The sequence below is a fragment of the Gopherus flavomarginatus genome, chromosome 20 (assembly GCF_025201925.1).
Source record: "Gopherus flavomarginatus isolate rGopFla2 chromosome 20, rGopFla2.mat.asm, whole genome shotgun sequence".
Taxonomy (NCBI): Eukaryota; Metazoa; Chordata; order Testudines; family Testudinidae; genus Gopherus; species Gopherus flavomarginatus.
This window is the reverse complement of record NC_066636.1, coordinates 22,758,646-22,867,385: the sequence shown is the minus strand read 5'-3', so window position 1 is coordinate 22,867,385 and position 108,740 is coordinate 22,758,646. Positions and strand designations below refer to the sequence as shown.

General features: G+C 51.0%; 5 protein-coding genes across 5 annotated transcripts; 3 read left to right on the top strand and 2 right to left on the bottom strand.

Annotated features, from left to right (window-relative positions):
• Positions 1 to 4,678: 4,678 nt before the first annotated feature.
• CD48 (CD48 molecule) lies at positions 4,679 to 19,579 on the bottom strand. Its single transcript, XM_050930743.1, has 4 exons — positions 19,278 to 19,579; positions 7,776 to 8,096; positions 5,677 to 5,940; positions 4,679 to 4,921 (listed from the first exon to the last, which is right to left on the bottom strand). The coding sequence occupies exons 1-4, from the start codon at positions 19,342 to 19,344 to the stop codon at positions 4,827 to 4,829; spliced, it is 747 nt and encodes a 248-aa protein (XP_050786700.1). The 5' UTR covers positions 19,345 to 19,579; the 3' UTR covers positions 4,679 to 4,826.
• Positions 19,580 to 25,989: 6,410 nt separating this feature from the next.
• LOC127038221 (natural killer cell receptor 2B4-like) lies at positions 25,990 to 54,071 on the bottom strand. Its single transcript, XM_050930730.1, is given in 10 exon segments — positions 25,990 to 26,345; positions 30,147 to 30,206; positions 31,699 to 31,734; positions 34,381 to 34,446; positions 37,916 to 37,989; positions 39,763 to 39,873; positions 45,615 to 45,911; positions 46,002 to 46,319; positions 53,708 to 53,930; positions 53,932 to 54,071. Coding segments are annotated over 10 exon segments (1,311 nt in total). The 5' UTR covers positions 53,977 to 54,071; the 3' UTR covers positions 25,990 to 26,264.
• Positions 54,072 to 54,489: 418 nt separating this feature from the next.
• LOC127038410 (SLAM family member 5-like) lies at positions 54,490 to 84,845 on the top strand. The gene is made up of 6 exons (XM_050931003.1): positions 54,490 to 54,506; positions 56,572 to 56,618; positions 65,524 to 65,790; positions 81,070 to 81,390; positions 82,186 to 82,452; positions 83,532 to 84,845. Exons 1-6 carry the CDS (start codon positions 54,490 to 54,492, stop codon positions 83,654 to 83,656), a joined length of 1,044 nt encoding a protein of 347 aa, XP_050786960.1. The 3' UTR covers positions 83,657 to 84,845.
• Positions 84,846 to 85,463: 618 nt separating this feature from the next.
• On the top strand, positions 85,464 to 93,247 carry LOC127038227 (SLAM family member 5-like). Its single transcript, XM_050930742.1, has 4 exons — positions 85,464 to 85,658; positions 89,906 to 90,229; positions 90,882 to 91,148; positions 91,966 to 93,247. The coding sequence occupies exons 1-4, from the start codon at positions 85,601 to 85,603 to the stop codon at positions 92,100 to 92,102; spliced, it is 786 nt and encodes a 261-aa protein (XP_050786699.1). The 5' UTR covers positions 85,464 to 85,600; the 3' UTR covers positions 92,103 to 93,247.
• A 2,232-nt stretch (positions 93,248 to 95,479) lies between these two features.
• LOC127038223 (SLAM family member 5-like) lies at positions 95,480 to 108,515 on the top strand. The gene is made up of 5 exons (XM_050930734.1): positions 95,480 to 95,664; positions 97,582 to 97,908; positions 98,937 to 99,200; positions 107,590 to 107,868; positions 108,346 to 108,515. Exons 1-5 carry the CDS (start codon positions 95,604 to 95,606, stop codon positions 108,441 to 108,443), a joined length of 1,029 nt encoding a protein of 342 aa, XP_050786691.1. The 5' UTR covers positions 95,480 to 95,603; the 3' UTR covers positions 108,444 to 108,515.
• The last annotated feature ends 225 nt before the right edge of the window (positions 108,516 to 108,740 follow it).

Sequence of the window (108,740 nt, the reverse complement as noted above, 5' to 3'; positions counted from 1 at the left end):
CTTTTCATAACCTTTCAGTCTCCTCTGCTAGGTGACTCCCTTGTCACTGTCAAAAAGTGTCTTCACTGCCAGGCAACCTCACCCCGGCTAACCTAGTTTTCCTAGTTTGGAGCCAGTCCGTTGTCGAGAGTGATCACATTTCAATGGGCGAGCACTTAAGTTAAATGACCCCCTACCATTAGGCCGCTGCCCCTACCCCCTCCTGTTCTGACATGGAGTTGAAAGGACAACAGAGATGCCAAAAGGCTGCCCATTCCATATGGACTTTGCAGCTTGGTAAAGGTACATACAGTGAGTTCATAACTTCACACCAAAGTCATAAATTAAAGAGATTTCCCCAAAGTATCACAGCAACAAGCAAGCAGCGTGAGTTGTGGGCTAAGCTGCCAATGTCACGGTGGTGCCATGAGTATTTATTTGTTTCCTACTCACTCTTGCTTTCATGCTTATGCCCCTTTTGTTACTGTCACGGGGTGTGACTGCCCTGGCTAAGTGTGCCATTCCCTGCCTCAGTTTCCCTTCTCAGGAACCCAGTAACTCCACTTCAGGCCGCTTATAGACTCATAGACTCATAGGTCAGAAGGGACCAATATGATCATCTAGTCTGACCTCCTGCACAAGGCAGGCCACAGAACCCTACCCATCCACTTTCATAACAACCCCTAACCCAGGACCGAGTTATTGAAATCCTCAAAATTGGTTTGAAGACCTCAAGCTGCAGAGAATCCACCAGCAAGCGACCCGTGCCCCACGCTGCAGGGAAAGGCGAAAAACCTCCAGGGCCCCTGCCAATCTGCCCTGGAGGAAAATTCCTTCCCGACCCCAAATATGGCAATCAGCTAAACCCTGAGCATGTGGGCAAGACTCGCCAGCCAGCACCCAAGAAGGAATTCTCTGCAGTAACTCAGTTCCCATCCCATCCAACATCTCCCCGCAGACCATTGAGCAGATCTATCTGGTGATAATCCAAGATCAATTGCCCAAATTAACTATCCTATCATAACATCCCCTCCATATACTTATCAAGCTAAGTCTTAAAGCCAGAAAAGTCTTTTTTCCCCACTACTTCCCTCGGAAGGCTGTTCCAGAACTTCACTCCCCTAATGGTTAGAAACCTTCATCTAATTTCAAGTCTAAACTTCCTAATATCCAGTTTGTACCCATTCGTCCTTGTGCCTACATTAGTACTGAACTTAAATAATTCCTCTCCCTCCCTAACGTTAACCCCTCTGATATATTTATATAGAGCAAGCATATCCCCCCGCAGCCTTCTTTTGGCCAGGCTAAACAAGCCAAGCTCTTTGAGTCTCCTTTCATAAGGCAGGTTTTCCATTCCTCGGATCATCCTAGTAGCCCATCTCTGAACCTGTTCCAGTTTGAATTCATCCTTCTTGAACATGGGACACCAGAACTGCACACAGTATTCCAGATGGGGTCTCACCAGCGCCTTATATAACGGTACTAACACCTCCTTATCCTTTCAGGAAATACCTCGCCTGATGCATCCTAAAATTGCATTTGCTTTTTTAACAGCCGTATCACATTGGCGACTCATAGTCATCCTGCTATCAACCAATACCCCAAGGTCCTTCTCCTCCTCTGTCGCTTCCAACTGATGCGTCCCCAACGTATATCTAAAATTCTTATTATTAATCCCTAAGTGCATGACCTTGCACTTTTCACTATTGTATTTCATCCTATTACTATTACTCCAGTTTAGAAGGTGGTCCAGATCTTCCTGAATAGTATCCCTGTCCTTCTCCGTGTTAGCAATACCCCCCAGCTTTGTGTTATCTGCAAACTTTATTAGCACATTCCCGCTCTTTGTGCCAAGGTCAGTAATAAAAAGGTTAAATAAGATCGGTCCCAAAACCGATCCTTGAGGGACTCCACTAGTGACCTCCTTCCAGCCTGACAGTTCACCCTTCAATACGACCCACTGGAGTCTCCCCTTTAACCAGTTCCTTATCCACCTTACAACTTTCATATTCATCCCCATCTTTTCCAATTTAACTAACAGTTCCCCATGCGGAACCATGTCAAACGCCTTACTGAAATCTAGGTAAATTATATCTACCGCATTTCCTTTATCTAAGTAATCCGTCACCTTCTCAAAGAAGGAGATCAGATTGGTTTGGCACGATCTACCTGTAGTAAATCGATGTTGCAATTCGTCCCAATTATCATTGACCTCTATGTCCTTAACTACTTTCTCCCTTAAAATTTTTTCCAAGACCTTACATACTACAGACGTCAAGCTAACAGGCCTATAATTACCCAGATCACTTTTATTCCCTTTCTTAAAAATAGGAACTGCATTAGCAATCCTTCAGTCGTACAGCACAACCCCAGAGTTTATCGATTGCTTAAAAATTCTCGCTAATGGGCTCGCAATTTCACGTGCCAGTTCCTTTAATATCCTCGGGTGGAGATTGTCCGGGCCCTCCGATTTTGTCCCATTAAGCTGTTCAAGTATGGCCTCTACCTCAGTTGCGGTAATATCCACTTCCATATCCACATTCCCGTTTATCATCCCTCCATCATCACTAAACTCCTCACTAGTCTTATTAAAAACTGAGGCAAAGTACTTGTTTAGATGTTGGGCCATGCCTAGGTTATCCTTAACCTCCATTCCATCCTCAGTGTATAGCGGTCCCACTTCTTCTTCCTTTGTTTTCTTCTTATTTATGTGGCTGTAGAACCTTTTACTATTGGTTTTGATTCCCTTTGCAAGGTCCAGTTCAATGCGGCTTTTAGCCTTCCTCACTTTATCCCTACATGTTCTGACCTCACCAAGGTAGCTTTCCTTACTAATCCTGCCTTCCTTCCACTCCCTGTAAGCTTTCTGCTTTTTTCTAATCCCCTCTCTGAGTTGCTTGCTCATCCAGCTTGGCCTACAACTCCTGCCCATGGTTTTTTTCGCCTTTCTTGGGATGCAGGCTTCCGACAGTTTCCGCAGCTGCGACTTAAAGTAATTCCAGGCCTCCTCCGCATTTAAATCCACAAGTTCCTCCGTCCAATCCACTTCCCTAACTAATTTCCTTAACTCTTTAAAATTAGCCCTCGAGAAGTCGAAAACCCTAATCCCAGATCTACATTTGTTTATCCTTCCATCTAGTTTGAACTGAATCAGCTCATGATCACTCGAACCAAGGTTGTCCCCTACCACCATTTCTTCTACGAGGTCCTCACTGCTCACCAACACCAAATCTAAAATGGCATCCCCTCTCGTAGGTACGTCAACGCTTGACTCACTATTACTCTCCAGAGGACTAGTTTACTAATAAAAGCTGGTGCCAAATAGTCCAGAACAAACATATTTAATAAAGCAAAGGTTCTCCTGGCATTTAGGGTTGCTCTGAAGCCCACCCCCTGTGCCCTGGGCCTGGGCTAGCCCTCCATCTCTCCTTGTGGCAGGAACCCCTACCCTTTTCTGGAGCAGGTTAATTCAGGCAGTTGTTACCTCTCTCCTTAAAACAGGAGTCTGCAGCTCTCCCGTTGGGAGGAAATACGTTGGTCCCCTTCTCCCTGCTCATCCTCGGTTGGGAAGAGAGGGGAGGGGAGCCTCCTTGCCCTGACCTTGCTGCAGGCTTCCCAGCTATTTCTTTCTCCCAGGACTGTTTCCTTTCTCTCAGATCCCTCATAATTTGTTACAGGTGTGGCAATTTCCTGGACAAACCCTACTGAATACAGGTTAACCTTCTTGAATTAAGTTTATGTATTGCTGAATGCCAGAGACAAGGCTGTGTGAGGACAAGGCGAGGGAGGTAATCTCTTTTATTGGGCCCATTTCTGTTGGTGAGAGAGACCAGCTCTCCTGCAGCTCTAGCCTGTATGTGCAATTCCCTCGGGAAAGGGAGGCCACAGCTTCACTGGGTACTCAGAACAGTGGTGGGTTGTTGTGCAAAATCCCTCAGGTTGTAACATGTAACGCCTCCGGATCGGGAGCACCCACCAGGGAAAAATTGGTGGGTGCTCTGCATCCACTGGCAGCTCCCCGCCCTGCCCCACTCCCAGCTCACCTCCGCCTCTGCGTGTGCTCCATGCCTGAATTTCCCTCTACCTTCCAGAGCTTGCGCTGTGAAACTGTGGTTTCGTATGACAAATGCTGGGAGGGAGAGGGGAGGAGGGGAAACGCAGCACGCTCGGGGAAGAGGTGGGGCCGGGGCAGGGATTTGGGGAAGGAGTCTAATAGGGGCAGGGTAGGGGTGGGGAAAGGGTAGAGTTGGGGCGGGGCCAGGGATAGGGGGAGTGCGAGCACCCAATAGCGCTGGGGAAAGTTGGCTCCAATGAGTGGGCCCACCACAGTCCCAGACTGCACACCTGGGGGATCTAGTCCCATAGAGTGTTGGGGTACTTAGGGATTGGCTTGTTTTGGCCTCGTTTTGAAATGGGATTAACTTGATTTTTGGCTTATTGTAAAAGTTGGGGGACTTATTTACTGTATGGAAGTTGGCAACTGTTTCCACAACCTGGAGTGGCTACACTTTTAAACTGGATTCTCCAGAGCCCAATAAAGAAAGGAATAAATAGCCTGGATTTAAACTGATTTAGGGCCTTTGTTCTTATCCAGTAAACAGCCAGGATCCCACCCCAGCCCCTTCTGCAGATGTGAGTCTATTATAGCACCCAAGTAGCGGGCCTTGTCTCCGCAACATCATCTTCCCCTTAGTTCTCTAAGAAAGTCTCTAGTTTAATGCCCAGTGTGTTGGCAAGATGGTGGATGGCTGTCGAACGCTGTTATTTCTGGTGTTCATTTTGGTCTTGTGTGTTTCACCAGGCGGAGGCAATGGAGGAGTTCGTTGCGTTTTCCTGACTCCCCAGCCCTAGACCCAGTTATGGACAAGGAGGAGAAATCCAAATGCCAGAATGGAATCGGCCATCTTCCGAGCCATGGACACGGGCACAGCTGAGTTTTTCTCTGAAACAAGACAAGAGCCTGTTATTTATAGGCCACACCAGCTATTTATTAACAATAATACACATAGTCTGCTTTGCCTCTGCCATGGAATACCCACAGGAGGGGATAGCCTTTGCGGGCAAGGCTGAGCAGGGGTCGATGGAGAGGGAAGCAAGGACAGGATGCCCAGCAAAACACAGGGAAAGCAGCCCTGTCCCTGGCCTGAACGCTCCACCCCCCCCCATGATCCCTGTGGGTGCAGAGAGAGCCCCCCTGCTGCTTCAGTCACCCAGTATGACATTTCTCTCCTCTCTGTGCAGAATGAGCCAACGAGACACCCCCAAAACCAAGAGGATCCCTCAGTTATTGACACAGGAACCCAGAACCTCACTGCTGGCTCTGGAACCCAGTGCCCAGACGCAATGGCACCGTCCTTGTGGCTAATCCTCTGGGCAGGGTCAGCTCCAGGCACCAACGGAGGAAGCAGGTGCTTGGGGCAGCCAATGGAAAGGTGCAGCATGTCTGGGTCTTCGGCAGCGGGTCCCTCAGTCCCTCTCTTCCTCTTTGAGCTGCCACTAAAGTGCTGCCGAAGAGGAAGCAAGGGATTTCCCATGGGGGAAAATACACACTGGGGGCCAGAGAACAAGACTCTCCCTCAAGAGTCACCAAAACCATGGCTGCCCTGCTTCAATGGAGCCCTAACCCGAGTGGCTGCATAGCTAGGCTCCACAGCCAGATAGACGCAGCAAGAGAAATGAAAGCAAAGTGAATGTTACCATCCCATGTGCAAGGGCTTCTGTAATAGATGAAGCCCGTCTCTTCGCTGACGGGGTTGCTGACGATGCATTTGTAAGATGCGTCACTTTCTGACTTTAACGCAATGTCCAGTGTGCTGCTATTTTTGCCCACTAAATCCTCTTCATTCTCACACCAGCGGTAGGTCACTTGGGTGGCAGCCATAATGCACTCCAGGGTGGCCTTGCACCATCCATCTTTGTTGACCCTGGAAGTGACCTTCACACTGGGCTTAGGGATGGGCTCTGGAAACAGAGAAAAGAGAAATTCAACAACAGGCCAAATACTGACAGAGATCTAACCATGGGCTGGATCCTTAGGTGATGTAAACTGGTGGTGCTCCAATGAAACTGATTTATACCAGCTGGGGGTGTTGCCTATATAGATTTTATACAGAGGGTCTATTAACTAGACAAATTCAGACTGCAAATAAGGTGTAAAATTTTAACAGTGAGAGTAATTGACCATTGGAACAATTTACCCAGGGGCATGGTGCATTCTCCATCACTGCCCATTTTAAAATCAAGATGGGACATTGTTCTAGAAGACCGGCTGTAGGAATTGTTTTGGGGCAGGTCTCCAGCCTGTGTTATCCAGGAGGTCAGGCTAGGTGATCACAATGGTTCCTTCTGGCCTTGGAATCTATGAATGATGCTCATCTGGTCTGACTTCCTGTGTAATGCAGATCAGACAATTTCACCCAGTGGCACCTGCTTCCAATCCATTGACTTGTGGCTGGATGAGAGTGTATCATTTAGAAAGAGGGTCCAACCATGATGTGGAGACCTCAAGTGATGGAGAATCCACCAGATGCCTTGGTGAGCTGCTTCAGTGGTTCATTTCCATCCCCGTTAAACGCAAACACGAAATTATACAAAACTTTCTTCTAGCTTCAACTTTCAGCCAGTGAATCTTGTTCTACACTTATCTGCTAGCTTGATAAGAAAGGGCTCTTCAGAGATCTTCTGTGTGGTGGTACTGCTTTAAGAGTGAGTTACCTTTTAACATTCCCTTTGATAAGATTACTAGAATAATCTCATTTAAAAAAAGTTTCCCATTGGAGAGAATGTTTTCAGATGTCATCATTTTCCTTCCATATTTTGGGGGTCATGAAATGCAGCTCTCGTTTGGATCACAGACATTAGATTAACAGTACCAAATTCCCTGTGTATCCCCCCTGATCCTGTCTACCCACCACCTCACCTAGCAGAGTGCATGTGACCCTGGGCTCTGTCTGGGTGCTTAGCCTCCATCACCCCAGCACTTCTCAGGACTCAATGACCATATCCTCACGCCCTGAAGCACCAAGAGACCCCCTGGCCAAGGCCTTAAGCAAGATTTTTAAAGGTGAATAGTGACTGTGTGTCCCTCAATTCTGCGTCCCCTGTGGGAGCCCGATTTTCAGAGCCCAGATGCTCAGTACTTTGAAAATCAGGTCCCTTTAAAGTGTGCCCAGAAAATGGGGCATCTCAAATCCTGGTCATTTTTGGCAACACTGGCCTAAGTGACTAAACCAGATCTCCTGGGTGCCAGTCCAGAGCCTCAGCTACAAGACCATCCTTCCTGGCCCTTACCGGCTTAGCCTGGCGGATTATCAACTCCTTTCTTTTATGGAGCCTCTCCCTCCCCCAGTGGCCTTCCTGGTGCTCACTAGCTGGTCTCCCCTGCTTTCTGGCGTGTGTGTAGCTGTTTCTCTAAGATGTCTGGATGGCTCAATTACCCCAACTTCTGCCAGCAGGGCAGCAATCTGCTTTTGCCTCTGTTCCCATTTGGTCCATCGTGGGAGGTCCCAAAACAGGAATGTCATTAAGGTTGGTACCTGACCCCTCCCCTTAAAGCCTCAGCCACAAAGATTCCAGATAGAGCAGTTCTGGTGATGGTGCGTTGGACCCAGAACCTGAGCTGAGGGTCTGGCCCATTTCCTGGCAACCTCTTCATCCCATTCAGGCTGTTACCTGCTCCTTCCGCTGCCTTGTGGGCATTTCAGGGTGGGGAGAGGAGGGTGCATTATTGGGGCCCTTCTAGCTCCCTGAACCTCACCATCCCTGACCCTTGTGCAAAGAGGCTGCTCCCGACTCACCGTACACGTCCAGCTGGATAGCTTCATCTGACTTCTTGCTTTGGCTGTCTTCCACTTCCATCCGGAAGGTGCCGCTGTCTTGCTTCTGCAGCTGGTTAATTTCCAGGGTGTGATTCTCGTGGTAACGCAGTTTATTATGAAAAGAGCCATTGCGGTAAGACACTGGCTGATCCCATTTTTTAGTCAGGATCTTTAGGGACTTCCTGAACCACCAGGTGATCTGCTTGTATTTCTCTGGGACTGACTGTTTGGGGTTCAGATACACTGTGCCATGGACAATCCCATTCACCCGATTGCTCAGCACCTCTGTGGCCTCATTAGCTGTCAACAGACAAAAATCAGGGTTGCAATGGGAAGCAAAGAAACAAACATTACTCCTAGTTAGTTGTTGGGTGAACTGGGACAAACTAGTGCAAATACCTCTTGCTGTGCGTCAGTTTCCCCCTGTAAAATGGTGATAATGCTGTTCGCTCTCTTTCGTGAAGGACTTTGAGCCCTTGTGACAATCAGGTTCCAGACTGCGCCTCCCAAAATGAGATTTAGCCCCCCCCCGCCCCCCATGAGCAATGGAACCAACTGCCTGCATGCTGATTTGTTCTACAATGGAGCGTTCCTTGAGTCCAGTTTAACCACAGTCTGTATACATAGCGCATAATGACCATCAAATTCAGACCATTAGAAGCTTCCACAAATGCCCTTACTCAGTATACTCCCATAGTACAACAATACACCGTGCCATCAGTTGGTTCAGCAGCTCCTTTTTGGGGGCCTAACCTTCTGTTCTTCCCCTTGGGATGTCCGGGCCCAGTATCACAGATCTACAGCCACAAAGAGCCCTCGCTCTAGGGATTCTTATGTTGTAACATAAGTCTCTAGCAAAACAGAGCCTTGATTGGGGGCCACTAGGTCTTGAACCACTCTGAGATTTGTACTTAAAAAGCTTGTTGACCATTTATTTCCCAGCAACAATATAATATGCATAAGGGCCTGCCGGTGTCCAAGGGGGCCTGCTGCAAGCAGAGCATTGTGACTTTGCTATCAGCGAGGATGAACTGTAGCAATGTGGGACTCACCCCTGCAGCACCTCCTGCTGGTGGTCTCTGGGAATTAGCTCTCCAGCCATTGAAGCACCCTCTGCAGGCCAGTGTCCCACTACCGCTTGGCCCCCCGTGTCCCTCCCAGACCCAGTGCCCTGTTATGTGGGGCGCTGCCCCCTGGCACTAACCTCTCAGTCTTAGGGTCTCCCCTCCTTGGGGAACCCCCACCTACTATTCCCACCTCACCTCAGTATCAGGCTACTGCCAGTCATTGTCTAGCCCCCACACCCTGGGGCAGACTGCAGTATCAGCCACTCATCACTGGCAAGGTTAGGTTTGGACCCGCTGCCTTGGCCTACCCCTGGGATGCCCTCTGCAGTCCCCAGGACCTGTTGCCTTTTGCTAGGCTGCAGCCTGGGACTTTCCAGGCTGGAGCTCCTCAGCCTTTCCCCAGCCCTGCTCCATTCAGGTACCCTGTTTCCAGCTCCCCACAGCCAGGCCCTTCTCCCTCTACAGGCCTCTTTACACAGACCAGCTGGGGCCTGATTGGGGTGTGGCCACATGGCCCAGTTGTGGCTACGTCCCCAATCAGCCTAACAGCTTTTATCCCTGCCGCAGCCCTCTCCCAGGGCAATCTGAAACCCCTTCAGGGCCGGAGTGGGTGCCCGCTTCCCAGAACCCAACAGGTACATGAACATATGAGAGATTGTCTAGAACATTGGCTGAAATAGAGTTAACGCCTGAGCTAACTGGGGGTTCAACTTGCACAGAGGCATGAGCTAGCACAAGTGACCCACAAAGGGAGAAGTGAAAGAAAGAGCAAGAAGAAGCAAAGAAAATGTTGGCGAGGAGGGGAAGAAATGCCATTTAGACAACAGACCACTAAAGGAAACGGAGATCCCTGGGGCAGGTGTCACGGGGGAGGTGCAGGCCAAATGAGGTCTGCCCAGCTAGATGAAAGGACACTGACTGCTTGTCCCTCAAAGTGCAGAGACCAGGGAGACTGGCACGAGGGTGATGCCCATTTCTTGGGGTCGGTGCCCCAAACTGGCATTCGAGAGCAGGCATGGGCTGTTCATCTCCAGGGGCGGGATTCTGCCATGCTGCTTTCTTATGTTGAAATTATTGGGATAACTTCAGCAGCGAGGTCCTAGAAATATCCGCAGGGGGTTAAGTGGCAAATGTGGTTTCTGCAAAGAAAGATGTTTTCCACAGGAAAAATGTTGATTTTGGCTGAACTATTTCTTTGGCGCACGGGAAAATCAAAACGGACTGTTTCTCCCTTCATCTGTGGGCACCTAGACTAGTGCAGAACCTCATGCCCCTGTTCTCCTCCAGCCTACATCTCCCGTGATGCACAGCAGTTGCTCATCCAGAGGGGAATCCCCACAAAGTGCTACTGCTGCAATGAAGCAGCAAGGAAGGGACAGGATATTCTTCCTGCCAGGGGAGATTTAACTGATACACCAGTATATTCCTCATGTGCTCTAGCAGGTGGATCCTGCCAAGTTTGGCTATACCCTGACAGCACTGTCACCAACTCACTGACTTTGGGCAAGTCACTGCCTCGCTCTGTGCCTCAGTTTCCCCATCTGTGTAACGATTCCCAGTGAATTCCCAGAGTGTTGTGGTAAGATTCAGTTGAAGTCAGCATTCTTTGTTCCTTGGTAAGTAAAGTTGCTACAGAAATGCAAAGTATTGGTTTTATTTCCAGTGTGGGCTTAGACTTGTGGAACAAAGTATAAATGCTGCTGTAATGGTGTGTTTTTCTTTATCTTCTCCCAACTATGCTGCAGTGTCAGCCTGATCACCTGACATGAAGGATAGACTGGTGACAGAAATTTGTCACAGTTTGGTGGGCAATTGAGGCGGGGGGAGCCCTGAAGAATGCACACCATCTATTTGTTTTATCCTTGTTATTTTATGTTTGCTTTGCCTGGTACTGTTGGTGTTATATGTTGAGGACTGCATGATTAAAGGTGTGCCCACTCTCAACAGCAGTAAGTCTGAGAACTGAAGAGGGATTTAGCATTCCTCTCTCCACCCTGGTTGACCAGGAAGGGTGGCAGGTGGATCTACTCCAGTCGAAGCAGGACTGGGCAATAGAGAAGTTGGAGAAAAGGGAAGAGATGTGTACTCGATAACTAGAATTGAGCAATTAAGAGCACAGATCATGAACCAGGCAGCAACTCAAACCTATGCCCAGGGCAAGTTGCAGGCCTTGAGACAGGACTTCCAGGCAGAAAAGGAAGCACTGGCTAAGCAAGTACCGGTCCTCAGGGACCTGTCAAAATTTAACCATTTGTGCTTTGTGGGGAGCAGGTCCAGAGCATCGCTCAGGGACTCTGTGACAACTGGTGGCAGTGGTGGGATGTACTGCACCCTGTGAATGGCGATTCTTGCAGTAAGTGACTGGGGAACAGTAAAACAAAGGGAGGATACCAAGGACCAGGCTCAGAGAGGGATAGTTTCTGGGGGCGATTAACCTCTGGGAGTGTGTGATCAGCGAGAAGGACTGTTGGAGTAACGGGGTCCCCAAGGACTGCAGCGAGCAGTCTTAGGGGTGGAGGAGCTTGCCGCTCTACCCTGGGAGAAAGAAGGACTTTTGCAGGAGCAGGGTTCCCCTGGAGATTGCAGGAGCAGTCTCGGGGTGGAGGAGTCTGCAGCTCAACCCTTACAAAGAAGTGGTAACCTCGAGAAGGGCTGGCACACTAGGGGTTCTTCCTGGAAACCATGGGGGAGCTAAGAGCATACAGGCCTGTGAGTCCAAAGCAAGTTGGGAACGGTGAAGTGATGGCCTATCACCATCTCCTTCAGAAGGACATTGTGATCCTGTGCACAAAGAGAGGGTTATGCATTGGGAAGTTCACCAAGGCACAGTTAATCGTGCAGCTGGAGGACAAGGACAGCTCTAAGGAGTGGATTCCTGACCCAGATGGGCTACAAGAAGATCTGGAAGCAGCAGGAGCAGTAGCAGCCATGTGTTTGCCACAAAAGGAAATTGAATAGTTAAACATCAATGGGCCATGCGTTTTTGCCCAGGTGGCAAGCCACACGAGGGAGGACTCGGGTAGCCTTGTGAGTAAGAATGTTTAAGGGAAGAGACCAGGAAGGGTGGGGGCTAGTTGAGAAGCCCATCCTCCTAGCTAAATTGGTAGTGGAACAAGCCGGTGCCCATGGAAGGGATGGTTCAGCGAGGAAAACAGGATTGGGCCCAAACGGGCAGGCAACAGATAGATTGGAAAACAGGTTGGAAATTTTGAGGGCATAGTGGAAGGAGTAAGTAAGTATAAGCAGGGGGATTTCAAATACCCAGGACAATACTTGAAATGGTGATTTGAGTTGATAAAAGAGGCCACTGAGAAACAAGCAAGTGATTTAAGGAAAGAGTAAGAAGTTAACTCTGTAGTTGCTGGAGGGAACAGCAGTTGAACTTTGTAAAATTGCTAAAGAGGAAAGTTCTTGCTGTCTTTGAAATGTTTGTAAATAAATTCAGGCAAAGAAATTACTTGATTGCAATTATTTGGCTATGAACAATTTAGTCAAATTAGCTAAAGAAATGTATACAGTGCTATTTAATTAAAATCCTATTAGACTCTAAAGGGCTACAATAAGTAGTGTTTTCTTTCAGATCATTGTGTATTTGAAAGCAGGAGTTAGAAGTAAAAAGACAATCAAAATTCTGGTAAAGTTAATTGTCCCTTTTTAAGTAAGAATCTTTAAGCTGTGAATAGCTTTGGATCCAGAAGTAAGCCAGAAAGCATCTCTATTAATGCAAATTGTCTCACTGATAAGGTAGGAGCCACTGAAACCTGGGCTGCCTATGAAATAAATACAAGAAAATATGGGGTATTTCCTCTGTTTTGCCTGAAATCAACAAGGGTATTTGTATATTTTAAGCAAAGGCTGACTGCCCAGAAGGGGTAGAGCTCCGTTATTTTTGTCTTTCAGATAATCAGAGAAAACTGATGCCAGCTGAACAGCATTTAACGTACCATGCATTTACTGGCACAATAGGAATCATGTTTTGTGTTCTAAGTGCTGTCTTGTGGTGTGTGTCTCGTGGCCAGAATTGTTGTGTTTAATAGTTTCATAGGATAGTCTAGTTTAAAATCAAACAGAAGGGTTAAATCAAAATGCAAATACTTGTTTTATTCAACTTGAAATACAGTGTTTGGATAAATCAGGAAAATGTGATATACTAAAGTCTAATACATTTGCTTAAGTAAGAAAAAGGAGCTTAACTGGCCAGATCTTTTAAGTGAAAAATTGTTGTTAAATTTGCATTCCAACAGTCTCTGGAAGCAAGGACATGAAAAGTTAACCCACTCCCCATATTGTATATGGGATCCTTCTGGCTATCTCAGATTTCCAGCCAGAGGGTTGGGGAGGATGGGAAGCTATTGGACTCCAGAGGTTGTACTGAGTGGACTTCTCAAAGTGGGTGTGCTTGTCCTGGCTTGTTGCTCCAAAGCTCTGTAATAAATTTATATTAATGGAAGGGTATATGTGGCATAATTGAATAATAAGACTAATGTACTGTATAATGGCAATGTGTACGTGCTCATTGCTGGGAAAAGGTGTATGAGTAAAGAGTGCAAGTTTCCTTTGTAGGTTAAAAGAAGCCAAGAAGAGGAGAAGGAAAAAGAACAGAACAAATTGACTGGGGAAAAAAATAGCTAGCAAGCTCAGTCCAAAGATAAGATGCTGGCCCCATTCAAGGACACTGCTCACAGCTAAGGCTTGGCTGACAATCAAGAAAAGGGGGGGCTTGAATGTGCTCAAGCAGCTATGAGATCTGCAAAACACTGCTAGGCATTAATGAAATGTGTTAGGTTTCTTTTCTCACAGGTAAAAGAAGTGCTACCCAGAAGACCCTATCAGCCCTGTCATTCATTGAAACCAAGAAACTGAGTCTACATAAGGTCCACCAACGAAAGACTGCTTCGGCTCCATGCTGGAAAGGTAGTTAGCAGGACTTAATAAGGGCCAACACATCTGTGAAGTGCCAAGGACTGACTGCTTGGACCCATGCTTCTCACTGCAAAAACACCCCTCCTTCTCGGGAGGATTCTCCTACTAATGATTAGCCTATTTCTCCTTCTAGCTCTGTTGTGCCTTCTGGACAGCAGGGAAAAAGGACAAGGTGAAGTGCTAGTAACCTCTCTCTTGTCCACTGACAGACCTACTGTGCCTTTGGATTTTTCTAGAAGAAGCAAAACCATTACAGGGTGATGTGCTGGTAACCTCTCCTCTGTATGATGCTGAACCATGACTGTTTCAGGAAAAAAAGAAGGAACACTTGCTCCATTGAAACCATCAAAGTCCAGAGATTCCTGACTACAAAAGATATTAAGAACTGACCCTGGTGAAAAAAACAAAGAATTATACACTGGCGGGAAGAAATCTGTGGGACCCATGCTTGGGAATGTGGTATTGATTGGATGTTGGGGTTTATTCTACAGGCTGCATCCTGTGGTCTCAATAAATCCTTCAGCATTTGTGGCCCTCCCTAATTGGATTTTAAATGACGAGTATCAAAGGCATCTTGTTGCCACTACCCCTGCCATGTCCTCCATTGCACTATTACCCCTGTAATACATCCAAATACAGAATATGCCATCTATCTGATAAAACCAATGGCCAAGGCCTTCACGCTCTGATTTATTTAAAGATTGTTAGGATTTTTTTTTTTAAGTTCAGGATATCCCATATAAGCGAACAATTGAGTGGAAAAAGAATGGATCAGTGGAAATAGAAATCTATGATATCACTACAAATGAACCCCAAGAATCTGTAATGGAAATTGATGGGTTCCATAGTGAAGTAGATATGATGGCTGTTCCTGGAGTTTGCAATGTGTTACATGAAAGAGGACCTTATTGTTATTTGGTCACCCAATTAGTGAATAATCAAACAAATACCCAAAGAGTTTGTTTTGCCACTGGAAATTTCACCTGTATAGAAATTATTCCAGTGACTAATAATGTTACCTGTACCTATTGCAATACACTCCCTCTTATGCCATTAATATTAATGCCTCTTGGAAGTATATAAAGGTATACAACCAACAGATGTAGTATAGTCCTACACCAAAGAGAGATGTATTAGGATATCGATGGACTGTGATTAATACAACACTAGGGACTGTCAAATTTACATTGCCCTTATCTAGTTTCCAGATCATCTCTCCATACCCAAATTGCTCACAGGGAGCTGCCATTAGATTAGCATAACAGAGGGCCTGGGTTATTTCCTCTAGAAAAAGAGGGACTTGACTGGATCCCTATGGGATGAGGCCAATAGTGCAGCAGCAATTTGGAATATTTTTAAAAGCCAAGAACATGATGAGAAATTGGGCCAATTAGAGAAGGCCACTGGCCTTATTTCTGGGGCACAGCTAACCCAAGTACAGGCTGGAGTTGGTGAGTTACATGTCATTTCCGCCCTTAGTTCTGTGACCCAGAAGTTGCTGACAGAGATGGTATTGAATATCGCTGAGGCTGGGAAGGCATTGCAGTGGGATCTGGCATGTTCAGAAATTCAAGATTTCCTGAATGACCAGCTGATGGACATTCGGAATGATCTTGAGCACCAGGCATAGCCCATTGCCCTTACAGACACATCAGGAGTACCATCTGATCTGTGGCCATGGAGACATACTTGGAGACTTGGGTGGAAGTGTGGACATTCACAGTGCTCCTCCCAAGCATATGGACCGGTTAGAGGGATGTGCGCTCCCACATACCAAATCCTGCCCGATCCATGGGGAGGATGCATGTGGGACTGGATGATTCACCATGACATCTGGGAGATTAGACCCCTGGTATGCCTAACTGATTAATAGTCAGTGCCCTTAGAATAACACCTGACATTTGGATAGGAATAGGTAGTCAATGGACATTTTGGTTGTTAGAACCCCCACAGCTTCAGTGTATCTGTAAACTGAAGCCAGGGGAAGTTGTCACTGTTCACAACATTTGCTGGGAGGGTAGGGGACAAGGAACTACCCTGATAGGACACCTACTTTTTGAAGCTAATGATAGCTGTGTGTATGTTGAAACCACCATGTTGCGAGATATACATATTAATCTCACTACTGCTGCAGGCAATCACATTATTTACTGGTCTGCAGATAGAATTTTACAAGTAGCCCTTAGGTTCCAGATACCTTTTAATTGGACTAGAGTAGTGCCTGATCAATTTCAAAGATTTGCTTTCATTTTTACCAGAGGTTCAAAGAATCTCTGAAGTACAAGGGAAAATTCATATGCTTCAAAATATATATCAAGTTGAAAAGAATGCCTTTTATATAGCTTATAGAGTATTTACTTTATGTACTAAGTATGATGTATTGTGCTTTGTGACTAAAACTGTACAACAACCCCATCATATTATTATTATGGGAATGTTGATTTTTGTATTATTGTTATTTAGTTTAGTATTATGTTGTTTTTGTTGTAAAAGACGTAATAATAATAGTAATACCTTTCATGCCCATGCTAATGATGCATTGTCATTACATCCAATTAAAACCCCTAAGGTTGAAACATCTGACATAGAATCTGATATCCAAGGTTTAATGCAAATGGAGGTTTGAAAATATTTTTTGTACTAGAAGTACAAAAGGGGAGGGGGTGTGTGGAAGTAGAGAAAGAACTGACAGGGATTTGTAGGGGATCTTAATGCATGACAGTCTCTGTTAGCAAGAGTCAGGCTAGCTGTAACCCTAATAACACGAGATTTGTAGAAGTGAGGATTGTGTGAGGCAAGTGGGAAAGAAATGTGTGAGAAGTTGTTGCGACCTTATGTTGATAATGAGGAATGTAAACTGGCATCTAAACAGAAGTGAGAAAAATAAGATATCAGGATGACCTATGTATAAACGAAATGCAGATGTTGCTTATTATTGTATGTAACAAAGTATACATGCTGCTGGAATTGTTTACCTGTAGAGAGACCTGCCTAGGAGGGAAACCCTGTGTCCTAGCGCACTCCCTCCTTCTATGCAATTGCTTGAGAAAATAAAGTATCTGACTCTGCTGCACCCAACCAAAAAGTGAGAACTAAATTTTTCTCCAACAGATTGCACCCATTTTTAATTCCTCTCCTGCCCCTAATTTGTTCTCTGGGGTCCTAGTCAATAACCAACATACAATGGTCTCACCCTTTACATTTCCTGTTCCACCCACTGACCCCATCTAGAAATCTCCCGGAATTAGCAGGAGAGGCTGCTTTATGCTGACCCACTTCCTGCCCCATCATTTCTCAGAGGCCATTTCGTCTTTTGAGGGAGTTGTTTGGTTTTTTTTAAATCATGGAAAGAGCATCTTCATGAGTGACACCGGTAGTGAATCCAGCAGGGGTCATCTTTAGGGTCAGGGATTATCAGCAGTCAGAACCGATGTCTCACACTTGAGCTAAAGGAGTAACTAACTCCATTAGCTGGTAGTAATAGTAGATTGTTACCCCACCAGCACCAGAGTGGGAGAGGACAGACATACACACACATCAGGTGTGTTAAACACATGCATATTTATAAGTTAGACCTTTTGAACTGATAATTTAGCAAACAGAGTGTGCTCTATTCACTGGAGGAAGTATTGCCTAGTGGCTAGAGCACTGGACTCCGATTCAGGAGACCTGGCTTATATTCCTGACTGTCCTGCTAGGAGAAGTTATTTCCCTTCTCTGTGCCTCAGTTTCTCCCACTGTGAAATGGAGACAACAGTACCAACCACCTTTAAAAAGCACATTGAAATCCATAGGTGAGAAGAGCTAGGGGTGATTGTTTTTGCTTCTTGCTTGGATCAAGCAAAACACCCTACACATGACTGCTGCTGACCCTGGGGGAAGTTCAGTTCCTTTTACCACTTTATGGTTTCTCGATTTGCTGTATGTGCTTCACCATTGCTGCTGTGTTGTAAGCTGCTGCGTGATGATGAGACAGAGTGGTTTTTGCTGTTTCAGCTCAACTTACTAAGTTGGGCCATCTTCTCCCGTACACAGAACTACCATAAAAGGCCATTATTGGAGGGTGGGGGCAACCACAAACACTGTGTGATTGCCATAGGCATGTAATGGATGACATAAGGATTAATAAATACACCAGCCTTTACACCAGCATTGAAGGCACTGACATGCCTCTAAAAAGTGCAACTTACAACTTGTTGCACCCCACCTCCACCGCCGCCATATTGCCAACCCTTCTTCTCCCTAAATCACGAAGAAGGTCCTTCACGCATGAGATTGTATTTTTTAAAATATTAATTTGGGGATCTTTATGTGTCTGCTGGGTTTTGAATGTTTATGGATCATGTTTTCAAGTTGTTCTCCACAACCACAAGGGCTAGAAACTTAGCTTTAATTTTCTTTAAAAAAGTGAGATTCTCACATAATCACAGGGCTCCAGCAGCTGGGAATTTTTAGAAAAACACCAAGACTTGCAACAAACTTACAAGAGTTGACAACAACAGAATCCCTATTTCGGAGTAAGTAGAGCAAAACCCCTGTCTGATTCCCCTGATCACTGTAGTGCTGTACACAGGAGGAAAAAACAACCCTTTCTGACCAGAAGTGTGGGTTTTGATGGCCTTAATTCAGTGTGTACAGGAACAAATGTTGTCAATGATAAAAAAATGACAAGCTTCTAGATCCTTGGAGACTCAAATAGTCCAAAAGCTTTCTCTGGAGCTTTCCAGTCTGTGGGCTGGGGTTAGTTTCTGCCCTTTGGTGCATGGGCATGGTTCTAACTGACCTCAGTGAACAAAGACTAGGCATGGTAAGGAAATATCTGTAGTTCCAGCTCTCCAGCTAAATACAGTTAATGAGTTCGTACAATCTCTCTGCAGCTTTGATGCAAAGACTCTTGCCCGCCACTCGGCTTTGGTCTCTGTGATGGAAAAAATGGGCTTTCATTTAAAAAACAAAAAAAAGTTTCTAAGCCTGTTCTTGTGATGAGTCAGAAAACTGTGACTTGGAAGGAACAGGCAGCTGTGCTCCACTTCATAAAGAAATGTCAGCAAAACACTGGATCAGAATTTCAAATTTTGATGAGAAATTTTAATGGGAAGTTTTTGAAAAGTTCCAACATATTTTTCCCTCCCTCTGATTGTCACCATCTTAGTCACTTCTATAGCCAGACGCTAAAGGGAAACAACAGGCTATCCTTCCCCCACCCCCAGCCTTCCAAGATAAAACTTATCTAGCACAAAGCAGGGAAGTTTAAGAAAGGATCAAATCACTAGCAGGCGCACACACACGCATAGCCCAAATCTGCAACTCAGATCCAAAAAGGGTGAAGAGGTTTTGGAGCGACAGCTCCGCAAAAGAACTTGCATTAGAAAGGCACCTGCCCATTGCGAAGGATCAGTCTTAGAGCCATAAAGAGAAATGCCAGGACAGCTGGAAAAGGAATATGAAGCAAGCGCCTTTTTCAAGAGAAAACATAAAATGTTTGTCTTACTTTGTAAGTTGCTGAGCACCACCAGGCATGCAAAGGTTGTAACAGCCGCTACCATCTTCCCCAGCATGGCGGCAATCTGAAACCAGGGCTTCCTCTAATCAAGTCACGTTGTCAAAGGATCTGATTCTTACACCAGCCAGGTAAAAGGGCCTTAATATGGGACTACATTACAGTACACCTGCATTAAGACCCCTTTACACTGGGATAAAAAGGGCTTGGTGTAAATGAGAGACAGGCCAATTGGTTCTAAAACAATTACTTTACCGAGGAAGCGTAACGCACGAGTGTGACCGGATTCTCAACGAATCTAAAGAGCATTTGAAATTCCCTTTTACAGCATGTGACAATTTGTCAAAAAACCACTTCCTCCTGAGGTAAGTTGCAGTGTCTGAATACAGCGTTTTAGGCGTAGGCTATTGTGCAGAACCTAGCACAACAGACCCTCAATCTCAGCCGGTGGCTGTAGTTGCTACTGTAATCATGATAATGACCAGAACTCTGGCTTAACCCCCCGCTCTTGACAAAAGCCCTTTTATGTCTCAGCTAAGAGGTGCAATCATGTCAGGGAGGTTTGTTTTATGGCCCAGCTCTTCAAACTAGTATAAAGGAGGGTAGCTCCATTGATGTCACAGGCCATATCCCCAGCTAGTACAGCCCAGCATAGCTCCTAGGGTGACCACATGTCCCATTTTATAGGGATGGTCCCAATATTTGGGGCTTTGTCTTATCTTTGTGCCTACTACCCCCCACCCTGTCCCAATTTTTCACCCTTGCTATCTGTTCACCCTAATGACTCCATTGCAGTCAATAGGCCATATTCCTAGCTTCACTGGGGTCACAGGCCATATACTTGGCTAGTACAGCCCGGCATAGCTCTATTGATGTCAACAGAACTCAAACAGTTGACACCAGCTGCCTCTCTGGCCATTTATTTTTCAGCCGCCATTCACTCCCCTGTAACCCACAAGCCTCCCAGCCTGGCTAGTGATTTCTTTGCAACCCCCTTCCTGCAGGGCAGGGACATAGGTGCCCCTCTCTGTTGCATCACAGCACTAGCAACTTCTCCCACTGATGTTTCTGTTTGTTCATTTGTGGTCCTTTTGCACTGGACTTTCAGCCATAAGGCAAGTGCAAGTGAACTCGAAATCCCCAGAGTCACCCCCTGGATTCATGGCTCTGCACAAGTGACCCTACGAATGGCATAGCAGGGCCTGCATGCATTGTGTCTCAGCCACTCTGCTTCAGATGTGATCAACTCACAAGAGAGGCAGTTCAGGAAATGCTGGGTTGATAATCTCAGCCTGCCCTCTTTCACAGCATCAGCAGCCATAAAGTTTTATCCACCATCTGCTCTCGTAGATGATCATGCCTTCAGTGGTGGCACAGGGCAGTAGCTGATTGACTCAATAATTGCAATGTAGACCCCGATTCAGGAAAGCACTTATGCATTTGCTTAACTCTAAGCATGAGATTAAGCTCCATCGACATTGACAATTCTTAAACATATGCCTAAAATTAAGCCCATACTTTGCTCTCTTTCCTGACCAGGGATGTTTGTCTGAACTTTGGGGCTTTGTTCATCACCCACAGAGCAGTCCACAAGTCCAGTAATATCCAGCTCCTTGCTCACAGAAGCATGGCTCAGAAGTGTCATAGTAGTAAAAAGAGTGACAAGGGGAGCTAATATCTTTTATTACCCAAAGAGGAGCTCTGTTTAGCTTGAAAGCTTGGCTCTCTCACCAACAGAACGTGGTCCAAGATATTACCTCCCCCACCTTGTTTGTCTATTATCCTGGGCCTGACCCACTACAACACCACAGCATGAAGTAGTAAATCCTTATTTTTAATCACTGATGTCAGCAGCAATGGTGGTGAAATTCACGCAGCGAGCCAGTGTGCTGGGCCAGTGCGTTTAAGCTGCCGAGTTCAAGGGAGGCCGGTGACAAGAGAATGCTAAGATGCTCCCACACGCGGTAGCTGGAAGCCGGCGGTCTCCAAGAGTTAGAACCTAGCTGGAGCGATGAACCGGCAGTGAATAAACAAAGGGGAATCTGCGACACCTGCTGAGAACTGACCCACTTTCCTTTCAGCCCCGAGTGGTTCACATCCATTACTGGGAAGATCTGATGTTAACACTGAAGAGACGCTATTATGAACAAACCATTACCAGGCGACATTGTTGTCTTCACATTGCACACAGTCAGATTGATACTCACAGTCAAAAATCCACAGGTCAAGAGAGCCTGAGCTTGTGAAACTGAGGGGAGAGTGAACATCTACCGTGTGCCTTATTATATTTTGATGAAGGAAATGTGCAAAGACATGAGCGCAACTTTACGGCTATGTAACAAACCAGTGGATCAGCCTTAACAGCGCACACTGCAGATTATCTCCACATGCAAACCAGCCTATTAATATACGTTACGATAACATGACAGCTTCCACTAGAGCCGAAGGTGCTGATGGACTCCCGAGTCTGTGGCATTTGAGCAGTTGCCCTCAAACTATTTCCGCTTGCTAGAAACACAAAGAGCTGAAATTTCAAGCTGAAACCCCCTGTAGTGCGGCCCGGCCGCGGTTCGTCCCTCAGCGGGGCCGTGGAGTATCCCACCGCCTCGCTACAAGCTGCCTTTAGCCCGGCCCTAGGTCAGGGCAGGCAACAAACCCTGAGTCTGTATGCTCAGGCCCGCAGGCAGGGCTGAGCAGCAATAGTCTGAATCCCAGCCCTAGGTCAGGGCGGGCAACAAACACGGAGTCAGTATTAGCAGGTTTCAGCCTCCTCAGGCCAGGGGAAGGGGGAGTCTGCCACCCTTGGAGGGGTGGCGGGGGGACGCAGGCCCTCCCACTCCACTGCGTCCCAGCCCGGGGCCCTAGCAGCGGCAGAGACTCGCTGCTGTCAGGGGGGTCCTGGCCGCAACACACTGACATTGGCTCTGGCAGTGCTGCAGCCAGACTGGGATCGGCTGCCCCCGGGCTACTTCCACTCCTCCCCTCGGCAGGTACCTGAGTCGTCGAGGCATCGCCAGCGGTCTCAGCCACCATCGGCTCCTCTGGGTACGCGTTCGAGGGTGGGCTCAGTGGCTCCTCGGGGTAGCGGGCAAGAGGCAGGCTTGGCCAGTCGTCCTAGGGGTAGCAGCAGGAGCGGCACCAGGGTTTCTGAAGCCCTAGGCGGATGGCCATTTCGCCGCCCCCGGCGGGTCCGGTGGAGCTGCCGCAGTGATGCCGGCGGGCGGTCCACTGGTCTAAAGACTCATAGACTCCAGTGGACCTGCCACCGGCATGACTGCGGTAGGTCTGCCGGAGCCTTTAGACCAGCGCACCGTCCGCCGAAATGACTGCGGCAGCTCCACCGAAGCCTTTCCAGCAGCAGACCGTCCACCGGCATCACTGCGGTAAGTCCATCGGACCCGCGTGCTGCCCCCCTCGGCAAAATAGCGCCCCCCAAAAATTCTGGCACCCTAGGCCATTGCCTAGGTAGCCTAAATGGTAGCGCCGGCCCTGGGTAGCGGGCAAGAGGCAGGCCCGGCCCTTCCTCGGGATAGCGGGCAAGAGGCAGGCTTGGCCAGTCATCCTCGGGGTAGCGAGCGCAAGGCAGGCTCAGCTGGCCGCGGCCGTAGACGTCTGGTCCCGGTGGTGTCTGGGCTCCTACTGAGCTCTGCAGGTCAGCTTTTAACCTTCCGGGTCTGCGCCGTGACCTCTGAGGGGCAGGTGCAGGACCCAGCGGTTCAGCCCACAGCGGGGTTGGGGAAGGGCTTTCCCTCAGCGGGGCTGTGGGGGATCCCACCGCCTCGCTACACTCCCCAGTAAGAAAAGAATCAGCCTCAATGCCAGGCTGCAATAGGACTTCAATTTCTGTCTATAGCCCATAGAACAAGCTTTAGCATTTATTTTATTCAGCAGTAATGCAACGACCCCACAGGCCTGTCTCCTGTAAGACACTGGCTTCAGCAGTTAGCATGAGGCTTGCAGCCTATGAACTTTGGCACAGATAAATGGCCCAATAGCCACCTCTAAGTTTTGGAGAACTGGGAATAGAATGTGTAAGGGAGGAATTTGTCCATAACAACACCAGCCAACCACAGGAACATGAGCTAACACCGACTTTTGGATAGAATATCTACAAATGTCTGACCACACGGGTACCAGAGTAACCAATTGACGAAAAGGTGAGCTCATTAATATACTAACCTATAGGACACCCTAAAATTAGCAGGGTGAGGAAACACAAACACAGAAGAGGGGAGAAACCCTACTGAACAGGCATTAGACAGAGTGGCATCAGCATATTGTATTATAAAGATTGTATCCCAGCCTGTGGGCAGGAGGAGAGAGATGCAGCTGTGGGGAGGTGCCCGGCTGATGGCCACTGGTGATGAGGGGGAAGATGAGGGGGAAGACGATGACTAACATTTCAGGTTGGTCTGCAAGGGATGGTGCAAATATATGGATGTTCCAATGGACATTCAGCATTGTCTCTACCTACCTTGCAGGCTTCGAGTGTTTGTGACTTTGCTAAATGTATTTGTGATAACTCATTGATACCGAAGGGTTCCTAAAGTGTGAGTGTCACAACTGTGCACAGCAGGGTTCCCAAGGGAACAGTAATTTTAATAACACTGGTCCTGATTTGGGGCCTGTCAACCCTCTAGTAATTTTTAAGTAATTGCTTTTATCAATATAATCAATACACAATCCATAGATCGGGCTATGTTATGTCTGCTTCTACTTATAGGCAGCAAAAGAAGGACCCATTGGGATTGCTCTAGTGCAGTGGTTTTCAACTTATTTGTCATTATGGGCCACATAGGCAGCTCTCTCTGTGTTATGTAGGCTGCACCCACACAATAAATATAATACCTGTACGGCCCTGAGGATGTCACATGGGCTGCAGCTGGGGCTGATTGGGCTGCAAGCAGATATGGGCCATGGGTTGAGAACTGCTGCTCTAGAGAATCCGTCCACTTAATAGGGCTGGCCGGAAAATGAGAATTCCTCTTTGCAAAAAGCTAGATACAGCATAGCTCTGACCTACTCGGTGGAAAATGAAGGATCAAAGCCCTGCTCTGCTTGGATTTGGAATGGGGACTTCAACCTGGGTTTTCCACATGCCACGTGAATGCCCTCCCCGGAGCCCCAGCCTACTGCCTAACCTGAGGTCTTACTATCTTTCCCCACACTGCATCTGCAAAGCCTTCTCATGAACACCAGGACATTTCCACAAAAGGTTTTGTTGTCAACGAATCAGCATTTTCCATCCAAAACACTTCCCAACCAGCTTTACTTTTTAGCTCTGTTGGCTGAGCTGTTGCTGTGACCTCTTGGCTTGTATACAAAGGGTCATCTTCCTCTCTCCCCCCCTGACATTATCAGGAGCTTTCCCATTAACTCCAATGGATGTAAGATCAAACCCTCTGGGCAGAATTTCTGGTGATGTCAATGGCAAATGTGTCTAGAGATTGAAATTCACCCCCACGCCAAGGGCCAAGACAAAGTCTGCCCAATACTTACATCCCATTTAAACCTTATGAACCAGTCAGAAAAAAGGGTACAGTTGTCAGATGCTTTGAGAACCGATGAAAAATGCTGTACAAAAGCTAGGTATTAGTCACAATAGATATTTACAGAGAAATTTGACCACATGTACTCATCAGAAAGTAGTATTTATTTTTCCTGGGCATTTGGCCTCACCTATAATATAATACAAGAGGTATTCCTGCCACAGCTACATCTTTAAATACATTATACCAGCTAAAGCTCTGTCCTAAATCAGCATAGCTCCATTAATGTCACTAGAGCTGTGCCAGGTTATACCAGTCGAGGAACTGGGCTGGAAATTCTATACACACAAATTCTGCAGAGCACGAGGACACTACAATTCCCCAGGCCTGCTGAACTTTCTTCTTGTAGCGGGCATGGAAAGTCCTCGCTCAGGGCTCTCAATACAGCTTCCTGTTAGTGATTCTAATTCATGCATCACAGGGTGCAACTGGAGGGGAATATCCTGACCCAGGATTCAGATCATTAAGAGCAGCCCAAAGCCATCACCCCCACAAGTGTGGGAAGTCACGGGAAGGTTCAAAACTTCTTGATTCTCTCTATTCTGCCGGTTTGCATTTCTCTCAGTCAGGACAAACCTGGTGGTCCATTTCACTTTTGTTTCTAGTCAGTTTGACTCTTGGTCACTCTAACAAGACACTGGGCACCCCTTGTATAAAACAAAACAATTGGTAATAGTCATCAACTTCCTCAGAATGATGTGAGACCTGGGGCTGGGCTCTTATAAAACTCAGTCACCAAAACTTAGAACATCAAATTCCAGTGCCGTTCCCTGCCCCTTAGACACCTCCCTGAAGAGTAGGGGCTGAATCTCCTCTCACTTATCCTGGTTTGACACAGCTGTAACTTGGAGCTCCCTTGATTTACACCAGTGTGTCTGGCCCAGTTGATTTCAGTGGAGTTACCCCCGATTTACACTAGCATTAAGGTGAGAGTTACACCCTACAGCTGTCCTGCTTAGCTATATTTTAAAGCTATAAATAAGGTAATTAACCCACAATGCCTATTGCTTACAGTTAAATCTATATACGTGTGTGTGCAAATGGCACAGGAGTGTTGAACCAGCTGAAATTAACAAAATAAATACCCCCAAATCAACCATCTTTCCATATCAAACCTTCTCAAACAATCTTTCCCAGTGAAAGACAAGTTCAGGTATGTTCTCTGCTCCCTTGGTTTATTTGTTTTCAGTGAGCCTTCATGGTTTGGCCTGGGACTGCCCAATATGAATGAAGACGCTGTTATTGTGATATTTCCGCTCTGAGTGCAATGAGATAAAAAACACCAAAGTCTTGTGCATCCAAGCAGCACTGATCAAAGCTGTGCTTATCTGCACAGGTGAAGGTCTGTCCATCAGCAAGGAGCTCGCTCCACGGGGAAAAGGCCTTTAAAGAAAGGAAGGTGGTGTCCTGCAGCGAGGGGCTGCGGAAGCTATGAATACAGATGCCCAGGATTAGGTGAAGATGGACGCTGCATTTGAGGACGCCTGGGTTTGGAAGGGGCTTCTTGAACCTACAAAAAAGCCAACCACCCTGAATGTGCTTCAACAGGAAATCACTTTAAACACAAACTCCAGAGGCACCAAATCTACTGATTTTACAATCCCGGGGAGGGGCAGCGCATGGAAGACAGGTCCATGAGGCTGGATAAGAATTTTTGCAAGGAAATTAGCCACGTCAAAAATCAAGCAGTGATGGGGAGTGACAAGGACAGTGTTTGGATGGGAGATGAGCCCAGTAGGTCTGTGAAAAGGAAACTGGAGCTGATGTACAGTAGGTGGGGACCCTGGCCCTGAATTTTAACAAAGAGACATTCATTGGTATCTGGCAGCAAGCGGGTGACGCAAGACTGATGATTCTGTTCTTGCGTCATTTGCTTTATAATTAGCAGGCTGTTCAACATGGCTTTGGCTTCGAAAGCATGACTGCTTGCTGCAAGCATTAGCCCACGTTAGCTGGCTTGCCTGGTGGAAGGGACAGAGCCCTGGAGAACAGGCTGCAGGTAATAAGAACCTCAGTAGTTGCTTTGAAAGAACAGGGTCAGACTGCGCCTGCAAGACAGCCTCACACTGCTTTGAAATGGAGCTGCAGCCGGAGAGGAGTCACTGTCCGTGGAGCTAGTGGAAGCTGCTAATGCCCAGCAGTGGAAGAATCAGGCCTCAGGCAGGAGAAATAAGCATATGGGGCCAGATCTTTAGATGCAATCCATGCTGACTTATGCCAGCTGTTGACACCAGGCGAGAATCTGAGCCAACTGAAACTAGGGTGCCAGAAGCTGTAATGGAATTACAGCTGGTTTACACCAGCAGGGATCTGGCCCACACCAGTGATTTCCCTACACCCATCCCAGGGGGGGTGTACACTCCCCCTGAATTTCCCCAACACCCCCCCAAGTTTTGTGAGCTAGTTACATACCAATTTAGTGACTGTTTGGAAATCTGAATTTAAACTGAAACATTAATACACACTTTAAAAGCTTATAGAGTGTATGATAAAATATGTGTATCTGAAAAAGTATAATAGATTTGAAAAGTATGAACATAGACTAGCTTCCTTAATTCCTTATACAGCTGTTGTTTTTTATGATGTCAGTGCATTCATTTCGGTGGTGTTGGCCAACCTAATAATTTCAAATGATGATTTGTAAGCAAAGTCTAAATGAGCTCTCCCTGACAGATAGTGACGGGTGCGGGGAAAGGCTTCAGGGTCAGTTTATATTTACATTCAAATCTAATCCACCTAGGTATCCAGCAAACAGAGCTGTGTTGTCCAAGTGATAGATTTTGGCTGGGGTTGGGTTACAAACCACTTGAATGTGGGGGGAATGAGGGATGTAATGTTGTTCTTATTGTATGAGTAAAGGGCAGTAGAACTGTACTTAACCTGTGATGATTTGAAGGCATCAAGAGAGAGGGTGGGGACCTGTCCCTCTCCACTGTTTAAAGACAGAGCTGATTAGGCTCCATAGATAATCTTCTGTTCTGTTAAGCAACCACTGCAGCTGAAATCACTGACAATCGGGTCTAAGTGCTTAGTCCTGTGGTGGGGACAGTGTTCCTGTGGGGACAGTGTTTTTGTGTAAGAGACAGCCCAGACTGCACTAGCAGTGAGCGAGGTTCCCGCACTGAGAGCTCAGCTGAAATCACTGAGAGCTGCTGGAACCTCACGAGACCAACTCACAGAGGTCACAGTGGCAGGTGGCAGCAGAAGGTGACTGCGCAGGGCCATTGGCAACAGAGCGGTGGAGTGAACGGTGGCACAACGACCAGACGTGGCCACAGCGAACAGTGAGCAGCTGGAGGAACAAGCAAGGTGCCTTCTTGTCCCCCACCTGGCAGATGTACTCCCGTGAAAGCACCTCTGAACTCTGAATCTCCACTGACCAAGGACACCAGCAGTGAATGGAGTGCGGTGGAGGGAAAAGTCAGGGGCATGTTAAATAAACATTTGTTTGTTGGACTATATTTTAGTCACTTTGCTCCAGAATGCTAGATTTGTGACTGGGAATGGAAACTTAAATAAATGTTTCCTAGTAGGCCAAGATTTTTTAAATGCATTATTTGCCAAGGTTGTTATCTCACATTGTTGTTATCTTGGGAGGTCATTATGTTGGGGAGTTTCTGTACTAAACATTTTTATTATTATTAATTTTTACATAAGAATGGTCATACTGGGTCAGACCAATGGTCCATATAGCCCAGTATCCTGTCTTACAACAGTGGTCAAGGCCAGGTGCTTCAGAGGGAATGAACAGAACAGGTAATCATCAAGTGACCATCCCCTGTTGCCCATTCCCAGCTTCTGGCAAACAGGCTAGGGACACTCAGAGCATGGTATTGCATCCATCCCCATCCTGGCTAATAGCCATAGATGGACCTGTTCTCCAGGAATTTATCTAGTTCTTTTTATAATCCTGTTATAGTTTTGGTCTTCACAGCATCCCCTGGCAAAGAGTTCCCTGGGTTGACTTTATATTGTGTGGAGAAGTACTTCTTTTAGTTTTTTTAAAACCTGCTGCCTATTAATTTCATTGGGTGACTGCTAGTTCTTGTGTTATGTGAAGGATTAAATAAAATTTCCTCATTCACTTTCTTTGCACCAGTCAAGATTTTGTAGACCTCTATCATATCCCCATTAGTCATCTCTTTTCTAAGCTTAAAATTCCCAGTCATTTTAATCTCTCCTCCTGTTTCATACCCCTAATCATTTTAGTTGCCCATCTCTGTACCTTTTCCAATTCCAATATATATTTTTTAGGATGGGTGACCAGATCTGCACACACTCTTCAAGGTGTGCACGTACCATGGATTAATATAGAGGCAATATGATATTTTCTGTCTTATCTATCCCTTTCTTAATGATTCCCAACATCGTTTGCTTTTGTGACTGCTGCTGCACATTGAGCGGATGTTTTCAGAGAACTATCCACAATGACTCCAAGATCTTTCATGAGTGTTAACAGCTAATTCAGGTGCTATCATTTTGTATGTATAGTTGAGATTGTTTTCCAATGTGCATTACTTTGCATTTATCATCATTAAATTTCATCTGCCATTTTTCTTGCCCAGTCACCCAGTTTTATGAGATCCCTTTGTAATTCTTCGTAGTCTGCCTGGGACTTAACTATCTTGAATAGTTTTGTATCATCTGCAAATTTTGCCACCTCACAGTTTACCCATTTTTCCAGATCATTTATGAATATGTTGAACAGTAATAGTCCCAGTACCGACCCCTCAGGAATACCACTATTTAACTCTCTCCATTCTGACAACTGATAATTTATTCCTACCCTTTGTTTCCCATCATTTAACCAGTTACTGATCCATGAGAGGACTTTCCTCTTACTCCATGATGGCTTACTTTTCAAAAGTCAATTTAAATTAAATACTTTTTTTTAAAATGTATATATTTTTAGAAATCTAGACCTGTTATGTGTTTGGTGTAACTTGCATTATTCTTATGTTAAATTTGCATAATCCTAACAAAACATTTACTTTATTCATATCTCTTTTATATATCTCATTGGTCCTGACAACCGCCTGTAAATGCGGACACCTCCCCTAATTTCAACCACTGGCCCACACCTATGTGGAATTTTCCTCTTTCCTTCCCTTTGAAGAGCTGGAGGAGGGGTAAACGCTCCCTCCCTCTCCCCACTGCAGGGAGTGAGGTCACGGGAACAAGACTAGCCATTTTGCCCTGAGGTTAGTGGCCACTCTGGTGGGGCATGGGGAAGGGGGCATTCAGCTGCCAGTAGGGCTCATTGTCCCTTGAGCACCACAGGGGTTCAGTGTGGCAGGATTGGACCTCTTACCTCCGTGTAGATGGTCGAGATGAAGGACGGGTTGATTTTCTTCCTCTTGACAGAAGGAGGCTGAGAAGCAGAGCAAGACGGTTGGTTATAACATTCATAAGCTGGGCAATAAACCCCAGCTTCCCTGCCTTGCTCTAGCAAGGACACATGCAAAGGATTGTTACTCAGCAATCAATCTGCCTCGCCATTCATCACTGACAAAGCCGTCAGGGAACAAGGGCTGCAAAGGGCTCTTATTCCATCAGGAAAAGTAATGCTCCAAAGGGACAGGTGCCTAAATAGTACAGTTCATGCCCCTGTTTGATGGGGCTGCTGGACTCAGAATGGCAAAGCAAAGGCAGGCGAAGGGCCAGATCCTGCCAAGTGCTGAGTGCTTCCCCTGTAACTCCTTCAAGGCTGGTGGAGATCTGTACGCCAAGCCCAACAAACTTCTGCATGTTCACCTCAGTTCCAACTCCTGTTCTGCCGCCTCCACACATGGGACTGGCTAAGAGGCTGTGTTATCAGTAGCTATGTAGCAGCTGCTGTGGGGCCATCCAGGGTTTGCATGTGGGCAAAACGATCCCTCCACCGCTGATGGGCCGACCCTGAGCTAGGCATTGTGTGTTAGACTCTGGGGTTTTCAAAAGCACCTACGCGACGTAGGAGCAGGACTCCCATCGACTGGCAGCGGGACTTAGCCAAGCCTTCAAGGTTAGAGGATGGAGTGAAATCCTGGCTCCTTTGGCTTCAGCAGGGTCAGGACTTCACTGTTAATGTCAGCAGCACAAGTCCTAGTGGGGACCACCTAAGTCATTAGGTGCCTTTGAAAATGTTGCCCTCCAACCATTACAACCTGGATTTTTAAAGGGGCCTAAGTCAATGGAAGTTTGGGTTGGATTTTCAAAGGTATTTAGGAGCCTAAAAATGCAGATAGGATTTTCAAAATGTTGACACCTAGTAGACACCTTTCTGCATTATTAGGTATATAAATACCTTTTGAAAATCTCACTGCAGGTGTCTAACTCCCTTAGGGCCCTTTGCAAACCACAGCCTAGAGGTGCAAATCATGCAGTGCTCCAGTCCAGGTCAACAACGTGTAACACACCTACCTCCTCACCTTTAATGGCCCCTTCAAACCCCCTTTTGTATAATAAACTCGCCTTTTTTGCCTGCTCCATCTCAGGGGACCTCCTGCCACATGCCTGACCCCTTACATTTTAACAATCTGCCCCAACTTGTATTTAGCTCACACACTGATGGGTATCCCAAGACCTACTCCTGAAGAGGAGCTCGGTGTAGCTTGGAAGCACATCTCTGCCACCAATGGAGTCTGGTCCAATAAAAGAGACAACCTCCCCACCTGGTCTCATATATCCTGGGAGCGACATGGCGACAACGACGCTGCCAACTCCCGTTAAAGTGGATGGGAAATCCTGCCAAGCCCCTTGAAAGTTTACCCTTCACACACTAGTGGGCCCAGCTACGTAGGATGAAACCTCTGCAGAACCCAATACAGCCATTCGCTGTGGCTTGCCCAGATACTGCTACCACCACAGCAAGACAGACTCACCCTCTGGACAGCAGCGTACACCGTGAAGTCTGCTACCTGGGGAAAGTCGAGACAATCAAAATCAGTGAAGAGCAAATGATGGACAAAGGGCCCAGCTGGCATAGGTCAGCATAGTTCTATTGACTTCAGCGGAGCAATGCAAAATGCACACCTGCTGAGGACCTGACACAAGGATCCTTGTACTAGCAATAACGTAGTGCTTCTGAGTCATTAGATCTCAGAACACTTCACTCGCCCAGTGAGTCAGCTGGAGAGCTGGGATTCAAGACTAGGTACCCCAATGACTAGCACAAACCACTAGAACACAGCCCTTTATCAGGGGCTGTTTAAATTCTAATCTAACCAACTCTTTCCTTGAACAGAGCAAAAATGTTATGGATTGAAGGTAATCAATGGTTCACTGTCAGAATGGGAGGGCATATGGGAGGGGGGGGTGCCACATGGGCCAGTACTGGGACTGGTACTAGTCATTATTTTCCTTAGTGACTTGGATAAGTGAATGGAGAGTGTGCTTATAAAATTTGCAGATGACACCAAGCGGAGAATTGCAAGCACTGTGGAGGACAATTAGAATTCAAAATGACTGTGGCAAATTGGAGAATTGGTCTGAATTCAGCAACAAGTGAAATTCAATAAAGCCAAGTGCAAAGTATTTCAGTTAGGAAGGTGGTGGGGGAGGGAGAAAGAGAATCAAATGCACAACTATAAAATGAGGAGGTGGTAGAACTGCTGAAGAGGATCTGGAGGTTACAGTGGATCATAAATTGAATACGAGCCACCAATGTGATGCAGCTTTTAAAAAAGGCTAATATTCTGGGGTGTGTTAACAGGCATGTTGTATGTAAGACACGGGGAATAATTGTCCCGCTCTGTTCAGCACTGGGGAGGCCTCAGCTGGAGTATCGTGTCCAGTTCTGGTGCCGCACTTTAGGAAAGATGTGAACAAGCTGGAGAGAGAGAGAGAGTGTCCAGGAGAGCAACAAAAATAAGAGATTTAGAAAATCTAATCTATGAAAGGTTAAAAACCTAGGCAGGATTAGTCTTGAGAAAAGAAGGGACCTGATAAGTCTTCAAATATGTTAAGGGCTGTTATAGAGAAGACGGGGTCAATGGTTTTCCATGTCCACTGAAGGTAGAGCAAGTAGTAACGGGCTTAATCTGAAGCATGGGAGATCCCAGTCTCTAGGGCTATGTCTACACTACCGCGGTAAGTCGATCTACGCTACACAACTCCAGCTACGTGAATAATGTAGCTGGAGTCGACGTACATTAGGTTGAGTTACTGCGGGGTCTACACTGCATAGGGTTGATGGGTGAAACTCTCCTGTTGACTTACCTTACTCTTCTCGTCAGGGGTGGAGTACAGGCAGGACCGGTGCTAGGGGTTGGAGCGCCCTAGGTGGTCGGCAATTTCGCAGCCCTGCGCACTGGTACCGCATCTCCGGTGGAGCTGCCGCAGTGGTGCCTGCAGGAAGTCCACCGGAGCCACGTGAGCAGCCGACCGTCCGCAGGCACAACTACGACACCTCCACCGGAACCGTGGACCAGTGGACCCTCCGCAGGCACCACTGCGGCAGCTCCACCGGAGCCACCTGCCGCCATCTCCGGCAAAACGGCGCCCACCAATTATTCTGGCGCCCTAGGCGATTGCCTAGGCTGCCTAAATGGTAGCGCCGGCCCTGAGTACAGGGGTTGACTGGAGAATGTTCCGTTGTTGATCTGGTGGGTCTTCATTAGACCCGCTAAATCGACTGCCGGTGGATTGATCTCAGAGTGTCAATCCCAGCTGCAGTGTAGACATAGCCTAGCTCAGAGCAATCCTGAAGATATTTTATGGAGCGGTGATGTCAGGAACTCACAGATCTTCACCCTGTGAGCTATTTCGCTTAAGCAGTTAGCATAAAGCTTCGAGGCTTCTGAGCCTGAGCATAACTGAGTTACCCAACAGTAACCCTGAGCTATGGGGGAACTGAGAATATTGTGTTTAGGGAATTTGGGGTGTAAAATGAGATCAGGGAAACCTAGGAATAGGAACAGAAGCCAGCTGCGGATATTTCAGGATAAGAACATCCAGGTGAGTGTGATCATTGTGCATGTCCAGGTTCCCAACCAGACACTGAACTTCATTCTGTTGTGCTGATACCAGGACTAGAACCTTTCAAACCTCAAATCTAATCAGCGATCAATTGGAAATTCTTCGGTCAATATAATTAATAACCTCTCAATAAAAATCAGGCAACAGGTTAGCTGGTAGGAAAAGCTTTCCAAACTTTCAGGGGAGCTGAGCTCTGGAATAGGTTTCTGAGGGAGGTTGTGGAATCCCCATCACTGGAGGGTTTTCAGAACAGGTGGGACAAGGATTGGTCTCAGTTACTTGGTCCTGCCTCAGCGCAGGGAGCTGGACTTGATGAGCTCTCAAGGGCTCTTCCAGCCCAGCATTGCTACAATTCTTCAAGAACCATTAGCCAGATCTTCAGCTAGCGTAAATTGTTATCACTCCATCAAAACCACAAAAGTCAATGGAGTGATGTCAATTTACACCAACAGAAGATCTTGTCCCACAGGCCTGAGAGGTGACTCCTTTCATCCATACGCCTGCACATGGAGCAGCGATGTAAAAGAAAACCTATGGTTTAAAAGCAGCAGAGTGAACCTGGCTTGGGAGGACCACTGGGCACTTACCTGCGGGTTGGAGTTGATCTCAGCGTAGATGGTGTTTCCTACTATTCTGCTCTCTGCATTTCCATTCTGTACAGGGGGAAAAACAACAACTAGGTTGGTTTAAATATCTTAGTCATGGGGAAAGGGGGGGAGGGATTTAATTTCCTTCTTGTCTCTTCAATCAGGATCACTGGCTCAACTGCTGAGAGAATAAAATTCAACCTCCCTCTAGGGCCAGATCCAAGGTGCAATGAAAATCAACAGGAACCATTCCACGACTTCAATGAGCTCTGAATCAGGTTGTCAGAGGATGGACTCATGAATGACAAGCAGCACTGGGGGACTGCAAAGAAGTAGTCACGTTGAAAAAACTTGATCAGCTTTTTTTAAAGCAGATACACAAGGAGTGGATGGTGAGAATGTGGTAGAATTACTCTCTTTGGGGCTTCATAAAGCATTGAATGCCATCTCTCCTTAAAGATAAACTCACAAAGTTAAGACATACAGTGTGGATAGGCCACAGTGGTGCAGACTAAACTGACCGGAGGGGACTCAGTCATGACAACTTTTCCACAGACAAACATGCCCTCCAGACCACAAGGTTCAGTCTGGCCATTCCCTCTGAGGAGGGGTAGCTCCATCACCTACAGCTTGTTTGGAAGGCAGCAGCACATTTGCTTAGTTGGTCAGGCCCTCAGCGATTACTCTAACAAATTTGTGGTCACCCAGATTGTCTCAGTAACAGTAGGGGTAGAGGTCAGAGTCCCCCTGCTACAGAAGTCCCCATCCCTGAAACCTGACCTAAAGGAAAATCCCATTAGCCAATAGCAGTACAGGGCCTATGACACATAGGTGAGTTCTGATTCCAGTCAGTAGAGGACAGCGGTGCATATACACATTAGCCAACAGTGTTACCTCTGATTTTTATGCTGCTTTTATACATTAAATATCTGTACTTATGAAAGACCCATTGCTTATCTGACATTAGCTCCAATTATCCAAGAAATACAGAGACGTGAAATGTAACAAAAACAGGAAAGACGAGACAAATACAGGGAAAGGATTTTAAGACTGCAACAGCTCCAAAAGCGTGAGATGAAATGAGTTCCAGGGGGGAGCAGAGGATCAGAAAGGGAGCAGCTATGCTCAAAGCTGGCCAGAAGGTGGCAGCAGGTGTTTATGAATGAATCCTGCATGTTACTAGGCGTTCTATTCACCTGTCTGGAAAATATATTTCTTATTTCATATCTCACAACAAGCATATTTCTATAGCACTTTTATCCAGCAGGACTGCAAAGCAATGTTTACACTATACACAGGGTTTACTTCCCCCAGCCCTGCAAGGCAGCCAGCTCTGGGGTGGAGCACAGTTGCTGCTTAACAGCTATGCAGCAAATACAAATATTTAGATGGGAAGGAAAGAATGCCTGTGGCTTTCAAAACTTCAAGGGGAATTCAGTCACCCCAACTGGATATACAGCCCTGGGGAAATGGCACTGGAGTGGGAATCAGGAGATCCAGGTTTTACACTCAGCTTTGACCCTGAACAAGTCACTTCCCCCAATCTGTGCCTCAGTTCCCCCATCAATAAAATGAGGGTAATGATGGTGACCTGACTTCATAAAGTGCTTTGTAATCCACAGGTAAAAGGCAGCAACAGAAGTGCTAAGTTATGTATTGTGATGTGATGCTCCATATTCTTTATAGAAATATGCTTATAGGAATATGGCATAATTAAGATACATTTTATGCAAGATGGCACATGTAAGATATCACTGGAAAGGTTATAATTTACTGTATGTGGTTATCCAGTGTGTATGCATGTATCATTTCTGTATCTGGAGTTGGGAATATTAACAATTACAACTGTGGTTATACTTGTAGACGCCCACCAGACAATAAGCGATCAGCCTTAACGGGCCATTAGGAGAAAGACAACGAGTCTTTGAAGATGTGGCTCTCCAACTTCCCGGAGTTCCTTCCTGTGAACATTGCAAATAAACCTGGTTTCATGGTTGCTTTGACACTGCAAGATCAGGTGATAATGTGACCTGGTAAGAAGTGCCACCTTGGACACTGCTGGTACTTTTCCACTGGAAACAAAGGCTTCCCGCCTTACGTAAATTCTATTTAAGGCTAGGGAGTAAGGCAAACAGGACTCTTCTCCACCGCCTTCCTGCCCAAGAAGAAAGGCTGCTGAAAGTATCTGAAGAGACAAAGGAACTGAGCTGAGGGAAAGGCAAGGGCTGAGTCCAGACTATGACAGGGGTCCAGTCTGTAAAGAGAAATAACCAGAACTCTAAGCTCCAGGAACTCTGCAACTTGCCTAAAACATTTAGGGTGAGAATTACTTCTTGAAACTCATTTCATTAAGCTCTTAAGCTTAGTTTGCATGTTTTGTTTTATTTGCTCAGTAATTGTTTATAATCACGTACAATTTACCTTTTATAGTTAATAAACTTGTTTTAGTTTATTCCAAAACCCAGTTTGTGCAATTCATATGGGGGAGGGAGACGGGGAGGGAAGAGGGAAGCTGTGCTTATCTTCCTCCACATAGAGGGAAGGGGTGAACTGATGAGCTTATCTTGTACAGATTTCTCTACAGCGCAAGACAATATTATTCTGGGTGTACTTTCCAGACGGGTAGTGCACTTGAGTGCTGGGCCATTTCCTAGCTGAGTCTTCTCATAGGGAGCCGTTTGCAGACTGTGATATTCTACTGCTGGTGCATCCCTACCTGTGTGTGTTTGCGGCCAGAGAGCCTAATTCAGCAAAACAGAGAGAGGGAGCCCAAGCTAGTGGAGCAGACAGACTGAGTGAAATCCCAGTACATCAGGTGGCATCCTGGATGGAGGGGGTGGGGTCCAACCTGCCACACGTATTACATGGGACTTTCTAGGGGGTTAGTGCAGAAGTCTCTGTTTTCCCCTTGGACTTGTGCTGAAACAGGGACGCTCAATGAAAGTAAAAGGGGACACATTCAAAGCTAATAAAAGGAACTAGTTTTTCAATTAACACATAATTAGACTGTGGAACTCACTCCCACAGGATGTCATTGAGGCCAAGAAGCTAGTAAGAGCCTGTTGGTAGACATTTATATGGAGAACAAGGATATTCAGAGTTATAAAAATAAACCCAAAATTCTGTTTGCAAAAGCTAAAAGCCTCACTCTTCAGGGCTTAAAACAGTCTCTGACTATTAGTGATGAAAATGAGGCCTTCCTTGATAGCTGGTTATCCTACACCTAGAGAAGGGTTCTTCCCTCTTCCAGAGGCTTCCGGTGCTGGCCATTATCACAGATGTGATACTGGACCAGATGGGACTGGGTCTGATCCAGTCTGGCAATGCCCATGTTCCTAGGAATAGTTTTCTATCTGATCTGGGTGGGAAGGGTAGCAGTTATATCTGTTCCTTCTGCCAAAGCAGGGTGGCACTCCATGAGACTCTCTCTGCAAAACATTTCAGCTTTTGCCACCTTAAGCCAGTTGAGCTGTAGCAATACTGCTCTGGCCTTGCCTACAAAGGGGGAAAACAAAGGGATTCCCTCAGGACTCACAGCATTTCTTCTGCGGCCGGCGTCCTCCACTTCCTCATAGATGGTGAGGGACGGGTCACCGTCTTTGGAGGAGCCTTTGAAGAGGCAGAACAAAGCAACTTGTGTAAGAAACCCCATCTCATCCTAGTCTCACACAGGGTGAAAGTTACCCCAGACAAAGCCCTCTGCTCAGCGTTGCATGGGGTGTGGGCAGCTTGCCACTAACAGATCACCCTCAGCCCTGATATTTCCCAGAGCCAGCCACCCTGGTCCCAGTGATCTTAGCATTTCCTCTAAGTCTATTGGTCTCCTACCTCAGGGTCGGGTTCCAGGCTGCAGTGCAGTTAATCAGGACAAGCATTTAAAAAAAAACCCGATAAAAAACTTACCTATAGACAAGAGGCAGTTTCAAGGGGTTACTATGAGCAGGGCCAGCTCTAACTTTTTTGCCACCCCAAGCAAAAAAACCACCGAGTGCCACTCCGCCAAGACACCCCACCCCAAGCGCCACCCCGCTGAACCAAAAAAACAAAAAACTGAGCACTGCCCCACCATCCCAAGATTGGCTGCCCCTTAGAAGGTGCCGCCCTAGGCACATGCTTGGTCAGCTGGTGCCTGGAGCCGGCCCTGACTATGGGTTTACGGGGCCAATTTCTCGCGTCTGAGTCATAGATTCAGTCCAGAATGGAGTCAGAGGACCAGCGTGACCATCTAGTCTCAAACACGCGGCTCGGAGTTATTTCCTGTGGCCCGCAAGCTCCTCGTGGCCTTCCCTCAGTGTTTACCTACAGCGGCTCCAGCCCGACGTGCACGGGGGCAATGCAGGCTCCCTGCCCGCCTTGCCCCCATGCCGCTCCGGGAAGCCGACGGGACCTGCAGAAGGAGGGCTGCAGGGGCATGTGTGGCTGTTGCTTCGGGCACTGCCCCCAGCATCTCTCATTGGCCGGGAACAGGGAACTGTGGCCAATGGGAGCCAGTGCCCACCCCCCAAACCCGTCCTGCAGCCGAACCCCCTGCCCTGTGCCCCGTGCCACACCCCTACCCCCTGCTACACCCCTCCTGCATCCCAATCCCCCACTGCACCCCAACCCCTTGCCCTGAACCCCTGCTGCACCCCATACCCCTCCTGCACCCCGACCCCCTGCCCTGAGCCCCCTGCCCATCCTGACCCCCTGCCACACCCCTCAACCTCCCTGCACCCCATACCCCAACTCCCTGCTACACCCCTCCTGCACCCCAATCCCCCGCTGCACCCCAATCCCTTGCCCTGAACTCCTGCTGCACCCCACACTGCTCCTGCACCCCTACCCCCTGCTACACCCCTCCTGCACCCCAATCCTCCACTGCACCCCAACCCCTTTCCCTGAACCCCTGCTGCACCCCACACCCCTCCTGCACCCCGACCCCCTGCCCTGAGCCCCCTGCCCATCCTGACCCCCTGCCACACTCCTCAACCTCCCTGCACCCCATACCCCAACTCCCTGACCTGAGCTCCCACCACACCCCACCTGACCCCCCCTGGGGGCAGGGAGGGGGTAGAGTTGGGGTGAGGATTTCAAGGAAGGGATGGGAAGAGGCAGGGCAGGGCCTCATGGAAGGGGTGGAGTGGGTGCAGGGCTGATGGTGGCAGCGGGGAGGTGTCAGGTAATGGGGCCCTTGGGCCAATGTACTAATCCTCATGTGGCCCTCATGGTCATTGGAGTGTGAAACCCCTGCTCTAGCCTGATTGCCACTGTAACAGGGCTCAGCAGGGAGGGCTGGAGGTGCATAGACATCTCTCCACCATCCGTATGTGGCTCTCATCTTAGTCACTTTCATGACCTGAAGGTGAGGTTCCTCTACGGGATGAGCTCCTTTTAACCACTTACTTCGCTTCTTCCGATGCTTGCAGAGGAAGATGAGGGTGAGCACCGTGAGCAGAAGCAGCAGCCCCAGACCTGCAGCAACAATTGCCCACAGTGGGACTTTCTGAAAAAAGTCTGTAAGAGAGAAAGGTGACAAGCCGAGCGAGCTCTCATTACACTGCAGCATGCCAGAGCCTTTTCTGACCCTTATTCTCCATCCTACTTTTAGCATTTTTATAATGGATTAGTTAGTGGGCAGTAGATGCTTTGGTAAATGATAGATGAATTGTCACAGAGCCCAACAGACTGCTGAGAAATATTGTCAACCATTGGTATTCAATAAAATCATGAGTTTGGGTTACAAAATCCATGTTTTTCCTCCTTTTATTTTGCCCTCTGGTTTCCAATCTTTTAGAGTTGACTTGGATCATATTTGTCTCCCAAACCCATGGATGGCTAGAATTTTTTTTTTTTGAATACGAAAGAAAGCAGAGGGTCTCACGTCATCACCTGACTCCAGGAGTTGGGGCTGTAATAAAAATGCTTAAGAGCTTGCAACACTAGCCTCTGGTATATAACCATCTGTAACACCTTCTACAGATGTGCTCATGCATATACTATTCATATCCACAGCAAAAAAAAAAATAATAAACCACTGACTTTTTGACAATCAACCTGTTTACTCATCCAAAATACTCCCTACTATGTCTTACAACAGGCCAGGTTCCTCCGAGTAAGGTGACATTTCCTCATCAGCCCCAATCAGCTCTCTTTCCCTCACTTCTCGTTCTATAGGCACATAACCCATTACAATACTTGCAACTAGAGTGGGTCAAAAGTGTTCATTGAAAGGGTTTGACAAAAAAGGCATTTTTTGAAAACAAAAATAGATTTCAGTGAAATTGTGTTATCAAAAGGCTATATTTTTTCCTCTGTCAAAACATGCCATTTTCAGAAGGAAATGTTTTGTTTTTCATTCTGAAACAAATTTCTGCTTTTTTTTTTTTTAAGTTGAAAAGGTCAAACAGGAGCACAATGTTCTTATCTGATTGAAGTGAAATGTTTTGATCAACCTAAAATGCAGCTTTTTTCATTTTAATTTCAATTGGGAGGAAAAATTCAATTTTGTTTTGTTCCACTGGGACTTTGTAGGTGCTACTTCAATCATAATTATAGCAAAGAGACACTGCTTATAATCAAGAGGAATAACAGCCGGTCTGTTTCCTTGCAGAACATTAGTAGTTTCCTGAGGTCTCCCATCCGACTACTGAACCACCTCAACCCTCCTCAGCACTGACTGGGAACAATGACATCTGAAATTGCAGGTGTATCCCTGCCTAGCCCTTTTCTGGGATGAGCTATTTGAATCCCAGCAATGTCAGGCTGGAAAGGACCTCAAGAGGTCATAAAGTCTAGCCCCCAGCACTGAGGCAAGACCAAATAAACCCAGACCGGCCCTGACAGGGTTTTGTCCAGCCTGTTCTAAAAAGCCTCCAGTGATGCGGATTCCACAACCTCCCTGGAAGCCTGTTCCAGAGCTTATCTACCCTTAGAGCTAGAAAGTTTCTCCTAATATCTAACCTACACCTCCCTGTAGAGAGGTCAAGATTCACCAGTGCAGCACCTCCTGCTGGTTATCCTGGGAATTAGCTCAATTTCAGCCCAGAGCATCTTCTGCAGGCCAGTGGCTCACCTGCCTCAGGCCCCGTGTTCCATCCAGACCCCTTTACCTCAGGGTTCTGCTCCAGTAATATCCCAGGCTGGTTCTCCCAGTCCTCATACCTGCATAGGCCTCTATCAAGACCTGCAGCTTGAGGAGTTGCCAGGCTGGATCAGCCCAGGCTGCCCTGCCCTGCTCTTCTCTGTCTCCAAGTACTCTTCTCTCCCAGATAGCCAGATCCTTCTCTCTCAAGAGCTAGAGCAAGACTGACTCAGTGCCTGGCTCACAGTCTTTTTATAGGGCCAGCTGTGGCCTGATTGGGGCATGGCTCCAGCTGTGGCTGCTTCTCCAACCAGCCTAGCCTTTTCTCTCAGGAGCGGGGCAACTGCCCCGCTACACTCCCTTGCTGCGGGATCTCTTGGAGCTTGGGTGCAGGGATGGGTCTGTCATTCGCCCTCCTGTCCCTGGATCAGGAGAAGGCGTTCGACAGGGTGGACCATGGGTATCTCCTGAGCACTCTGCGAGCATTAGGCTTCGGATTCCAGTTTTTGGGTTTTCTCCAGGTGCTGTATGCTTCCGCAGAGTGTCTGGTCAGGCTCATCTGGACCCTGACCAAGCTGGTCAGCTTTGGGCGGGGAGTACGGCAGGGGTGCCCCCTCTGGGGCCAACTGTATGCTCTGGCGATCGAACCCTTCCTCTGTCTCCTCCCCAGGAGGTTGACGGGGTTGGTGCTTCAGGACCCGGAGCTGCGCCTGGTCCTGTCAGCGTACACCGACCATGTGCTCCTCGTGGTCCATGACCCGGGCGACTTGGCGCGGGTGGAGCCTTGCCAGGCTGTGTACTCGGCGGCCTCCTCCACCCAGGTCAACTGGGTCAAGAGCTCTGGCCTGGTGGTCAGGGACGGGTGGCAGGCGAGCTCCCTCCCACCGGCACTTCAGGCCATCCGGTGGAGTGCCGGTCCGCTGCTCTGTCTTGGCGTTTACGTTTCTGCCACACATCTGTCTTCGCCGGAGAACTGGCAAGGTTTGCAGGGCAGGGTGACGGAGCAGCTCCGGAAATGGACAGGACTCATCCGATGCCTTTCCCTTCGAGGGAGGGCACTGGTGCTCAATCAACTAGTCCTGTCCATGCTCTGGTACTGGCTCAACACCCTGGTCCCGGACCCAGTTTTCCTGGCGGACCTCCGGAAGGGGTTCTGGAATTCTTTTGGCAGGACTGCACTGGGTCTCTGTAGGGGTTCTCCATCTGCCCCTGGAGGAGGGAGGGCAGGGCCTGAAGTACCTGCACACTCAGGTCCACGTCTTCTGCCTCCAGGCCCTGCAGTGGCTTCTTTGTGGTGCGGGTAGTCTGGCATGGAGAGTACGGGCCCATGCCTTCCTCCGCCGCTTCCAAGGGCTCCGATATGACTGGCAGCTCCTTTATCTCTATTCAAGGGGTCTTCCACGAGACCTCTCTGGGCTGCCAGTCTTCTACCAGGAGCTCCTCCAGGCCTGGAAGCTGTTCTCTGCAACCAGGTCCGTGGCGGCCACCGAGGGGGCCGACCTCCTCGCGGAGCCCCTGCTACACAATCCCCAGCTCCATGTGCAGGTGGCGGAGTCCCCCGCGGTGCACCAGAGGCTGGTCTTGGCGGAAGTCACCAGGGTTGGAGACCTTCTGGACTGCAACTGGGGAGACTGGCTGGATCCCCTGACATTGGCTCAGCGCGTGGGGCTCTCCAGACCTTGTACTCCCCGGCGCGTACTACAGGAGGTGAAGGCCGCTTTGCCGCCCGCTGCTCGGGCCTACCTCGACCGGGTCCTGCACGAGGGCACGCCCCGCTCACTCTCCACCCTGGGCCCTCTGGACCTTTTCTTCGGGCCCCTGCCCCGTGGACCCGACCGGGCCCCCCGCCCCTTCTCCGCAAGCTGGCTGCACGATCTGCAGCCGGTCTGCTTCCAAACCGTGCCAAGGAAACATCTCTACACGCTCATGCTCCACACCCTTCACTTCCTTACCCTCATGTCCTGCCCTGACACAAAGTGGCGGGACCTCCTGCCACCTCTTGGGGGTGAGGAGCCCCGGTGGGCCAGCCTATACTCTACCCTGGTCCAGAGGCCCGCCGGGGATATCAGCTGGTGGCTCCTTCATGGGGCCATGAGCACGGGCGTGTATTTGGTGCAGTTTACCCCTGCCCCAGACGCCTGCCCCTTCTGCGGCACTAGGGAGACCCTGGCACACGTTTACTTAGAGTGCACCAGGCTGCAGCCCCAATACCTGCTCCTCACTAATATACTGTTATGTTTCTGGCTGCACTTTTCCCCTCACCTCTTTCTTTATGCACTCCCTATCCGTGGCCCTCAAAGTCGTGGAACCACCTGGTCAACCTCCTCCTGGCCCTGGCTAAAATGGCCATCTACACAACCAGGGAGAGGAGGTTGGCCTATGGAGACTCCTGTGACTGTGGGGCTTGTTTCCAATCCTCTGTCCGTTCACGTATCCGGGCAGAGTTTCTCTGGGCAGCATCCACTGGCTCCCTTGATGCCTTCGAGGAGGTGCTGTCTGGGGTTCTCTGCTCAGTGTCCCCATCAGGCTCCCTTCTTTTGACCCTCTGACCGCACTCCTGTCCCTGTTCTTGTATTAGTTGTCCACAGACATCAGTTGGGTTTTGAGGTCCTGTAGATCCTCCCCTTAGGCTAGGGGGGGATCCACTTCCCAGAACCCAATAGGTACACTCCCTTGCTGCAGGTGGGAGGGATAGCTCAGTGGTTTGAGCACTGACCTACTAAACCCAGGGTTGTGAATTCAATCTTTGAGGGGGCCACTTAGGGATCTGGGGCAGAATCAGTACTTGGTCCTGCTAGTGAAGGCAGGGGGCTGGGGGCTGGACTTGATGACCTTTCAAGGTCCCTTCCAGTTCTAGGAGATAGGATACGCTCCTTTGCTGCAGATTAAGCCCATTGCTTCTTGTACTACCTTCAGCGGACATGGAGAACAATTGATCACAGTTCTCTTTATAACAGCCCTGCGCATATTTAAAGACTACTGTGAGGTCCCCCCATCTTTTCTCAAGACTAAACAAGCCCAGTGTTTTTTAATCTTTCCTCACACATCAGGTTTTTTTAATCTTTTGCCATTTTTGTTGCTCTCCTCTGAACTCTCGGCAGTTTGTCCCCATCTTTCTTAAAATGTGACAACTAGACCTGGACACAGGACTCCAGCTGAGGCCTCACCAGTAATCAGAAGAGCGGGACAGTGACCTCTCATGTCTTACATATGATGTTCCTGTTAATGCACCCCAGAATGATATTAGCCCTTTTAGTAACTGCATTACATTGACGACTCATTCAATTTATGAGCCACTGTAACCCTCAGACCTTTTCAACAGTACAACTCCCTAGCCAGTGGTTTTACTTGCAAACATGTGTCCCCTGCACTGGGGACCGAAAGTAGTGTGAGGTCTGGGGTGGTTCTTAAATCCCACAGGAGGAACTTCCATGGTCTTGGACCAGCCCAAAAACCTGTTGCCTTCACAGATGAGCTTTACCCTGTTCTAAACTGTTTCGCTCACAGGGTCCTCTGTATCGGGGTTTGGGAGCTGGATTTACACAGGATCCTTTGAAAATCCCAATCCTGGCTAAAGGGCTGGTCCAAAATTTTCCTTCACATGTGTTTTGACCGAAAATTCCTTTTTTTGGTTAAATAAAATATTTTCATGAAGAGTATCTGCTTCCAGTGGAAAATTTTGAGTTTTATGTGGAAATAACCCCAAAAATAAAAAAACATTGGCTTTGGCCAAAAATGTTCGGGTTTTGGTTTATTGATGGAAAGTCTAAATGTTGTGTGGAAAATTTAGATTGAAACAATTTTGTTATTTTGTGTAAATTTTCTCCATATTTGGGAAGAGGGGAGAAATGTTTCCCAAAGAGCTCTACCTATCCTACAATTCCTACCTCACTTCCAAGCTGCCACTGCCCCGAGTGACGCTGGGCAAGTCACATCACTGCTCTGTGCCTCAGTTTCCCCATTTGTCAGATGAGGGTGATGATACTGCCCTCTTTTGTGAAGTGCTTGGAGATTTCCAGCTGAAACGTGCTATATAAGAGCTATTAGTCAAAGAGAACAAGATCCACACTATTGGAAACACATCAGTATCACTGAAACCTAGACCCAGAGCCCCAGGCATTTAAAATGCAGAAGACAAAAAATCCACACATTTATTCTGCTGAGGAATATTTACCTGTAGCTGGGGAGTGGCACAATGATTTGCCATCTGCAGTGTCTGCGGCCCAGCTGGCTCGGTTACTAGCGTTACATCGGTAGAAGATGTCACTGCTGTTTGCATTAATTGCTACGTGCAGCAGGGATTGGTTCCCAGGGAGCTGATGGTCCCTGTCAGATGGGATCCAGGACGTGCCTCGGGACCAGCTGTAGGTGACTCTGTCAGCGCCAGGCACCGAGCAGGACAGGGTAACGTTGCACTGGCCAAGCTCCGGGTGGGTAGAGAGCACCGTGAGGTTTGGCTGCCGCACTCGGTCTGAAAGGAGAGACCCTTGTGAGAGATGCTGAGGAAGGGGGCTACTGTCAGTGACACACACTAGGGAAAAACGTGATCTTTGCTACTCACTAAACACAGAGACATGGAACTTTGTGATGTCGATAAGGCCTCCTCCAGTTTCAATTTGCAAGGAATATAGGCCACTGTCTGACTTCTTAACGGGATCAATCTGCAGTGAGAGATTCTCAGGGTAGAAAGTGACTCTGTTGATAAAATGTGGGGATGACCCATGGTCAGGGTCCCCTTTGTTAAATGTTACAATCCGATACGTCTCTGCTGAGTCTAGTGTCACCTCCCAGGTGATTTCTGCCCAAGGCTCCGGCAATTTCAGTGGCAGTAACTGGACGGATTCCCCTGCAATTGCAGCCACTTCCATTTCTTTACAACCTGGGGGTTCAAAAGTACAAAGAGCAGGTGAGTGCAGGGTTAACTGAGTCCTCAGTTTGACAGGGAAACCTGGGATAAAACGGGATCATTTCCTGGCCTGGCTTAGGTAGGTGGAATTTAGTGCTGGTGAAAGATGCTGAACTGGTCAACCTGGAATCCTCTATTAAACCACAGAGTGGCTGCACCCCAGGCTCCCCTGTCTGCTCCCTGACTGTGCATCAGCACTGACCTGTACCAGTGTGGGGTCAGCCCCTGTGGCCAGTTCAATCCTTGCTCCACTCCACTTTTCACTGTCATGGGCAAAGAGGTTTCCACCATGTCCCAGGGGAGGCTGATCCCCACTGTCTCACACTTCTTGGAGTGGTGGAATGGGCTTGTGGCTAAGGCACTGAGCCAGGCCTGGGGACACCTGGGTACAGTGTTGCCAGCTCTGCCACAGACTCCAGGGATGACCTTGGGCAAGTTGCTTCACCTATCTATGCTTCAGTTTCCTTCCTAAAAGTGGGGCTACTCATAAGATGCCCTTTCCTTCCAATCTCTCTGTCCTGTCTATTTAAAGTGTCAGGTCTATGGGGCAGGGACTGTGTACCTGCAGCATCCCACATTTTAATAACCCCTGGCTCTTATCGGTACATCTCAACATGCTTTCCAAAGGAGGTCACTTTCATTAGCCCCATTTTACAGCTGGGTAAACTGAGGCACAGGGAAGGGAATGGTCACTGAGCAGGAGAGTTAGGAACAAGCACTCAGGTCTGCTGAATATCATCCCAGTGCTCTAACCACTCAGCCACACATGATGGCTCCTGGGTACTACCAGAATATCATCACTGATACTCCTGGCTAGATGTTCAGTCTCCCTGGCCCATCCGGGCCCCAGATTCCTTCTTCAGTCTATCAGCAAGGTTGGGAAATGAGCTTTCATTCATTAGCATTTAGATGACAGTGCCAAGTGGGATGGTCTTACGGACTATACCTTGGACCCCTTTCCCCAGAAGCTGCACGAAGCCCCACGCTGTCTTTTCACACAAGCCCCGGAGCAGGCCCTGGGCACTAGCAGCTCCTGCAAAGCATTGCTGAGAAGCTCTTGAAAAATAACCCCTAAGAGCATGAGCATTTTCTGCTCATCTGCCTTTTCCTGTGTGTGGTTAAGTAGGTGCCATTGTCTCCAAGCCAGCAACGCAGGTAATCTGCTCTAGGGACCCTCAGAGGAGGGACAGGCGTGTGCAAATGGAGCTGTTAAACAGCTTCCCTCTTTCCCATCACAGCTGCTGGGGGACAGGGTGGGACCTAGAGGAAGCCGCTGGTGTGAGCAGGATTGCTGGGACTGGAGCTTCCACACTCGATCAGATCATTGGTCCATCTAGCCCAGCCTCCCACTTCCAGCAGCACCCACCAAGGTGCAGGGCAGAAGCTGCTGTGTCGGTAGGAGAGCAGCGCTGCTGTTACAGACACTTTCCTCCCACATCCACTCCCCGGGATGCAGGCAGCCAAAGCAGGACACAGAGGGCCTGAGCGTCATTCACACCAAGGCTCCTTTACATGGCCTGAGAATGTAAATAAGGTTCTGATGTTCAGGGCTCAGTTCTCAGTTGTGCTCAATTTCTATTTGGCTCAGCTTTGGGGTGGGTGGGTACATGGGACCTTTCCACTCTGCTTATCTTGGGCATCCCAGAGACTGGAACAGTCCCTGGCATAACTTAGACCAGCTTCAGGGCTGCTCCAACTTATCCTGTGCAACCAAGCATTTGTCGGAGCTTTATGGGCTCTGTCCCACCCCCTCCTGAACCTGGCATGCCCCCTCTCCGGTCCTCCCTGACACATTCCCTACCCTGGCTTTTCCCACCCAAGACTTCCCCTGAAAGAGGGAGAGCCCTCAGCTGCCCGTTTCCAGCAGCCTCGTGGGGGCTCAGTAGCATAGAGACCTGACCCTCTCAGTGAAACTGACTCCCGGACAGCAGCCTTGCACGGGGCCTACGCGGAAGTGAGGTCTCACTTCAGCCCACGGGATCCAGGGCTGGCCACTGTACAGTGAATCACACACTTAGCCGCTGCCTCAAGAATAACACCATGGTCTGTGCTAACGCCTTGGTGCATCTTCCGCTCAGCAGACAGGCTGAGCTGCATTTAACTCGCAGGTCAGCCTCTCCCTGAGACGCATTCTCCACAGCAGAGCAGTCAGTGTTAGCTTTACACTAGGGTTACCATTGGGGTTGGAGGTATTCCTGGGGTTGGACATTTTTCTGATGGTTTCACCACATGACAGTCTTTAATTAAAGATTAATCTTGAATTCCTGGAGCCTCCAGGACAATCCTATTGGCAGCCCTAGTTAACACATGCCCCCTGCCCTCTCTTCCCCACACACTTCTACATAAATAGCCACAAGGACAAGGTTGAATTACATGAAAACAATCAAAAGGAAGACGCTAGAATAGGTATTGTCCCATGCTCGGTAGGACACCAAAAGGCAGGTTTACTCTTTAAGAAACGGAATATTGTAATAAATAAGAACTCGTTTTTCGTACAGGGCTTTTCGTCCATAGATCTCAAAGCACTTTGCAAAAGTGGGTCAGCATCATTATCCTCATTTTACAGGTGAGGAAACTGAGGCACAGAGCAGGGAAGTGACTGACACCATGCATCGTTGTGGAGCTGGGAACAGAACCTGGAAGGGGAGGCAGATCCCCAGCTGGTGTCAATCAGAAAACAGATTTCTGTTGCAGGCAATGGAGTTATGTCAGTTTACACCCGATGAAGATCTGCTCTCGCTCAGCCCCACCCCACTCCAGAGCCCTATCCATGGAGAGCACACAGCTATGGACCTGATTCTCATTTACCCTAAGGCCCCTTTACACCCCTCTGCCATCGTAAAGCAGCCTTAAAGTGGGAACATCTGTAATTTACATCTACATACGGCCTCTTTAACATGGCCAGTGGGACATAAAGGAGCCTTCATGAAAATGAAATTCAGGCCCGAAATGTTTAGCACTTTTAACCTCTCCTCACGAATGAGTTTTTATGGCCCCTGGATAATTTGAGCTGCTTATCTGTGAATTCCCTTCAGTTTGTAAACTCTCTTGTACTGAATTATCCAACACAGACCCGCATATTCTAGCAACCGAGAAACACACAATCACCTCTCTGTTCCATGACGTGATACTTCTGCATATGCATCCCCAAAGCACATCAGCTTGCCTCTTGCTGTGCCTATCTCATTCACAGCTCATGCCAAGGCCCCTAGGCCTCCCTCAACCCTGACAAATGCATAGCAGGAAACTCACCTGGCTCACCTGTGTGTTATTACCATCAATAGCATCATAAGAATGTGTCCGGACTTTATGGAATGCTTGTAGGATGCTGCATGTATTAATCTTACTCATAATATCTGTCTCCCATGCCAGAAGATGATGTTCTAATGTTTGCTAAGTTTGCTGAGACTGTAGATTCCCCCCCAGTCAGAGGAGAAGCAATATTAAGTGTGAAATGCTAGTTTACCACAAGCAGGGTTCTCTCCTCCCCACCACCACAAGATGTACAGACACCAGACAAACCACTGTGGATAGAAGCCTTTGTTGATTTTGCTTCCCCCACACTTCTGAAGAGGGGACATGTGCAAGCCCATGTCCCAGCAGAGTTTGAATGTGGGGGGAAGAGAGTAAAAATGACTGTTTAAGATAAATTGGTCTCTTTATGCTGTCTGGACTCTGAGGGGCAAAGATTCCTAAACATAAGCAAGAGATTCCCCCAAGCTGCTTGGCTTGGGTTAGCCCTAGAGGACATACAAGCTTGCTTATTACAGATGCTTCTATTGCCTTTTGTGTATGTTCACCTGCTTTAACCTTGTCAATAACGCTCATTTCTTTTTCCTAGTTAGCAAACCTTTAGCTAGGTTGTTACAGGATTGGTTACAAGAGTTGTCTTTGGGTTAAGATACCAGTGCAACTGACTGAGGGTAAAAACAACAGCACCTTACAGACTAACAAATTTATTTGGGCATAAGCTTTCAAGGGCTAAAACCCACTTCATCAGATGCATGGAGTGAAAAATACAGAAAGCAGCATAAATATTACAGCACATGAAAAGATGGGAGTTGCCTTACCAAGTGGGGGGTCAGTGCTAACGAAGCTAATTCAATTAAGATGGAAGTGGCCTATTCTCAACAGTTGACAAGAAGGGGTGTTTTCCTCCTTTCTTGTCAACTGTTGAGAATAGGCCACTTCCACCTTAAATTGTAGGCTCAACTTAAATGTATTACAACACCATGAAATTTCAGATTTAAATATCTGAAATCATGAAATTTATGATTTTTTAAAATCTTATGACCATGAAATTGACCAGAATTGACTGTGAATTTGGTAGGGCCCTACCCATGAGGCCACCCTAACCCAACCCATTGCTGTTTAATTGCAACTTGTGTGATGGTGTGAACAGCCAGGTCAATGGAAATTCAGTTTTCAAGTAAGGTTCTGTTCTAATCTTTTACCAAATCCTGTGTTAATCCTGATTCCTTCCATAAAGGCTAATCAACTGAGGAGGGGATGCTTGCCAGGCTATAGTTAACCCTTTCCAATCATGGCTTTTTAGAAACATGTCCTGTTTGTGGGACTGAACAGTTCTTTTAAAGATGTATTTCCCCTCTCCCCCATACACACCAGATTAAAGACCGCGGGTCAGATCCTCAGCTGGTGTAAATTGGCATAGCACTGCTCGCTTCAATGGATTTACAGATGCTGAGGATCACATCCAGCCTGATTCGCTTCTCATTGACACCAGTGTGAATCGGGAGCAAGCCCTGTGAAGTCAGACTAGTGCAAAAAGTGAGAGGAGAATTGAGCCCCATGCTCTGTATATGTACAGTATGTACAGTAGCTACCGTCTGTACTGGACACAACTAACCATTGTAACTGCAAGATCTTATCTTTGCTCCCCTTCCTCTATTATCTTGTTGTTCTCCCTTGTGCCATGTCTAATATTTTAAGGGCCAGAACCTTAGCAGGTGTCAGTCGACACAGCTCCATGGAAATCCCTCAGGCAATTTCAGTTGGCCCCAGCCGAGGTTCTCCACTTTAGTAGCTAAACTCTTTGGCTCAGAGAACACAAGGCATTTTGATTTGTCTGCACAGCCCCAAGCACGCACCCTGGTGCAGGACAAGGCATAGTAACAGACACACATTGCAGAGACACTGGGCTGAATTCTGCTATGACTCCACCGTTCACATGGGTGTCACTAGGAGCAGGAACTGGCTGACAGGGAGTTGTTTAAACCGCATCTGTTCACTTGAATAATTTGCCAAATCCTCTGTTAATCCAGGCCTTGATCCAAGGGAAGGACTATCGAACAGGCTCCCTCAGACCTGATTCAGCAGAGGTAATGCAAGCTCGCCCCATGCTCCCCCACAGACCTGTCCTAAAGGGATCAGACTGAAGGAGTGAGAGGGATGGTCGAGTTTTCAGGCTCTCTTTGGTATCTCTACTAGGACTGGGGCACAACACTGTGATGTGGACTCTGAGAAGTGGGCTGAGAGCATTTCCTGCAGTGCACCCCACCAAACAGCTTCCAGATGACGATACCTGTCCGTCATTACAGACCTGCACCGGATCTGAACCAGGGAAAGGTTCTGCGTTCCCATACCAGCCTGTTACACCACGCAGTCTTCAGAGATCAGCCCACTTTGGAGTCGTGCCTGCAGCCTATCTTTTGCCAGCCTGCCCATCCAAATCACCCCTGAGTATAAAGCACCGGCCGCATCTGGCTATTGAAGTAAATCAGCATTGCCCCAGATGGGTAGACAGTGCCCTGGGAGCCTACAGACATCCTTGTTTCAAGGGGGAGCTAAAACACAAGGCAGCGTTTTCCAAAAATGTTGCTACACAAATAGACTCAGGGTAACATTTTCTAAAGCACTGGAGTTAGGAACCTGGTCCCATTTTCAAAAGTGACTTAGGTACTTAGGGTCAGCTCTCCAAAATATTTAGGTGCCTAAAGATACAGCTAGGTACCATAGTGACTTTGAAAATCCCCCCAGGCATCTAACTCCCATAGGTGCTGAGGTGTCCTAGTGGGATTTTCAAAAGCACCTAAGTGCCTATGTGAGTTAGGTGCCAGGGTGATTTTGAAAATTCTTCTAGGCACCTCTCTGCATCTTTAGGCACCTAAACACCTTTGAAAATCTGGTCCTTAAGCCTTACTGAGAGCCAGTGGGATTTGCATGTTTTGAAAACGTTCCCCTCAGTGGCCATGACACAAAATGGTGTGCAGAGCCCCAGATAAGCTGACAGCATGATACGAATCAGCCTGAATTTTAAGAGAGACTGGCTATCCCTGGCATCTCCGTTCATGGATGCCCGACTCGAGACCCCTCAAAGGGAGCTAGGTTTCAGGGGATGCTTGCTCAGGACCGATCCCTTGAAGGCCTCTAGAAATTGAAACATCCCAATCACTCATCACTTGGGAAGATTTAGGCCAGTAACTTTAGCCCCAGCCTTGTCCCCAGAGTTTAAGAAAGTTGTTGCGTCTGTGCAATTCAGGTCTGTTATTCCACTGCAGAGCTGTTTCAATGGTGTGAAAACCCAAGTGCAAACAAGTCGCCAAACTCAACTCGCAGTTTCGAATGAGCCTAGGTTCACCTTGTGATTAGCTGCTGTTTGCAAACATTCAGGCAGCTTTTTTTCTATATACGTGTTTGCAAATGGTGCATTTCAAACCGATGGCACAGCTTAGCTAAACCAAGAGGCCGGATTCTCCCCACATGTAAATCGGCATCGTTCCACTGAAGTAAATACAGCTATGCTGATTTACCCCACTCGAGGACAGGCTCCTAGAGTTGTTATAGATGTATAATAGATTCTCTCTCTATCAACCCCTAGAATGGGGTTAAAGACGACGCTCACAATTTGCCCTTTGCCCAGGTGCTGCTCTGAATTATCCCCATGGCTCATTGCAGCACTACAAAAAAAATTAAGATGCAAAGGGCCAGTTTTTTGCCTGCACTCCCATTCCCTTTGCACTGCATCCACCCTTACCATCTTCTCTCTTCCCATCCATTTCCCCCTCTCCTGCTCTGAGGCTGAGGGAGGGGAGCCAAGCCTTTGGCCCTGGACTGTTCTGCTGAGTGCCAACAAGGGGAGATAACCAGACCCAGCTTCAGTGGCTGTTTTGTGCCGAGGAGGCTCGTCCGTTTGGGACTGAGACTCCCCCAGGCTTGTTGCATGGCCACCTAGCTGGGGTGGAGTTGAGCTGGCACCCTCCTGGTGAAGCGTTCTGCAGCCTACAGCTGAGCTCTTGAGCCACGTAGCCCCCCTCCCCTTTGTCTGTTGCACAGACTTGGTGACATGACTGGTGAAGTAACGGGGTTCCCTCGAACCTGATGTAAAAATTAACACTGCATACCTCCACCATGGACCACAGAGAAAAGCAGCAGGCACAAGGAGATCCTCATGATCTGGTTCCAGAAGAGAGAATCAGCTGCACCGGTCGCTGTTAAAAGCTGGAATATTTCATGTCGCCCTCCCTGCTCTTGACACCCTGAGATGACAGCGGAGGCGAATTTCTGACAGTGAGTGACAGAAAAGAGACTCCTTTGAGATGGTCGGTCAACGACTTCCTCTGCTCCGGTGTGGTTTCTCTGCAGTGAGCCCTGTCATTTCACAATAGAACATTGACCGCTCTGCTCACAAAAGCCTACGCGCCATATCCTCCCAGCTTCCTTTAAAAGCCCCCAACACACGCTAGCAACCAAGCCGAGCAGTGCTATATGCAAGCGCCTTGCTGCTCGCCGCTTCCAATCCAGGCAGAGTTTGCAAGAGAAGTGACTAAAAAAAGTTCCAGGAGCAGCAATGGGGAAGAACTAGTTCCAGTAGGAGGGTAGATGTGACTTGCGAAGAATTGGGGAAGAAATTGCTTCTCATCGTAACTGGGCTTTTCAGTTGCAACCACAAAATACCTTAGGAAGAAAGCTCCTTTTATTTATTTATTTCGGTTTTTACTTCCCTGTACTAGAAGAGTGCAATACTCTGGGCTCCCGTAACTATCTTAAATTACACATATCATTTATAAACAGACCCAAGATAAAATGAAATAGCCCAGCGATAGCATCAGTAATAACACAAAATTAATTTACCTGCCCAGAAGCTGCATCACTGCTAGCAATCACCCATCTGCTTATGGGCAAGATGGGTCTTCCAGCATGGTTAGAAGGCTGACAAAGTCAGGCTATTATAGACTCCATCTCCAAAGGCTCAGGGCCAAGGTAAGTAGCCTTTTCCTATTTTACAGATGTGGAAACTGAGGCACAGAATTGGGCAGTGGCTTGACCAAACACATGCAGCAGGTCCATGGCAGAGCCAGGAACAGAACCCAGGAGTCCCAAGTCTCATTTGGCTGGCCCATGCTACCACCTACCAAACTCCGACCAGAATTCATTCTGTTGCCCCTGATGAGAAATGTTTTGGAGCAAGAGTGTGTAGGGCAGAGTTGGGCCTTTCACTTCCAGCGGCACCATCCTTTCAGTCCCCTCCAGAGGCCCCGATCCTGAAAAGACTTATGCAGGGCAGCCTTTTTGGCACCCTAGGCGGTGGAAGGTCCCACCCCTAAAATAGCGCCCCCGACAGAGGCGGTGGAAAGCCCCGCTTCCAAAATACCGACAATGACCGGATGTTCGGCCACCGTGGTTGCCGCCCTCCCAAATGTCAGCACCCTAGGCAACCGTCTAAGTCACCTAATGGGTTGCGCCAGCCCTGGCTTATGCACACACTTCACTTTATGCATGGCAAGGAGGATGGTTTTAGCTAGTGCAGGGTGTCCTAGCTCACTGATTTCAGTCTGCACCGGCCTCTGCAGGTAGCTCAGTGCACTGCAGTGGGATGCCTCACAATTAAGCCCGTGCAGCAGTTTTTGCAGGACTGGGTCCCGGACCCTGATGTCAATGGCAGAGTTCCCATTCACTTCAGTAGGGCAGGAGCAGGTCTCCTATTCCCTGACCAGCCCCCATTGCCTGTCTTAGCCTATGCAAGTATCCTCAACCCCTCCCCTAATTTTTATATAGCTACTATTCTCATTTTTAAAAAAGGGAGAGATTGTTTCCCCATGCAGTTTCACAGTTCTTGTGGCGATCGCACCTGCTTACCCTGGGCTGGACCACAGAGGAGAATAGACTGGAGGTAGTAAGTTATAAAGCCACATGGGTGGGATTTTCCCCACCACAGCATATGCCTGATGGTCAACGTCTCTCTGCCTCCCACAGGCCAAACCATGCAGGATGCAGGGCCCTGTGTCTGAAGGGGCTATAAATAAGACCCATTCCCCTGCTGACATTCAGCACTTACTTAACGTTCCCTCCTGTGTCTGGGACTGTCATTTACAGGCAGGGATGAAAGTAACTTAACGGACTTACCAGTAGCAGGTCCTGGGCAAGTGTGGTGGGAGGGGCAGCTCTGGGCTGCCCCTTCTTCCTCCCCCACCAATAAGTGGCCCTGCCAGTACAGTTGGCTGCGTACCGGCGGCCACTATCTTACCGGTACGCTGTACTGGCTTCCTTTCACCTCTGCTTACAGGTCAAGGCAACAGCAGGCGTGCGTTAAATCAGGGATGGGGGCTATTTAAGGGCTTCATGTACGTTACACATGCACTTAGCTTCCCTTGCATGTCAGGAGATCGGGGTCAGTAGATCTGGGGGAGGCAAAGGGCTCCATCCTGTAAAGGCGATGAGCCCTCTGGCCCCAGTCCAGCAAGCCCCCTAACCAAATGCCTCATCTTACACATTGAAGTCAGAGGGTTAAAGTCAGATCTGTGGGACGTTCATATGACCTGTTCCACTGATAAACGGAGACCTCCTTCTCCAGGGCTACCAAACCCCTCTCCCTGGTTCTAAATTCCAGGCTATTGACATGTTCCCATGTTATCCCACACTTTCCCCACAGGCTTTGTAATCCGTTAACCCTTCACTCACTACCTGGCTCCTGGTATTTGTGGACTACCAGGCCGCAAAGTAATGGAAGTGGCTGCAATTGCGGAGGGCTCAGTCCTGTCACCACTAGCTAAGAGGCCAAAGACACATGGAGAAGTCAGGGGGAAGTTCTCACTGGACTTGGCAGAGGAACTTTGACTTTTAACCTTCACAAGGAGGGAAGGGAGGGGGGTGCACTTACAAACTCTCGCTTCGCCAGCAGAGTCGCTTTCACTCAGAGGATCTCTCACTGCTGATTAGTCCTTTTAAGGAGTCATTCGGCAACTTCTCTTTTCCTCTACGTTGACAGTGGATCAGGCCATGATGACGTTACAAAGTTCTGTGTCTCTGCGTTTGGTGAGTGTTGAGGATTACACTCTTTTTTAGGATTGTCTACACATGAAAGTTCATCTGGAATAAGATAGGGTGTGAATTTAAAGCACTTTAGTTTAATGCGCTTTCTAAATGGATGAAGATAATCCAGAATAAAACACTCTTATTCTGGAATAAGAGCAGCTGTACATGGAGTTAATCAGGAACAGCTATTGCAGAATAACTCGCCATGTAGACAAGCTTCTCAGGGTGATGGCCACATTAACCTTTGGAGAGGAAATGCTAGGTGATCTTTGGCACCAGCCTACATGGGTTCTTTAGATACTGACTGGCTGCAGGGGCACTCCATGTTGATGGTGGGGGCGGAGGACAAAACAGAGAACAGAGCTGAGCACCCTCTGCAGGGTACGACTCACCCAAGGAAGTGAATGTTGCTTCCTACCTCTGGGTACAGCCTGTGAAGAAAGGTCTCAGACAGCAGCTGTCACCGGGCTCGGGGGATGCTGGCACAGCTCCGTAGTTTCACTGCTGCATTTTTTGCAATTGCTAAAGCTATCGTGTTCTCATCAAGGATTTCTGTTTCGTGGGGAGAGGGTGAGGTTCTGCTATTTAGTGCTGTCGGTCCTGTCTAAGGATCCCAGGGCACTTTGCTACAGTCAAGCTGGGGTGGACGTGGGCCTGCTGCACCTGGCCAGCCGGGGGACTGCTCTGAGCTGAACTGATTTGCTACATTGGCACCAGCTGCTAATGGCCCCAGCAGCTTCAGACCTGCGGCCATTGCAGCTCGTGCCGATTGCATCAGTGGAAGGGGCTGGGACTGGTCATCGAGCGAGAGACCTGCAAGGGAAGGCCAGGAGATGCCCACATGGGCCCAGATTCGGTCAGCCTCATTTCCCGCATGCTCAGTGCCTCCTGCTGGAACCCGCCCTGGATTTCCCTCCCAGCCTGAGCAGCTGCTCTGGCACCCGCCCCGCGCTGCGGCCATGCTGGGAGTCATTGGATCCCTGTGACCAGGCCTCTGGCTAGGGAACGGCCAGGCACTCGGCTCCCAGTGACTCAGGCACTGAGCCCCTTGATCCCTCACTGCCAGCGGGAAGGGGCCTTGCCCTGAATGTGGGGCCCCTGGAAGCCCGATCTCAGGCCTTTGTAGGCTGGAGATAACAGGGACCCTAGTGTCCAGAGACCCTGGCCCTCCACTGTTAGGGGCAAATTCCTAACATTTGTTTGTATTGTGTAGATCATTATGATTTATTGTACTTGTATGAAATCCATTTCGTGACCTGTAGGGAAGTGAAGACTCACTGGCGCAGCGCCTCCTGCTGGTCGTCTTGGGCATTAACTCTTTCCAGCCTTCGGCGGCTGTCTCGCCCGCCGCTGGCCCTGTGTCCCTCCCCGACCCCGGTACCTTTTACCTCAGGGTTCTGCCCCGCAGTACCCCACACTCTGGGTCTCCCTTCCCAGGGGCACCCCCAACCCTCTACACCCACCTCGCTTCAGTGGCTACTGCCAGTCGTCATCTAGGTCCCGCTCCCTGGGGCAGACTGCAGTCTGCAATGGCCACTCATCACTGGCAAGGGGGTAGGACCTGCTGCCTTTGCCTATTCCCAGGCTGCATTTCTGCAGCTCCAGTACCTTTCATAGCCTTCAACAAGGCCTGCAGCCTGGGGTTTTACCAGGCTGGAGCTCCCCAGCTCCCTTGTCCTGTTCCCCAGCACTGCCCAGTTCAGGTACCCTCCTCTAAGGCAGCTCGTCCTTCTCCCTCCAGGGCTAGAGCAAAGCTCCTGCTCCTGGCCTCCAGCCCTCTTATCAGGGCCAGCTGGGCCCTAATTGAGCTGGCCACAGCTTCCCCAATCAGCCCAGCTTGGCCGCTTTTAACCCCTGTTCTCCAGGAGTGGGGCAGCCGCCTCACTACGTGACCCAGCATGGAGGATTGGGTCATGTGACTGGAAGGGAGTTGGAGTGTTTCCCACCCTTTTTAATGGTCAGTGGTGGCGCCAGTGGTGAACAAGGACCAGTTTGGATCGAATTGACCCGGGGGTTCTACAGGGCTCCCCTGAGGGGTTTGGTGCCAGAGAATCCATCCTAGGCTGGCAGTTACCTCAGTTAGGGGCTGCTCGTCCTGAGCTCCTGAGCGCCCCTGAGAAGGGTGATATTGTCTGTTATACTCACCTTCCACTCCACGTGGGACTCATCTGGGCCTTGGCTTCAGGCCACACATTCACTGAGCTACTGCACCTGTAAAGCAAATGAGTTTCAGTTAATGTTTGTGCATCTTCCCATTCCCATTTATGTACCTCAGTTTCCCCTCAATAAACACACCTCGTTTGGTTTATAGTCGTCTGCTTCCATTTGCATTATCCCATCATCGGGAGGGAAGGAAGGTTACATAATGGAGGGGGGCTGCCAACCAGATGGCAGATGTGGGTATCGCAGTGGAGGACCGTGAGCTCAGATATTGTTAGGGGGCTCCCTGCTGCTCTTCCATTTTTATTTCTTGTATGTAACACAACTCCTAGCGTGACAGGCTCTGCGATGAAATAGACAGAACCATCAAAGGTAGAAGGAGCCGTGTCCATTTCAGACACGCCTGCTGCCCCTCTCAGCCCTGAGCAAAGCCAGTAAGAGGAACCTTCCCCAACCCAGCGCCCTGGGCTGCTTTGAGCTTACCGCGCGGGTTACCACAAAAGGAAAGAGCATCTCGCAGGGGAAGTTGCAGAGCTGTGGGGCAGGTCATTTCTCTGCAGCCCCTCAGCACCATCAGGGACTCTGGGGCTGGGAGACAGGAGGACTTCGGGAAAGGAAAAGGAGGGCTCAGGACCACTAGCCAGACCCTGCTGGGCAACCCGCTCCGGCTCTGAGTCTGTTCTGTCAGGACACCCATTATATGGACTGACGGCCGCCCACTCTGCCTGCCCCTCGCTGTCAGGATGCAGGGGGCTCTGCGGCCTTCCCTTCTCTTGCTCCTGTTGGTTTCACAGCCCGGCGGTGACTGATCTGTCTGAACTCCAGGGCAGGAAATGGTGGCAGAGACAGGGACACCATTTCTGATGGGAGGGGGCACTTTAACCATGATTCTAGAGGCTACCTGGGCACCTGAAAACCCTTGGATTTTTGCAGATAACACAGGCACAGCGCTGCTGTCAGATAATAGTTTCTAATTCCTATGTAGAGAAAGAAAATTAAATATTAGACCCACTCAGCCCTAATACTAACATGTTCTGACCTCTTGTGGCAAGTCACTTAAGGGACACTGATTAGGTTTAAAATGTTACTGTATATTCCAACTTTCTTACTACCTCTTGAATACAACTCTGGAAAGGATTTGTAGAAGAACCTAGAGGACTTCCTATCTCTTTTTTGCTGTTCATGAAGCTTGGACTAGATCCTTTGGCTTTTGGAAACGTCCTGTTAGGGGAAGGCCCCGTGAGTTTATAGTGCACCTGCCTGGGGCTCTAGGAGTGTTGCTCCACTACAGATAATAGGCTAGAAACTGACTTTAAACAGGAGTGAAACTGACACTTTCAAGCCACTTGCAGAGTATTGCCAAGTCCAAATGTTCAAAAATCAAGAAACAGGATCACCAAAAATCCTGAGATTGGCTTTAAAATAATCAGATTGTATAAAAAATAATAGATTTGGTGTTTTTTTTCCTTTACATTCTGCTTTTTGAGCCTTTAAGGTGCACTGGAAGAATGAGGCTGAAATCACATATCACTTGACTCCAGGTGCCAGGGTTTTAAGGAAAACAATATTTATCATGAGACTCATGACAAACTCATGAGAGTTGGCAACACAGCTTGCACTTCTCTTTAAAGGCCAGTTCCTTTCCAGCAGAGTCTTAAACACAACACCCCATCCCCCATGGACTTCCTGTCTGACCTGAGATCAGCGCCTTAGGGACAGAGTTTCAAAGGTTTTCAGGCACCCAAGGATGCAGCTGGGCACCTACTGGGGTTTACAAAGCACCGAACCTTCTAGGCGCTTTTGAAAATCCCACTCGGTGCCTAAATACCTGTGAAAGTCTGGCTGTTAGTCTGGGTGTGCCTCAGTGCCCATCTGTGCAATGGGGGTAACAGCCCAGCTCTGCCTCACCCAGGGGCTGTGCTGTGAGGTGCTCAGATGCTGCGGTGATGGGGCCACATTAGGACCACAGGTAGCGTGAGAATTTCTCTGTGCCACTGCTACTGCTAGCCCTGCCCTGGGGTTCAGCCCCTTCTTTTCTCCTATGCCCCTTACACCTTTCTCTGTTCTGAATGTAGCCTGGGCTCAGAGGGCTTGGCAGTGTTTCTTCCGAGTCCCCTGGGCTTTCTCCTCAGCCCCATCCCCACACAGGGATTTCTGTTTGACAGGTTCATCTAACCTCTTCCAGACTCTTCATTTAATTACCAGCCTTTTCTTATCTTAATCACCCTGCCTCTCTTTGTAAACAAAACACTGACTCCCTGCCCCAGGGACACAAGCTGAGAGAAACACCCCTCTGCAAAACTCAAAATCCAGTGAAGAGCTCCTCCTGGGAGCATATCCCCTGTCTGAAACTCGGGGGTGGGGGAGGGATGCAGCATCCCCTTCTGCCACACCTAATTGGTGCCATTGGACAGAGCACATCTAATGGGGGTGACCTCATCTCCCCCTGACAATACGGGGTGCACAAAGATGGGACGGGCATCAGGGGAATTTATAGAACTTTGAGGTAACCACCCCAAACAGATGGCTGCTTCTGCATTTGACGGAGCTGCAAACTTCTCTGGAAGACACGGTAGAGTACAAGCTTTGCTCAGAAAAGTGTAACCCTGAATCTCTCCTATACACACTGCAGAAGCCATCTACTCCAGCTAGTTAGTATGAGCTGCAGACTCTTCAAAAGACATTTTAAAAGCTATAAATTTAATGTCTTCATTATATTCTTTTTTCAGCAAGAGTTTAAAAAGATTGAAGATCTTGGAAAATATAGAAGATACACTGGGACTGAAGTATCAGTGGGGTAGCCATGTTAGTTTCTCTTTGCAGTATGGTCCTGAAGTTTTTTTTGTGCAGGATGGCTACCTTTAAATCTGCTAGTGTGTGTCCAGGGAGGTTGAAATGTCCAGGAGGAGGGATAGCTCAGTGGTTTGAGCCTTGACCTGCTAAACCCAGGGTTGTGAGTTCAATCCTTGAGGGGACCATTTAGGGAACTAGGGTAAAAATCTGTCTAGGGATTGGCCCTGCTTTGAGCAGGGGGTTGGACTAGGTGACCCCTCATGAGGTCCCTTCCAACCATGATGTTCTATGATACGCAGAACTCCACATGGACTCCTCCTGAGGACCAAAATGACAGTCTGGACCTATACATAGAATGCTTCTGCCAACATGCACAGGCAGAAATTGTGGAAAAACAACATTGCTTGCCTCATAACCTAAGTCGTGCAGAACGCGGTGCCATCCACAGCCTCAGAAACAACCATGACACTATAATCAAAGAGGCTGATAAAGGAGGTGCTGTTGTTTACCATGAACAGGTCTGACTACCAAAAGGAGGCTGCCATACAACTCTCCAATACCAAATTCTTCAGGCCACTTTTGTCAGATCCCACCGAGGAATACACTAAGAAACTGCACCATCTACTCAGGACACTCCTTACACAAACACAGGAACAAATCAACGTACCCTTAGAGCCCCAACCGGGATTATTCTATCTACTACCCAAGATCCGAAATCCTGGAGCCTCCATCATCTCTGGAATCGGCACCCTCACAGAAGAACTATCCGGATACGTGGACTTTCTACTCAGACCCTATGCCACCAGCACTCCCAGCTATCTCCATGACACCACCGATTTCCTGAGAAAACTACAATGCATTGGTAATCTTCCGGAAAACACCATCCTAGCCACCATGGATGTGGAGGCTCTCTACACAAACGTCCCACACACAGATGGAATACAAACTGTCAGGAACAGTATCCCTGATGATGCCACAGCACAACTGGTTGCTGAGCTCTGTGACTTTATCCTCACACACAATTATTTCAAATTGAGTGACAATATATACCTCCAGACCAGTGGCACCACTATGGGTACCCGCATGGCCCCACAACATGCCAACATTTTTATGGCTGACCTGGAACAATGCTTCCTCAGCTCTCTTCTCTACCTATGCTACATTGATGATATCTTCATCATCTGGACCCATGAGAAGAAGACTCTGAAATCGTGGTGGAATTCTTTTAACAGCTTCCACCCCACCATGAACCTCAGCCTGGACCAATCTACACGGGAGGTCCACTTCCTAGACACCACAGTACAAATAAGTGATGGTCATGTTAACATCACCCTATACTGAAAACCCACTAACCACTATGCCTACCTTCAGGCCTCCAGCATCCATCCCAGACACACCACATGATCCATCGTCTACAGCCAAGCCCTGAGGTACAACCGCATTTGCTCCAACCTCTCAGACAGAGACCAACACCTATAAAATCTCCACCAAGCATTCTCAAAACTACGATACCCACACGAGGAAATAAGGAAACAAATCAACAGAGCCAGACGTGTACCAAGAAGCCTCCTGCTGCAAGACAAGCCCAAGAAAGAAACCAACAGACCTCCACTGGCCATCACCTACAGTCCTCAGCTAAAACCTCTCCAATGCATCATCAGTGATCTACAAGCCATCCTGGACAAGGATCCCCCGCTTTCACAGCCCTTGGGAGGCAGGCCAGTCCTCGCCCACACACAACCCGCCAATCTTAAGCATATTCTTACCAGCAACCACACATCGCACCATAGTAACTCTAACTCAGGAACCAATCCATGCAACAAACTTCGATGCCAACTCTGCCCACAAATCTACACCAGCGACACCATCACAGGACCTAACAAGATCAGCCACACCATCACCGGTTCATTCACCTGCACGTCCACCAATGTAATATATGCCATCATATGCTAGCAATGCCCCTCTGCTATGTACATCGGCCAGACTGGACAGTCCCTACGTAAAAGGATAAAGGGACACAAGCCAGATACTAGAAATGGCAATATAAGAAAACCAGTAGGAGAACACTTCAACCTCCCTGGACACACACTAGCAGATTTAATGGTAGCCATCCTGCAGCAAAAACACTTCAGGATCAGACTTCAAAGAGAAACTGCTGAGCTTCAGTTCATTTGCAAATTTGACACCATCAGCTCAGGATTAAACAAAGACTGTGAATGGCTAGCCAACTACAAAAGCAGTTTCTCCTCCCTTGGTGTTCACACTTCAACTGCTAGAAGAGGGCCTCATCCTCCCTGACTGAATTAACTTCCTTATCTCTAGACTGATTCTTGCCTGCATATGTATACCTGCCTCTGGAAATTTCCACTATATGCATCCGACGAAGTGGGTATTCACCCACAAAAGCTCATGCTCCAATACGTCTGTTAGTCTATAAGGTGCCACAGGACTCTTTGTCGCTTTTTACTGGACTGAAGTCCAAATTAGTCTAACCTGGGAAAACCCTCTGGATTTCTCATGAGCGATCCTTGGCTGTTGTCTTAAAATTACTCCAGCTGTTATTACTGGCTTTGGAGGGTGGATTACTTTTGCTAATACATTCAGAGAAGATTATTGCCAGCCTCTCTCTTGTAAGTCTACTGTTGAAACCACTTGGGTCATTAAACAATGCCATCCGGGCATCTGCTACAACAGTAGTACATCTTGGTCCAGCAATAGAAGCTACATTTGGATCAATCAGAGAGATCCATTGAAAAACTACTGGAAGAAGCAAAGACTTCAGTCCAGAAGTTGACTAATGAAGGCATTTATACTGAAGCCTTAAGTGAAGAGGACAAGAAGTGTTTGTTAAAACAACTGAAAAAGTACACAGACTTGATTCTTAAAAATCGACAACATCGACTTCTAGATTCTACTCAACTTCTATGTAGCTTTTACAGATCCCTGTCCTATAAAACACCGACAGTTGAGTGGAGCGAGGCACTACCAGCAACGAGGCTGCCATGTGCTCAGGACAGAATGGAGAATTCGAACACAGAGTGGAGTATCATACGACGAAGGAATGAAGATTTGACTTCAACTTCTTTTTTCTCATCCCTAGTGGCTCGACCCGATCTTTGTGTTTTGTTTCCTGGGATGAAAGAAGTAAGAATTCATCTCTTGCTACTGCCAGTCACATCAGCTACAGCTGAGCGTTCTTTTTCATCATTGAATAGAATTTTGTGTTCTGAAAGAAGTCGCCTTCTGCCTGATCATGTGAATGAACTAATGAGCAGATCAGTTGAAGGAATGGACGTACCAGACACACCAGAAGCCACCGAAGATGAAGACATTGCATTCAACAAGTTGCTTAACAGAGTTGTACAAAATTATAACAAGAAACCAAGAAGGATGTAGATGTCGTGCTTCATAGAAGGCTTGAGTTGCCAACTTTAATTTGTGTGATGCTTCTAAAATATGAGTTAAATCTAATAACATTTTTCAGTTTTTCAGTTTTCACTATGGTGCTATACAACCCCCCTTCACCCTCACGGTCTCACTCCTCATCGGCCCTGACCTGCCACCCTGTAAATCCAAATACACACACACACACCCCATTTCAATTCCCAGGGAAAACACTGGCTCCAGTTGTGCTTTGAAGAGCCAGACAGCTCCTTACACTCAGCTTCCCCCAGCAGATCCAGGCAGAGGCTAGCAAGAGCCTGTGCCTGGTTGTGCTGGGGAAAAGCTGAGTGCAAGGAGCTGTCTGGATCTTCAAAGCACCATTGGAGCAGGGACAGGAGATCCACTGCATGCATCTGATGAAGTGGATTCTAGCCCATGAAAGTTTATGCCCAAATAAATTTGTTAGTCTCTGAGGTGCCACAAGGACTCCTTGTTGTTTTTGCTGATACAGATTAACATGGCTACCACTCTAAAACCAGCCCATTCCTTATTTCTCTCCCCGCTGCAGAGCAAGTACCAGAGCCAACTATCCTCTGTGACTCAGTGACCTATGTGAATGAAACCTGTAACTACAACCTGCACTGCACCGTCAGGGATGGAGGGGACAACGTAACCTACAGCCGGACTCACACAGCAGGGGGCGCTGTTGTACCCAATGGGTCCATTCTGCACATCTCTCTCAGCCCCCGTGATGCTCACCTGGCCGTCACCTGCACAGCCCAGAACCCCGCCGGTAACAGTGCCACAACCGCCTCTGCAAAGGGCCTTTGTGCAGGTAACTCCCTCTGCAGGGTTGCACTGCCCAGTGCAAAGACGAGGGGAGCTGGCACCGGGTTGCTGCCTTTGCACCAGTCCCAAGCCTTTGATCCCAAACAGAACCAGGCCCCTCGCAGCCACAAAAGCAACCTTGCTGCAGATCTTAGTCTGTAAACCTGCCAGGCAGGAAGCGGTTTGCTCTGGATTTGTCTGTATCACCAGAGCAGCATCACAGGGTCAATGGGGAGCAGCCTGGGCCCAAGGAGAACCGTGCGCAGGCTGAGATATGGAGGAATTTGTCCCAGATGAAATTCAGCTACCTCGTGAACCCAGGACTGGCCCTAAAAACAGGGTCTCCGGCCTGGCGTAGACCCAGCTGCTGCACTAGGGTCCCTCTGCAGGTCAGTGGGGTGGAAGGAGAAACACTCCCTCTGCTGGGAAATTCTGGAATAAACTGCCCACATGAGGAATTTTCTCACCCACACACAAAAGGAAGCTGGTTTATACCCTCATGCCAAAGAGCTAATGTCCCTTCCACATTCTATCTCTCCTCCCCAGCAGAGCCGTGAATGTCCTTGTTATTCAGACAGGTCGATTGTGTGTTGTATTATAATCCTGCAAAAGCTTGACAGAGCTATAATATCCAGTGGCAATGAATTCCGCGGGATAACTTTCCATCATGTAAATAAAGTCTCCACCTCTACACTCCACAGGGTCATGATCCTTGTATCACTGGGGTAACCCTGTTAGTGGCATCACACTCACTGCCGGGTTTCCTCGGGGCCCAGGCTCAGTCACCATCTTGCCCACAATGCTCTGCACCTCGTGCTCACATCCGATCCTGATTTGTGTCCCTGTCCCAGCACTGAGCTGCCAGCCATGGGGAGGCACCTTCAATTCCTTTGCGCAGGCCTCTATCTAGCAGAGAACCTACAGACCCTCTACTCAGAGGGGATTGCAGCCCCCCCAGGATGCAGGGCCAGATTCTCATTCATGCCAATCCCCCATCACACTCCCCTGGTTGTGCCAAGGGCCCTGACAGTGGGTGTCAATGTACTGGGTGCCCCGTTGAAGGGCCTTTCCATTGCCAGAGCCGTGTCAAGGGACCCGGGTAACTGAGAATTCCTAGCGTGACAGGCTCTCTGGTGCAATAGACAGAACCATCCAGTATTGCAGGAGCCGTGTCTTGTTCAGACCCTTTCAGCCCTGAGCAATTAGAGGAACCTTCCCCAACCCAGCACCCTGGGCTGCTTTGAGCTCACTGCGTGACTTACCACAAAGGAAAGAGCGTCTCGTAGGGGAAGTTGCAGAGCTGTGAGGTGGGTCATTTCTCTGCAGCCCTCGGCGCCATCAGGGATCAGCCACTCAGCAAGCTCTGCTCGGTCAGGACACCCATTATATGGACTGACGGCTGCCCGCTCTGCCTGCCCCTCGCTGTCAGGATGCAGGGGGCTCTGCGGCCTTCCCTTCTCTTGCTCCTGTTGGTTTTACAGCCCGGCGGTGAGTGATCTTCTGAATTCCAGGGCAGGAAATGGTGGCACAGACACTGGTGTCATTTCAGATTTCGGAGGCGGTGGGTAGGAGGGCAGCACTTTAATTGTGATTCCAGAGGCTACTTGGGCACCTGAAAACTCTTGGTTTTTTGCAGATAATAAGAGGTACAGTGCTGCTGTCAGATAATAGATTCTAATTCCTATATAGAGAAAGAAAATTAAATAAATATTAGACTCACTCAGCTCTAATACTAACAAGTTCGGACCTCTTGTGGCAGGTCACTAATAGGACACTGGTTAGGTTTAAAATGTTACTGAGTATTCCTAGTTTGTTACTAACTCTTGAATACAACTCTGGAAAGGATTGTAGAAGAACCTAGAAGATTTTCTCTCTCTTTTTTGCAGCTCATTGAGCTCGGCCTAGATCCTTTAGCTTTTGGAAACGTCCTAGTAGGGGAAGGCCCCGGGAGTTTATGCTGCGCCTGCTTGGGGCTCTAGGGTGTTGCTCCACTACAAATAATAGACTAGAAACTGACTTTAAACAGGAGTGAAACTGACACTTTCAAGTCACTTGCAGATTATTGCCAATCCCAAATTTTCAAAAATGAAAAATCAGGCTTACCAAAAATCCTGAGATTGGCTTTAAAATAATCAGATTGCATAAAAACATAATACATTTGGTGGTGTTTCCTTTACATTCTGCTTTTTGAGCCTTTAAGGTGCACTGAGGTCACATTTTGAAACTTTATCCCCATACACAAGAGCTGGAAGCGTCATTGTTCTTTAAGAATGAAGGCTGAAATCATCACATATCACTGGACTCTTGGTGCCAGGGTTTTAAGGAAAACAATATTTATCATGAGAGTTGGCAACACAGCTTGCACTTCTGTTTAGAGGCTAGTTACTTTCCAGCAGTGTCTTAAACACAACCCCCTCTGCCCCCATGGACTTCCTGTCTCACCTGAGATCAGCGCCTTAGGGACGGAGTTTCAAAGGTTTTTAGGCACCCAAGGATGCAGCTGGGCACCTAGTGGGGTTTACAAAGCACCGAACCTTCTAGGAACGTTTGAAAATCCCACTCGGTGCCTAAATACCTGTGAAAGTCTGGCTCTTAGTCTGGGTGTGCCTCAGTGCCCATCTGTGCAATGGGGGTAACAGCCCAGCTCTGCCTCACCCAGGGGCTGTGCTGTGAGGTGCTCAGATGCTGCGGTGATGGGGCCACATCAGGACCACAGGTAGCGTGGGAACTTCTCTGTGCCACTGCTACTGCTAGCCCTGCCCTGGGGTTCAGCCCCTTCTTTTCTCCTATGCCCCTTACACCTTCCTCTGTTCTGAATGTAGCCTGGGCTCAGAGGGCTTGGCAGTGTTTCTTCTGAGTCCCCTGGGCTCTCTCCTCACCCCCATTCCCACACAGGGATTTCTGTTTGACAGGTTCATCTAACCACTTCCAGATCCTTCATTTAATTACCAGCCTTTTCTTATCTTAATCACCCTGCCTCTGGGTATGGCTACACTCGAAACTTCAAAGCGCTGCCACGGGAGCGCTGCCGCGACAGCGCTTTGAAGCGTGAGTGTGGTCGCAGCGCCAGTGCTGGGAGAGAGCTCTCCCAGCACTGCATGTACTCCACCTCCCCATGGGGATTAGCTTGCAGCGCTGTGGCACTGATTACTCTGACACTTTACAGCGCTGTATCTTGCAGAGCTCAGGGGTTTTTTTTTCACACCCCTGAGGCCATGGTGACACTTGCAGGTGTGCAGTGCTGGGAGTTACAGCTGTGCAGGGACAGCGCTGCAGTGTGGCCACACTGACAGCTACCAGCGCTGCAATGTGGCCACATCTGCAGCATTTCCAGTGCTGTTGGGAGTGGTGCATTGCGGGCTGCTATCCCACACAGCACCTCGTCCCATTTTGGCACCGTGGGTTGTGGGAAGGGGACGGAAGGGTGCGGGTCATTCCGCTTCCTGTCGCAACGCCCCATGGTGCATCGCTTCACATCCCAGCAGTCACAGTTTTTCCGTCTACGTTTGGCGCCATTGTGAGTCTCTGTGCAGCGCGATTTCTGTGGGAAATGGAGCCCGAGCTGCTGAGGACTTTGCTGATGAGTGTCACCAGCACATCACATTTGGCAGTTGAGCTATTCCTTCAGCTCCAAAGTGACAGTGAGGAGTCCGACGGTGATTTCGCGTCACCTGACGCGTGTGACACTAAATTGCTTGTGGCATTCACGGAAATGCTCAGCACCATGGAACACCGCTTTTTGGCTCGGGAAACAAGCACTGAGTGGTGGGATCACATTGTCCTGGAAGTCTGGGATGACAAGCAGTGGCTGCAGAACTTTCGGATGAGAAAAGCCACTTTCATGGGACTGTGTGAGGAGCTCGCCCCCACCCTGCGGCGCAAGGACATGAGATTGAGAGCTGCCCTGCCGGTGGAGAAGCGGGTGGCTATTGCAGTCTGGAAGCTGGCAACTCCAGACAGCTACCGATCGGTCGCGAACCAGTTTGGAGTGGGAAAGTCGACCATTGGAATCGTGTTGATGCAAGTTTGCATGGCCATTAATCGCAACCTGCTAAGAAGAACTGTGACTCTGGGGAACGTGCAGGACATTCTGGATGGCTTTGCACAAATGGGTTTCCCTAACTGTGGAGATGCGATAGATGGGACGCATATTCCTATTCTGGCACCACCCCACCTGGCATTCGAGTACATTAATCGGAAGTGGTATTTCTCTATGGTTCTCCAGGCGCTTGTGGATCACCATGGGCGTTTCATTGACATTAACAGAGGCTGGCCTGGACGGGTGCATGATGCACGCATCTTTCGGAACAGTGGCCTGTTCAGGAAGATGCAGGCAGGGACTTTTTTCCCAGACCAGAAGATCACAGTACGGGACTGTCATAAACAGATAGCTAAGGGTTAATGTCTCTTTCACCTGAAGCACCTGACCAGAGGACCAATCAGGAAACCGGATTTTTTCAACTTTGGGTGGAGGGAACTGAGTGTTTTTGTCTTTGTTTTCTGGCTGCCTGCTTGCTCTGAGCTTTGGAGAAGTAGTTCTACTTTCTAGTCTTCTGTTTCTAAGTGTAAGGACAAAGAGATCAGATAGTAAGTTCTATGGTTTCTTTTCTTTGGTATTTGCATGAATATAAGTGCTGGAGTGCTTTGATTTGTATTCTTTTGGAATAAGGCTGTTTATTCAATATTCTTTTAAGCAAATTGCCCTGTATTGTGTCATCTTAATACAGAGAGAACATTTGTACTTATTTTTCTTTCTTTTTATATAAAGCTTTCTTTTAAAACCTGTTGGAGTTTTTCTTTACTTCAGGGAAATTGAGTCTGTACTCACCAGGGAATTGGTGGGAGGAAGAAATCAGGGGAGATCTGTGTGTTGGATTGCTAGCCTGATGTTGCATTCCCTCTGGGGGAATAGGAAAGTACTTTTTGTTTCCAGGATTGGGAACAGAGAGGGAGATTCACTCTGTGTAGTTTCACAGAGCTTGTGTCTGTGTATCTCTCCAGGAGCACCTGGAGGGGGGAAGGGAAAAAGGATTATTTCCCTTGGTTGTGAGACTCAAGGGATTTGGGTCTTGGGGTCCCCAGGGAAGGTTTTTCAGAGGGAGCAGAGTGCCCCAAAACACTCTAATTTTTTGGGTGGTGGCAGCAGGTACCAGGTCCAAGCTGGTAACTAAGCTTGGAGGTTTTCATGCTAACCCCCATATTTTGGACGCTAAGGTCCAAATCTGGGACTAAGGTTATTACATGAGTGGCAGCTGGTGGGAGACAGAATCCAGAAGCCAGTAGAAATATTATATTTTTCTTTTCTCTGCTAAGGGCTTTTTAGCAGAGAGAAGCAGTTGGTTTTAAAAGGGAACCAGAGAGAATTTTTTTTTCTGCTCTCTCTCGCAGTTTGTGGCTTGCATGTTAAGGGTCTTTTGTCATGCAATAGCCCTCCCATTAGGAGTCAAGTACCAGCACTTATAGGCATGCAAATAAAGTGGTTTTTCTGGTTTCCCTTCATTGAACATTAGCTAGAGAGAGAAAAGGAAAATTAGCTAAAGGCACTGTTGCTAGGCAGACTTCAGGAGGCAACAGAGAACCTGCAGTGCAGAAGATAAACACCGGAGGGCACCCCAACACAAGAAAACAGGAATCATGACTTCTAAGGCAAAAATTGACGCCGAAGAGCAAATCAAAGAAGCTGAACACAGGCGACAGCTGCAAATAAAACAAAAAGAGATGGAGATGAAAGAAAGAGAAGAACAGATCAAAGAGGCAGCCTTCCAAAGAGAACAAGCAGCCCAAGAGGCAGCACACAAAAGAAAACTAGAAGAAGAAGAGGTGGCCTACCGAAGGAAACAAGCAGAAGAAGAGTTGGCCCACCGCCGAGAAATGGAAAAACACCAAAAAGAAATGGAAAAACAACAAAAAGAAATGGAAAAACAACAAAAAGAGAATGAAGAGAAGGAAAAACAGAGAAAACATGAACTGGAGTTGGCAAAAGCTGGGCTGCATGTGCCAGCCAACCCTAACAACCCGGCGCCCATTATTGCTCCACAGCACAGGAAATTTCCCACCTACAAGGCAGGTGATGACACCGAGGCCTTCTTGGAAAATTTTGAAAGAGCCTGTCTTGGGTACAGCATTCCCGAAGACCAGTACATGGTAGAATTGAGGTCACAGCTCAGTGGACCTTTAGCAGAGGTGGCAGCTGAAATGCCTAAGCACCAAATGAATGACTATAAACTTTTTCTAACCAAGGCCAGATACAGGATGGGGATAACCCCAGATCATGCCCGTCGGCGCTTCAGAACCCAAAAGTGGAAACCAGAGGTGTCATTTCCCAAACACGCCTACTACATTGCAAAAAACTATGAGGCCTGGCTAACAGGAAACAACATTCAAACCTTGGAAGAACTGAACCTCCTCATACAAATGGAGCAGTTCTTGGATGGTGTTCCTGAAGACATCACACGGTACATACAAGATGGAAACCCCAAGAATATCGCTGAGGCGGGGGAGATTGGAGCCAAATGGATGGAACTGGCAGAAAGCAAGAAAGCTACTGTCAAGGGGAACGATTACCCCAGGGGGCACACAGACCATAAACCCTACAACCGAGGACAGCCAAAGACCCCACATACCACCCAAGTAAAGCCACAGATACCCTACCCTTCAACCTCACCAGTCTCCAGTAACTCACCTCGGCCCAGTGACCCATCAGATGGAAGATGCTTTAAGTGTAATGAACTGGGACATATCAAGGCCAACTGTCCCAAGAACACCATGCGAGTGCAATTCATTACACCACCATCACACCAAAGATCCCCAGGCCCGGATGCCTCTCAAATACCCTTGGAGCGAAGGGAAAATTTGAGAGTGGGCGGAAAGAAGGTTACTGCGTGGAGAGACACGGGGGCACAAGTGTCAGCTATCCACCAATCCTTCGTTGACCCCAAATTCATCAACCCAAAGGCCAAAGTTACAATTTACCCCTTCATGTCACAAGCTGTAGACTTGCCTACAGCTCAACTGCCTGTCCAGTACAAAGGCTGGTCAGGAATGTGGACTTTTGCAGTCTATGACAATTATCCTATCCCCATGCTACTGAGGGAAGACTTGGCCAACCAGGTGAGGCGGGCCAAGAGAGTGGGAATGGTTACACGTAGCCAAACCAGGCAAGCTTCCAGACCCATTCCTGTTCCTGAACCGTCCACAGAGGCCCCGTCTGTGTTACCAGAGACCCAGACAGAGGTAGTGGACCCAGATTCCATGCCTACCACTGAAACAGCCACAGCATCTCCAGTCCCAGGCCCGGAACTGGAACAGCAACCAGCACCAGCAAGTGCAACCCCATCTTCAAACTCAACGCCAGAGGGCGCCAGCGAGCCAGAACTGGCAGAAGCAACAGACAGCCATACCCAAAAGGCTCAGCCAGAGCCTGAAATACCCTCAGGTGCACCAGCGGAGAGCGGTTCACCAGCAACGGAAACAACCCCATCACCTACATCGCTTCCAGAGGGACCAAGCCCAAGTCCACAGTCTGAGGAAGAACTGGTGACCCCAGCCTCAAGGGAACAGTTCCAGGCTGAGCAGGAAGCGGATGACAGCCTTCAGAAAGCTTGGGCGGCGGCACGGAGCACCCCACCGCCTCTCAGCTCTTCTAATCGATCCCGGTTTGTTATAGACCAAGGACTTTTATACAAGGAAATTCTTTCTGGTGGACACCGGGAAGAATGGCAGCCGCAAAAACAGTTGGTGGTTCCAACTAAGTACCGGGGGAAGCTCTTAAGCTTAGCCCATGATCATCCCAGTGGCCATGCTGGGGTGAACAGAACCAAGGACCGGTTGGGGAAGTCCTTCCACTGGGAGGGGATGGGCAAGGACGTTGCCAAGTATGTCCGGTCTTGTGAGGTATGCCAAAGAGTGGGTAAGCCTCAAGACCAGGTCAAGGCCCCTCTCCAGCCACTCCCCATAATTGAGGTCCCATTTCAGCGAGTAGCTGTGGATATTCTGGGTCCTTTCCCAAAAAAGACACCCAGAGGAAAGCAGTACGTACTGACTTTAGTGGACTTTGCTACCCGATGGCCAGAAGCAGTCGCTCTAGGCAACACCAGGGCTAACACTGTGTGCCTGGCCCTAACAGACATCTTTGCCAGGGTAGGTTGGCCCTGCGACATCCTTACAGATTCAGGGTCTAATTTCCTGGCCGGGACCATGGAAAAACTGTGGGAAACTCATGGGGTGAATCACTTGGTTGCCACCCCATACCACCATCAAACCAATGGCCTGGTGGAAAGGTTCAATGGAACTTTGGGGGCCATGATACGAAAATTCATCAACGAATTCTCCAATAATTGGGACCTAGTGTTGCAGCAGTTGCTGTTTGCCTACAGGGCTGTACCACATCCCAGTTTAGGGTTTTCACCATTTGAACTTGTGTATGGTCACGAGGTTAAGGGGCCATTACAGTTGGTGAAACAGCAATGGGAGGGGTTTACGCCTTCTCCAGGAACTAACATTCTGGACTTTGTAAGCAACCTACAAAGCACCCTCCGACAATCTTTAGCCCTTGCTAAAGAGAACCTAAAGGATGCTCAAGAAGAGCAAAAGGCCTGGTATGACAGACATGCCAGAGATCGGTCCTTCAAGGTAGGAGACCAGGTTATGGTCTTGAAGGCGCAACAGGCCCATAAGATGGAAGCATCATGGGAAGGGCCATTCACGGTCCAAGAGCGCCTGGGAGCTGTAAACTACCTCATAGCATTTCCCAATTCCTCACTAAAGCCTAAAGTGTACCATGTTAATTCTCTCAAGCCTTTCTATTCCAGAGACTTACAGGTTTGTCAGTTTACAGTCCAGGGAGAGGATGCTGAGTGGCCTGACGGTGTCTACTACGACGGGAAAAAAGACGGTGGCGTGGAAGAGGTGAACCTCTCAACCACTCTGGAACGTCTGCAGCGGCAACAAATCAAGGAGCTGTGCACTAGCTTCGCCCCATTGTTCTCAGCCACCCCAGGACGGACTGAACGGGCATACCACTCCATTGATACAGGTAATGCTCACCCAATCAGAACCCCACCCTACCGAGTGTCTCCTCATGCCCAAGCCGCTATAGAACGGGAGATCCAGAACATGCTACAGATGGGTATAATCCGCTCATCTACCAGTGCATGGGCATCTCCAGTGGTTCTGGTACCCAAACCAGATGGGGAAATACGCTTTTGCGTGGACTACCGTAAGCTAAATGCTGTAACTCGTCCGGACAACTATCCAATGCCACGTACCGATGAGCTATTGGAGAAGTTGGGACGTGCCCAGTTCATCTCTACAATAGACTTAACCAAGGGGTACTGGCAAGTACCGCTAGATGAACCTGCCAAGGAGAGGTCAGCATTCGTCACCCATGCGGGGGTGTATGAATTCAATGTCCTTCCTTTCGGCCTTCGAAATGTACCCGCAACCTTCCAGAGGCTGGTAGATGGTCTACTAGCTGGACTGGGAGAATTTGCAGTTGCCTACCTCGATGATGTGGCCATTTTTTCAGACTCCTGGCCCGAACACCTACTACACCTGGAAAAGGTCTTTGAGCGCATCAGGCAGGCAGGACTAACTGTTAAGGCCAAAAAGTGTCAAATAGGCCAAAACAGAGTGACTTACCTGGGGCACCAGGTGGGTCGAGGAACCATAAACCCCCTACAGGCCAAGGTGGATGCTATCCAAAAGTGGCCTGTCCCAAGGTCAAAGAAACAGGTCCAATCCTTCTTAGGCTTGGCCGGATACTACAGGCGATTTGTACCCCACTACAGCCAAATCGCTGCCCCACTGACCGACCTGACCAAAAAGACCCAGCCAAATGCAGTTAAGTGGACTGATGAGTGTCAAAAGGCCTTTACCCAACTTAAGGCAACGCTCATGTCTGACCCTGTGCTCAGGGCCCCGGACTTTGACAAGCCATTCCTAGTAACCACAGATGCATCTGAGAGTGGTATAGGAGCAGTGCTCATGCAGGAAGCAACAGATCACAACTTCCATCCTGTCGTGTTTCTCAGTAAGAAACTGTCTGAGAGGGAAAGTCACTGGTCAGTCAGTGAAAAGGAATGCTATGCCATTGTGTACGCCCTGGAAAAGCTACGCCCATATGTTTGGGGACGGCGGTTCCAACTACAAACTGACCATGCTGCACTAAAGTGGCTTCATACTGCCAAGGGGAACAACAAGAAACTTCTTCGTTGGAGTTTAGCTCTCCAAGATTTTGATTTTGAAATTCAACACATCACAGGAGCTTCTAATAAAGTTGCTGATGCACTCTCCCGTGAGAGTTTCCCATAATTCAGTAGTTAAAAAGTGTTCTTAAAATGTAGAAGTCTGTTAGTTATATACTTAGGAGTATATGTAAAGGTGTATGTGTTGTATTAATCTGTTTATTTTCAAGTTCTAGAAGGAAATCGCCGCCAGTGAGCTTCCCCACTGTCTGCAATTTGGGGGGCGTGTCATAAACAGATAGCTAAGGGTTAATGTCTCTTTCACCTGAAGCACCTGACCAGAGGACCAATCAGGAAACCGGATTTTTTCAACTTTGGGTGGAGGGAACTGAGTGTTTTTGTCTTTGTTTTCTGGCTGCCTGCTTGCTCTGAGCTTTGGAGAAGTAGTTCTACTTTCTAGTCTTCTGTTTCTAAGTGTAAGGACAAAGAGATCAGATAGTAAGTTCTATGGTTTCTTTTCTTTGGTATTTGCATGAATATAAGTGCTGGAGTGCTTTGATTTGTATTCTTTTGGAATAAGGCTGTTTATTCAATATTCTTTTAAGCAAATTGCCCTGTATTGTGTCATCTTAATACAGAGAGAACATTTGTACTTATTTTTCTTTCTTTTTATATAAAGCTTTCTTTTAAAACCTGTTGGAGTTTTTCTTTACTTCAGGGAAATTGAGTCTGTACTCACCAGGGAATTGGTGGGAGGAAGAAATCAGGGGAGATCTGTGTGTTGGATTGCTAGCCTGATGTTGCATTCCCTCTGGGGGAATAGGAAAGTACTTTTTGTTTCCAGGATTGGGAACAGAGAGGGAGATTCACTCTGTGTAGTTTCACAGAGCTTGTGTCTGTGTATCTCTCCAGGAGCACCTGGAGGGGGGAAGGGAAAAAGGATTATTTCCCTTGGTTGTGAGACTCAAGGGATTTGGGTCTTGGGGTCCCCAGGGAAGGTTTTTCAGAGGGAGCAGAGTGCCCCAAAACACTCTAATTTTTTGGGTGGTGGCAGCAGGTACCAGGTCCAAGCTGGTAACTAAGCTTGGAGGTTTTCATGCTAACCCCCATATTTTGGACGCTAAGGTCCAAATCTGGGACTAAGGTTATTACAGGGACGTCGAAATGCCCGTTGTGATCCTTGGAGACGCCGCTTACCCGTTAATGCCTTGGCTCATGAAACCGTACACAGGGAAGCTTGACAGGAGCAAGGACCGGTTCAACTACAGGCTGAGCCAGTGCTGAATGACTGTGGAGTGTGCTTTTGGCCGTTTAAAAGGGCGCTGGAGGTCTCTGTATGGGAAGCTAGACTTGGGGGAAAGCAGCATCCCTGCAGTTATATCCGCGTGCTGTACCCTCCATAATATTTGTGAAGGGAAGGGTGAAACATTCAGTCAGGAATGGACCTCCGAGGTTCAACACCTGGAGGCTGAATTTGCACAACCAGAGAGCAGGACTACTAGAGAGGCCCAGCACAGGGCTACAAGGATTAGGGATGCCTTGAGGGAGGAATTTGAGGTTGAAAACCAACAGTAATGTTTGGTGCCTTGCACGAGAGTGAAGTGCAGTGGTTACAATAGTAGGAATCTGTTTTTCCTAAAATGATTTGCAGTGCATGCTTCTTTCCTGGGCTATGGTATCTTTCACTTTCTGCAATAATAAAGATTGTTTTCAAAGACAAGAATTCATTTAATGAAAAGAAAATAACTTTCTTGACAGACACACAACATTTTGGGAACCTAAAAGGGCAGGGGGGTTAGGGTGGTGAACTGTACAGTCACAGGTTTGTATATGTCCTGTCTGGAATGCTTTGCAATGACTGCTGCACTTCAGGATGAAAATACTGCACGGTGATGGGGGTTGAGTGCAGAGGGTAAGGGTCGTAGTTCTCAGGGCTGGTTGGTGAACGTACAGGTGTTGGGGGCAGCTGGTGGCGGTAAGAACCTGGATGCTGGGGAAAGGGGTTTGGAGCTGACATTGGGGCACAAGGGAAAGAGCTTTGGGATGGGGAGGGGCCGGCACGGTAGTGCTCTGCCTGCATGGCTACGAGCGCCTGGATAGAGTCCGCTTGGCGCGCCAGGATGCTTATCAGCTGCTTTGTGCTTTTCTTCTTAGCCTCTGCATTTCTCTGGCGGAGCCTGCTTTCCCTTTGTCTCCAGTCCTGCAGTTTTTTATTCTCTCTGGCAGAGTGATCCATAACTGCTTTAAGCATGTCTTCTTTGCTTTATCGCGGCTTTTTCCTGAGGTTCTGTAGCCTCTGCCCCATGGATGATGCGGGCAGTCCAGTAGTCAAGGACACTGTTCGAAAGACAGAAATGGGAACAATTAAAACAGGACACAGGCTGCATTGTTTATAATCTCACCCAGACAGTTATTCCCACATAGCGAAGGAGTTTACATTCTTCACTTTAGCATACTTTTCCCATACCAAACAGAGCGCACCTAGCCCACAGGAGGCAGGAAATGGTGAGTATTGATTGCTTCAGGGATGTGCAGGGGTTTCTGTGTGTTGGGGAGAGCAAAATGCTGCAGGGGGCACCTACACTGAACACTCTCCCCACATTTTCCACAGGAGTTAATCCTGGAAGATATCTAGCTGCTGCGGGTGACCTGGGAAGAGCAGGAGGGTCTTCTACCGCAATGCGGATTCCGCCCTGGCCCCTTTGCAGCTTGCCTGTGTGCAGCAATGGTCCCCCCACCCCTCGCGGCACAGTGGCACGGACGCGTTAGCCTGACTGGGACAAGGACCACAGTGACTCTCCCTATAAACTTGCGCAAGTGTATTACCCACGCTCTGGCAGAAACTTTTGAAGAGATTACCGAGGCCGATTACCGCGACGTGATAGACCACATCAATGGGCTATTCCACATCTAGGCATGCATGCAGCCCAACCCCCACCCCCTTCCGAAACATTTGCATCCTGAAACTAAAAGCTGCTTACCAGGAACCTGCTCCTCTGCTTGTCCTTCACCAAGTACCAGCTGCTGTGACTGGCTACCTTCCTCCTGGCTTGAGAAGAGCTCCTGGCTGCATGCCTCCTGGGACTCCGGGGTGTCTCCCCCCACCGCAGTACCCTCACTCTCGGTTTCCTCAACCCCCTCCCCTTACCCCTCCTCTAACCCACCCTCCCCACCCCGCTGTGAAGTGTCCATCGTGGTCGTCGGATTGGCAGTGGGGTCACCCCCAAGTATCGCGTTCAGCTTCTTGTAAAAATGGCAGGTCGTGGGGGCAGCACCTGAGTGGCAGTTTCCCTCACGGGCTTTGCAATAGGCACTCCACAGCTCCTTCACTTTAACCCTGCAATGCACCGCGTCCCGGTCATGGCCCCTTTCCAGCGTGGCCCTTGAGATCTGCCCATAGGTATCGTAATTCCTACGGCTGGAGTGCAGCTGGAACTGCACAGCTTCCTCCCCCTAAACACTGATGAGGTCCAGCAACTTGCCATTGCTCCATGCTGGGGCTCGTTTGGCACGTGGAGGCATGGGCACCTGGAAAGATTCACTGATTGCACTCCACGCCTGGCTGAGCAAACAGGAAGGGGATTTTTAAAATTCCCGGGGCATTTAAAGGGAGGGTCACCTGAGGCCAGGGCAGTAGAGTGCGAACTGATGAGCAGAGTGGCTGAGCAGGCATTCTGGGATACCTCCGAATATCTGTGGAGGCCAATGACAGCGCTTTTGGTGGCCACACTTGCGGAGCAGCGCTGAATCACCAGCGCTGCAGTCATTATTCCCCAGGCAGAGGTGGAGTACATGCAGTGCTGTAGCCAGGGAGATGCAGCACTGTATGTGCCTTGCAAGTGTGGACGGTGAGTGGGTTGCAGGGGCTGTAAAGCCACCACCAGCGCTGCAACTCTCCAGTGTAGCCAAGGCCTAACTTTGTGCAGGGAAGAGCTCTGCCAGGAGCAGAGCTCCTGTATGAATCTCAGGGGGGCGGCAGCACCTCCTTCCCTACCTAATTGGCGCCCTTGGACAGAGAGCGTCTAATGCGCCCCCTCAAATAAGCTGGGGGTGACCTCATCTCACACTGCCCACAGGAGGTGCACAAAGATGGGACGGGCATCAGGGGTATTTATGGAGCTTTGGGAGAACCACCTCAAATCCTCCGCAAAGTTAGGAGGGAAATGGGGGGCCCATAAACAACCCCTGCCATGGCCTGGGAGATTCATGCCCCTCCCCAGCCAAAGGCAGCTTTGCTGGGTCTACCCCAAGCTCCAGCCCCCCAAGGCTCATTGGGGAATCCTGAAGCCCCCTCCTCTGTGAGCCCAAACCCTCGAACCATCCCTTAGGCAGGTCCTTCAGCCCTGAGGATCTAAAACCTCCCCACATTCAGAGCTAGGTGCAAATTCACCTCTTCAGCCAAATTTCCTGCATTAGCCCCAAGCCAACACCGTCACCCCACGCTGAGCTATGTCTGGTGGGGATCATGAAACCGCTCGAGCCTGCTGGGAAGGGAGAGAGGAATCAAAGCTGTCTCCCCTGCTCTTGGGAGGTGCTCAGATACCGGGGTGATGGGCCCCAGTGTAAGAACCCCCAGAGGGAGACAGTGGGTCAGGGGATAGACAGACTCGGCCATCAATGGGCTGTAATAGGATTATCAGCCTCCACTCAACCTGCGCAGGAAAAACGCCGGCAAAAGCCTGAAACCGGCTCTGGCACCGTGCGGCTCTCTGTCCCCCTCTAGTGGTTGGTTCACAGCAGAGGGAAAGAACCTCCTACTGCTAATGGATCTCAACCCCCTGAGATCGGACCTGTTCAATAGTCAGATCCAGACCCACATCTGACAGCTGGCCCCTGGCTCTGTAATATCCAAGCCCCAGCCCCAGGGCTGAAGGCAGCCTGGCCATGGTGTGCTGGACACCAGGATCTGAAATCTGGGAAGGTTTGGGTCCAGCTCCATAGGAAATGGTACTGTCCCCTCTCTCTCTCCATCCCATATAGTGCCCCCTGGTTCCTGGGGAAACATGTCACAAGGGCAGGGGAGGGGAACTGGCCTGTTGTGTCCAGGATGGGGCATGTAGTCAATCTGGTCCTACAGGCTCCTGTTCTTCTCTCTGGGACAGGGCACGTCAGAGCAGAGGCCGGCACGATGGAGCTGAGCCGGATTCTAGGGGACTCCGTCACTTTCCTCCTGGAGATCCCAGCAGAGCAAGCTAGAACTGTTTCCTGGACAGTAAACACAACTAGGAGCATAGTAACTGTAACAACAGGAACCCCCCTCAATGTCATTGTGTTAGACGCATCCTACGAGGGACGCGTGAGTGTCCCCGAGATCAACTCGCTTCAGATCACCAGCCTGAGGATGAAGGACACGGGCACCTACGGAGCTCAAATCACCACAGCTACAGGCATCAGCCACAGACCCTTCCTGCTGCATGTGTACAGTAAGTGTGGGGCCGATGAACCCCAGTGGAAGCTGGAACGCGCCCTGCTCAGGAAGCTCCTCTGGGAGATGAAGGGCCGCAGGGTCCCAGTGTCTGTGTGGACCTCTTACTGCAACTGCTTCTCCTCCTCCTTGCTCCTGTTCCTTCCCCGTCACCCCCCAGCTCTGCCTCTCTGCCCACTTGTCCTCCACAACTTCCTTCCTTCCCTCCCCTCCTCCCCAGCCCTGGCTGCTGCCCCACTGCTCCCACCCCACACAGCCCTGACTCATCAGAAACCCAAACTCCTCTTAGCATGCAGGTTTCCTTCACCCAAGCCAGGGCTCACCTGCCTGGCCACTTTCCCCAGGCCCAACCCCCATCCCCTCAATTGCAGCATAACCACATTTGCTGTTAGAAACACATTTCATTGAGGAATTTCAAACCCACTACCAGCCTCTGGGCTGGACCTCCTGACCAACACTTCTCCAGCACCCCAAAATGATCCCTCCCTTCTTCCCCCCACCTCCAGCTGGGGCAGGGTCGCTCTAATCCTCTGCTGTACTCCAAATAGGGTGACCAGATGTCCTGATTTTATAGAGACAGTCCTGATTTTTGGATCTTTTTCTTATATAAGTTCCTATTACCCCCCACGCCCATCCCGATATTTCACACTTGTTGCCTGGTCACCCTAGCTGCAACTGTGCTGCAGAGAGCCAGACAGCTCCTTGTGCTCAGCTTCCCCGAGCACATCCAGGCTGTGGCTAGGAAGATACTGAAGAAATTTCACCCCATTCCATGTATCTCTCCCCCCTGCAGAGCAAGTACCGGAGCCAACTATTGTCTGTGACTCAGTGACCTGTGTGAAAGAAACCTGTAACTACAACCTGCACTGCACCGTCAGGGATGGAGGGGACAATGTGACCTACAGCTGGACTCACACAGCAGCGGGTGCTGTTGTACCCAATGGGTCCATTCTGCACATCTCTCTCAGCCCCCGTGATGCTCACCTGAATGTCACCTGCACAGCCCAGAACCCTGTCAGTAACAGCACCACTACCGCCTCTGCAAAGGGCCTTTGTGCAGGTAAGTCCCTCTGCAGGACAGACTCCTGTTTAAACAGAAACAAACCTGCACGGGTATAGGAGCTAACGGACCCCTCCTGCCAATCTGCCAGAGGCTTATCTCCCAGGTCACCGGTAGGATCAGGCTCCTAACACTGATAGTTTGATAGCACTGCTTGTGTTACGGGAGAGCAAAGAGACCATTTCGCTGAGAACCAAATTTTACCCTACCAGGCATAACTCCCTCTGCAGGGTCACGCTGCCCAGTGCTCACACAGGGGAAGCTGGCATCGGGTCGCTGCCTTTGCACCAGTCCCAGGTCTTTGATCCAAAATGGAACCTGGCCCCTCGCAGCCCCAGAAGCCACCTCACTGCAGATTTTACCCTGTAAACCTGCCAGGCCGGGAGTGGTTTGCTGTGGATTTGTCTGTGTCACCAAAGCAGCATTGTAGGGGCAATGGGGAGCAGCCTAGGCCCAAAGAGAGCCGTGCGCAGGCTGAGATATTGGGAGGGAGGGAAGGGTAATGTAGGGGGGGAACCCCGAGAAGTTTAGTTATTAAACACTCCTGATCTCAAACACTGACTCATTTAAGGGGCTGCATCAGCCCCCCCCGTCCCCTCCCTCCGACTGAGAAGGGAGGTAGCAGGGGGAGGGGCAGGAACATCAGTGCAGGCTGCCCAAGGGAGGGGTCACAGCCCCACCCTGCACAGGGTGATGAGCTGCTCATGGCTGGGGGGCGTAGGGAGGAGCCGGCGGAGTGAGGGGCTCAGAGTGGGGGTCCAAGGGCTGTTTTGGGCCCCGTCACCTCACTCTGCTCAGGAGTCTGAGCGGTGTCAGAGCCCTCTGGGCTCCACTCTGGGGGCTCCTGTGTCTGGGGCAGGACACGGCCTCTCACTCCGATTCCCCAGAGAGGACACCAGAGCCAAGGTCAGTGGGGCCTGGCCCAGACTCAGCCCTGTTTGCACAGCGTCTCCTCCTGCCCTGTATGGAGCAGGGGACAGATTCCCAGGCACCCCCACCCCTTCCCCTGCTGTGCTCTTGGGGCATCACCGGTTGCCCCCTGCATGAACTGACGCCATCACCTTTAACTCCCCCACCAGCCCCGGCCTCCTCGCTGTCCTACTGCCACCTCAAGGGGATCGTCCTGCTGCTGGTGCTGGGAGCCCTGAGCGCCGGGATCATCGCGGTGCACGTCCTCCCCGGCAGGGAGCAGAGACGAGACTGAGAGCAGAGGAGCTGCCACTGTGACTGCCAATCCCGCCTGGGCGTTCCCCAGCCCGCCAGCCCGAGGATGCTCCGGGGGGCCGCTCGCTCGCAGCTTCCAACGGGTGAATGTCACTGAGTGGAAGGAGGGGAAGTATTGGGTCCCTCTGTGTGGCAGGAGACGTGGTGGAGAATCGGCCCTGCTCAATGGCACCTTCTGGCAGCCACTGGCAGCACGACAGGTGCGCCTGCCTCAGTTTCCTCCCATCAACCTTCTGAAAAGACCTCCGTATCTAAACGTACCCCTACCTGGGGTTCATTTATTGTCCCAGTGTGTAAACCTTTCCCAGGGACTCCCTACCGTGCTCGCTCCCATCCCGGGCTCTCTCCCCCTCCATGGCACCCAGCTCTCTAGGGACAGGAGCTCACTTCCAGCTGCACCTGGTTAATGCCCAAGGCAGGCTGGCCCCAGCCTCTGGCCATTGAAGGGGCCAAACACCCTATCATGGAGGCACTTTTCTTCCCACTGTGTTCTGGGGCTGATGACTGCACAGGGCAGGGCGATGGAGAGCCAGGACCAAGGAGTTTGTCCCGGGAGAAACTTAGCTGCCTTGTGAACCCAGAACTGGCCCTGAAAACAGGGGACTCCAGCCTGGTGTAGACCCAGCTGCTGCGCCAGTGTCACTGCAGGTCAGTGGGGTGATTTTCTACGGGTACAATGAAAGCGCTGCCTCCCTTACTGGGGGTGCCTTTGTCTCAGTGGAAAGGGGCATCTCTGGGTGCAGCCCCTGCACCTCTTTAACTGTCTCGGTTTCTAAACCAAGCCTGTGTGGAGACAAGCCCTTAGGAATTACACCCGGCCAATCTAGTCCAGCGTCCCTGCTCCAGCACTGCCCTGCCTCGGCTACTTCAGAGGAAGGAGAAACATCCCCCTACTGGGAAATTCTGGAATAACCTGCCCATATGAGAAGAATTTTTCTCACCCACACAGAGAGAAGTTGGTTTATACTATGGTGCCAAACAGCTAATGTCCCTTCCACATTCTATCTCTCCTCCCCAGCAGAACCGTGAAAGTCCTTGTTATTCAGACAGGTCGAGGGTGTGTTGTGTTTTAATCCTACACCACTTGACAGAGCAACAGTATCCAGTGGCAATGAGTTCCGCGGGATAACTTTCCATCATGTAAATAAAGTCTCTGCCTCTGAACTCCACAGTGTCTTGATCTTTGTATCACTGGGGTAACCCTGTTAGTGGCATCACACTCACTGCGGGGTTTCCTCGGGGCCCAGGCTCAGTCACCATCTTCTCCACAATGCTCAGCACCTCCTGCTCACACCCGATCCTGATTTGTGTCCGTATCCCAGCACTGAGCTGCCAGCCATGGGAGGCACCTTCAATTCCTTTGCGCAGGCCTCTATCTAGCAGAGAACCTACAGACCCTCCGCCCCCAGGGGATCACAGCCCCCCGGGACACAGGGCCAGATTCTCATTCATGCCAAGCCCCCGTCACACCCCCCTGACTGCGCAAAGGGCCCTGACAGTGGGTGTCAATGTACTGTGTGCCCCGTCGAAGGGCCTTTCCATTGCTAGAGCCGTGTCAAGGGGCCCCGGGTAACTGAGAATTCCTAGCGTGACAGGCTCTCTGGTGCAATAGACAGAACCATCCAGTATTGCAGGAGCCGTGTCTGGTTCAGACCCTTTCAGCCCTGAGCAATTAGAGGAACCTTCTCCAACCCAGCACCCTGGGCTGCTTTGAGCTCACTGCGTGACTTACCACAAAGGAAAGAGCGTCTCATGGGGGAAGTTGCAGAGCTGTGGGGCGGGTCATTTCTCTGCAGCCCCTCGGCACCATTAGGGACCAGCCACTCAGCAAAGCCTGCCATATAACCCACTCCGGTTCTGTTCGGTCAGGACACCCGTTCTATGGACTGACGGCCGCCCGCTCTGCCTGCCCCTCGCTGCCAGGATGGAGGGGGCTCTGCGGCCTTCCCTTCTTTTGCTCCTTCTGGTTTCACAGCCCGGCGGTGAGTGAACTCCAGGGCAGGAAATGGTGGCACAGACAGTGGTGCCATTTCAGATTTCGGTGGGGTGGTGGTGGGCACCTTAACCATGATTTCAGAGGCTACTTGGGCACCTGAAAACTCTTGGTTTTTGCAGATAACAGGCACAGTGCTGCTGTCAGATAACAGTTTCTAATTCCTATATAGAGAAAGAAAATTAAATTTTACACCCACTCAGTTCTAATACTAACATGTTCTGACCTCTTGGGGCAAGTCACTTAAGGGACACTGGTTAGATTTAAAATGTTGATGCAGCCGGGCACCTAGTGGGGTTTACAAAGCTTCGAAACTTCTAGGAACGTTTGAAAATCCCACTCGGTGCCTAAATACCTGTGAAAGTCTGGCTGTTAGTCTGGGTGTGCCTCAGTGCTCATCTGTGCAATGGGAGTAACAGCCCAGCTCTGCCTCACCCAGGGGCTGTGCTGTGAGGTGCTCAGATGCTGCGGTGATGGGGCCACATCAGGACCACAGGTAGCGTGGGAACTTCTCTGTGCCACTGCTAGCCCTGCCCTGGGGTTCAGCCCCTTCTTTTCTCCTATGCCCCTGACACCTTCCTCTGTTCTGAATGTAGCCTGGGCTCAGAGGGCTTGGCAGTGTTTCTTCCGAGTCCCCTGGGCTCTCTCCTCAGCCCCATCCCCACACAGGGATTCCTATTTGACAGGTTCATCTAACCACTTCCAGGTCCTTCATTTAATTACCAGATTGACGGTGCACTCCATATGCTTTAGGGAAATACGCTTATGAATATGGCATCACTGGAACATGCTTTACGCTAAATGTGCTGTGTAGGGTGTCATTAGAGAGCTTGTAATCTACTAAGTGTGTTCATCCTATTTGTTCGCGTGTCTTATTCCTATATCTGGAGTTAGGAGAATAAGATATGAACTTGTATCACTGATGTAAACATATTAAGTGGAGGCCATTAAGGGAGCTCCAGAAACAATCAGTTGTAAACGGGCTTAGTTACTTGAAAGCCTCCCTGTGTATGTGTGGGGCCAGCCCATGGGGAATGGAGACTGGGGGTCTGACCATGTCACCTGATGCTGCAGTGGTTCTCAAACTTTTGTACTGGTGACCCCTTTCGCAGAGCAAGCCTCTGAGTGCGACCCCCCTTATCAATTAAAAACACTTTTTTATATATTTAACACCATTATAAATGCTGGGGCAAAGCGAGGTTTGGGGTGGAGGCTGACAGCTCACAACCCCCCATGTAATAACCTTGTGACCCCTTGAGGAGTCATGACCCCCAGTTTGAGAACCCCTGTGATACTGGAATCCATCTTAAATTTGTTACTTTTCCATTTCGAAGGAGGGGTGGGGACCCAGAGAGACAAAAGATTCCCACCTTGTGCCAAAGCTATAAGAGGGGGTGGAGCAGGACAAAGGGGGCTGCCAGTGATGAGAACCCCCTGCTCACCACATGAGATGTCTGCTGGACCTAACAACAACTGTACCGGGGAAAGGATTGGGCCTAGACTCAGAAGGGATCTAGTGTGTGAAAGAAGCATATTGGAACATCTCTGAGGGTGAGGTTTCATCTGTAAACAGTTTCTTAGGGTATGTCTACATCTACAATTTTGCAGCGCTGGTTGTTACAGCTGTATTAGTACAGCTGTATAGGGCCAGTGCTGCAGAGTGGCCACACTTACAGCAACCAGCGCTGCAAGTGGTGTTAGATGTGGCCACACTGCAGCGCTGTTGGGCGGCTTCAAGGGGGGTTCGAGGAACGCGAGAGCAAACCGGGGAAGGAGACCAGCTTCGCCGCGGTTTGCTCTCGCGTTCCCCAAACCACCCTGCAAACCGCAGGGAAGGAAACCTGCTTGCTCGGGGGTTCGGGGAACGCGAGAGCAAACCGGGGAAGGAGACCAGCTTCGCCGCGGTTTGCTCTCGCGTTCCCTGAACCCCCCTGCAAACCGCAGGGAAGGAGACCTGCTTGCATGGGGGTTCGGGGAACGCGAGAGCAAACCGGGGAAGGAGACCTGCTTGCACGGGGGTTCGGGGAACGCGAGAGCAAACCGGGGAAGGAGACCAGCTTCACCGCGGTTTGCTCTCGCATTCCCCGAACCCCCCTGCAAACCGCAGGGAAGGAGACCTGCTTGCACGGGGGTTCGGGGAACGCGAGAGCAAACCGCAGGGAAGGAGACCTGCTTGCTCGGGGAATGCGAGAGCAAACCGGGGAAGGAGACCTGCTTGATTACCAGAGGCTTCCTCAGGTATGCTGGGATACCTGCTTATTCCACGGAGGTCAAGAAAAGCGCTGGTAAGTGTCTACACTTGATTACCAGCGCTGGATCACCAGCGCTGGATCATCTACACCCGAGACAAAACGGGAGTACGGCCAGCGCTGCAAACAGGGAGTTGCAGCGCTGGTGATGCCCTGCAGATGTATACACCTCCTAAGTTGCAGCGCTGTAACCCCCTCACCAGCGCTGCAACTTTGTGATGTAGACAAGCCCTTATTGTATTCGGTTTAGACTTGCGTGGTTTTTGCTTTATTTTGCTTGGTAACTTACTTTGTTCTGTCCCTTATTACTTGAAACCACTTAAATCCTATTTTTTATACTTAATAGATCACTTTTGTTTATTAATAAACCCAGAGTAAGTGACTGATACCTGGAGGAGCAAACAGCTGTGCATCTCTCTCCATCAGTGTTCTAGAGGGTGGACAATTTATGAATGTACCCAGTATAAGCTTTATACAGAGTAAAAGGGATTTATTTGGGGTTTGGATCCCATTGGGAACTGGGTGCTGGAGGCAGGTAATCTGCAGAGCAGTTTTCAGTTAGGTCTGCAGCTTTCGGGGCATGGACCAGACCTGGGTCTGTGTTGCAGCAGGCTAGTGTGTCTAGCTCAACAAAGCAAGGCTCTGGAAGGGAAAATGGGCTTAGAGGTAATTTCAGCACATCAGGTGACAGTCCCAAAGAGGTCTCTGTGATGGAACCCGTCACACCAGCCTTTTCTTATCTTAATCACCCTGCATCTGTTTGTAAACAAAGCACTGACTCCCTGCCCCAGGGACACAAACTGAAACACCCCTCTGCACAACTCACAATCCATTCTAACTTTGTGCAGGTAAGAGCTCCGCCTGGGAGAACAGCTCCTGTATGAAACTCAGGGGGGCGGCAGCAGCCCCTTCCCTACCTAACAGGTGCCCTTGGACAGAGAGCGTCTAATGCACCTCTTGAAATAGATTGGGGGTGACCTCACCTCCCGCTGCCCACAGAAGGTGAATAAAGACGGGATAGGCATGGGGAAATTTATGGAGCTTTGGGGGAACCACCTCAAATCCTCCGCAAAGTTAGGAGGGAAATGGGGGCCCTACAAACAGCCCCTGCCATGGGCCTTGGAGATTCACGCCCGGTCCCCAGCCAAAGGCAGCTTTGCTGGGTCTGCCCCAAGATCCAGCTCCCCAGGGTTTTTTGGGGAGCACTGCAGTCCCTTCCCTTTTAGGCCCAACCCCCGCCTTAGGCAAGTCCCTCGCCCCTGAGGATCTAAAACCTCCCCACGTTCAGAGCTAGGTGAAAATTCACCTCCTCAGCCAAATTTCCTGCACTAGCCCCCAACTCAGCACAGTCACCCCCAGCTCAGCTATTGCCAGTGGGGATCATGAAACCGCACAAGCCTGCTGGGAAGGGAGAGAGGAATCAAAGCTGTCTCCCTTGCTCTTGGGAGGGCCCCAGAGGGAGACGAGTGGGTCAGGGGATAAACAGACTCGGCCATCAATGGGCTGTAATAGGATCATCAGCCTCCACTCAACCTGTACAGGTAAAACGCCTGTAAAAGCCTGTAACCTGCTCTGGCACCGTGCGGCTCTCTGTCCCCCCTTAGTGGTTGGTTCACAGCAGAGGGAAAGAACCTCCTACTGCTAATGGATCTCAACCCTCTGAGATCGGACGTGTTCAAAAGCCAGACCCAGACCCACATCTGACAGCTGGCCCCTGGCTCTGTAATATCCAAGCCCCAGCCCCAGGGCTGAAGGCAGCCTGGCCATGGGGTGCTGGACACCAGAATCTAAAATCTGAGAGGATTTGGGTCCAGCTCCATAGGAAACAGTATTGTCCCCTCCCTCTCCCCCTCCCACCTAGCAGCCCCCCCTGGTTCCCAGGGAAAAATATCACAACGGCTGGGGAGGGGAACTGGCCTGATGTCCCCGTGACGAGGCGTGTAGTCAATCTGGTCCTAAAGGCTCCTGTACTTCTCTCGTTGGGCAGGGGCCGGCAAAGCTGCAGCAGGTGCAATGGAGCTGAGCAGGATTGTGGGGGACTCCATCACTTTCCCTCTGGGGATCCCAGCACAGCAACTTATAACTGTTTCTTGGATAGTAAACACAACAAGGAGTATAGTAATTGTAATAGCAGGAAACCCCCCCAATGTCATTGTGTCCGATCCATTCTACGAGGGACGCCTCAGAGTCCCTGCTGAGAGCAACTCACTTCAGATCACCAGCCTGAGGATAGAGGACACGGGCACCTACGGAGCTGAAATCAGCACAGTTACAGGCACCATCCACAGACCCTTCCTGCTGCGCGTGTACAGTAAGTGTGGGGCCGATGAACCCCGGTGGAAACTGGAACGCGCCCTGCTCAGGAAGCTCCTCAGGGAGATGTAGGGCTGCAGGGTCCCAGTGTCTGTGCGGACCTCTGAGTGCAGCTGCTTCTCCTCCCCCTAGCTCCTGTTCCTTCCCCTCCACTCCCCTCCCCGTCATCCCCCCAGTTCTGCCTCTCTTCCCACTTCTCTGCAACCTCCTCCCCCTGCCCTGGCTGCTGCCCCACTGCTCCCGCCCCACAAGGCCCTGGCTCGTTGGAAGCCCAAACTCCTCTTGGCATGTGGGTTTCCTTCACCCAAGCCAGGGCTCACTTGCCCGGCCGCTTTCCCCAGGTCCCGCTCCCAACCCCCCAATTTCAGCAAACCCGTTTTCTGACCGAAATACGTTTCAGTGAGCAATTTCAACTAGCTCAAGGCTGGGCCTCCTGACTACCACTTCTCCAGCACCCCCAAACAATCCCTCCCTTCTTCCCCCCCATCTCCAGCTGGGGCAGGGTCGCCCTGATACCCTGCCTTGGCTCCAGCTGTGCTGCAAGGAACCAGACAGCTCCTTGCACTCAGCTTCACTCAGCACATCCAGGCAGCAGCTAGCAAGATGCTGCAGGAATTTCAGCCCATTCCATGTTTCTCTCCCACCTTCAGAGCAAGTACCGGAGCCAACTATCTTCTGTGGCTCAGTGACCTGTGTGAATGAAACCTGTAACTACAACCTGCACTGCACCGTCAGGGAGGGAGGGGACAATGTGACCTACAGCTGGACTCACACAGCAGCGGGTGCTGTTGTACCCAATGGGTCCATTCTGCACATCTCTCTCAGCCCCCGTGATGCTCACCTGGCCGTCACCTGCACAGCCCAGAACCCCGCCGGTAACAGCTCCACAACCGCCTCTGCAAAGGGCCTTTGTGCAGGTAACTCCCTCTGCAGGGTCGTGCTGCCCAGTGCTCACACAGGGGGAGCTGGCATCGGGTCGCTGTCTTTGCATCAGTCCCAGGGCTTTGATCCCAAATAGAACCTGGCCCCCCACAACCCCAGAAGCCAACTTGCTGCAGATCTTAGCCTGTAAACCTGCCAAGGAGCAGTTGGCCCCTGATTTGTCTGTGTCACCAGAGCAGCGTTGCAGGGTCAATGGGGAGCAGCCTGGGCTCAAGGAGAGTTGTGCACAGGCTGAGATATGGGGAGGTGAGGGGACATGGGGGGAACCCCGACAAGTTTAGTTATTAAACACGCCTGATCTCAAACACTAACTCACCTAAGGGGCCACATCAGCCTCCCCCCTCCCATCCCCTCCCCTGACTCTGAGAAGGCTCTGGGAGGGAGCAGGGGGAGGGGCAGGAACATCAGCGCAGGCTGCCCAGGGGAGGGGTCTTATGGGTGGGGGGCATAGGGAGGAGCTGGCAGAGTGAGGGGCTCAGAGTGGGGGTCCAAGGGCTGTTTTGGGCCCCATCACCTGTCTCTGCACAGGAGGAGTCTGAGCCGTGTCAGAGCCCTCTGGGCCCCACTCTGGGGGCTCCTGTGCCTGGGGGCAGGACGCGGCTGCTGACTCTGAGGGGACACCGGAGCCGAGGTCAGTGGGGCCTGGCCCAGACTCAGCCCTGTTTGCACAGCGTCTCCTCCTGCCCTGTATGGAGCGGGGGGCAGGTTCCCAGGCACCCCCACCCCTTCCCCTGCTGTGCTCTTGGGGCATCACCGGTTGCCCCCTGCATGAACTGACTCCATCACCTTTAGCTCACTCATCGGCCCCGGTCTCCTCGCTGTCCTACTGCCACCTCAAGGGGATCATCCTGCTGCTGGTGCTGGGAGCCCTGAGCGCCGGGATCATCGCGGTGCACGTCCTCCCCGGCAGGGAGCAGAGATGGGACTGAGAGCAGAGGAGCTGCCACTGCGACTGCCAAGCCCGCCAGCCCGAGGATGCTCCGGGGGGCCGCTCACTCACAGTTTCCGATGGGTGAATGTCTCTGAGTGGGAAGAGGGGAAGTATTGGGTCCCTCCGTGTGGCGGGAGATGTGGTGGAGAATCGGCCCTGTTCAGTGGGGCCCTCTGGCAGCACAACTGCTGCGCCTGCCTCAGTTTCCCCCCATCGACCTTCTGAAAAGACCCCAGTGTCTAATCGTACCCCTACCTGGGGCTCATTTATTGTCCCAGCATGTAAACAGTCCCTAGGCGCCCAGCCCACAGCTCACACAAATCCCCAGACCCAGAGCTCACTGCTCAGTCCCCACGGCTGCTCCAGCGCCTGGTTCTTTCCAGGCTTCTGCACTCCACAGGGTCATGATCTTTGTACCTCTGGGGTAACCTTACTAGTGGCATCACACTCAGTGCGGGCTTTCCCCGGGACCCAGGCTCAGTCACCATCTACTGCACAATGCTCAGCATCTCCTGCTCACACCCGATCCGGATTTGTGTCCCCGTCCCAGCACTGAGCTGCCATCCATGGGGAGGCGCCTTCAATTCCTTTGTGCAGGCCTTTGTGTAGCAGAGAATCTACAGATCCTCTGCTCCCAGGGGATTGCAGCCCTCCGGGAGGCAGGACCAGATTCTCATTCATGACAAGCCTCCGAGAGACCACCTTGGGACTGTCAGCTGATGTACCGAGACTACCTCTGAGCCCGTTTTCCCTGCCAGCCTGGAACTTCAGTACCCTGTCGTGTCGAGCCAGACACATTAGCCTGCTGCAAACACAGACCCAGGTCTGACCCATGCACCCAAAGCTGCAGACTTAACTGATAGAGAGAGATGCACAGCTGTTTGCTCCCCCAGGTAGTAATTACTTACTCTGGGTAAATTAAAAAAAAAAATAAAGGAAAGCTTAATATAACTTTCTCATTGATTTGTTAAAAAGTGGGGAGGAAAATAAATTGCTCTCTGATCCACTGGATTACAAAATAAGGGGACTATAAACTAGCTGTTACTAAGGTTCTGTGGTTTTCACTCTCACGTGTTTTCTGCATGCTCATTTTCTGTTTTTTAATTGAAACACATGTAAAAATGTTAAAGGGCTCTGTCTTCATATAGGTTTGTCTTTTAAAATGTTCATTCCTTTACAAAATTTAATATAACTTTTACTTGTATTTGTTAAAAAGCAGGCGAAGAAGCAGCCTTCTTTTCTCTGATCCACTGGCTTACAGAGGCTGTTTTTGCTGATAGTAGCTTTGCTGCAAAATTATGCTGCTTCAAATTGTCCTTAGTAAAAAATGACCAAAGTGAGTCTAAAATCTAGGGGGAAACTTTTTTATCATTAGACATTACTTTTATAAACAGGTTTTCTGTGTTTTTAACCCTGGGGTGTTTCTGCATGCTCACTTTTTATTGAAACACACATGCAAAAAGGGCTAAACGAACATTTGTTTCTTCGGATAGACTTGTTTTTCAAAATGGTCTTCTCCTTTTCTAATCCACTAACTTCAAAAGGCTGCTTCAAATTGTTCTCACTAAAAGCATATGGAAAAGCTTTTAAAAACTTTTTCTTAGTCAGGGGTTTGTGTGTTTAGGCCTGGGGTGCTTCTGCATGCTCTTTTTTAATTGAAACATATGCAAAAGTGCTAAATGAAGGGGTGTGTCTTCATATAGGTTTGTCTTTTAAAGTGTTTATTCCATTACAAGACTTAATATAACTTTCACCTCCATTTGTTAAAAAGTAGGGGAAGAAACAAACCTCTCTCTGATTCACTGGTTTATAAAATAAGAAGACTTGTGGTTTTAAAGCTGGGGTGTTTTGCATGCTCTATTTTATTGAAACACACCTGTAAATAAAGAGATGTCTTCATATAGATTTGTCTTTTCAAGTGTTTATCCCTTTACAAGAGTTAATATAACTGTTACTTGCATTTCTTAAAAAGTTTGGGGAAGAAGCAGCCTTCTTATCTCTGATCCACTGGCTTACAGATGCTGTTTTTGCTTGCAGCTTCAGATTATCCTTATTAAAAAATAACCCATGTTAGTCTAAAATATAGAGGAAAACTTTAAAAAATTGTTTGTTACTAAGGGCTTGTGGTTTTAACTTGTATTAAAGCCCCTATGTAAAAGGGCTACATGGCAGGGAAAATGCTTGGGGTCTGTTTTTTTATATAAGATTAAAAAAGTTAAGGGGTGGGAGGTGGCTCTTGTTCAAAAACCTGGGGATTATAGAATTGGTTCAGGAACATGAATTGTATGACACTGCTGTAGAACAACAGCTGATTGGGTCGATCCAAAGGCGGTGGTAACAAGCCTGAGGGGCTGTGAACCTGGGAAGTTGCCTCTTTTCGCAGAAACACTTGGAAGTTAAGAGCTCTCTCTCCGACTCAACCACAGGCTGTCTCTCTCTGCCCTTTGCAAAGGGGCTTTCTTTTCTCTTTCCTTGCTCTGGTCTCTCTTTTCACCTCTCTTTGTCTGTTTGTTCTTTTCTTAACCTACCCTTGTATTTAATAGTTTAAATGTTTCTTTCTTAACCTGCCTTTATATTTTTACCATGTGCATACTAAACAGTTTCCTTTATGTTTCTTTTTTGTTTAACTTTTAAAATGTTCTTTATTAACCTACTCTTATATTTAATACATCTTTTTCATTTATCTCAAAGTATTTTATTCTTTAATAACATACTAAACTAGTCCTTTAAAAACACCTCTCCTTACTAAACCTCACCAAAACCTCTTCTCTTTAATAACTTGCCTCTATTCTTTCAAACTAACCCTTTAAAAACAAAAATCTTCATTTTCCTTTAAGTTCTCTTTCTATTCTTTAATAACCTGCCAAACTAGGCCTTTAAAATCATCTCACCAAACAACCTCTCTTTTCTTTTTTCCTCTAAGCCTTACCCAAGCTTTCTCTTTTTAATCTTTAAGCTCACTCACTCAATTCTTTCAACCTTTTTCTTGTGGAAACCTGTCAGAAAATACATGGTGATGAATGCTATCGAGGTATATGCTACTGCTGTGTCAAGGGGCCTGCGGCAACTGAGAATTCCTAGCATGACAGGCGCTCTGGTGCAATAGACAGAACCATCCAATATCGCAGGAGCCGTGTCGTTTCAGTCCCACCCGCCACCCCTGAGCAATCAGAGGACCCTTCCCCAACCCAGGGCCCTGGACTTGAGCCCGGCTGAGTGTAGCCCCACACTCAGAGTGACACACCCAGCCTGCGGGGTTTAGGGAACTCAGCTGCTTGAGCTCATTGGGTGACTTACCCCAAGAGCTGAGTCACATCACAGCCAGTGGGGTCTGGTCTTGCCAAATCCCATCTCCCGGTGGAGAAATTGCAGAGCTGCAGGGCGATTCGTTTCTTTGCAGTCCATCCTCAGCCACAGCCAGACGTCCCCGTCTGAACCACTCCAGGCTCTGGCTCCATTTGGTGAGGATCTCCGACGCCCGCTGCCCCACGCTGTCAGGATGCAGGGGGCTCCTCTTCGACCTTCTTTTCTTTTGCTTCTTCTGCTCTTACAGCCCGGAGGTGAGTGATCTGCCTGAACTGGAGTGCAGGAAATGGTGACACACGGGTCAGCCATCAACTCCGCACCTTGGGCAACTGGGAGTCTAGGGTGTGATTCAATCCATGTGCCTTCTTTTCCATGGAGAGTTAATCCAGCCCTGCAAACAGCGACTCAGCCAGGGCTGGAATAACCCAAGGAGTGTGGGGGCAGCCTGTCGGGATTGAGGGGCATTGGTAGAGCTGAAGGAGGGAAGGGGAGTCCAGGGCTTCATGTCGGGGTTGAGGGGCATCAGCAAATCTGAAGGAGGGAAGGGGAGTCCAGGGCTGGAATGGGTGTGGTGGGGGGAACGCCTCAGGGCTGTATGTCGGGATTGAGGGGCATTGGCAGAGCTGAAGGAGGGAAGGGGAGTCCAGGGCTGGAATTGGGGGGCTGCACATCGGGGTTGAGGGACATCGGCAGAGCTGAACAGAGGTAGAGCCCAGGGCTGGAATAGCCCTGCACTCCCAGCTCACCTGACCCCGCAGGGTCCCCTCCTCTCCAGCAGCTGGGGCAGCTATGGGAAGCTACACAGACCCTGAAGAGCCTGGGGTGGCTGAGGGAAGGGTCTGGGCAGGCCCGAGAGCGCCTCTGTGCTCTTGGGGGACCATCTCCTCATAGCACGGGGCAGAGGGATGACACTGGGAGGGACGGTCTGCATAATGGCAGGGCAAAGCCTAGGTAGTTGCAGGGGGCCTCTGGGGAAGGGAGACAGGAGGACTTGGGGAAGGGAAAAGGAGGGGTCAGGTTGGGCTGGAGGCCGAGAGGAGGGAGGGGGACTCCAGTGAGGTGAAGTGGCCATGCTGCAGCAGGGGGTGCACGGCCCCTCCTTGCACCTGCACGACAGCTGGGCCCGGCGCAACGTGAGCCACGGGGTGGGTGGGACCGACCTGACCCTTTGGGTTGACCCGTCTCATTCACGCCAAGAATATTTTTCCAAGACCCCCTGGTCGGGCCCGATCCTCCGCAGCTCTGCATGCAGTGCACCAGAGGCATTTCACATTGGTTTTGCCCTGGGGGAAGTGGTTGTGCAAGAGGCAGAGCGATGGAGAATCAAGCCCAGGATATCAGCCTCCATTTCATCGCTAGTCTGCTTCCCAGCCCCTCACCTCCTAGTGGGGATGTAGCAATACCAACAGAAGTGCCACGCTGGCTACTTCCGGCCTGGGAGGCAGCTACCAGCCCTGGGAAGGGCTGGTACTCGCCTCTCCCAGGAGGCCTGCTGCCCTAAGCGGTCTGAGGTTACCCTTTGAGGTTCCCCCTGGCACCAGCAGGGCCCTGCTAGCTAGCAGATAATTTGCTAGGTGGAGATGCTGGCAAGAATATTCCCTCTGGTATACTGGTTACAGCATGACCCACCATTCACCAGTACCTGGCGAGAGGGCGGGGGAGAGAGATGGGCGGGCATGGAGATAGACAGATGTGTTCAGCCATTCAGTGGGCTTATAGGATCATCAGCTTCCCATGGCTATGCGGCTAAAACCCCTGGAAAAGCTGTCTCCTACTCTAACAAGTGAGGGTCTTTGTCCCTTTTGAGGGTCTTTTGTCTAGAGGCTGTTCCCCATGCAAGGTAAGAACCCTCTACTGCTACCAGATCTCTGTCCCCCAAGAGCAGATATGTTCCAAAGCCAGATCGGGCTGTCAACCTCACAAATGACCCCTTGCTCTGTAATATCCAAACCAACACCCCAGGGGGGAAGGCTGCCCGGTCATGGGACGTTGAACATCCAGATCTGCAATCTGTGGGGTTTGAGCCCAGATCCAGGGGAAACAACTTCTCCCGCTCCTGTAATCTGGGACTCCCCCTGGTTCCTGTGGGAGCATGAACGTGGACCGGGGAGGGAACTGGCCTGGTGTCTCCATGGTATGTCTACTTGCTGTTCTTCCCTCCCGTGCACCAGAGTACTCCAGAGCGGCTGCAGACGAGACGGAGCTGACTGGGATTCTGGGAGGGTCGGTCACTTTCCCCCTGAGGATCCCAGCAGAACAGAAATTTGAAAACGGGGCCTGGATGGTAAACACAAGCAGTCTAGTCACTGTCATGGCAGGGAGACCTCCCCGCGTCCTGGTGTTTGACTCATCCTACAAGGGACGCCTGCGATTCTCTGATGAGAGCTACTCGCTTCAGATCACCGACCTGAGGCTGGAGGACACAGGCAGCTATTCCGTCGAATTCAACACAGACAAAGAGCAATTCGCCTACAGAGAATTCACGCTGCGCGTGTCCAGTAAGTGCTGGGGCAGGGGGATCCCTGAGGGAGCCTGGAACCCGCCCCGCTCAGGAAACTCATAGCCGCTGGCAAACAACTTAGTGTGGCTGCTTCTCCTCTTCTTCCACCTCGTGCTTGTCTCTTCTGCTGCTCGCCAGCCCTGTCTCCCTGCTCCCTGCTCCATCTTCTGCAGCCCTTTCCCATCTGTGCTCTGCTGCAGCTTCCTTCCCCCACCCTGGCCACTGCCCCACTGCTCCAGCCCCAAACGGCCCTGGCCCATCAGAAACCCAAACACCTCTTGGAACTGAGGTTTTCCCCCATCCAACCAGGGCTCCACTTCCTGCTCTGCTTTCCCCAAGCCCCCTCCCACAACTCCAGCGCTGGTCACTCATCCCAAGAGAGTTAGTCAGGAACAACGTTTCCCTTGCACGGGGCCATTTCAACATCTGATTTTGTCCCGGATTGGGATGTGAAATAGAAATCCTTCAAGAACAACAAAAAAAATTGTGGCACGAAAAGTTGCAAAAGATCCCAATCAGGAAATTAAACATTTCGACATTTTCGCTCTCTCTGAAACACGAGGTGTTGAAATGCTGATCGGTTTCCACAATGACCTTGCCGATTACGGTGGACTCCAATGGGAGGAGGGGAAAGACCGTTCGAAATGCAACGTTTGGGGTTTGGCATTGAACACCTGCTTCAGAAAACTGAACATTTTTCTTGGCGTCAACTTTTTCCTGCTGAAAATGGCAGTTTTGACTTAACCAAATTTTCAGATGGAAAACATGTTCACTGGGAAATTTCAACCAGCTCAAACCCCCAACCGATCCCCAAGCTGGGCCCCCCGTGCCTGCCCAAATGATCCTTCCGTCATCCTCCCCCTCCCAGCTGTGCCATTACCTTCATGTCCCCCTGCCCCTGCTCCAAGCATGCTGCGAAGATGCAGAGGGCTCCCTGCGTGCTGCTCCCCCAGCAGATCCAGGCAGCGGCTAGTAAGTTGCTGCAGGGATTTCAGCCTGTTCTGTGTTTCTCTCCCCCCCACACAGAGGGACAACTGCCACCTACCATCGCCTGTGACTCAGTGGCCTGTGAGGATGATGCCTGTATCTACACCCTGCGCTGCGCCATCAGGAATGGAAGGGAAAATGTGACCTACAGCTGGAGTAATGCCGCCAGCAGCGTTCTGTCCACCGACTCCATCGTGCACATCCCTCAGCGGCACCAGGCCGCTCGTGAGAGTGTCACCTGCACGGCACGTCTCCCTGACAGGAACAGCTCTACGACGGTGTCCCCAAAGGAATTCTGCGCAGGTAATGCCCTCTGCAGGGAAACCCTGCCCAGGCGCTCCTGGAGAGGGCTGGCATCGGGTCCCCGCCTTGGCACTCACCCCACGACTATTTCAATGAAACCACTCTGGTCTCCAACACTTTTGCACTTAAAGGGGTCCCATCACCCTAGCAATCCCTTACCCCACCTCCCACTCTGAGAAATCTGCTGCCCCCCAGGGAGAGATCAAGGCAAGGGGCTGAAGCATCCCTGCAGCTGGGCCAGTGCAGAGTCATGGGGCTGCAAAGAGAACTGGCATGAGAACAGCTCCATGGCCAGTGGTTAGAGAGATCCCCCGGAACAGGGAGCCCCAGGATCCAATCCCCTGCTCCAGCCACTCATTAATCAGAGATCCAAAGAGCCCCCCATCAGGCTATCCCAGAGCCCAGTGGTTATATCGCTCACCAGTGAGGTGGCAGCTCCCCTTCTCCCACCCAGGGGAGGACCCTCACCATGGGGTTACACAGTACAAGGGGAGGCCTAAGCGGCCCGCGCCCAAGAGAGGGTTCCCAGCTGAGAGTCCCCAGCAGAGACAGGCAGCAAAGGCCCTGAGAGGCGGAGGATGCCCCATCCCCCCAGCATCTCCCATTGACTAGCCTTGGGGCGCCCTGCCCATGGTGAATCTCTTTGTACCTATCTGTCCCCATCCATCGCAGGGGATGCCCAGGCGCCAGGCTCAGGCTTGTGAATCTCAGGGGTGTCCCAGGCCTCTCAGAGTTAGGTGTGGTGGCTACCAGTGTCCCTGCATTCCTTTGTGACCCCAGGCCTCGGGGTTCTTCTTGCGCAAGCCCTTCCCGTGTCTCTAGCATCAGACAGATGGAGCAATATTCACATGATGTCACGGTAACGACGCCACAGCCAGTGCTTTACTCATTCCCGCGTGCAGCTGAGCATTGCCACATGATCTGGCCCGTTGCTCCCCAGGCCAGAGACTGCAGACCTGTTAAAAAATATATCATCAGCGAACTGGGTCCTGGGAACCATCTGGTGATGGGACCAACACCGCAGCTCATATGGAGGCTGCCTGGGCTTTGTCAATAAACGAGTACTCACACCCTCTGGGATCCGCCACACTGCCCGGACGAGGCAGCTTCTCACCGGGGACGCTGAAGATCTGACAGTTTTCTCTCCACATGGGTCAAAAGGGAAAAGCATCGTCCTGGTTTTCAAACCAAACAAGACGCAGCAGCCTTTTTTCAGCATCGTTAGCAGAGCCACGCCGAGTACGTCTCATGGTACTTGCTGGGCATCTTCTACCAACCATCTCAAAGATCTTCCAATGTGCAGCCACAAGGGGTGGCCAGGTGTGGATAACCCACCGCGACATCGAACGCGAATCTCAACATTCAGTTCCCTGCTTGAACTCAGAATTCAGTCCATTCAGAAGGTGGGGAACGACACTTCTGTGTCGTCAGATGCCCAGAAGGGGGTTCCTGGACGTTCAGACACATCCTTGTGAGAACAGGGAACACAGTCCACTTACAAGAGTGGAAGCGAGGAAGGAAATGGGACAATACTACAGAAAAACTAAGGGATTGCTCCCGCCCTGATAGGGTGTTCACCCAACACCGTCGCTCAAGGCGTAAAAGGGCTCAGGAGGGGCTACCTGACAGGATGGGCTGCACCTGGGCAAGGTGTGGGCTGGACAGACAGCCCCAACTGGACCTGAGCTGGTGATTGCAGGGAGCCGGTGTAGAGGGAGGGCCTGGCCTCCCCTCCCTGTCACTGCGGGGAGGGTAACAGGGGCAGGGCAGTGGATTTTGAAGACTTCCTGAGGCGGTTTATTTAGCGAGACTCTGATCCCCGCAAAGGGAAGAAACTGCAGCGACCTGGCCTGAGGGCCAAGCCACAGAGAGGAAGTGCTGGAGCTCGCGGAGCAGGAGAGAAGCCACCAAGTGCTTCATTGGGGCAAGGGAGCCAAGGAACCGCAAGCAGCGGTGGCAAACCAGCGGTGAGCCGATCCCCCGGTGAGCCACAAGGAGGGGCCCCAGCCGTGAGCCGATCCCCCGGTGAGCCACAAGGGGGGGCCCCTGCCGTGAGCCATTCCCCCGGTGAGCCACCAGGAGGGGCCTCAGCTGTGAGCCGATCCCCCGGTGAGCCACAAGGAGGCGCCCCAGCCGTGAGCCGATCCCCCGGTGAGCCACAAGGAGGGGCCCCAGCCGTGAGCCGATCCCCCGGTGAGCCACAAGGGGGGGCCTCAGCCGTGAGCCGATCCCCCGGTGAGCCACAAGGAGGCGCCCCAGCCGTGAGCCGATCCCCCGGTGAGCCACCAGGAGGGGCCCCAGCCGTGAGCCGATCCCCCGGTGAGCCACAAGGAGGGGCCCCAGCCGTGAGCCGATCCCCCGGTGAGCCACAAGGAGGGGCCCCAGCCGTGAGCCGATCCCCCGGTGAGCCACAAGGAGGGGCCCCAGCCGTGAGCCGATCCCCCGGTGAGCCACAAGGGGGCGCCCCAGCCGTGAGCCGATCCCCCGGTGAGCCACAAGGAGGGGGCCCCAGCCGTGAGCCGATCCCCGGTGAGCCACCAGGAGGGGCCCCAGCCGTGAGCCGATCCCCCGGTGAGCCACAAGGAGGGGCCCCAGCCGTGAGCCGATCCCCCGGTGAGCCACAAGGAGGGGCCCCAGCCGTGAGCCGATCCCCCGGTGAGCCACAAGGAGGGGCCCCAGCCGTGAGCCGATCCCCCGGTGAGCCACAAGGAGGGGCCCCAGCCGTGAGCCGATCCCCCGGTGAGCCACAAGGGGGCGCCCCAGCCGTGAGCCGATCCCCCGGTGAGCCACAAGGAGGGGCCCCAGCCGTGAGCCGATCCCCCGGTGAGCCACAAGGAGGGGCCCCAGCCGTGAGCCGATCCCCCCGTGAGCCACAAGGAGGGGCCCCAGCCGTGAGCCGATCCCCCGGTGAGCCGTAAGGAGGGGCCCCAGCCGTGAGCCGATCCCCCGGTGAGCCGTAAGGAGGGGCCCCAGCCGTGAGCCGATCCCCCGGTGAGCCACAAGGGGGCGCCCCAGCCGTGAGCCGATCCCCCGGTGAGCCACAAGGTGGCGCCCCAGCCGTGAGCCGATCCCCCGGTGAGCCACAAGGAGGGGCCCCAGCCGTGAGCCGATCCCCCCGTGAGCCGTAAGGAGGGGCCCCAGCCGTGAGCCGATCCCCCGGTGAGCCGTAAGGAGGGGCCCCAGCCGTGAGCCGATCCCCCGGTGAGCCGTAAGGAGGGGCCCCAGCCGTGAGCCGATCCCCCGGTGAGCCACAAGGGGGCGCCCCAGCCGTGAGCCGATCCCCCGGTGAGCCACAAGGAGGGGCCCCCAGCCATGAGCCGATCCCCCGGTGAGCCACAAGGGGGCGCCCCAGCCGTGAGCCGATCCCCCGGTGAGCCACAAGGAGGGGCCCCAGCCGTGAGCCGTTCCCCCCGGTGAGCCACAAGGAGGGGCCCCAGCCGTGAGCCGATCCCCCGGTGAGCCACAAGGAGGGGCCCCAGCCGTGAGCCGATCCCCCCGTGAGCCACAAGGAGGGGCCCCAGCCGTGAGCCGATCCCCCGGTGAGCCACAAGGAGGGGCCCCAGCCGTGAGCCGATCCCCCCGTGAGCCGTAAGGAGGGGCCCCAGCCGTGAGCCGATCCCCCGGTGAGCCGTAAGGAGGGGCCCCAGCCGTGAGCCGATCCCCCCGTGAGCCACAAGGAGGGGCCCCAGCCGTGAGCCGATCCCCCGGTGAGCCACAAGGAGGGGCCCCAGCCGTGAGCCGATCCCCCCGTGAGCCGTAAGGAGGGGCCCCAGCCGTGAGCCGATCCCCCGGTGAGCCGTAAGGAGGGGCCCCAGCCGTGAGCCGATCCCCCGGTGAGCCACAAGGGGGCGCCCCAGCCGTGAGCCGATCCCCCGGTGAGCCACAAGGAGGGGCCCCAGCCATGAGCCGATCCCCCGGTGAGCCACAAGGGGGCGCCCCAGCCGTGAGCCGATCCCCCGGTGAGCCACAAGGAGGGGCCCCAGCCGTGAGCCGTTCCCCCGGTGAGCCACAAGGAGGGGCCCCAGCCGTGAGCCGATCCCCGGTGAGCCACAAGGAGGGGCCCCAGCCGTGAGCCGATCCCCCCGTGAGCCACAAGGAGGGGCCCCAGCCGTGAGCCGATCCCCCGGTGAGCCGTAAGGAGGGGCCCCAGCCGTGAGCCGATCCCCCGGTGAGCCACAAGGGGGCGCCCCAGCCGTGAGCCGATCCCCCGGTGAGCCACAAGGGGGCGCCCCAGCCGTGAGCCGATCCCCCGGTGAGCCACAAGGAGGGGCCCCCAGCCGTGAGCCGATCCCCCCGTGAGCCGTAAGGAGGGGCCCCAGCCGTGAGCCGATCCCCCGGTGAGCCGTAAGGAGGGGCCCCAGCCGTGAGCCGATCCCCCGGTGAGCCACAAGGGGGCGCCCCAGCCGTGAGCCGATCCCCCGGTGAGCCACAAGGAGGGGCCCCAGCCGTGAGCCGATCCCCCCGTGAGCCACAAGGAGGAGCCCCAGCCGTGAGCCGATCCCCCGGTGAGCCGTAAGGAGGGGCCCCAGCCGTGAGCCGATCCCCCGGTGAGCCACAAGGAGGGGCCCCAGCCGTGAGCCGATCCCCCGGTGAGCCGTAAGGAGGGGCCCCAGCCGTGAGCCGATCCCCCGGTGAGCCGTAAGGAGGGGCCCCCAGCCGGTGAGCCGATCCCCCGGTGAGCCACAAGGGGGCGCCCCAGCCGTGAGCCGATCCCCCGGTGAGCCACAAGGGGGCGCCCCAGCCGTGAGCCGATCCCCCGGTGAGCCACAAGGAGGGGCCCCAGCCGTGAGCCGATCCCCCCGTGAGCCGTAAGGAGGGGCCCCAGCCGTGAGCCGATCCCCCGGTGAAGCCGTAAGGAGGGGCCCCAGCCGTGAGCCGATCCCCCGGTGAGCCACAAGGGGGCGCCCCAGCCGTGAGCCGATCCCCCGGTGAGCCACAAGGAGGGGCCCCAGCCGTGAGCCGATCCCCCCGTGAGCCACAAGGAGGAGCCCCAGCCGTGAGCCGATCCCCCGGTGAGCCACAAGGAGGCTGAGCCGATCCCCCGGTGAGCCACAAGGAGGGGCCCCAGCCGTGAGCCGATCCCCCGGTGAGCCACAAGGAGGGGCCCCAGCCGTGAGCCGATCCCCCGGTGAGCCGTAAGGAGGGGCCCCAGCCGTGAGCCGATCCCCCGGTGAGCCACAAGGGGGCGCCCCCAGCCGTGAGCCGATCCCCCGGTGAGCCACAAGGAGGGGCCCCAGCCGTGAGCCGATCCCCCGGTGAGCCACAAGGAGGGGCCCCCAGCCGTGAGCCGATCCCCCGGTGAGCCACAAGGGGGCGCCCCAGCCGTGAGCCGATCCCCCGGTGAGCCACAAGGAGGGGCCCCAGCCGTGAGCCGATCCCCCGGTGAGCCACAAGGAGAGGCCCCTGCCGTGAGCCGATCCCCCCCGTGAGGCCACAAGGAGGGGCCCCAGCCGTGAGCCGATCCCCCGGTGAGCCACAAGGAGGGGCCCCAGCCGTGAGCCGATCCCCCGGTGAGCCACAAGGGGGCGCCCCAGCCGTGAGCCGATCCCCCGGTGAGCCACAAGGGGGCGCCCCAGCCGTGAGCCGATCCCCCGGTGAGCCACAAGGGGGCGCCCCAGCCGTTTGCCGATCCCCCGGTGAGCCACAAGGAGGGGCCCAGCCGTGAGCCGATCCCCCCGGTGAGCCACAAGCGGGCGCCCCAGCCGTGAGCCGATCCCCCGGTGAGCCGTAAGGAGGGGCCCCAGCCGTGAGCCGATCCCCCGGTGAGCCACAAGGAGGGGCCCCAGCCGTGAGCCGATCCCCCGGTGAGCCACAAGGAGGGGCCCCAGCCGTGAGCCGATCCCCCGGTGAGCCACAAGGCGGGGCCCCAGCCGTGAGCCGATCCCCCGGTGAGCCACAAGGAGGGGCCCCAGCCGTGAGCCGATCCCCCGGTGAGCCACAAGGAGGGGCCCCAGCCGTGAGCCGATCCCCCGGTGAGCCACAAGGGGGCGCCCCAGCCGTGAGCCGATCCCCCGGTGAGCCACAAGGAGGGGCCCCAGCCGTGAGCCGATCCCCCGGTGAGCCACAAGGAGGGGCCCCTGCCGTGAGCCGATCCCCCCTGTGAGCCACAAGGAGGGGCCCCAGCCGTGAGCCGATCCCCCGGTGAGCCGTAAGGAGGGGCCCCAGCCGTGAGCCGATCCCCCGGTGAGCCACAAGGGGGCGCCCCAGCCGTGAGCCGATCCCCCGGTGAGCCACAAGGGGGCGCCCCAGCCGTTTGCCGATCCCCCGGTGAGCCACAAGGAGGGGCCCCAGCCGTGAGCCGATCCCCCGGTGAGCCACAAGCGGGCGCCCCAGCCGTGAGCCGATCCCCCGGTGAGCCGTAAGGAGGGGCCCCAGCCGTGAGCCGATCCCCCGGTGAGCCACAAGGAGGGGCCCCAGCCGTGAGCCGATCCCCCGGTGAGCCACAAGGAGGGGCCCCAGCCGTGAGCCGATCCCCCGGTGAGCCACAAGGAGGGGCCCCAGCCGTGAGCCGATCCCCCGGTGAGCCACAAGGAGGGGCCCCCAGCCGTGAGCCGATCCCCCGGTGAGCCACAAGGAGGGGCCCCAGCCGTGAGCCGATCCCCCGGTGAGCCACAAGGAGGGGCCCCAGCCGTGAGCCGATCCCCCGGTGAGCCACAAGGAGGGGCCCCAGCCGTGAGCCGTTCCCCCGGTGAGCCACAAGGAGGGGCCCCAGCCGTGAGCCGATCCCCCGGTGAGCCACAAGGAGGGGCCCCAGCCGTGAGCCGATCCCCCGGTGAGCCACAAGGAGGGGCCCCAGCCGTGAGCCGATCCCCCGGTGAGCCGTAAGGAGGGGCCCCAGCCGTGAGCCGATCCCCCGGTGAGCCACAAGGGGGCGCCCCAGCCGTGAGCCGATCCCCCGGTGAGCCACAAGGAGGGGCCCCAGCCGTGAGCCGATCCCCCGGTGAGCCACCAGGAGGGGCCCCAGCCGTGAGCCGATCCCCCGGTGAGCCACAAGGGGGCGCCCCAGCCGTGAGCCGATCCCCCGGTGAGCCACCAGGAGGGGCCCCAGCCGTGAGCCGATCCCCCGGTGAGCCACAAGGAGGGGCTCCCAGCCATGAGTAGCATGAACCTCGTGACACACACCCTGCCGATCAACGCTTCCAAGGCATCTGCAACGGTGATTCCATTTCTGCTTGTGACCTCAGAGCATCTCGTGTGAATTTTAAAGGCTAAACCAGCGAACAAACTGTTCAGATGGCGGTTGCAAGTTATGGCACAGGCGGCAGCCTGGCCAGCTGTAGAACAGTGCGGAGTGCAATCCCCGCACCTAAATCAAAGCTGTGTCCGCCTAGCTACAGCGGCAGAAATGCCTGTAACACTTTAAATGGCTCTGTTGGCCAGTCGGATCCGGGGATCCTGCACTGAAAATCCAGAAAGTGACGGAAAATTTCCCCTGCTAGGTAAGATCAGAGAAGAAAATGGCAGCTCAGATGAAGAACTGACTCAATGTTCCTCCGAGGAAGGAGCCCACCGATGAATTTGCTGATGGTGGTGATGGCTAAAATCTGCACAAAACAGATGAAGAAATCCAAGAGAATGCAAAGCAAGCTGCTCGAAGAGCTGGCCAGCTGTCCACCTAGCTTACGGGCCGTTAAAAATGACTTTGTTCTTTCATTTTCTTTTATTCCTTCTTCGTTTTGTTTGTCTTTGCTTTTGTAACCTTCAGTCTCGACTCCCATTCGCAGTGAAGTGGTAACAGAACATTGCTAGAAAAGGGACCAGGAATCATTCGTCTTCTCTTTTCTTACAACTTCAGTTCATTGGGATTTGCCTTTTTCTGAGTTCAAATAACTGAACTAAAGTTCGGTCCCATGGGAGGGGACCCCTCAACCCAGGCCCTGGCCAAACCCACGCTCCACCCCAAGAGCTCACCTTCACTCTCCCTTTCCCCTGAAGCTGGTGGGGACTGAGCTCCAGCCAGCAGCCAGGGGTTGAGGTGGCCTGGAGTGGCTTGTGGCTCCTCCAGCCGCAGGGGGATAGGGGCAGGCTCTGGGCTCTGGCCACTGGGGGTAGGGAGGCATGCTTGGGGCTCTGGCTGCTGGGAGGGGGGTGCTTGGCTGGAAGAGGTGGGGCTGGCGGGCGAGCCTCCCTGAAGTGGAGGTGCACCCGCCATCCCTGGTCGGTAACTTTTTTGGGGAGCTGATTAAACAGAGGCAGACTGGAGAGCATGTTACCGGTGTTACTGTTCTAATACCTCGGTGCTTTTGTCAATGTTTGACCAGCCGTCTATGGTCAGATGCTCCACCCACCCCTGCTCCAAGCATGCTGTGCTGGGGCAGAGGGCTCCAGCAGTTCCAGGCAGCTGCTAGGAAGTTGTGCCAGGGATTTTTTCCTGTTCCTCCCCCCGCAGAGCAAGTGCCGGTGACGACGATTGTCTGTGACTCGGTGACCTGTGCCAATGGAACCTGTCACTACAGCATGCGCTGCGTGGCTGGGGAGAGGGGGGGACGCGTGGCTTACAGCTGGACTCAGGACGACAGCGGCGTGGTCATATCCACCGGCCCCATTCTGCGCGTCTCTATGAGACCTTTCGAGACTCTCCCAGCCATCATCTGCACAGCCCGGCACCCCGCAAGTAACAGCTCCAGGCTGATCTCCCCAAAGGACCTGTGTCCAGGTAACCCCCCGGGTAAGTGCTGCCCAGCTGGACTTTGCTCTGAGAAGGTCTCTACCCGGGGAGAGCTCAGGGGAAGGGTCTGGAACATCAGTGGGGCAGTGCCCGGGGAGGAGGGCACATCCCGCAGCATTGGAGACACTTGATGAGCTGCTCACAGACAGCTGGCAGAGCAAGGGGCTCAGACTAGGGGGACTGAGGGGCAGATTTGAGCCCCATCACATCCCACTGTCCTCCTCCTGCTCCGTGTCAGAGTCATCAGGCACCGAGCTCCTGGGCGGAACTGACTCCGATTCCCCAGAGGAGACACCGGCAGTGAGGCCAGCCTGGCCCTGCACAGCCCTAGCCCTAGCCCTCTTGCCCCATATGGAATTGGGGAGGGAAGATCCCCAGGTATCCCAGCCCCTGCCCTAGCTATGCTCTAGTGGTGCAGCTACCCCCCAGCATTGCTGGGCGCCCCCGACAGGAACTGACCCCGTCGCTCTTGTTTAGATTCCCCACTAGACCGGTCCCTGGCCTCATCGCTGTCCTACCACCTCATCATCCTGCTGCTGGAGCTGGGAGCCCTGTGCGCTGGGGTCATCGCATAGCACGGCCTCCCCGGCAGGGAGCAGAGATGGGACCAAGACCAGAGGAGCTGCCACTGCGACTGCCAATCCCGCCTGGGCCAAGGGATATGTCGGGGTGGGGGACACACACTCACTTGCAGCTTCCAAAGGGTTAATGTCACTGCGTGGGGATCGAAGCAGAAACACTGGGTCTGGCCATGGAGCTGCCAACCCTCTGAGCCTATGGTGGAATTGTGGCTCTCATTAGTCACCTAAATATCTGGGATTGGTTGTATTTTAATACTGAGACTATCTGGTAGCAGTGAGTTCCACAGGTTA

Coding starts and splice junctions, on each gene's coding strand:
- LOC127038410 (XM_050931003.1), top strand. Junction 65,791..81,069: donor TGCAAAGGGCCTTTGTGCAG/GTAACTCCCTCT, acceptor TCTCTGGGACAG/GGCACGTCAGAGCAGAGGCC. Junction 82,453..83,531: donor TGCAAAGGGCCTTTGTGCAG/GTAAGTCCCTCT, acceptor CTCCCCCACCAG/CCCCGGCCTCCTCGCTGTCC.
- LOC127038223 (XM_050930734.1), top strand. CDS start 95,604: ATGCAGGGGGCTCCTCTTCGACCTTCTTTTCTTTTGCTTCTTCTGCTC. Junction 99,201..107,589: donor CCCAAAGGAATTCTGCGCAG/GTAATGCCCTCT, acceptor CTCCCCCCGCAG/AGCAAGTGCCGGTGACGACG. Junction 107,869..108,345: donor GTGTCCAGGTAACCCCCCGG/GTAAGTGCTGCC, acceptor GCTCTTGTTTAG/ATTCCCCACTAGACCGGTCC.
- LOC127038227 (XM_050930742.1), top strand. CDS start 85,601: ATGGAGGGGGCTCTGCGGCCTTCCCTTCTTTTGCTCCTTCTGGTTTCA. Junction 85,659..89,905: donor TCTGGTTTCACAGCCCGGCG/GTGAGTGAACTC, acceptor CTCGTTGGGCAG/GGGCCGGCAAAGCTGCAGCA. Junction 90,230..90,881: donor CTTCCTGCTGCGCGTGTACA/GTAAGTGTGGGG, acceptor TCCCACCTTCAG/AGCAAGTACCGGAGCCAACT.
- CD48 (XM_050930743.1), bottom strand. CDS start 19,344: ATGCTGGGGAAGATGGTAGCGGCTGTTACAACCTTTGCATGCCTGGTG. Junction 8,097..19,277: donor GGTGCTCAGCAACTTACAAA/GTAAGACAAACA, acceptor GTCTGTTGACAG/CTAATGAGGCCACAGAGGTG. Junction 5,941..7,775: donor TATCCAGCTGGACGTGTACG/GTGAGTCGGGAG, acceptor CTCTGTTTCCAG/AGCCCATCCCTAAGCCCAGT.